This window comes from Sinohyriopsis cumingii, chromosome 6 (assembly GCF_028554795.1).
Source record: "Sinohyriopsis cumingii isolate HCF-2022 chromosome 6, ASM2855479v2, whole genome shotgun sequence".
In the NCBI taxonomy this organism is placed as follows: domain Eukaryota; kingdom Metazoa; phylum Mollusca; class Bivalvia; order Unionida; family Unionidae; genus Sinohyriopsis; species Sinohyriopsis cumingii.
Window position 1 is genome coordinate 92,873,039 of NC_142966.1, and position 144,179 is coordinate 93,017,217.

Below are 144,179 nucleotides of genomic sequence, written 5' to 3' on the forward strand. Positions count from 1 at the left end.
AATGAAATTCAATTTGAAACGTATCACATCTATCCTACAGGGTACTTTAACGTGTTTGGCGTTTGCCTTTAAGATTATGTTTGTCATTTTATTAATGATGGATTCTGACTGCGGTGATGAGGTTGCATACTTTTCAATGGGGTGTTGCAGCCGCTGACCAGTGATTCTAACATTGATAGCAATTGTTTGGTACTTGTCGACGAATATCAGCTTCAAAACGGTTTTAGTAGACCTGCTTATACAATGAAATATAATCTTGTTAGTCACTAAGTTCTAAGGGGTTGGGACCACACTGATGTACCAATGCCAACTTGAAGAGATCTTGGAATCATGCGCATTAGTACGTAAAAATGCCCAAGCGACGAGTGAGCTACCAGGCAAAAATAAAAACCTCTGGGATCACTTCTACAATGGCTAAGCGGTATGCACTGCTGTGTCCAGCCCGGTAACATTCACCAACGAATATTTTACATTAACATTGATTCATTTGCGAAAGGAACGATCACGGCTGTTATTCAGAAAGAATGCACTTGTTTGGATAACAGTTTTTGGAAAAGACGATACTCTGTTATAAAAAGTGCGCTTTTAAATGAAAAGGACGCTAAACATACAAAACGCACACTCGCTGGAAAGGTTTGTATTCCTCATTCAAAGGTCTTCTATAATTTTGTGACAATTGTACCAGTAAAAAGGGCCATTGTTTAGAAATGTGTTCCACCTGGATCTGATTAGTTCTGACACAGTCTGCTTGTCCTTCATTGGTGTTATGTGATGTTATCATTAATAGAAGAACTATGATGGACACAATGTTACCGACGTGAAAAATAATCTAAGCGGAATAATAGCTTCGAGGAAAATCACCAAGAGAACCGCGTGGATCGTCAAGTACAAACGCACTTGTTTGGTCGCAGATGTTATTTGTGGCCTTGCTGCAGTAGCAACTGTTACTCTTGCAGTGGTTAGACTCACAACCACAAAAACCATTGTAGATGCGCCAGTCGGAATTACTATCGGGGCTATATCGATAGTAACCAGTGTTTCTGATGGTGCTAGGAAATTAATTTCGCTACGATTGCATTCACAAATCTGTTTTTTATGCAGGACCTCTTGCAGCGTCACAAATCGGTCCTAACACGATTATGAAACTATATCCGGTGGCTATCCAGGATGAAATAATTAGTTTCTTCGAGTTCGAGACAGTGCTTGCGGATATGGAGAATCGACAACTCAGAGCAGAGATAAGAAACCATGCTGTTGTTGGTTCACATAAAATGAAAGCCAATCCATATGTTTTATATACAAGATCGAGGAGAATCACCATTGACGAAGATATTTCATGAAGTATGTGTGCGTGGGTGTGTCTGTCTGTATGTGTTAGTTTGTGTACTGCCAATAGTGAATGCTATTGTAAAACTTGCGTCGTCCATTTCCAGGAAAATAACTGGACAAACACCAATCTTGTTTTGAGAATACGAGAACATAGAAGCCTCTAAACAGGCCATACTACTAATTATATCAATATTTTAAAAAAAAATTTTTTATTGGGTAAGTGATTGTATTAATTTAGCTACATAACTTAAAATGGATCATGCTGACTAGTGAGTTACATGTATTCATCATTGTTTAGTACTACTTATTTTGGGGCATTTTCGACACATTGAAAACTTATTTTAAGCAAATCTAAACGATACAAATAATTAAATATCGTTTTGAATTATTTGGAATAGCCTGTGTATATCTAGTAGCAATGGGAAGTACGTCATAAAATGAAAAACTTTGCATATGTTCTTTAATAGTTTCTTGCCACACTATTTCCATAGCAAACAGCACGAAACATAAAGCTAACGTCAGACATGAATATATACTATCTTATATCTGTAATATACATCATGTGAATAACATGGAGAGTGGATAGAAAACGGTCTTTATATCGGATTGCACCTTCTCAAACTATTTCATTATTTGGTCTTCCTATTAGTATTATTGTTTTAATGGTTTCACCCCTCCTTCTTTTGGAAAGATGTAGGATCAAAGAGAAATGCTGCACTTCTTTCTCCCTTTAATGTAGGTACATCCGTCTCCTGTTAGTCCCTAACAGTGTTATTCTTTATTTATTTATTTTCATTTAATTTTATTATCATTTCATTTATTTCATCTTATATTTTTCATTGTAAGTTAACATTTATTTGTATTGATTTTTACTTAATGTTTAATTTATTTCATGATTCTACGTCCACAACCACTTTATTGGGGAAGCGGATAATGGGTTCCTATTTATTAATACAATCTACGGTGATGTAACACTTTAAAAAGAAACGTTCTTTATAATTCTATAAAAAATAAAATAGAAACGAGAAAATTGTTGTTTGCTGCGCAAAAACTGAAAGGAAAATTAGCACAATATTTTGTTTCTACAAACGAAGAAAGGTAAATAATAGGGTGTTTTTTAACTGCGATCTTTGATAAATCAAGCAAGGTAAAAACAATGCAAAAGAATCCAAATGGAGCCCCGATAAACATAACATTAGCATTACCGTGAAAAGGATCTACTAAATTAAACATAGCAGATACAAATTACATTGCAGGCCATTATACTCGATTTTCAAACGAAAAATATAAAACCGGTCTGAAACGTTCACGTACAAGTATCAATTTTTTTTTAAAATCCTACTTTGAACATGATGTCTTGAACCAACCTTATGGCAGCGGAAGAGAATCAAAATATGATCAGCATTTCTTGTTTGGAACATATTTGATGCATTCGGTCGGAAGCGAATCACCAAACCCAATAAAATGAATGTATATTCAGAAAATTATACGACAGATCGTCCGAAACACTACTTTCAATCAGAACAATACACTGGTCTCACTTCCGGTTATGGGCGCCAACATATTGAATTTTATCCATACTGCCATAAAGCAATCAGTATAGCCACCATTATATTTAGGCCTGATCGCATATGGACACAGAGAACAATTAATTTCACTATATGTTCTCAACATTCTTTTCTCAGTACTGACCTTTCCACTGTGACAATCAATGCAAATCATATGTTAATCTAAAATACCTTCAAAGATGACTTCACGATGAAGTTCTTGTCAAAGATTGACTTGCTCTTTTTTTAGATGCTGGACTGTCACCGTAGCAGCATGTAAACATAACACAGATTTCACTTCCGGATCATCACCAAGGCTTTATTACTCACTGTGCACTGTCGCCGAAATACACACAGACAACAACACCCTGAGCTCATGTCATCAAGCATAAAGAGTTACCCTTAAATCCCTACCAAAAATACATAAATAAAACTCTTCTATCGCCACCAAATTGAGAGAGGAAAAAATGCTCTAACAATAGACTAGAACTATATTCGTGGGTACTGAACTGGACGTATTGATTTTGACCCGATTCCATATAACTTTAGTGTTAAATGATCATGCGCCCTGTCTACCATTATTCGTTACTTCTACAATATAGTTTAAGTCTTCATCGCGAATGACAACTTTGTACATGTATAGAAACATATCGGAGATAAACAGATGAACTTCCATCACGTAATATAAGCAAGCCGCTTGAAAATGTGCACAATGCAGGTTCCGTAGCTGTGCTTTGCTTATCATATGAAGTTCTCAGTGCGTAAATCAGTTACGTTACAAACCTGCATAGTTATATGATAGGCGAAATCCTTAACGAAATATGCACGAAGTGACTATTGTTGACATTAAACATGGTCAGTTCTAGCTGTGAAATGAAGGTAAATTATCTATATATAAATTTTATAAAGGACGAGTGCCATGACATATACAATGAATGTTCCAATTTGCTATCGATTAATCGATGGTGAAATGTGTAGTCAGAATTTTAATGCTGCTTGTATCTCTATGTTTTCCGGAATAAAGGAAAATATAACTGCCAATAATCAACCATGCATTTATGTGTAACCATTATAACAATCACTGGAACAATATTGCTAGCACGCAGATATCCATATATATATATATATATATATATATATATATATATATATATATATATATATATATATATATATATATATATATATATATATATATATATATATATTTATATACAGATATATATGTATATATATATGTATATATATATGTATATATATATATATATATATATATATATATATATATATATATATATATATATATATATGGTATCCTACATTTGAACGTGCATTAGTGTGTCACATCTGGGGTGGGTAAATGGGTAATGAAGGGTGGTGGGAAGAAGAGTGCTTCCCCGATCCTTCCCAGCTACAAAATGTAAATGAGCGCGAAACAACGGCAGAATTTTCTAGAATTTGTTTTCTATACAATTAGTTGGTTACAGTAAAAGATTGCAAAGGCTGACTATGTAATCGCTTTCAAGGGACTTTGCCCCTCTGGGGCCCAACTGACAATTCCGTCCCACAGACACTTGGCTGACTTAGAGAGGCTCTCTCCACCTCCCAAACGATACTAAACGATATTCATGGATCCGCCTTTCATATGGTATGTGTTATCTTCAAGTTGTATTGATAGTGTGACATAGTTTTTAGGGAAACACAATGAACTGCGTTCCGCAGTGATAACGGAATTTATCCCCCCTAATTACCACCCGTCTAGTCGCCATTTCGGCATGTGTAGGTTTATCTTGTCGTTAGCAAAGAGAACACGGAAGAGATTTGGATCTGAACCTTTCATTATTTATTCGTATTTAAAGTATGGAAAGATAGAAAGGTATGTGACACTTTATCACCTTACATATAAAAGATTGGCATTTTAATCTTGGCAGGATATTCGGAGATTACACCTTCTCCTCTTTTATCTCTAGATAATTTTATTCTAACAAGCACAATTATTATTCGATATACTACAGAACACTAGAACGTATGTGATGATGTGCTGTCCATAGGCCTTCGTCAAGTCCGTCCGTTAGCACACATTGCTTTCGCTACTCCTAAACTACTTGGAAGATTGCCATCAAACATTACACACACGTTCATCAAAATGTCTTGGTGGTCCTAGATGAAAAAGTTATCTATTTCAGAAAATGATAAAGTAAAACATAGGATGAATTTCTCGATTTTTAATCTTTTCTTCATCTGGCTTGCATAATATGTACTTGTATAGAAATATAGCAGGGAAAAAGAGAGGAATGGGCATCTCTACTCTTAATGGAAGCAACCCGCTTGAAATGTGCACAGAACAGTTACGTATGAAGTTCTCAGTGCGCAAAACAGGTACTGTATGAAGTGGCACAATTATAAGATCGACGAAATCTTTTACCGACTTATGCACATAGTGAAAAACGGTGTAAAAGATCAGTTGTCTTGATATCGATTTTATAGAGAAAATGTGCAGACCATGAACTGTACAATGAATAATCAATATTGTTATCAATTAACCGGTGGTCATATACAGCCAGAAGTATTCTTCTGCTAGTAACTCTAAATTTACCAGAATAAAGGAACAGATAACTGCAAATAAACAACCACTCATTAATATGCAACCATTAAAACAATTACTGGAAAATGATATACCGATTGTTCAAAGTTTTAGCAAAAATTTGTCAAAAATCATCCCTCACACTCACACACACACACACACACACACAAATATATATATATATATATATATATATATATATATATATATATATAATGTACAATATATTATGGTAGATACCTCTTGACCTATTTAGTAACCTTTGTCTCTATGCCGTCGTGTGCAATAATTAGTTTTATGTACACTTACATTTGTATGTTTATTACGGTGTCCTACATTTTATGCTTATTAGGGTGTCATATCAGGGGTGCGTCATTGGGTGGGGAAGGTGATGGTGCTTCGCATGCTGCCCCCACCAATCCCCCATCAAGGAAACAAGCCAGAAGAAAAAAAGGAAATGAACGCGAAACAACCGCAACATTTTCTAGCGCAAGTTTTCTATACAGTTAGGTTGTTACGATCATTCATTGCAAACCCCTAACATGAAAAAGGTTTCGGGGACTTCCGTACTAGAGACATTTTATTGACATGCTGACACTCTCCTTATCTCCCAAACGATACTTGTCATATATTCCTGGATCCACCCTTTCATATGTTGTGCGTTATCTTCAATTTTTTTTTTTTTTACAGCGTGACGTAGTTCTTAGGGAACCACAATGAACTTCACTCCGCAGTGATAACGGAATTTACCCCAAACATATCACACGTCTAGTCGCCATTTTGGCATTTGTAGGTTGATATTGTGCCTAGCCGAGAGAACATCGAAGCTATGTGGATCTGAAACTTTCATTTTTATCCGTATTTAATTGAGGGAAAGATAAAAAGGTATTTGTCACTTTGTCACCTTACATTTAATCTTATCGGGAGTTTAGGAGACCCCAAATTGTCTGTAGATAATTTTGTTCTAACAAACATGATCAGTGATCAATATAATTAGTTATTGATTTCATGCAATCAAGAGATAAGTACTCTTTTGCAAGCTATTCTGGAGTCAGATGTTTTTAAAAGCATGTCCCTCCACCAACCCACACCGAAAATTAAATGGTTGGAGAATGTTGGACCATAAATGCTAAATTCGTAGATAAGGTATCGTCAGGGACATACTGAGCGCCCGAATTATCTAGTATCATTCATTTGCGTGGAATTTCAGTTGGTGACAGGGGACCATGCGATTTTCTTTATCACTCTACTGGTCATAGACCAGATTAGCGTATATGATGATGTGTTGTCCATCGGCCTTCGTCAAAACCGTCTGTTAGCACACGTTGCTATCACTACTCCTTCTAAACTACTTGGACGATTGCCATGAAACTTTGCACACACATTTACCAAAAGTTCTAGTTTGTTCTAGATGAAACTGGTGCCTCTCGAAAATCCAGTATGGCCGAATCAGTGGACATTTTGACAATTACATTATTGCTACTTCTATTCAAAGAATGGCCATATTAACATGATTATTTCACTAAGAGATTTCTTTTGATGTCAATATTTTGTAAATAATAAATGTACTTGTCTGATGTCCAATATGACCACCACAGCGGCCATCTTGAAAATATTGTGTTTGCCACTCATCATGGGATTTTCATTTAAAAAAAAACTTATGTCTATCTGCTTATAATGACAATGTCTGATGTCTAATATAGTCACCACAGCGGACATCTTAAAAATAGTTTGATCACTATTCCTGCTAAGAGGGTGGTCGTATCAGCATAGGGTTTTGCTAAACTTGTTATTATGCTGTATCGGTCTAAATGGTACCAGTGCAACATTCAATGTGCCTGAAAAAGTGTCTGTCTTAAGAATCTTATTATCGCTATTCCTCCTGTTGAATGGTCATATCAGGATAGGGTTTTAACTGAAAGATTTCTTTTGATGTCGAGATGCACGTAAATGAAAATGATTTCTATCCATTTTCTTATATGTCTGGCACAATGCAAATCTTGAAAATCTTCTGTTATCACTACTTCTCCTAGACGGCTCGTCATACGATCATTGCGCCTTCAATAAAGGGTTTCTTATTATATCCAGTTGTTACTAAATATAAATTATGCCAATCTGATATCCAATATGGCTACTACGGTACCCATCTTTAATGTCATGTTATCGTTAGTAGTCCAAAATAGAAAATCATATCAATATGGATTTTCCACTAGAAAACTTCTTATGACGTCTTCTTTGTCCTAAATGGTGCCAATCTGACATCCGATATTTCTAAAACAGCAGCTAATTTCTAAAAATTGAATAGCTGAAAAATAGAGTTGGTTTCAACACTCAGCAGTTAAACAGATGAAATGGTAATACGTTGTATTTTAGGAAATTCGTTTCAGTCATTACAGCGTCACTCTACTCGATTGAACTCTTGATTCATTTTTTACGTAAAGATAATGTAATGTTCTTTTGTGGGGGTCAGAAACCTCTCCGAAACATACAAATAAACAAACGGTCATGACATGCAACCAACATGTGGGTTAAACTGTTGGATGCGGTGTGTGAGATACCATCCATACAAATAAAGGGATAATATATGTATAGTTTGCCATTTATAAATAATTATGATTATAAATCTAATATTCCTTAGCTATGTTGTGAAGCATAATGCTTTAGATTTGATCTGAAATAAAGCCCCAATGCTTAAATATGTTCTAAAACGTACCTTTGCCAGTGTCCGTATATATGTTTTTTATGCTATAATATTTAATAGTGTAATCGTGAACATGCAGAACTATTCAAACTGTCTACTTATGCACTGGAGTAAAATATATAGATCTGCCAAGTAAATCAAGGGTGGGTGTATGTAACAACAGTTTGTTTTGTTTGTAGATTTTAACGACACTATTAAGACATTAATGGCTATACCATACAGAGGAAATTAGAGCTATGGGTCTTTCTCATGGTCACTCTGAGGCAGCCGATCTGGGTTCGCCTGGGTTAGCCTGGATTATATTTAGTTCGCATCCATTGGAGAATGAGTCCGACACTATGCCAGTCGAGTGACTTCAGCTCCCTAGATTTACAGTGGTTACACATATTCATGTACAATCAGGATAGTATATATGCCGTATCCTAGTTCCATTTGTGAACAACAATCAAATGAGATAAAGTTTGCCAGTACAAGGGTGCGGTGGATGTGTGTGAAATTTGGTGTTAATTTGATTATGTTTGATGGCAATTATCTATGGAGCCAACAATATGAAGTTTAGACAGTTCACTCTTGTATTTTGTTCACTAATCTGAGATTTATTTGCTATGTTTTTAAACAACGTCATTGTGTCATTTTTGTTTTAATTTGATAATGTTTCATGTCATGCTCAACAAACGAGAACTACTAAATCTAGATATAACAAGCACAGACATATAATCGAGCAATTGTTGTCACCAATCTGATATCTCTTTACTATATTGCTAAACACCATCCTTCATATTTTATAACGTATGTCCCCCAAACCATATTTAATGCTGATCATCCCTCTTCATTATGAATGTTCTTAAAGGAAAGGAAAATAATACATCTTAATATAAAGCAAAGACAGATACATTGTAGTAACAATTGATTGCACAAATCGATTTTAACATTTTTCATACTCTCAGCAATAAAGATTAAGTACTTACACAAGACGTGGATCGCACCATTGCAAATGTAGGTATCAATGGACTTCCATCATGCTATTAAATTTAAATGGGTTTATTTTATTCTTTATTTGTGTTTACATGCATAGTGCAATTTCATATTTTTGGATTATTTCCAAAGATTGTATATTGATAACATTTACTTTGGGGGTTAAGAAATTGGCGTCATTTGGAATTAATGTCCATTAAGTTTGATCTTGTACTTTAGAGACTGCCGATGAAGACCTTCTAGTTAGTTAAGGTACATCCTTGTTTTCGTACTATCCGTGTGTGTCTTATATAGAGTTTCTATTCCACAAATATGTACGTATGTTGCATTTAAACCTATGTTGGATGATACATTATCAAAATTTTGCAGAGACACGTGGGTATAAAAGTGCATGCTCATGAATGAAAAGAACATTACCTACCCCTATGCAGGTAAATTGCCGTAATAAAGAAGTTATATTCCTGTCTTGTTTATGGTTCTGAAATAGGCATGTTCCATTAAATGACGTTAAACGTAAAAAAAGTTGAGATTTAAGGTGTTATTATGAAGCTCTTATGTTATTTTTTCAGAAACATTCAAAAGTTACTAAACATCCATTATGAGTTAAAGCATTTTACATGCTGACTCTCCTTTGAGTAAAGGACGAAATAACCTACGTAATGTTCATGATATAATTATGAAAATTACTGTAGTGATTGATATTAGTTTCTTCAAATATGTTAGAAATGATTATATGATTTTTACTCAAATAGGAAATAAAAATAAAGCTATAACAATAGGTGTGACATAATGATTGTTTACTCTTTCCCTGTTCATCTCATTTACATCTCATCTACATGGTATATGGCAAAGTAGGATCTAGAGAGCATTTCAACTGCTGGAGATAATATGCATAACATTGTGATCATTCTGATATTGTTCTGTAGAATTACTAAATGACTTACGTTTTTTAGTACCGTTGTGCACCAAAATAAAGTAGTAATATAATGAAAACAGTTATTCTTTGCCGTATATATTGTGGGATCGTTTCAGTTAGTTGTTAGCTACATAGTAGTTTAAATATTTCCTAAAATATATCAGAAGATATACTACAAACATCTTTTTCTTTCACAGAGCGGATTCTTGCCGGGACAAAAGGTTAAATGCCTTAACAGACAAAAAGATATCTGCGAAGGAGAATTGGGTTTTTCCGAAAATGAAATTCTAACCATTCTAGGAGCAGACGTATGTTTACATTACTAGATGAAACAATAGCTAATATTGCATATCATGTGCGATATAGGAATATTAATACTAATTCATTTATGTTTTGCTCTTTAACCTAATCTAGTTGGTAAGCCTTTTAGTTCAATTTGGGAATACAAATTGCTGAAGATAAGGAAAAATAATTAGTGAGAAAGAGAAAGCAAATGTATTTAATTTGTCTAGTTCAAGGAAGAAACATTCTATTAATATTAAGAATATTTGAAGAAAAGATAAATCATGAGATGATGTGTTTGCAGTTTCTTTATCGTGTTACTTAAATAAAAAATGCAGAGGCATAGGAATTCCGCATGTTTATTATACAAGGAACTATTTCACACGTTATGAAAAAACATTGCATTGTCAGGAGTGGCGAAGCAACCGTTGAGGATACGAAATGTTTCAAATAATTGACTTGCTTTCCTTAGTTTTAAAGTTTCTTTTGAATTCAATCAAGTTTGAAGCATAGATCTATTGCTCCGTTGTTTCGATAGTCGCTTAGCTTTGGGTTTGAAATCAATAACCACCTATCCCCAATTTATCCATCTTTGGTAAATCAAGTTCTGTGAATAACACATTTCATTATGTCTGCAGAAAACAATATTAAATAAGTTAATATTTGAACCCCAATTGTTGCTGTTTGGAATTTAATTGTAGATATTTTGCGATATCAGATAATCACTGATTACATTAATGTACCGAGCATGTGTATTTTTAAATATGTTTAGCTACACGAAGAGAAAGAGAGAGAGAGAGAGAGAGATGAATGGGACCTGAATATAGTAATGCACAATAAGAGCAGATATATGCCCTAAATGAGAAGATGAATTAGTTCCAGAAGTGATATCGCTGCAGTGATGATATCAATCATTTACCACACTGACATATTTTAATATCTCGCTATGAAATATAATAATAATAATAATAATAATAATAATAATAATAATAATAATAAGAAGAAGAAGAAGAAGAAGAAGAAGAATATGTATAAGTGTAGAACATAAATCATTGTCATATTATTGCTGTCAAGGGAATCAATATAGTATTGTAAGCCTTAAATATGATTCACAGTTCTGCATTTTGGTGTAGGAGCATACATTTTACTCGATATATTGATTGAAACGAATACAGTTATGATCTGTTTTTAACAGTATCCATAAAGTTATTACGTTATGTCATGCTGGTTTCTAATGATCGTTTCCATCGTATTTGGAACAGCTGTTGAACTATATCAAGCAGAACATAATAAACCCCAATTGACGTATCTTTGTTTGTATTTGTTTTTGACAAGTTTAAGTACTTCAGACTTGTTCCCAGAGATCATCCTTAATTGAAACTTTGATGCTTTGAACTTAGTAGATCTGTGCTGACAATATTCATTTTGTTCACACAAAAGATTTGTTTGTCAGGAAAACGTCTTTTAGATGTAAGCTACAGAGAGCTGGCCGAAACATATATTAAAAAAGTAAGTTCCCTGAATAGCTTTTTCTCATTTATTATCTTTAATGTTTTGTAGGGTTCAACTTGGTATATGGCCAGAAATTGTTCTGGCAATGAAGGTTTGATTCCAGCGAGTTCGGTGGTGAAACATGATGATTTCTCTGCAACATTGTAAGTATATATACTTAACAGGATGAACCCTGATGGGATTGAATATAGCGAAGACATTGAACGCAATTTCTGGACGAGATGTTTATTTATAATGTAATTGAACGACAACTGATTCTGACGCTTTACTTGTGCGCATTAAGTCTAACAATGGATCGAACAGAACGATGCGTACAGGTTTTGTCAACGGACTTAAGCTGGTTGATGGTTATGGGTTTAACGCTAGTTTTGCAGCACAAGGTTAACTATACATGGTGGCCAAACTATTTGGTGGAGAAACACGTAGTTTCACCGAGTATTGAAACGATAATGAATGTATCTCCTCGTAAACAAGTATGACTGATATATGGGTCTATCATCAGAAATGACCAATGTATAGAACGTAAACACAAATATGAACTATGTATGGTTCATTAACATGTAAGATTGACGGATAATCAATTTTCACTTCTAATACGATATCGATCTATATCTTCAAACAAATAATGATATTGAATTACAATTTCACACAGTGATATTTCATAATAGATATTAAAATGTACCGTTTTTTGGCGCATCACGATGTATTTCCGGTTCCACAAAATATGGTGGTCAAGGAGAAAGCACGCATCTTCCACAAGTTTACCGAAGGATCCATACAGAGCCTTTTAATTCTCTGCTTCAGAACTGTTGATCTCTAAGCCTTTTAGTAAACCAGACACGGTTAAGTGCAAATGCAATAATATACAAAGCGCATGTTTGGACACGAATTCGCTTCGTTACACATTAAATTAATTCTTCATCTCTATTGCACGAGATTATAATTATAATAACCAAGCGCGTACAGACATATGTGTCCTACAAGAATGATCTCACTCAAACATAGCTCATAATTCATTCCTTCTATCAATAAGTTTGTTGGAACCAAGTAAGAGCCTGATACTTGAACTAACTATTACAGATCAACAGATAGGTACCTTGGGGAGAATAATTATCCATACATAATAGTTATTGATAAGAAACTCAGTACTTATATGACAACTTTGGCATTAAACGGGTTCTACTACGTAATTCTTCAACATTTTGTTCTTTGCTTTCATTTTCTGTTTGGTTCAAAACTTAGCTCGTGTTTAATCTAATGAGGCTGACATTCGCGTTTAAAGAAGGTCAAAGTTAGACGTACTCATGGCCTTCCGTGTCTGAATATAGAGCTTGACGACGATATTATTATCACGTGATAAAGCAAAATAGTAATCATGCCTAAACGGCGTGAGAGTGGATGTTGATGCTTTCAGATCCATTTATGTAATAATAAAAGACGATATTCTCCTACAGCCAATGAAATTAAATTGTTCTAATACATAGTAATGCACTCTACATGAAGTAAAACAGTTTTCATGAGCAGTTTTAGTGCAGTAGATAAAGCAAGCAATTGGTTTTATAATGCGATGGGGGAGGGGCATCTCAGTGTTACCAATTTAAAGTTTACGTTATCACAGCTCTCTCTATCTCTCTTTCTCAACCTGTCTCTCTCTCTCTCTCTTTATTTCTAGTAAAATGAATGAATAAACTGATGAACTCTCAATTGGTTTATTTATATGGTACAAACACAAATACTCATCCCAAATTAACCCATTGTGCAAATTTAATCTTAATAACTGTTGCTGTATAGGAGTTTTAGCTCCAACAAGGATGACGGATGGATCCACATGTATGGATGGATAACGTAAATCCCATATACCTCCAACTTAATGTCATGAAATTATAAACGTAAGTATGAAGCTAGTTTGTCTAGACCAAGCTGTATTTGAAAAGGTAATGCAGATAACGTGTACTAATTGTTAGACTATATAGTTTAAAGATAATGGTAGGAATTGGTTTCAAACTTAACGTTTTCTTTAAACTATATAAAGTGGTAAGCAGAGGAGAAAAATATTGTTCATGCGTTTCCATATGTTCTGTTTCGGTGCTGGTTAGTGTAAATTCAGAATTTCGTATTTAACTCATTATCACTTGTCCAAGCTTGAACGAGATAATGCTCATACTTTTCCATTTGACTTGTCTTCAAGCATTTTTCGCCTTGTGCTTGACAGAGGTGCTCCACTTGGCATTTGTAACGTTGTTCTTTTGTCAGTGGTTGGATTTCATTTGCAATGTGTTTAGAAAAGCATTAACTGCGGCCCTCTCTTATTGCGAGCGTTGCTCTAAATACTGTTTGTTTCTATCCTTTTTACCGATTGCTTTGATTTTAACCTTTTTCTTCTATTTGGTTGCTTCATTTGTTAGCCTTTTTCCATGACTGTTTTCGAGTTAATTATTAATGGTCCAATATTGAATGTCGTAGACTTTTGACTTCACTGTTATTGTTGAAGAATGCAAACAATATCACGTTATCCTATTGTATAGTGCTTGAGCAAAGTGAATTTCAACATATAGTTAACAATATTTTATGGGATGGAAGGTCCATTTTCGCTAGCCTGGTCAGGTGTGAAATCAAAATCAAATATGAGCATGCTGTGGCGTTTTATTTCCAAATTATACTTGCAGAAAAGTCAAATGGTTAAAGGCATTAAATCTATTTCAGGGACAACACATCGGCAGAGGATGGAATGGACATCTCTGAAACTATATCACATTGGCTCGAGACCTTTCCGAAAACAGGTTTTAATGTTTGTTCTATACCCAAATTAAACTTTCATTAATTACACCCCCACGTACAGTATTTTCATTAGAACCGTGAAAGACACTTGGTAAACCTGAAAATGGGCAAAGGAGATAACTGGCAATTTGCCTTCAGACTAGATTAGGTATATGCAAGTTTATATCGAAGAATCCTTTTAACCATTCACCACCTATTTTACACGATATTTTCAATTATGTTACACGATTGTCAATACAATCTACATTGATAGGAGGAGTCACCTTTATTTATATCATCTAAAATGTAATCAAATTGGCGTGAGAAATAAAGATTTTCAGACGATTATTGCAAGATAGCATTAGCGATGAAATATGTCGTCCAGCCTTTAATGACATATGCGAAGAACTCTTATCATGATTGCTTCAGTACATCGCCTGAACATAGCTTTATATAGGTATAACTGAAATTTGAGGGATAATGTCCAGCAATGTTCACTGACAACATCATAGGCACATTTTATTCGTATGTGCCGGAAATATCTTGTCTTGATTAAAGCAATAGCTTGCAAAATATTTGATGAAAAGCTTGAGCTTCTGTTGTTGTCGGTTTGTAATGTTTCCTAAGATGGAACAAACAGGTAAAATAAATCAGTAGAAAATTTTAATTTATCAGGCTCATATATTGAAAGTAACAGCACACTTTGTATGGAATGCATGTAAGATTTCGCTTTGGCTAGTTGGTGATCAGTTAGAAGTTGGACCAGGATATAAAACTAACTTTTTAACCTCTTCATATGTCCATACCAGTATGAGATGGCCATGGTGCTAACAATTATTCACCGAATCCTACACCTTAGGAGTACGACCACTGCCTTGCAGGTTCAGCACTCCAAGTATAAATATTTTAGCTATACAAATGCTTAAGTCTTTTTATCCTCACATAAGTTAGAGTTCAACAGAAGTAATCACCTTTGGATAGAAGGACATGCGCAAAACCCCGTCCACACTTCGGTTACTGCTTTCGCTCTTGCTAGAATGCTAGGATGTTTCTATTGATATTTATAATATTCACTAACGCCCACTTCACTTTAAATGTTGGCAACGCTTGTCTGATTTCACTTGTTCTGTTCGCTAGTACGTCAATGTGCATTTTATATATGTCAGCTCTGTCACTCAAGACCTAATATTACAAACTAGAAGTCTTGACATACAATGTTTATAGTCATTTGCATCGTTCATTAGCGTCCACTTCACGGTACGTCTACGCGGCGATGAACTGATTTATTTGAGGGTATTGTTTTGCTTCTTATTTACATGTGTCAAGCAACAAACATGACAAAGTGCTCTAATAAGAGATCGCAAGAACTTTACGTTTGCTCAGGATTATCGTTCCATACGTCTGGAATGTGTGCGTGTGATTTAGAACATAATACAATATAGCTCGTAATTAAAGGAAAGGTGAATAGGTGCACCACGTAGTGAGGAGGATATAAGTAGAATTGCCACCCAGCCGCATCAGTGAACAAATTGAAAGCAGAGAACTCACTGGTGCAATGCGTTAGAAGCCTCATCTCCACCTGCACTTACTCAACCGGAAAAGACAGTTAGGTCTAATTTCTCGTTGTTTGGGGGAGATGGACGGCAGCTCTAGCAGGGCCTCAGCTGGTATAGATATGGACGGGTTAGAGGGATCGAATATCCCTGCTGCCGTCCCGGCATCATGAAGGTTGCACCGGACGGAAGGAAAGGATGGACCTGTTCCGTGAAGATCGGACTGTGCCACTAGAAGTACATCACTAACGGTCCATACAGAATCCGATCAAACCTACACCTGTTTCTGAGCGAAATGCTTACGATGACCTAATATCATGTATCAAGAACGTAGCACAGTAGGAAGGGAATGATGGTTCTATTCCGTCAAACCTGAAAATTAGCTGTGGAGAGTATGCAGTCCGCACCTATGCATAAGGTGACGGCTTAAATCGACGTAACATCACGTATCTTGTCTCGATAACATGCACTCGCAGGAAAGAGCACATCCAGTACAGTGCCATTACAGACAGATGTTGCTGTACATACATATTCATTATGGTAACATCCCAAGATTTTATTCACTTGGGTATTGCGTTCAAAAGGCAAGTGAAATAATAGCCAGGACTGAAGCGGTCGCAGTTTCTGATCCTGATATAGTAAATTTACTAAACATAATTATTGACAGAATTTTGAATTAGAGAAAGATTTGTCCTTTTATACTAGTATGCAGACTGCGATACAGTTAAGGAAACTCGCATAAGAGCGTGCTACACAAATATCAAGCCGTATACGAGAAGCTGCCATGCTTGAGTTACTAGGACCATAACAACGTCACCCAGATCAACCACAGCCGGTTAAATGTGAGGCATTTTGATAAAACTGCAACTCTTGGTCAAGAATAAAGAAAACTGCCGTCGCCTCGCACTTGGTATAATTGTCATGGTTGCTGTGTCCCCTTCCCCAAAGTTGGAAGTATATAAACATGATTATTTACGACATTATCGGGCAATTATTCCGATTGAAAAATTGTCTGGCAAAGACCTATTAAAACGTTTTTGAAAGATGTTTCCAGGAATCGTATCTATGTTACAGCACACAGTCATCTCCGGCGTTAAGCAGATACTATTTTCTACGTGCATTTGGGTTTGCTTCTTATCCATTACAAGGGTAGACTAGAAATCACAACGTGTCATTTCATGGTTATCGAAATTTAGTCTTAAACCGCAAAAGTCACCTAGGCTATTCATGATGAAATCGGTCAAGGCTTTGTAAAGATTCTCGAGACATGGGAAATATACACCAACGCATGATCAGGATGTGCTCTTGATAGATGCATAATGGTTGAAGTGAATGGTTTGACAAATCGTTGTTTTACCCTTGTGGATCTACATGGGTACATGTTGGACCTGCGCTTGGAAACTTTGATGATACAGCTGCGCATTAAAGATCAGCCTTACATTAAAATATAAAGATATTGTTCGTGGAATTATAACACCCGTGCGGGTTGTCAACGTCAGGAGAAAACCCGTTTAGACGCTCTATTATGGACATGGTTTATGTTGAATTTGTTCACAGATTGATCACAGGCTCGCCTAAAGTGTCCACCGCATATGTCTTTGTTTGCTGCTACTATTGCTAAGTAAATTGATACCATCAAAACGTTTCCAAGGATTGGTTGACAGTTCTGGAATTGAATGCGGTTCAATCTACTTTAGATTGGTTCGACAGTCAAACGATGAAATAGTTCAAAGATGCATCCAACACCCCGTTCAAAATAGACTCTCTTATGTTGAGAGATCAAAGCAAGTAAAATTATTACTATTACTAGTACGCGACTAGGGATCCAAAAAGGAAGAGCCGATACAATTTCAGGTTCCTGAGTTATCTTGGCATTTTCTTCCATGTGACGCATTCTTGGAAGCCCGGGAATAGCTTGTCCAAGACAACATGTTGCATACGGATTTAGCAACAACGGCGTCATGGCAATATTCAACAGGACACGTTATTTCATCGACGGAAACATAATCGAAGCCATTCTTGACAACATCGATGTTTCTGCACCAATTCTTGGATTCGCCCGTTACAGTTATAATTACACAATGTCTGCTGCTGACCCGTCTGTGACGTTTATCAAAGACAACCAGTGTTAATCCTGATAACACGGTTCTACAAATGTTTTGAAAGTCTTCTGCTTCAGATATAAAATGTGCTATTTATTATGGATTTTGATGTGCTGCATTTAGATATTACAATTAAAACAACTCATTGGCTACTGTTTGCATGATATTTAAGTTTTTACATTTTACGTCTAGATATATAGTGTGTAGATAGTAGAGTTTTAATCATAAATTGTAAATCTAGGTCTTTGCATGTGTTTATGGTTGCTTTACATGATAATATTTCACCTGTCCTGTTTATGTAACACTTTAAAAAACAGCAAAAGGGCTATATCAAAATAACATTTATTATGAAGCAAAAGGAAAAAATATTATGTATATGTAACTACATAGCTTAGTCCTTATGCAATGTCTGCCCAGCGCTTCTTGGCTTGTCTCTTGTATTCATTAAATGGGGCATCTCTTGTCACTGTCCATTAATAGTCTAGAAGTATTGATGGGCTTCTTGTGCCCTGATGGAGTTTCTTCATTGTTGCAATATCCTGTTGAAATCGCCCGTCGTGCTCATCTCTCACTGCTCCACAGGTCGGTTGAATAATATCTAGACGAGAGTGCAAATAAGTATCTTGAGTGACATGTTGCAAATATGGCTTTTGTATGTCTCTGTAAAGTTTTCACCAACTCCCTATAGTTGTCTGCCTTGCTGTTTCCGAGAACGTTTGTTGCCACTAACTGGAAGGCTTTCCGTGCCATATTTTCCTTGCCACGCTGTGCACGGTCAAATGCATAATCTCCAAGAAGTTCATGAATCTGAATACCAGCAAAGACACCTTCCTTTAATTTAGCTTCACTTTACCTTGGAAACTTGGAAAGTTTCCACGGAGGTACTTGAAAGCTGCTTGTGTTTTATCCATGGCCTTGACAAAGTTCTTCATCAGACCCAGAAAGATGTGCAAGGGTGGTAATAAAGTCTTCCCTGATTCAACAAGTGGTGGATGCTGACCACGTTTCCTCGCAGGCTCCAATGACTGTCGGAGTTGCCAATCCCTCTTAATGTAGTGGGAATCTCTCGCACGACTATCACATTCGCAGAGAAAACAGCAGTACTTTGTGTATCCAGTCTGCAGACCAAGCAAGAGAGCAACAACCATCAAATCGCCACAAAGCTGCCGCTGATGTTTGTCATAGTTTATGCACCTCAAAAATTGTTTCATGTTTTCATAGGTTTTCCTTAATATGGGCTGCATTGCCAGCTGGAATTGATGGCAAAGCATTGCCATTATGCAGCAAAACAGATTTATGTCTCGTATTCAATGAATCAATGAACAATGGTCTCTAATCTGGATCACACAAACGATGTAGAGGGCTGCCATCACACTATCGATGTTGTTGCAGGCTTCAAGATCACCTTCCATGAATGGGACATGATCCCTTTGAAGGTCACGGAACATGGAAACCCTAACAACACCTACCAGGAGATTCCACTGCTGTAGTCTGGAGCCCAACAGCTCTACCTTACTCTTGGATAGCTCCAAAATTCCTGACAAGGTCAATGATTTCACCTTGTATTATGAAGTGTGGTTCAGAGGAAAGTGATGGGATAAAATATGGGTCATGTGACGTTGATTGTTCAGGACTAGAAGTTTCATTCTCTCCCTCGTGCAACTCAAGTGAGAATGATTCTGGTGCATCAGGAACCGGCAGTCTTTCTCCGTGGGGTACTGGGCGTATAGCTGATGTTTGGATAATGCACATTCCATGTTCTCTTCTTTGACACACCTTTCCGAACTGGAGGCACCATGCACAAGTAACAATTGTTGATATGATATGTTGGTTCTCTTCAAATCATTGGCACTGTAAAAGACATGTATTTCCTTTTCATGTTCTCCCACTGGCGAAGATTTGTTACACAAATGTTGCATCATAGGTGTGGGGTCCACCTCTTGTCCTAGTATCCAATTCTGCAGCCGAAATAAATGTGATAGGCATTGTAAACCATAGTGTTTATATTGCACTTGTGAGATGCAAATGTCAGTTCACCACAAACATTGCAGAAGTTATCTGCAATATTCACAAAAGTACGAGGCATCTCTGCTCACCTTGGCTAAATAGAAATGTGTTCCTTTGCAAAATAAAGCACTGACAAATAAGACAGCACGACACTGAGCTGATATAGAGCAATTTGTTCAGCAGAGTGATGTAAGCTTAGTTATGATTGCATCATCCATGACTTCTAGGAATAACATGATGCAATTCATATCATGTATGACGCAATACCAGCTTCAGATTGCATCATTCATTGTTTGGCCTAAAAAACCAAGCAGTTTCCAAGCCCAGACATATATTTATTTGCAGATCCGATCAAAGATGTATTTTGGTCATTTCTGGTTTAAATTGAGATCCCTTTCCTTTATAACTCACTTATAATCCGCGATTCCTAAGTCTAGGGTCGTATATACTAAACCAGTATCATATCTTAATAACTAGAGCAAATCAACGATTTTAAGTGTCATTTTCAGAATCAGTGACTCAGAATTTGCACAGCTTGACTACATGTATATTGGAAACATTTTGGCTGTATAATATTAGATACACCAGTGACGCTGCTACCAATGCAGTAACCAGAGAAATCCAATTTGGTTTTCAACCGATTAGCACAGCATTTAGCACAGCTTAACGTTCGCGGACAATTATCTTTGCACAACCCCACTCCCCACCTGTTACCCTGAGAATATATGTAATGATGTTATTCTCTCCGACAAGATTCGTGTGTTACAGGGGATGAGTGGACGAATTAGGATGATTGACGCGCCTGTAGATAGTTGATACAACTCGTAGTTGAACCTTTTATATTTAAAAAGAATAATGTCCTATCGCAAAGTTAAGGATGGGCTTAAACCAAAGCAGCATGCAAAAAGCAAACGTGCCATTAAACAGATGATTGCGGGGTCACACTAAGGCTTTCTCACCCAAAGTTAACTGGAATTATATCATTGTGGCTGATCCAAACAATACTTAGTCAACCACCAAACAAATGAAATTATCAAAGCCTTGGGTGGCACAAATGCAAAAGATCGGTGAAATATTTTTATTCATCGCGGACATTCCAACGCTTTTAGCCGTTGCCGCTTCTATACGAGAAAAATAATTAAAATATCGTTTTGAATTATTTGGGACAGCTTATGTATATATAGTAACAATGAGAAATACATCAGAAAGATGAAAAACTTTGCATATCTTCTTTAATAGTTTCTTAACACGCTTTTTCCATAGCATTCAGCACAAAACATAAACGTAATGTCAGAAATTAATACATACTACCTTATATCTGTAATATACATCATGCGAATAAAATAAAGAGTGGACAGAAAACTGTCTTTATACATGATTGCACCTCCTAAAAATATTTCACTATTTGGTTTTACCTATGAGTATTTTTTTTATTAATGGTTTCACCCCTTTTTCCTTGGGAAAATATTTAGGTTCAAAGGGGAACGCGGCACTTCTTTCTCCTTTTAATGTAGGTACATTCGTCTCATGTTAGTCATTAATGATGTTTTTCTTCATTTATTTTTATTTAATTATTATTATGATTTTATTTATTTTATCTTTCTTTATTGTAGGCTAACATTTATTTGAATTCATTTTTTTTACTTAGTGTTTATTTTTTTATGATTCTAAGTCCACAACTACTTCCTTGGGGAAGCGGATGATGGGGTTCGATTTATTAATTCGATGTACGGTGATGTAACACTTTAAAAACAAACGTTCTTGATAATACTAAACAAATAAAAAAGGAAACGAAAAATCAGTTTTTGCTGTAAAGGGAATGAAAGGAAAATTATCATAGTTTGTTATTCTACAAACGACAAAAGTGAAATAATATAGAGTTTATTTAACTGCCATCTTTGACAACTCATACAAGGTAAAAACAGTGCAAAAGAATCGAAATGTAACGCAGATAAACATAAAAATAGGATTACATTGAAAAGAATTTAGTAAGTCAAACACAGCAGATACAAATTAATTTGAGGCCATTATAACTGATTTTCAAACGAAGAACATAATACCTGTCTGAAACGTTCACGAACAGACATTAATATCGATTGTTTTTTAAATTGCTTTGAACATAATGTCTTGAACCAAAATTGTGGTAGCAGAAGAGACAAAGTCACAATCAAAATATGATCAGCCTTTCTTGTTTGGAACATATATGAACCATTCGGTCGGACGCGAATCACCATGTATATATATATATATATATATATATATATATATATATATATATATATATATATATATATATATATATATATGCAAATAATACTATCATAAAGGTTAGAGAGTAGAAACCAGTTCCACGGGTAAACGGCACCCATCACCTTGCCTGCACACACGAGCCCATATTCCCTCATGACTAAGCACACCTCAACAAAACAAATATGTTACTCAATCGGTGTTATATGCACTAGTGTGTAGCAGACTCGCATGACGACCTAGTAATTAATTCTCATGTATCTACACAATCATTCACGATTTTGGATATATGGTATCTTACATTAATATGTGCATTAGTGTGTCTGTGGTGGCTAAATGGGTGGTGAAGGGTGGTGGTGTGGTGAGTGCTACCCAACCCCACCCCATAAAAAACAAACCAGCGAAGAAAATGAGCGCAAAACAAACGCAGCGTGTTTTATAGTTTGTTTTCTATACAATTTATTGGTTACATTAATTCATTGTAAATCCTCACTATGCAAAAATTGTCTGGGACTTTGCCCCTCTGGGGCCCAACTGACAATTCCGTCATACAGACACTTTGCTGAAATAAAGAGTCTGTCTTCACCTCCCAAACGATATTAAATGATATTCCTGGTTCCACCCTTTCATATGGTATGTTATCTTCTTGTTGTTTTAATAGTGTGACACAATGAACTTCCTTCTGCAGTGATAATGGAATTTAACCCCCACTTACCACACGCCTAGTCGCCATTTTGGCATTTGTAGGATTATCTTGTTGCTAGCAAAGAGAACATGGAAAGATTTGGATCTGAACATTTCGTTATATATCCATATTTAAATGATGGAAAGATATTTTGCACTTATCACCTTTGATCTTTTTATCCTTACTGACGTATACATAAAGTGAAAAGCGGTGAGACAAAAACCCACAGTTGTCTTAATATCTATTTTATAGAGAAAATGTGCAAACCATGAAATATATAATGATTCATCCACATTGTTATCAATAAACCGGTGGTAATATACAGTCAAAATTTTGTTAACTCTAAATTTACCAGAATAAAGGAACATATAACTTCAAATAAACAACAACTCATTAATGTGTAAGCGCTGAAACAATTACTGTATATATATATATATATATATATATATATATATATATATATATATATATATATATATATATATATGGGTATGGAGTGTCGTTGAAAATATTTTGCTCAAACGTTCGAGTAATCGTTATATCATTTCCCAGTAGTTGTTTCAACGGTATATATGTATATATATATATATATATATATATATATATATATATATATATATATATATATATATATATATATATATATTTTTATTACGGGGTCTTACATTTGTATGCTTATTAGGGTGTCATATCAGGGGTGGGTCGTTGGGTGGAGAAGCGGGGGGGGGGGTGTTGCTTCGCATGCTGCCTCCACTCCTCACCATCAAGAAAACATGCCAGATAAAAGGAAAGTGAACTCGAAACAATCGCAACGTCTTCTAGATCAAGTTTTCGATACAGTAAGGTTGTTAAAATCAGTCGTTGCAAACCCTTAATATGCAAAACCTTTCGGGGACTTCGTTTACCTGGGCCCCAGCTGAGAATTAGGTCCCAGAGATAATTTACTGATTTACTGACGCTCTCCTTATCTCCCAAACGATACTAAAAGATATTCCATGATCCACCCTAGCATATGGTATGCGTTATCTTCAAGTTTTTTTTTTTTTTTTACAGTGAGACGTAATTCTTAGGGAAACACAATTAATATCGCTCTGCAGTGATAACGGAATTTACCCAAGCGTTTCAAACGTCTGGTCGCCATTTTGACATTTGTAGGTTTATGTTATGTCTAGCCGAGTGAACACCGAAGAGATTTAGATCTGAACCTTGCATTATTTTTCCGTATTTAAATGATCGAAAGATAAAAAGGTATGTGACAATTTATCGCCTTACATTTAATCTTATCGGGAGGTTAGGAGACCCCCCATTGTCTCTAGATAATTATGTTCTAACAAACATGATCAGTGATCGATAGAATTAGTTATTTGTTCATGTAAACCAGAGATGAGTACTGTTTTGCAAGCTAATCTGGAGCTGGATCTTTTTAAAATCATGTCCCTCCACCAACACGCTCCAAAAATTAAATGGTTGGAGAATGTTGGACCATAAATGCTGACTTCGTAGATAATGTAAAGGAAAACTATCGTTAGTGACATACTGAGTACCCTGCCTATCCTATATCGGGGAAAAGACCAAGCATTAATTTGCGTTGAATTTCGGTTGAAGACAGGTGACCGAGCGTTTTCTTTATCACTCTACTGGTCATAAACCAAAATAGCGTATATGATGTGCTGTCCATCGGCTTTCGTAAGGTCCGTCCGTTAGCACACGTTGCTATCACTACTCCTTCTAAACTACTTGGAAGATTGCCACCACATACAATATGGCCAAATCAGTGGTCATTTTGACAATAACATTACTGCTACTTCTATTCAGTCAATGGTCATATCAACATGATTTTGTCACTAAGAAATTTATTTTGAGGTCAATATTTTGGAACTGAAAATGGTGCTTATCTTATTCCAATATGACCGCCACAGCGGCCATCTTGAAAATATTGTGTCTGCTACTCATCATGGAGTTTTCATTTAAAAGACTTATGTCTAATTGCTTCTAATGACAATGATGCAGATCTGATGCCAAATATGGTCACCACAGTGGTCTTTTTAAAAATAGTTTGATCATTATTCCTGCTGAGTAAATGGTCCTATCAGCATGTAATTGTTGCTAAATTCTTATTATGTTGTATTGTTCTAAATGGTACAAATGAAACATCCAATATGCCTGACACAGTGTCCGTCTTAATTATCTTGGTATCTTTATTCCTCCTGTTGAATGGTCATACTAGGATAGGGTTTTAACTGATAAATTTCTTTTTATGTCGAGTTGCTCGTAAATGAAAATGATTTCAATCCAATATCGTATATGACTGACAAAATGACAATCTTGAATATATTACGTTAGCACTACTTCTCCTAGAAGGATGATCATACGATCATTGTGCTTTCCATCAAGGGTTTATTTTTATGTCCAGTTGTTACTAAATAGAAATTGTGCCAATCTGATATCCAATATGGCTACTATATTACCCATCTTGAAAGTCATGTTATCATTAGTCATCCAAAACAGGAAAAACATATCAATATGTCATTTCCACCAGAAAACTTCTTATGATGTCTTCATGGTCCTGAATGGTACCAGTCTGACATGCGATATGTCCCCAAAATTTGTAAAAACTGAATCGCTGAAAAATAGAGATGGTTTCAACGCTCAGCAGTTAAAGGGATGAAATGGTATTAGGTTGAATGTTCGGAAATTCTTTTCAGACATTACGGCATCACTCTACTCAAGGGACTCTTGATTAAGTTTTATGTAACGATAATTTAATATTTTTTTGGTGTAGAGACGGGAATTTCTTTCAGAAACATCCCCAAAAAATACAAATAAACATTCGGTCATGGCGTACAACCAGAATGTGGATTAGACTGTTAGATATGGTGCGTGAGATACCATCAATGCAACTAAATTTATAATAAATATAGCTTGCCATTTATAAATAATTACGGTCATCAATCAAATATTTCTTAGCTGTGTTTTTTAGTATAATACTTTAGATTTTATCACATGGGTGCCTAACAACATTCCTAATGTCGATCGATGACCCTCATCCCTACTCTGATTTTACATGTCTCTTTTCTGGTTGTCTTAAAATAAAGCTCCAATGTTTACATGTGTTCTATAACGTACCTTTGCCACTGTCCATAGATATAGGTTCTCTTATGCTATTACATTTAATAGTGCAATTGTCAACACGCATAATTATTCAAACTGTTTTCTTATGCACGCTGCAGCAAAACTTATAAATATGTCAGGTGAATCAAGGGTGGATGTATGCAACAGTTTGTTTTGTTTGTTGGTTTTAAACGCTGAGGAAACTGAAGCTATGAGTCTTTCTAATGAGTAGTGTATGGGATACCATAGCCTCACGTAGGCCTCTATGTTAATTTTGGTTGGGGGTTTACCGTAGCCTCAAAATTGGTAGCCTCACGATGACTTCTGTGTTAATTTTGGAGGGGTGCACTATAGCTTCAAAACAGAAAATGGAATAGGATGGGACTGATTGGTCCTTGGGAGTGCAGAAGGGGAATGAGTTACTTCACTATCCCATTCCTCTTTTTGAAGGATTGTGAAGAATCTTTCCCCCTGTCTTCTACGCCAGACCTAAAGACGCAGTAGTTGTCATGGTTGTTCTCGCTGTTTTTCAAATCCTCCTCCCTGTTTTATGTCTAGGGGACAGCGGTTCTTGGCAGTGGTTGTGGCTCTGGCTGTTGTTGACATGGTAGTGATGCTAGTGGCCGTGAAGGTGTCCTCAACATGGGCGTGACTTCACAGACCTATCATAGCATCTGGTGATGTAGGATCTCTCTTTAATTTCCTTCTCCTCTTCTTTCTTGTTTGTTTTCTACTCCTCTTCTATCCTGGCACTTCCCTTGATCGCCTTCAAGGCCAGTGAGTCCTGGTTGCACCTGGAATAATCCAGGTGCATTTGGAGTTCAATGAGTTTGGTGATTCTACTAATGCTAACGACTGAACGCTGGGTAGACAGACTTATGAACGCTCCGCCTTATATTTGTGAAGCACGGACGTGAAAGAAAGCATTCCCTATACACAAAAGCTAACATAACCTATTCCACCATCAACACCATGGAACGCGCGGAATTAAAACAAACACTGAGGTTCACTTTTTTCCTACATAGACACTTTGTTATCAATCCTACATACAACAAAAGCATAGACTATTTTAAACGTCAGGGAAATGAAGTGTTTATAGGCACACTTCTATCTTTTGACATCAGACAGAAACTAAGTCTTTATAGGCACACTTTTATATTTTAACCTACCAACACACAAAGGCAGACATATTTTGGCAAATGAATAGTATATATTTTCTAGATTGTTGAGGGTAGGCCTGAAAAGGGCTGTTTTGTTGGGGGTAATGACAATCTTGTATTGTCTAAGATTGCGTCACCGTCTGGCTGCAGGCTTCATAACAGGATAGGGTCTGCTTCTGTGGTTGGAGATGGAGAACTATTTCGTGTTCACACGTCAGTCTACAAAATCCCTGTCTGGCTCCTGCTGTTGTTGCTGCTGTTGCTGTTCTCTGTGCTGTTTCTGAAGTCTGTACTTCTCGATCCAATCTTCTTGCTCCTTCTTGATTTCGTTTTTAAACATCTGTTTTGTCAGGTCTTGGGCTACATTCAGCATCCTGACATTTTCAAATCTCATCAGCCTTGGGTATCAGGTTTTGCCTGACACGATGTAAACAAACGTATGCTTCGTTCAGCTTTGCAAATCTTGAATACGTGTTCATAGTTTGACGAGTCAACACTGGATGGTCAAACTGGAGACGGTTCCGCTTTATACGGCTCAATCACGAACGCGGTAGAAAATATCTCTACAATTCTTTTGTGTAGGAACGCTATAACTTTTCTCATGGTGAGGAATAGAGAGAAGTCAAAGAGCACATACATTTGTTTATAACAAACCATTAACTATCCTTTTTCCTTTTTTAATAACATTTTTAATTCAATCATCAACAATTAACAAACACAATATTATTTTCATACAATACCAAAAAACACATTTTTGACATGGTTGACAACGTTGTGAAGTTAAGTTAGACTTCCACTGATAGAGGTCATTTGGCCATTGATATACAGTACGTTTCCTAGCTAAAGAAAAAAAACAAATATATATATATATTGGTGAATGGTTTCGCTTCTACGATATCCTCATATTGAAAATCTCTGTCAAGTTATCGTCTCTTTGCTTCGTCTCTGTACTCTGGGCCAGGAGAGATTCGATGCGATGGATCTCTGGAGTAGTCAATGGAGAGGAGGAATGATCACGCAAGTATTTATACCTCCAGATATTCGTCCAATTTTTCTCAGATATTTAAATGTTGTAATTGACTGGGAAGATCCTTTTGACATCCATAGCAATCTTTCTTGGTCAACCCCGTAATGGTATTCGCGAGGTCTTTGACAAAACAAGAGACTAAATATTGTTCTTGTTCTGGCCATCTGGACATCACCATGTCTTCTTAGTCTTTGTTTTTTTGTGAAAGGTTTCGCTTCTACGATATCCTCATATTCCATTTCCAAAGAGGCTCCACCATTCAAAGAGGGTTAAGAGTCTCCCATAGCTTCTAATAGTTTAGAATGACTTCTCTCAAACTGTTGATTTCTATCGTATTATCAAATTCGGCATACCGGATGACATTCACTGCCTCCTTCTGTAGTTTTGCAAACTGAAGTTCCTAACAAATCGGGCCTAATTTTATTGGGTGGAAATGTCCCTTTTCGCTGCCTTCGTCAGGAGTGAAATCAAAAGCCCACACTACATAACTTCTATCATAATCCTCGCACGAAATACCGTGACTACTGTTAGTCTCTAACTGCCCAGTACCTTCGTACAAGAACATGTATAATCTCGAGTAATTCTTGTGCTCAGGTTCGAAGGGTCTGGTACACGAGATCTTGCCATCGCGACTGACTTCGATTTTGGACACACCAAAGTGTTAAATGTTGAAAGGAATTTTTGTTGGAGTCTCCGTTAAAGGCCGCATTCTCGACGATACCAATGATTAAAAGTTTGGGTAATGTCATTGGAACAGACGATTTTCGATCATGGATCACATTTGTCTTGGAATGAAGGTTGTCACTTCCACTCGTCGTATCGGATAATTGGCAGTCGTTCTGCTAAAAGCGTGACTGATATCGTTTCCCAAATTAGGTAACACTTCCACGCGTCGTACGTAGAGTCGGCTTCTTGGATGATGGTTTTGTATTTGCTAGCATCATAAATTATCAAATGGAAATAGGTACTACTGCGATTCAGTCTTAGGCGGAGATCCACCCCGTTCAGCAAATACTTTTCTTGCAACCACATGTCCAAATGCTAACAATCCATCAGCTCTAAACTGCTTTGGACTTTTTCGATAATATTAGCTAGAACTTGTCCTTTGTGTCAGGTTTCCATACCACGCAGACATCCATATGAGTGTTCATGGCTTCTTCTCCCTACGTCAAGAGATCTTTCAGGTACGCTCGGTAAGATTAAGTGTCCATGCTGCATCTGACCAGTTTGTTATGCGAGTAGGAATCCACTTCAATGAACAAGGAAATCATGAAGTTGTTGACGAAGGCTATTTTATCGTTTCCCTCTGTATTGTTATTATCTGCCAGTTCTAATATTTTTGACGTTCAAGTACAAATAACTTCTTTTCAGACCGATGTAATTTTCGGGCTGTCTTTCGATTTCAAACTTGATGGGAGCTGATTCCGTCAAAGAGGAGACGGGATGAAATTCTACCCATTGGGATTCTTACATCGTCATATTAGTGGGTTGCATGGCAAACAGATCCATTTCCGACTTCAGTGCATAATTTCTTCTCTCTCTGTGATTTAATAAACAAAAATGTCTAATTCTAGGACGGTTCTTCTTTTCTTGGTCTTTCTAGTTTTGTGTGTGTGAAGTGACTGGAAGGGTGCCTTCGTCGTCTCTATATGCCTTGTCCTTGCTGTGGATTCAATTGTTATAGACACATCCAACGGAAAGGGACGTGGTGTATTATGTAACTAAAATAAGATTGAAATAACATATCAATTCACCCTTGTATATCCTTTGCTTCAGGACCTTAACAAGAAATATTTACCTTTTAAATTATTCATATGCCCTACATTATACAAATTTGAATTAATCCAAAGACATAAGTTTCAAACAAGCTCGATACATTTATTTTGTTTCAATAAAATTAATAGACCGCACACTATTCTAATAACTACCTTGCTCTTTGATCATGATTTAGATCAATCAATATTTGTTAAGAGAGACAGAGTATCAGCTCATTATATATGTTTGAAGCTGAATAAAATATTCGAATTTGTATCTATTTGAATGACCAGTATCTCAATACATCCTTATAGCAATGGATGGTCGGATTCTTCTGCCATAGTGTCAATTACGACAACAATCATAGCCTAGGTCAAGAAATGTAATGCGATCGACACTTGTTTAGAGAGCCGCACTAAAATAAAAACGTGGCGCTAATGTCAGGAAATGGACGAGACATACAAGATATAAAACATTGCATACTGTCAAAACAGTCCACTGAAAATGTGATTATTGAATTTTTCTTCTTTATGAACTTTAAAACTGTCATCAGGCAATACTTCAGTATTTATGACTTGAAATTATTAATTAGCATACTGTTCAATAGATTGAACAATATCATGTTCTGAACTATTAACTGAATCTGAAGGGTTCACATTAACTTTGCGAGCAAAAGATAATAAAGAAATATGGTGACTCTGAAGATGCAATGCATTCTTTAATAATATCCAGTTTGATTTTGCAATTTTAAATCTTAATTCACACACTGCCTTGGACTTCTGTTTATTCTAATATATTACTCAGTTTCAAACCGACATGTTTATGCTTCGAACGAGTTTAGACAAAATCATATATATTTATATCCGACTTTGTTTTCAATACATATTCAATTTTGCCGGCAATCTAAGGTATATGACTTAAATTCGAACCAGATGAATCATAACAAGTGCATTTTTAATTTTTTAATCAAAATGTCCCAAAGCTGATTGAAACAATAATTATCAATGTTCTCGAACGTGCCATTGTAATGTAAAATTTGCCAAGTTTATTTAATTGCTATATTACATTGGTACATTTTGTTAGCGTTTTTGTATCCAGGAATATGAGCAGAATTCTGCAAAAATATATTTTTTGAAATATCAAAGAATGGAGGAGGAGAGATTGAGAATGAAAAATAAAATGGTATGATAAAGCAGTCAGATTTTGAACGAGAAACGTATGAACTTTCAACAAAGATTGACTAGCAAGACCCTGACCAATAACATTACATAATATAGACAACATATATGTGTATTTGCTCGCTCTTTTGTCCGCCCCACAACTGTTTTCATATTTCGATACGTCAGACACCACTGTAGCTCAATAACTAGCGTGCTGGACTCGCGCACGTCCGACGACTAGCAACGTGAAATTCTAATCTTGCTAAGGCCACTTTATGGTGTCTCTGGGTAAGGCAGTAAACCCTGGTTACTTCGCCATGATATAATCTTTGTTGATACATTGTTAAACAACATTCCAGATAAGACCGCTTATTTTTTTTAGAAAAGAAGATTGTGATTCATTTAACAGTTTAGGTGAACATGTATGTGAACCGACTTGTCATATCCTGTCATTCGTCCACTTTTCTGTGAGAAAAATTTATTATATATTTTGTTCAATTGCATTCGATATAATTATTTATTTTGCAGACTATAATAAATGCTATGAGATGTCGGTTAAGAAAGAAACAAAACAGCTGATGTCTCAAAACAAGAATCCCATGAAGGAAAAGGTATCATTGTTTACATGTGATGGACACTAATGATTTTTGCATATGAAAATATAAGTTTGAACTCATAATGTTCAATGTGATTTGTCAGATAAAAGTAATGACTTAATTCGGTTTTATGTTTTTATGTACTGACTAGAATTACCGACAGTAATTAAACCAGTAATAACAATTTGATACAAAGATAATGAGTTGCTGGTTGCGAAGGTTGAGGGAGGAGAGAATCATACATTTCTTTCAATAAATAAAACATTCTCTATGTCTCTTTTTGATACTAACGTCGAATATATTTATTCTGGACAAGCAGGTTGAACGACCAAGATCAAAACTCTTAGACATGTTTACTGATACAGATTTATATCAAAATAGAGCAATCCTTGGTAAATATATGTCTATCTCTTCTCCATTTTTATTTTTGCGGGCATTGTGTCCTTGATTACAGCAATAAATATATTATTTCATGACCACTTTATTTCACGTTCCTGCATGTATCTTACATATTTCAATAAGACTTACCTTATCAAATTGTATGTATACACACATCTTCCCATCAAAGAGTGCAGACATGTGGCCGGTTTGTTTTCCCTTCAGTGCCGATACCATTAAAATTTCTACACATTATTACCTTTCTGGACGATTATAACCCAACTTAGTTTATATGCTTTTGTTTTTGTTCGAATGTTTGCATATTAATACAAAGGTTCACAGTGCTTTGAAGAACTTACCATATTGGTATTACTTCAATGGAAAGAGTAGCTCGAAGGAATGTTTCATCTGGCTGTTATCCAAAGTTCACTCGTCATGACATGCACCGATTGCAGTGATTGCCATACCTTTTGTACCAATTTATTATTTTACCTTTGGTAGGGGGCCCAGAGGGGCCGTGTGGCCAATTGGTCTAAAGCGCTCACCGTTACGGATCACTACAATCTCACCTGTCAGCGTGGGTTCGAGTCTCGGGTTAGGCTAATCTGGGTATATGAGAAAACTTGCCAATAGCTTCTCGTGGGTCGATGATTGATACAGAGATTTTCCAGGGCTTTTGCTCCACCATTTAGACTGACTCCAATGTATAGTCAATATTGTGCTGAAAGATGGCGTTAAACCCTGCAACATCAACAGCAACAACCTTTGGTAGGCACTGGTTTACTATAAGTTTTAATACCTGGCACCCATAGATTGCCCCTTATTGCGCCGATTTCTCTCCACAAAATTTGTTAGGTCTTTCATGGGTCTACACTATCCCTACAGGTAAAATTTCAAAGAAAGGTCCATGTCAAAACTTTCTAAACAAGGGATATTATGGCCCATGTGTACACTTAATATTTAATCCTCTTACTGCTCAAGTTGTAACCTCACACCAAGTATTTAGCCACCAATTAGCTCCTTCCAGTGAAGTAATACCAATATGGTAAATTCTTCAAAGCACTCGACTATTTTCTTCCTAAAACTCTGGCTACTGTTGGAACAGATTTTTAACTTTGAACTGTGAAACAGGTTGAAATCAAAAGTATCTAAGTGAGGGTTCACGCATCGCAAAATTGAATTAACATCTGCTACAAAATGGATAAAGCTTGAATCCTACCGGTATCCCATAAAGGCCCTCCAATTTCAGCGATTACTCTCGATGCGATTTTCTTCAATCTTAACCTTTTTTTGGAACTGATACATATCAAGAAACTATCCAATATGGGTTGAAATCAAATGCCATTAAGAGGAGGTTATGTTAGCACAAAATATTGACGTGCGGTCCATGTCTAAAATATTATACTAGTGTGTTTAGACCCATGCGTATATATAATCTTTTCACGGCATTTATTATACGCACCCCACCCCATTATCTAGCCGCTAATTGGTCAATATCCCCGTTAGAATGTTTGTATTAACTTTGTCTTTTATTTGAACAGATCTCTAATTCGGATCTGTCAAATAGGGGTTAAAAGCAATTTCTCAAAGTAGGGTTAAAGGCATGCAATGGGTTCAAAGAATGTAACGGTTTTTAATACTGCCAGTATCCGTAAATATATTTATCCGATTGAGTTCGACAAACTTCGCCAATAATGCCGAAATTGGCTGGTCGAATTTTCTTTAAACTGTTCCTTCTGTTGGAGAACATTCCTTTCTAGATACATTCCAAGAGGCGATGAAAGCCTCCTCCTCTATGTTTGGTTAAATCTGTACTGAATATTGATCCAAATATACGTGCTTTTCATATCCAGTGCATGTATGCATGTTTTTTCCATTTCAAACGTCCTTCAAGACAACAGTCAATCTCAACTGAAGGTTTCATCAACTCGTAAATACTCCAAGTCATTCTCCTCAAATGAGAAATCTTTCATTTCAGACTTGATTGATTTTTTCTTTGTTTTACGTTGTTTAAATTAACGTTGTTGTGTAATATTCGAAGTCCGATATATTTTAATTTCACATATATGATAAACCAACAAGCTTTTACAATATGATCTTGAGAACTTTGTTTTGAATCATGCCCAGTAGGGTTTAGACATCTATAGAACGGAATTACAGCTAAAAAAAATTTTTGAACTTCAGTTAAGATAGGATCTGATTGAGATATAAGTAATGCAGATGGAGACAGAGCAAGAGAGAGAGAGAGAGAGAGAGAGAGAGAGAGAGCGAGATCGAGAGAGAAAGACGGAAAGGAGAGAAAGACTTTGGCAGAAAGAGACAAAAGAGAGATACGTGCAGAGAGAAAAAGAAAAGAAAGAAAGAGAAACTTAGAAATAGAAAAGGAATAGGAAGAAAGGGAACTTTAATTTAGATTAAAGGTGTTAGAGATGGCAAACAGAAAGTAATCCACCACTTTACAAACAAATTCAGGTTTTGATGTTACTACAATGATTTGGTTAGTACCACCTTTTAAAGGAAAAATATATACATATTTCCTCATTTCAAAAGAAAATTCTGAACATTTGAAATTTCCATGCTCGGGACATTTTTACCTCTCTGTAAGTACTGCAAATTGCTTGTTATGATCTAGTTAAGGAATAAATCTTTACGGATTATGAGCTGGTACCTGAGGCATATCGACAATGGTTTAGGAATTATAAAAAAGAAGCTGTACATATCCATGTCAAATTTGCAAGAGAAAGAGAACACGTATTTGATAAGTGGTGCTCAAGAAAGATGGTCAAGACTGTGATAATAAAAGAAAACTCATATTAGTTGATTAGTGCAAGAACTCCATAATGTCCTTAAGGCTTACCTCGAAATGTTAGAAAGTGCTGCTAGTAGATCTGACGATTATTCCTTATCCCACAAAGTTTATTTTGTAAATAAGTCTACCACTCAGCAGTCTCATGGTAAAATTTTATTTCGTTCCTACTTATTGGAAGAAGAAAAGGCAGTTATTTCTGATTGTTACAGATTGACAAATTAGCAACAGAACCGAGACAGAGCTCTCCCAAACGCTCTTATTTCTAAGAGATCACAGTTATGGTCATGTATTGAAAGCAATACATCTGTTGTGTCAAACAAACCAAAGCCTAGTATTATTAAGGAGAACTGAATTATTTACGTCAAAAAGGTAGGTATCACTTAATGCTGACTATGCTAATCCTACCCCTATTCAAATTTTAAGGTGACATATGAGCTTCTCAGAGTGTTTTGTTATAAAGTAATTTTGTCTTTCCCTGAGAAATCTTCTTTTCATCTGAATATTCCTATTTAATGGGTAGAGTGCGGATTTGATAACGTTCCTCTTCATTGTGTCACGGTGGCTCCCGACTTGGTCTCAGGATCCGTGACAGTTGGGACGGTGAGTTATTTAACCATTGAGGGTATTCGTGTATTACTAGCTGGATATAAGGTTGTGTCTTATCCCCTTGTAACTGACCGTCCCTGTTTGGATCAGAAAGTCGATCCTATTGAAAACGAAAGAGTTTATATATACCCAGCTTGTGCAGTTATTATTGCCATGGCAGAAAAAGCTATTGAGAATGATGTTGATCAGGAAATTGCTCCTTAAGCAGACACATTTGCTTGTCAGGCTTTTGATAAGGTCTATTGTTTCTAATATGGATCAATTTGCAGTCATTCACCACAGTCATCCTCTTGTTATTCCTCGTTATCTTTATTCTAATCAGGGTGACTTACGACAAACAATTGTCGTCGAACAGGAAAAAGATCCCGAGATGTCCTATTTGTTACCGAGTGCTATTAAGCTAACTGAAGCCACATAAATAAATGATTCTTATTTTGTTAAAAGGCAGGACTTTTATGAGAAAATGAAGACCATCTGAAGTACCCGCTGGTGACGAGTAGTCAGTTAGCTATCCAGTTGGTGTTTCTACGTCGTATAGACAGATCATTTGCAAGCTAGCCAATGACACTTATTTGGCTGGTCATTTAAGGTCAATACGACTTATTACAAGATCTTGATTTACTTGTGCTGGCCAAAAATTACAAGTGATGTTTGTCAATAATCAGTCATGTTTCTCAGATGGTACTAAAACCCTGGCAGAAAAGTGTCCTAAGGCTCCTATTCAAATAATTCTTGCATTTGAAGACCATTGAACAGAATAATGGTAAACTGTGTAGTCCATTTACCTAAGACAAAGTCAGGCAACCAATGCCTGCTGACCATAATGTGTGCGTTCTCAAGATTCCCAGAAGCACATCTTTTCAGGAATATCAAAACTAAGACCATAGTACAAGTTTTGATAACAGCCTTCTTCAATTTGGCCTTCCCAAATCTTTCCAATCCGACCAAGAGTCAAATTTATTTCTTTAATTTTCCATTATGAATTAGGCATTTAGCAATTTAAGGAGTTTGCCTTTCACCATGAAAATCAAGGCATTGCAGAAAGATTTCATCAAACATCGAAACCTATAATTCGGTCATATCTTTTTGATATCGATAAAGATTGGGATGAAGGTGTTCATTTACTGCTGGTTCGCTCTTAGGGAATCAGTTCAATAATCGTTAGGATTTAGTCACTTTGAATTAGATTTTGGACATAATATCTGTGGACCATTGAAACTGTTATTATAGAAGCTTCTTTCCAATGAGGATATATAAATCAAGCTTCTCGACTATGTTAAGTATAAGTTATCAAAGGCTTGTGCAATTTCAAGACTTAATCTGCACTCAACTCAGTCAAATATGAAATTAAGATATTAACGTTGGATTGTTCCCAAAACATTGAAGAAGTATTTTGGTCCTTTTCATTTCTTCCTCAGTCACATAATGGTTGATAACTGGGGTCTTTTTGTTTGTTTGTTTTCCTTTATTTTAACTACATATATTCCATAGAAAGTTTCACTTTATTGTCGAACTCAATATTGTTTAATTTTATTAACGATATAATTAGTGTTATTTATTAACTTATGTGCAAAATGTAGGTTTCACTTTTCTTAGACTCCAGATGCCCCGATGAAGGTGCATTTATATCCAAGTTGCATTATCCAACTTCAAATTGTTTACCAAAATCAAAACAGGTATATATATCAAAATGTACAGGAACTGCTCTTTAATTTAACAGCTTATTTATTATAAAACGATTCAGTTTGATTTTCCATTAGGTTATACGTTAATGTAAAATAAATATGAAACAACCTCATAGTTCGCTAAATATGCTTGAAAAACTTTCATTAAGCTGTGCTTTGTATGTATCTGTCATAATAATTTACCTATTTATTGCTTAACACACAGATCACATAAATATTCTATGAAATATTGATAAGAAGAATGAAATATTAATTAACTTTCTGTTTTATTTTTTTTTCAAATATCTTCTAAATGGCAAATCAGTAAACTAGATCAATGCAAAATTCCTTAATATAAGAACGAAAACTAACCAACAAACCTTGCCAGGAAAAGATAGTTAATTCCAATATACACATGCTGTGCCTGCAGCATGTGTTTCTGTATACTATTTGATAGCATAAATCACATTATACACATACTTTGCAAGTACACTCGTGATAATCAACAGCGTTATTTCACATTCCTGGTACTTTCTAATATACAATAAATATTGAACAAAAAGGTATATTAATAAGGACATTTGATATGATATGTATTTAGTATTAAGAAATAGACAACAATTGCTCTTGTTACAGGATGATTGGACCGAAGGACAAATGTTGAAATGTCTTGCGAACTTTTCCTCGGACCGGGGAGATGAACTTTCGTTTTCGAAAGGTGAAATACTGATCATCTTAAGAGAAGAATCAGTGGTATGTTTAGCCGAAGAATATGTCTCTTTTATCTATTCACATAATCAAAGGTATGTGGTGAAAACCATACAAATTAACATGCACGAAGTAAACGACAAAAATATGATTCGACGTAACGGTATGTGTACTGTTAAGAGTCTAGGCTCTTAAAATAAGTAACAGGAAAGAATGAAAGACAACAAGATTTGTAAAATTTAACAAATGATTTATGTCCCTAGAATACAAAGTGAAATGAGAAACAAAGAATTGACGGTATTGCGAATTCAATCCCAAAATAATCCAAAAATTATAGACACAAATCCTAGTAATGTAAAGTCCTGAATAAAACTCTGTACAATTTCATAATAAATCCAACAACTGACGACGAATATGTGTCTGTTAAAACTCCTAGTGTGTTGACGTGCCAATCACGGAAATATAATTCCAGGTTTGAACACGCTCTACGTTTCAGTGAATCTCTCTGTCCAAGTATGTTATCAAAGCACGTTTCTTTTTCCAGAGAAAATAATCACTTGAATTCGATTATTTGAACATATAAGATTATTAATGGTTTGTGTTGCTTTAATCAATGTAACAATAGAAACTTTAGAAAAGAAAACAATCAACTTATCAATATGCAAAGGTGATTGCGAATAGCCACAAAAGGCATAGAACTACATTTTGTAGCAGACACGCTAAGCTGAGATGTGAGATGTTCATTCACTCATCAATACCTAGTTTGCCTGTATTCAATCTTACCTCTTTTGAAAGTGCAAATATGTATATTTGTATGTGACATACACGTATAGTATCTACGCTGTATCACTGGTGTACCACTAGTATAATTTTTTTTATTAAAACGAATCTTGTCAAGCCTCGTTTCCTTTTAATGAAAAATGTATGCATCTCGAGGTATATCATTGATACAACTTACAAACTATATATACACACATATATATGTAATAATAATAATAATAATAATGATAATAATAATAATAATAAATATAATAATAATAATAATAATAATAATAATAATAGATAGGTTAAGGATTAAACTTAGATTTCAATATGTACATTTCAATGAAATTTATTGACAGAGTTGGACCACTCAGCTAGATTATGCCGAACAAACATTTTAGCAATTTTAAGTTCCTTACCCCTGTATCGAAATCATTTCCGGCCACTGATAATTTTTACAACACCTCTGGCAAATTGATGTGCAGAGTCAGAGTTAACAGACTGAAGTAGCATAATTTTTAATGAATCTAGCGCTATGTCCGTGGTTTATCATTTGATGTTCTGCTCATTTACGTGATTATCCCAGCATTAAATTTAAATAGTTACATAATTATACTTTTCAATTCAAAGTAAAATAGCACACTGAGGAAAATATATTATTCGCGTATTGCTGGACTTGAACTGGAGTCGGCTATACCGCGTGACAGCCACTTTACCATACGACCACTATTATGTTGTGATCGACGCGGCAGTCTTACTATTTCTTGTAATTCACACCAGTGAATTATCACTTTTATTTTAATTAGAAAGTCCAGTCATTCATGGCCTAGTATAAAACATTTTCGGATAACTACACAGAGCAAAGAATTAAAATTTCGTTTTAAAATAAATTATACAATACTGGTTTTCATTTACAAGTTTTCCTAAAATAAATATTCACATACGACTGCTACTCTGATATTTGTGTGCAAGTTAAAAAGTGAAAAGCGTTGCTGTATAATATAATACAAGTAATTTTCAAAGATAGACGTGTTTGGTTTAATTGATGCTTAGGATGAAATGTTGTTCATATAAGTCGAGAACCACATTAATCCTTTAAAAAAAATGTAATATAAGTTCATTATTTATTTCTTATTGAACATACGTTGTCAATATTTTACATGTTCCCCTACATCACCACCTGACCAGGAGTATGGGACAGTGCCTTAAGATTGTTTACCATTTGTATCTTTCAACCTTCTTCTGGATAACGTATGTTCATTCACTAAGACACAGCAAATACATCTACATACATTCACACATAAACACGCAAACTATGATAATATTGTACAAAAGAATCACTCATTAACAAACCCCTAGGTGCTTTACATTGCTTGTTTGTTTCTTTTATGCAAAAGTAAAGAAAAACTAAAAGAAATTGAAAATTGACAATAGGGTCCACGTTTTATTTTATAGTGATAGATACTTGCCATATCGAATTATATATATTTGCTGTATGAAAATATCGTCCTGTACATTCTAGATAGTACAGAAATGTTTACTCTGAATATGGAGACTAATAATCTTCATGCCCTTTTATCACATTTGAAAGGTTATCACAAGAAAGAACATTGTAATAATTCTCTGCAATGCATAACTATAAATACTTCACGGAAAGGAATTGGATAGCAGGATAGTCCCTTTCATTTAAATCAACAGTGCATAGTCAAACATACTGATTAATTGCTTTGAAATGCAAACTTATTATTACCTCTTGCAACCCAAAGTTTTGGCTTTCAAAGAGGTGTTAATAACACAATAAACTCACAACTCTGAGTCAAAGCAAAGACTTATCAAAATAGTACTAACAGCTGCCGCACTAGGCGCATAACATTAAGATGATATTGTTAGGACTGGTTGGCCTGGCGTCAGGATAATGTGACTGGGTGTGACATCATGCTACATGTTTGCGGCAGATGACCCAGTGCTAGAGTAACTAGACATAACTATAAACTGCCACACTGCAGACAGTGTAGCGATATTACTGAGAAATTGTTAAAGTTATGTTAGCAATCCAAAATACACACACACGCGCGCGCACACAGACACAAATTCTATCAGTAGTTTTACTCATTAGTAGTTATACTGCTACAGGGCAAATGTGTGTGTTCTGGATAGTCTGGCCACCTCACAACAGTATAACTGAATAAGAACAACTCCACTGCTTGAATGAATCAACATTGAAAGTTTTATTTATATACAATATGATTATCAACAAGTAAAAATTGATTGATTTGGTATCTGTCTTTGTAGCTTGTTATAACATTGACGGTGTATAATACCATTAAAATTGACACATACTTATGTCACAACGTAGCATAGGAAAATCAATTTCCCTGATTGCTGAAACTTCCGTTTTGATAAAATTTAAATGTCTAACGTAAAGTTTTTTTTTAAAACTATGGATCGTAGATAAGGTGCAAGTAAACACAACGTGTTCCCTGCCATAATCCGAATTCTTAACCAGTATGCTGATGTTATGGATTAATATACATTTGTAGTCATTTTTGTAATGGCATGTACATCAGTATGTGATTGAAACTTGTAAGAATCACTCAGCAGTGTTGATGCCATGCTTTTCAGTATAATTTGAGTAGATCTTGGTCAAGTTTGTTTGCGTATTATACGTCACCACTTAGCGACGTTTTAACAAATGATTGTCCATAGTTTCTTTGCCGCGCATTGTGGCTATGTATTTATTGCAAATTTGGAACACAGTTTGATATTAAGGAGTATTCAGCTATTGTGATTATCAAAGTTCCAGATTATTCTTTAGCATAGTTATAGTGTCAAATTGTGCCCCCATCTAATTGCATACCATTCATAAACGCCTTTGGTTCCGCTCAGGGGTTATGTGGCAATAGGGACTGTATCAGATAAATATTACTATCTCTACAACGTTCACTTTAGAGAAAAAAAATAAAACTAAGATATTAATATTGCATTTCTTCTATTTTTATCACTCGTTGCAAAACCAGCGGAAAATTGTACGTTATATGCTTATTTGTTTATAATTTACCAAGTTCAGAAAACAAAAGGTCACACAATCCTAGCAAAAGTCGAATAGATGCACCTGCAGGTCTGTATATTAGCAAACCTTAATTAACATTAATCATTATCTTTGAGATATGCACATACCTGTTGTCATAACAAGGATTACAAGTCGGATGAATCCAGGGAAGACCATTTCATAAAACTGACAACTCTGCAATATTATGAAACTCCAGAAAAATTCTTTATTTATATATGACGCTCGACCTTGGCCGAGTTTGATTGTTGCAGTTTTCATCATTTTGCGTAATCATCAATTGGCATATAACCACCTTATGGCAAGGATTGTTATTATTTACTGTTAAACCACATTTACATGCATCGCTTACTAGAACTGCAGTCCTTGATTTCCAGAAATCTGTCCACTTCCATGCATGCATGACAAATACCGTATTGCTGGATTCCAAACAAATTAAACAGGCGCATTTATTTTGTTGCGTTAGTTTGATTGTCACTGTTACTGTCATGATCAAAATCACATCTTTCCTTATAAAATTACATTCTCATATTTCGAATAAGACGCAGGCTTGATCACTTCCTATAATATGTTTGTCTTTTAATGAACTTTTCATACATTACTAAACATAACAAGCCCCATGGAGGCAAACGTGTAATATAGCCTTCCCATAAACTACATTGAAGTATCCTGAGCCTTGTCTTCTATGCTAAGATATAATCAAGATACTGCCTAATATTCGTGCGACCCAAATAATACGATGCAACCTTGCATGCTGCTTTAATAAAGTTGAGGGAATTAGAGCTTAAATGATCTTTAGCTAATTGAGTCAAAGTTTTGTCTCACTCAACACCTTCCCACCGCAAGGTATTGTATCGTTTAAGATATTTTACTTACCTTTTCAGATTTTATTTGATTTAATGATATTCAGTTAGTACGTATACCATCTATTGGACATTCCTAATTAATATGTGTATGATTATGTTTCTTAACAGTCAAGATTGAAGGTACGTCTGAACACCGATCGAAACAAAACATGTGTTAAGACTGCATTTAATAACAGAGACGGTAAAATATATATGTTATCGAATAGCATGTTTGGACTAAACTATATGTATTACTCAAAATGGTTAAAAGGAGATTATTGCTATAACAGCAGTGCAAAATGGATATTCTTGTTTCATAATTAAATTAAGTAAAGACATTTAAGGAAATGTAAGTCTAAACGGTCAAACATTTTCTAAAGCTGTATATGGAGACGGGGTATTTACTACATTATAGGAACCGTCGGACACTCTGCAAAGCATGACAGAACCTAAATATCCACACATACCGAGAGTTAGCATCAGAAAACCAGCACTAGTTACTGGCAAATACCAATGAATTGTTTGAAGAACATGCAAGAGAAGTGAAATCGTTAACTGATAATTCCTATTAAAGAATCCAAAGTGGACAACTTCGACATGCAGTTAAACTGCTTTCGATACACAGGATACACAAGTGAGAGAATAAAGGGGTTAGGTAAATGCTATAGAAGCTGTAAGTTCTAAAACTTATTATATACAAATCTGATATTGAACTGTATGCGATTTAAGAGCTGAAAACAGAATCAGATAAGAAATGCAGAAAGTAAAACCATCGTACAAACGCTACTTGAAAGTGTCGAGATTATACAGGCCGAGATATTTGGATAATAGTTTGGAGAATATTGCAGTGAAAAAATTGAACGCAGTGGTAGACAAAAATATCATTAGGCAAATTGACGAAAAAATGGACTTTTCGCTGCTGTTGCTATAGCGATAAGAATTACTACAGCAAGATATATATATATGTATATATATATATATATATATATATATATATATATATATATATATATATATATATATATATATATATATATATATATATATATATATATATATATATATATTGCTAATATTCCATAAATGTTGCTCTTACTACTCGCCCCTACTCCTTATCATTTACCTCGTCCAAATAAATAGTGTACTGTGCCTAATAAATATTAAAAGGGCTTAATAACCATTGTAAAATATCCGTTTCATCAATCTAAAATTATAATTGCTGCATTACCTAGAATTACTGAGTTATGAGTCTATGCTCTTAAAATAAGTAACATAAAAGAGTGAATACAACAGGCTTTGTAAAAGTTTAAAAGAATTATTTCCCTAGAATAAAAAGTAAAAAATGTAGGAAAAGAACTTACGGTTTTAGGAATTAAATCCAAAAATAATCCAAGAATTAAAAACACAAGTCATATCAATGAAGGGTTCTAAGCGAATTGCGGTTCAAATCCCGATGAAAGTCCAAGATGGAACGCGATGTCGTCTGTAATAGCCTTCAAAGTGCAGATGTTTCAACCGTCTCTTGTTAAATCACAGAAAGTATTATTCCAGTTTTTAAATGTCCTATATATTCCAGGAAATGTCTATGTCCAAGAATTATCAGAGCACTTTTGTATTTCCATAACAACTTTTTCTTGTTTTGCTATTACTCTGTTGGTTATTTGCTATTGTATTTATAAATGGTTTAAGCAAAGTATTTAACAAAGTTAGAAGGTTATGACCTATTTCACAAAGTAAACTACTGATTGTCTAATTTCACTGTAAGTAATTGCTTAAGCTTAAACTATATGCTAAATTCTGCAAAGTCTTGTTATATTCGTCAATACTGCTCGCATTCATAACCCTAAAACTCAGTTTTAAATAAAATGCACGCGCATCACAAATATCATAGTTTGTATTGAAATGTCTCCAATTATTAATTGCTCTGTTAGCTTTTTAATAGCATTGTGTCTCATGCTGTTGAAACGGACTGTGTAATGTATGTTATATCTTGTTACTGTTAACCTAATCTGATACAATGCTTGGATTACTTATACATAATCTCTTACCTGTTAATACCTTGCTATCTTGTAAGGTGACATCATTCCAGGCAGTAAGTTTTTATTGGCTTGTCAGAGACTTCATTGATCAGGTGACAGTGCTCTCTAATATTCAAGACCTCCTGCTCAATATGTGAATTCACTTTTGCAATCAATCGTCTAAATTAAATCACATTTTATTTTACTATTGATTACCTGCATTTGTTTCTCAGTACTTAACTTTCCATTATGTCCAGTCCATAATAATTCGTTTCTTATTCTAAATTACATTTAAAGGTTAACTCACGATGAAGTTCTTAGCATAGGTGATCCGACATATTTCGAAAAGCTGGACTATAAACAAATTACCGTACATTCCGTCACAGATTTCAATACCGGATCACCATCAATGCTTTATTACTCATTGTGCACTGTCGCCAAAATACAAATAGACAACTACATTATAATGCTTAAATTATATAACAAAATTAACAATTACCTTTACAAGAACACCAAGAATGCATAAATCTAACTCTTGTATTACCAGCAAGAGGAGAAAGGAAAATATTTTATAAAAATAGACTGGGACTACGTTCGTGGGTACTGAACCGAAACTAATAATTTTGCTCTGATTACTATCAGGCCAAATTATTTATGACAATTTAGTCAAACGTTCGTACTTACATACCACACACGTTTCCACTTTGTGCATGAAGTTTTCTTGAATTTCACAGCTAAAAAAGAGTGTGATAATTGTCATAAATAGTGCAGTGCTGTTGTTCCACAGGGTTCAAGGTTTTGGCGCTCTTTAGAAACGAAAACTAAATTTACTAACTCTTATTTAATTATATGAACTTTCCAATGGAGTAAACATTAATACATTCACATTTAGAAAATTAAGTTTTAATGGAAAAAAAAATTGTCATACAAGTCTGAATTCAAAATGACAAATTGACGAATGAATGGTATTTTAAACAAACGGTAGTTTTGTACTGTTGAACTGATAAAGTATTTTGCAGGATTAGTGAAGCACGATAACATACAATGATTGTTGCAGCAAATTACAATATACCTGTTCAAATGCTTATAGGGTGTACACACTAAAAAAACACAATGATAGGTGCTATATAAGGTTTCTAGAAGTATATTTAGCAACTGACGGGCTAAAACAAACTAATTAGGTACACTTTGTATCATAAAGTGTAAAGGATGACGGTGAGGTTTGATCATTGGTGCAAAAATGAGTACATACCAGTATACAGAAAGTCAAGTCACAATAAACAAGCACATGATAAACTAATGTGTACACTCACCAACTAACACGTTATATATATATATATATATATATATATATATATATATATATATATATATATATATATATATATATATATATATAGTTATATATATATATATATATATATATATATATATATATATATATATATATATATATATATATATATATATATATATATATATATATATATATACATATATATATAAATATATATATATATATATATATATATATATATATATATATATATATATATATATATATATATATATTTATTTATTTATATATATATAGTTATAGTTATATATAGTTATATATATAGTTGTTTTTACATACCAAGGACTTGAATATAGCGAACATAAGGTATTTTTAATATGATGTAACGTACACATTACCTGCATTTCTTTGCAGCCTAGCATTCACCAATCTATTCAAAGCTGAGTGATTGCATATATATTACGGTCTGGTCTTTTGTATTTTAAGGATGAAGATAGGTGTTTCGCCATGAATATAGTAGGAAAAGAAGGCTGGATTCCCAAGATGCATGTGCAACTGAACGAAGATTGGGTAAACAGTCAGAAATATAAATGACATAGTTTTTGGCTTTCTCTCTTTGGTAGAGACACTGCTACGATTATTTTAATGCACTTATAAGGTAAAACAACTATTAATCTTTGGTATCTGAATCGCAGAAAGTTCACACTTTATCGCTGGTTAAAAAGAGAAAGATTAGAGGATGAATATATAAACATTATCATACACACACACGCACGCACACACACACACACACACACATATGCGCGCCCACAAACACACAAACATATGTTATCGCTTTCAACTTGCTTTAATAAGAAAGTATATGGAAAGACAAAATAAAAGTTCATATTTGCTAAATAATTGGTTAAATCTTAGTAAAACATTTAAAGACACACATATGCAGTCGATGTGGTACAATACAAAGTCATGTGTATATGTAAACTCTTATTTTATTTTATTTTCGACCTTAGCATGATGTCATCTCTTTATGGACAACATTACTTTAGGACGATTAGCGAGTATCAAGAAATTATCTCTCTGACTACTCTGCTACGAATGTGGCATTAATGTAACTCAAGAAAAGAAAACGTGTTTTGCAGTATATATATATATATATATATATATATATATATATATATATATATATATATATATATATATATATATATATATATATATACAACATTAAAACATATTTTAATTGGATAACTTTAAAGAAGACAAATAAGAAATGTAAGTTGAGATTAGGAATATTATATAAGGTCAAAAAGAGAACCAGATTGTATCAATTCATGCAGAACTGACGATAGAGAACTGTTGCATTTTCTTTCTACATAAAGTTTAAATTTAAAAATAATACTAAAGACAATTATTTGACATTGTAAGTTAGAAATGAAAAGAAATAAGTTGCAAGTAATAATTAATTTAAATGTATACGACTTGAGGAAAACTTAATATGTAATTATATATAACATGTGTAAATCAATTTAGTGTTGAAGAATCCCAGTGATTTCCATTATTATATATACAGTAATACTCATAACGCAGGAAATCAAATTATGTCGACAATTGAAACATTGCCTCCCAAAGGTATGGGGAGAATGTTAGATAGAGATAAAAAAGCAACATACTCGCATGTATAAAATTAAAAAACAATAGGCTTTACAGGATTTATTTAAATGTCTAACTTCTTGGCATGAGTTTTGAAGCAATCATGCTACCTGGTTATAGAACCGATCACTCGGGCATTATTATAAACTGCAAGAGAAAAAGGATACTCGAAATGTATTAAATAATTTTAAGAGACAAAGCATCTATAAAATGTTTCCCAAATACATTTTAAGAAGTTAAAACTACGTATGGAATTTATATAATTAGTATTTATTTTGAAAATATAGTTATTCATGATATATATATTTTTAGCCAATATTTTTCATGAATAGGGGAAATATAATCAAATATTCTTCGACAAGAAAGAGAAAAGAAACTACTAAAAGATAATGAATTGGGGAATATAGCTTCCAAATATTTGAAACTAAAACGTGCAAATTACATTATTATATGATATTTTAAATTATTCAAGTGATCAGCAAGAAGAAAGAGGATATCGATTATTCGAGAACAAAACTGAGGGTGATTCAATTGTCAATGGAAAGATAATGTTAAAATCTTGAAGTAGAATGATGCAAATAATGTTGGTGGTAAGAATATTTTGAAACTAAAATATTTAGCAACAACAAAATATTACACCGAGAATATGTATGTATGTATGTATGTATGTATGTATGTATATATATATATATATATATATATATATATATATATATATATATATATATATATTTGGACCAAATAAAGTGATTAGGGACTATATAAATAGAAAAACATCATGTAGGAGAAATTGCTGAAGTATATTGTTAATTACATTTTGAATGGATTTTTTATACGATTTATTCCCTTTTGTAAGAGTTTGCGGGCAAGTAGACCTGATCTCAGGTGACCTTAAGACTCAGTGTGAGCGTATTGTATGAAGCGTATCTACTGTCCAACAAGAATTTAGTCAAACTTGGAACGTGCCTTTAAATTGCATGATAAAATCAGACATGTTCAATAATGATCGAGATCCAATCATGTTAAATAGATAATCCTGATTCTTGATAATGAGCAATATCCACATATGTCAATGAGGCGACATTGCGTTTGAATGGCTGATATATTTACCACTCTCAAGGCTGCGTATCTGAATTAACTTTAACTGAGCATGGAATGTATGCTTCTATCATCAACGTCTCCGATCAGTTCTAAAATAAACAAACCCTAAGCGTTATAATAGTGTGCTTTTGTTACTGAGCTGGTGAGCTTGCTATCACGTAGGGCATAGTATTTCTGATTTAGTTTTGATCCCTCGTAGATTGTATATTTATGTCATAAGACTTTGGACAGTGCTATTGTATCATTATTTATTGTCATGGGTATTTATTTTCGTGGTTTAGAAAGTAAAGACATTGTATGGGTATATCTATTTCTGGTTTGTCCTGTCAAAGTTGATATATTTGTAGTTTTTTTCATTTCATAGACTACCCTTGCCAGAGATAACAAGAAAGAATAAAAAAGGACAAAAATATGTGGACAAACAAACGACGGTCGGTCGCTTTAAAGATTAAACACCTGTTGTACTACCACATGTATAAGCACAAATCAAATATATGTCAAGATAAATCGGTCATATTCAATATCAAAGTGAACCGACACAGGCAACAACACACTACGCTACTATGCGGTTGTTAAATTACACGTGTGTGATCCCTACATTTAAAAACTCTCCTTTGAATGATAGTTTCAATTACTTTTTGACGACAATGGCGTTAACATAGTGGCTTAAGATTAGTAAAATTCAATTTAGATCCTATCGGTCAGGATAATGTCATCAAACTACCTCTAAACCAAACACGTAAGCAGCTTTACCCGGCTCAATGCAATTAGCAAGCAGTATCAGCATTTGATGTGATCAGTCCCAATGAAATACAATGAAATTGCTACTTCATTCGAGACTGCCGCATAAACGAAGCAACTTCAACCATTAGAATGTTCTTTAAATATCAATGAGGCCTGTTGATTCTGAATAGGTAATCAGGGCTGAATAGGTAATTAGGGATAAGATGGGATAAAACTATCCGTCACCTTTAGAAACTGATCGTGTTTAAATTCACAACTTCATAACTATTTAAACCACAAACAATTGGGTGTAGTAGAACACGATTTAGGGTTTTCTTGTCCGATCGCTGTAATGTGACAAAGGATATATCTTCGAAGATCACACTTTTTTCTGTTTGGCAAGACAAGGATAGAGTACATGAAATACCACAAATGAAATATTTTCTTGACGAGGTATATTTTGTTTTATTGTTCCATAAATCTGCTTTGCCATCTGATATGTATTTTGCATGGGGTACAAAGACGTTTTATATAAGAATTATGGGAACTAATTCATTACTAAAATGTTGACAGCACATTTTCCTGTAAGCAAACAAGTAGATGCATTGTGTTATGTATACCATTTAGACTATTGTACATAATATGTGTTTCTTTGTATAAGAACTCGTGACCGTTCACAACATTATTTGTGATTATCCAAATGGTTAGAACATTTCATATCCCTTGAGACTTTTATATACACATATGTAAATTAACTACAACGTTTAGCATGATCGGTATTAGGTTTGTTGTAAAACAAAATTATAAACACTTTTTCTTGTTACAGAATGACTGGAAACCAGGGGTTATGGTGGAATGTCTTTGGGAATATAAAACTGCCAAGGAAGATGAGCTTTCCTTTTCAAAATGGGAAATACTGACCATCGTGGAGCCAAAGGTGAGTTTGGTCCTAGTTTTTGTGTTTGTTTTTCAATTATCTACAGAACCAAATGAAAAGCAACTTCGGATAGCCTTGGATCCCAACGGCACATTGGTATTCATAAGCCAACGCAGGCAAAAGGTTTCATGGTTTACGAGACATCCTTTAAGACATGGAAAAGACATTGACTACAGTATGGGCAAATCTATAATGTTTCCATAAATCTGGAACGCCATTGAGGAATATCAGATTTATCGTTTTTATATATTCTCAGGAATTATTCGCAAACTATTTTAGTCTGGTCTGAACCTTTATGAATAATGCAAAAGCTTGCTTGAGATTAATATAATGTGGCAGATATATTACAAAGTATTAATTTAGGGTACATGAATGTCCTACTATGGAGTCAATATGTTCAGAACAAACACATTACTAAAATGGCAGAACATGTAGTTCCATACGTTATAGGTTTGCATTTTAGGTTTCGCTGATTCTATCTACTATATCAAATAAACAACACAATGTTTTGATATATTTTAATATACTATACAATTTCATCTTTGAAAAACATTGTCGTATGATAATATCAAAGTAGGTTTCAAGCAAGGTCCGTGATGCAAACGTGGAAGCATTTCATTTTAAAGCCGGAAATCTGTGGTTGGCCCCTTTCTTAGAATGTGTGTGTGTGTGTGTGTGTCTGTTTGTGTGTATGATTTGGATGTTTAACGTACCTTTTAAAATGTTTCAGTCATATCGCTGCGATATCTGCGGCGTGGCAGTTTATAGTGATGTCTAGCACGCTGCACGCATATAACACGATGTTCCACCCAGTCACATTATCCCGACACTAGGCCGACCAATCCTAACAATCCCCTCTTAATGCTGAGCGTCTAGCATGGTAGCAGCTAGTTCATGTTTTATAAGTTCTTTGTATGACTCAGCCGGGGTTCGATCCTACGACCTCCTGCATCTAAGGCAGACGCTCCAATCACTAGGTCAACGCAGTTAAGACGAATTCATACATATACTCGTCTTTATGGATTGTAAATGGAAAGCTTATATGAATGAAAAAAATAAAGGCAGTACAAATTTATTTTATGCGATAGAGAATGTATTACATTCAATAAGCAATCATGCAGATAGGGCATACAAATATAATTTAAAAAGATACAACCACTGGTTTTACACATTTCCCGTAGAGGTACAGAAAATGAACTAAAGAGCGAAATGAATTTATTATATCCGAAATGTGCATAAAATAGTAGAAAGCAGATATGTGTCATATAAAGAAACGGCACCAAATATGTTAGAATAAGGGAGCTAGAAAGACAAAGACATGTCGACATGTTAAATATATTTCATCCCATTGCCAACTTTGTTTTCACATGTTACTCCAGGCAAATAGGTCACAAAAAAGTAGGCGTATGAAAGAAGAGGCTAATGATCTGGGCATGTATAGAACAAAAATCACTCTGTTCGTTGATAATTTTATCCAAAGGTCGGACTGCCTCCATCCAAAGTTATGTAGATGACGGGTCACAAACATTTTGTATCCATCACTATATATGATTTCAAATTAATCTTCATCTAATAAATACCATATTCATTGATTCGTAACTATAACAAATGTAACTTGCTTCCTACGGTATTAGTTCTAATACCGGTGAAGGAGGACAATTAAAGTTTAAGTAGAACCGAGCCCACAGTCAGCAATGAGGAATGTCTAGGTGTATAAATAACACAAGGTGAAAGGTATAACAATTACCTAAAATATATCAAATGTATCTATCGATTTCATCGACAAATTTCTCAATCGTAATTTCGTTCGAACAAATGCAATCAATGACCTATTCACAGTTGCCAATTACTATCTCATATGAAATTAAAGGTCTTAAGTGAGAGTGTTTCCATTCAATGTTGTCTATGTTAATCATCTGTACGCCTCTTGTTACTCTTTGATACTTCGGATGCCTTGGCTACTGCTTCTCCTGGCACTTTCGAATCCGTCCTTCAGACAGTTCCAGTAATCTCTATAAAGTGTTCCTTTCGGCACTGCGCCTCCATACAAACTGCTGACTTAAAAAATAACGCCTACCACGTGCTCTCCACGTGTCTTACCTCTCTCCGCTCCTCGGATGTCAACGCTAAAAACCTACCCGTGTAGAGACATGTAATTTGATTCATTTTTCTCAGTCAATATGCCACGTGCGCGAGACAAAAATGAACAGTAGCAAAGTCAAATAATGTGCTGAAAAACACTATAATTTTATTTCATAGATGAGAAATTGAATTTTGGGCAAATTTAAAATAAATTCGGTGAAATTGGGAACAAGTTTCCTATGAAAAAATCATATCAATCAAGCAACGATCGAACTTACGTCGTGGGTGCTGTTTTACACGCATTGTTAATCGCTTTAATTTTAGGTTGGGATTTTAACTGACCTGACGTACTTACTAGATGAAATAAGCCCTCCAAATCAGAAAATTAGATACTGCACAGTGAGACTTACCTTGCGGAGATTGTCAAGAACGTTTATTAGTACTTTCCTATACTCTTGGATTAAATGCGTATGCGCAGGAATATCGTCGACGAAAGTTTATGCCTTTCCATATCTTGCAGCAATATGTGCATAAAACAACAGCACGTTGTGAATGCCGTTAAAGTGTAGGCTTAGTCCACAATGATCACGAGCCAATATCCTTTGATTAAATTTGAAACCGAAATTTACTGGAGCCTTACCGATTTCTGAAGAAAAACCCTTATTTTTGTTATCGGTTCTGCAAAATGTTAATTTTATTATATTGACCACAATATATGAAAAACCTTTGTTCTATATTTCTTACTGGCCAGCATCACGGGAATGAATATATGGGTTAAGATTTTGCATACTCCTAGGTCCAGAAGTTTACTTCTACGTTCATTGTCTCCTGTGCTTTAAAGGTATTGGATAGGCCTTAATTTTGATTGTCTCTGACGCGCTGAATCATATTTCATACCTTATTTATCCTGTATGACCTAGCCTGGATATAAACATAAATATATTCCTATTTAAAGTCCCTGCGATTTGTTGTTGCTGACATTTAAATAACTCGGAATGCACTTTGTCCTAGTTACTTGTTTTTACCCCTCCCTGGTCATTCGATGGGAATTTCTGTACCGGGATATTTTACCACAATCTTCTTCTTTGATGATCGCAGTACATATTCTATTCAATGCACCTTTTTAATCGTTTCTCCGACATCTCTAGGTACCATTTGTGACATATTTGAAAATAGTATTAATCTTACTCCCATGTCTATTATGTTGTCCTTTTCGCAGATGACCTTACTGTTATCATATGGACGGTTTCCTTGTACAAATAAATTGATAATACTAGTAGGAAGAAGCATCTACACATTTTGACTAATTCAAAACTCTGTTCTCCCATTCGGTTGTAATATTTTGCATCTTTTCAACTGACTTCGCGAGCTCGATTTATGTCATTAGACACATATTTTTAATCATTCGCGCAAGTGGAGAACGTATTGGTGGGTCAATTTTACTTCCTCTTCCACGATATCACTCGATCATAGATCATTTAGAATCAGCATACAACCACGAAATGTATTACCGAATAACAATTCAAATAGCGAATAACTCATTCTTTACCTCACGATATCCAAACAAATCTAGTTTAAATATTAGTTCTAATCTTGCCATCTCTATGGGTGCGTTCAAAGTAGCAGTTGTTTTAGTGTCTCGTAAAATTTCGCGACAAAGCCGTTACACATGGGGTGAAACAGTATTATGTTAAATAGTTTTATTGAGAGCAACTTACTAATTTCCGCCATAAGTTCTGATGTAAATTGGCCCCACAATATGTGAAAACCTATTAAGATTACCCACAATGCTAAGTATATCAATAAGTGCCTAGAACACACATACGGATTGAATAACTAATGCTGTGGCTTATGAGTATCTGTTTGTGTCTCCAAAACTTTGAAGATATGCCACTTTTTCATGTATATAGCTAAAATATGGATCCCACAAGACCGATGACTGCACTTTTGCACGGTGTATCCGTTATATGCCTCTTGCGTAAAGGCTCTCTCATTACTCTTCCTTTAGACACGATATTCTGGAAAACGTTGCACTGTCAACAGACTCGTTCTACATTCCTATTCATTCCAGGCCAGTCTAGTTCGGCCAATCTTATAACGAATCTATGTCATGCCTAAATCGCCTAGAATATTTGTGAATAAAATCGACCTGAATTTCTGACTAACAATCATTGGATGAATTTTCTACCATGCGACATGGTAAATCTTATGTATATAATCAATTTCGGCGTTCAAATGTTGTACTTCCTCCATCTTTACAGTGTTACTCCGTGTTGGACACGATTTTCTCCACGACGCACTCATGGACGCATCATTCCTTATCTCGCGCACAAAATTCATTGAGATATCGTTCAAGGTTTCCGTAACGTTCAATTTACACAGGACGACGTTCCTATCCGCGCTTGGGACCTAATTGGGAAAACAATATTCTGACATATTGGGGAGTATGGAGTCCTTGAGTTTCTGGCAGTAAAGTTATATATAGGATTGTCTATACACAACGCTTCGATGGTTCCATTCAACAGGTGTCTCGCATTCTATTCTTGAACATGGTCAATCTCCTCATCTAATAATATACAGGGGATACACAACGAAGGATTTGGTCGTCATTAATGAGACACGACGTTACCGCAACACACGTACACCATATGTCGCTTAAAATGTTACTGCTTGACCTTTAGCTGTACCACTATCTGTCGGTAACCTCGCCTTGCGGATAATCCATGACGTTTGATTGAATAAAATACCGACACATCTGCGCACAAGCCGCAGAACCGTATACCTTACTTATGTTATTATTCACAAATTATCGCGCGGCTCTCAGTCACGCTCGTCGCATCTGACCGCCGCTTGTTTCAGTAGCAGCCGCAATTTGGGGGGAACAAATCCATTTCATTTAGGAAAATGGAAAGAGATGTAGCCCCATTCCTTACTTGAGTATCGCTGTTTATCAATACCACTAGCACTCCTTTCCAGACTTCAACTACAACTTTATTAGTGTCAGCATTTTAGTTTTCCGGGTTATCGAGGTCTATGGTCTTAAGACTAATTACTTGATTTATTATATTTCGAAACTATGATTTGCATTCCTTCGCGATTGTCAGCAAAATTGTCTGCTTGTGTAGCCATGTTCATGTTGAATTTGCTCACGCAGAAAAAGGTACAACTCCCTAATACTAGTGGTTATCAACAGGTCTCTGAATAGGATACCTTTCAGACCCTCCAACATTGCTCTCTCCTTGTCACAATCAGTCCATCGTTACAAATAACTATCAATCCAACTAACAAACTGGGCGAATATTTCTCTCCATTTCGCTAACATTTGAACATTATCTTGAACCTTTGCTCTGCTAGGGGTGTCTTTTAGCCCGTCATAGACTAGGGCACCTTGTGCAGGGACATGTGAATACACATCTTTCAGTGTATACTTCAGTAACGCGCTGCTAAGAAAGGATGAAGTATGATTTTCTGCCACTTCTGGACATTTGCATATCATTCGACTCTATTTATCCTTTTCCTGCAGGGGTCATTTGTTTCCTCTTATATTGCTGAGCTATAATCCTGTTCTCCATCATTCTTAGCTTGTAATAGTTCACTTTCCCTTTTTTGATTCCTCTCCTGATTCCTGTCTTCCAATTCTGACCTTTCGTTCTCTGCTCCCGGCTTCACCTGCTTCTCCAGTAAAATCCATTCCCTGTATAATTACTTTTCCAATCCTATTATACCCTCCTCTGCCTGCGCTACTAATTGTGTCTACCTTGCCACAAATTCCTGTCATTCCAGCTTCGCCTACTTACTTTTATCTCTTACTTTTCCTTTTATATGTCTCTCTCTCTCTTTTAATCTCTGATTACTCTTCTGAACGAATTTTCTAACGGACCTTCACTCATAACCAAACGCCATTCTCAAGATCTTTAACTGACGACGTGATTAATACCAATGATACGATTAGCAATCCTAGGCGCATTACCATGTGAAATGTACAATTATGGAAAGAACACGCAAACCAATGCTATTTTCTTTCTCAAAAGTTAGGGCAGTAAACAATAATGAATATTTATATGTGTATATTTGAAAACAGCAGGAACAAGGCAAGAAATCTGAACAAGATTTCAATCATCTTGCTGCCATTTTGCATGTCATGAAGATCACATTCTGCAAGAGATTAGTGATAAACAGCATTGGAGTAATCATCTAAGTAAACTAACGTCACCGCTACGCGTAATCCAAATGCCACTTCTGATTATTGTAGGAGGATGAAATCAGGGAGGACTTGATCAAACAAAAACGATTAACAGAATCACATACTCGAGGTGTGTATTTATAATGCAAGTTATTGATCATATAATCTCTGACACCCTAGCTCACACAATTACTTCCGTCTCTTAAAAACTAAACTATTGCAAGTGAAAACGCTACCCATTTATGCGAATAAAGTTCAACAACGGATATAACAAAATGGTGCAGTTCTTCAATGGATACCAAAAATCTTTCCAGTTTCCGGAGATAATCAAACTGACATCGTTTTCAACAGATATGATCATTGCGTGGATTTTATCAATATATATATGACTGACACATGGATATGATCAGCGTGTATGATCAACAATTGGAATTATGAGCAAACATGGTAAATATATAAAATTATGGACAGGAATGATGGAACATTAGCTTAATTGCCACACATCGGATGACCTTGACTTTTAGGTTCAAACCTTATATATACCTCCCATCAACCTATATAATGACGATATCTAGTGGCAACCGAGCGATGAACACGAGATATTTCCAATCCACAGGCAAGGAGATATTGTTTAGAAACGACCTAATGGAATTAAGGAAAGACCTATAGTAGAAAATACAAAAATTTAATTAGGATTTTTTGTGCTCTCATGCCCACATAATATATCAAAGGTTTCATTTAATATTCTTTGTTAAATTATGCATTTAACATTGGCTTCTTAAAATTATATAAATTATTGTTGCACAAACGGTTCAGCAGTCCAAATGAAAAGTATTACACTAAAATACTACAGATTCATCTCTTAGTTTACTAGCTGGTCCTACCTTTTAGCAGTTATATAGATTTGCTCTCGTTGCGAAAGAGATAATATTTACTACGGAATTCATTTTCATTCCAATGAATTGTAAATTCTTTTCTAAGCTATGTTTTACATAATGAGAACGTGCATGAAGCAAACCTAATGTGTTCTTGAAGTGACGAAGCAAACAAATTACTTGATTTTCTACGCAGATTAATTGTATGCAAGATATTTATTTGCAGGGATGTAATCATTATGCATTTTCTAATACTAGAACAAGTGGTGTCTTGCTAGGAATAACAAAGGAGCAGTAGGTTTGATTCCAATAAATCGTGTGCTGATATTTCAAGATCAGGTAAGTACTCATCGATATCTATTGCATTGCTTTGGTCGTATTCCATGAAAGCACCCTCACAATTGTGAGAATATCAATGCAATTATAAGACAAAAAGCCTATTAACATTTTCGCTTTTGAATCATGAAAGAAGTTCTAGTTAACCACTGACTAAATGAAGATAGAATGTTAAAAGCTCGGGAAAGAATAAATAAATAAGAACGGACTGATTTACGGGAGACATAACTACTGCGGCTGATAATTGATATTTTTATACTTTTATATAGAATCTTACATAGCGTATTTGGAAATATGTGCATTATCCACTAGTTCCAAAGAAGTTAAAGTTCAAATTTCTCTGTCGCTCATAAAATATGTTTTTTTAACACGCATTTTATTTAAACAGTTTGCTGCAAAGGACTGTTTCCAGTCGATATTTATTTTTCTCTTTTTCATTTCGTACGTTCTTCATGTCTTATAGAGAACACGTATACCCAAATTTCGGTATGTTTCATTTTTATTTTGTTTAATAAGTAGCTTATCTTCAGATTCAAACAAAACAAACATCATTCTAATTTAATACGAGTAAACTGTCTTGAAAGAAAGGGCGCTAAATTGTGGCTTCTAAATGTTATCTTTCTTCATATTATTATGCTAATGGTAAAATGAAGGTTTCACTTTTGTCATTTAGATAAGCTCATTCATTTACACATTTTCGATTCATATAGGAAATAGTATAGCAATAAAACATTTGATCGTGTACGCTCTCACCTGCTCGTAAGCGATTTCTGCATTTGACGTGAGTATTTTGCATTCCTATACTATTGGCGAGTTGCACTTGATTTGTTATGAACACTTCAAAAAGAACCAAATAATCGATCTTTTCTGACCCATTAATATGATCAAGGCGTAATAATTAAATCTTGATATAGTTGGTGCATGCATATTTAAAAACGTAACATGACATTTTCTATTTACATGGAAGCGATGGAATCCAGGACAGAAAATTAGGTGCCTTTACACATTTGCTGGACCGAATGAAGATGCAATTGACCTTCACTTTACCAAAGGGGAAATATTGACGATCGTGAAAGCAACAAAGGTAAGCAAAGAAATAACAGGCTTAGGACCAGCTTGCAATATATGTGATGCTTTTGGAGACATTGCTAAGTATCAGGTGTATAATTTTACCTTTTTGAAATTTATGTTTCTACCGTTCGTGTACTCAGATACTAAGTACTAAGTAACCATTTAAAAGTTCACTTACCTTTGCATCTATAATGTATTCCTGTTTGCAATTAAACTGTGCGTCTTGTCTGAAAGTGCTACGGAAATTGTAAGAAGGTGTATTATTTATTTAAATACAAGAAATAGTGTTTTATCTTTTTTGTTGTAATTTATGTTAAAAATGTGAAAGAAGTTGTTATTTTTTTATATTTTCTTTGGAAGAAAGAGGGATAATCGACTCATTTTTGTCATCTTTAGAATTTCCTAATTTTCCTTGCAAATGATGTGTCCCAATTTGAAAAATGTAACTATATTTCAATATGTACAGTTTAATCTTACTAATAGTATAGGCCCATTGGTATGCTGCAAATTTCGGTTCTTGACACAACTCTTCCATCATCTTTAGTTACTCAAGTTTATGAGCTTGTACATAGGGTGAGATCAATATTGTTATTGTCTGGGTAAAAAGGGCAAAGTCAATATCACTTTGACAGGAGGATTAATGGTTCACGCAGAAATACAATTGGGTCTGCATCCTTTAAATTGACCCATCTGTTTGAATGGCTGTAATAAACTGTCAATTTACGAGTCAAAACTTAAAAAGTCGTGATCACTCAGATTAAACAACATTTGTTCTTCATTTAATACATAGATTAGACTTAATGATGGTTTTCACTTGTGATTAAGATATCAATAAACTTTAAGGTTAATAGGTTAAAGATAAATATCACTGAAACTGAGAAAAGAACAATAATTTATACGCAAAACCTTCAATTCTACTCTAGTGACTTTACCAAACGCTCAGGAGGCTGCACGTAACGTATGGAAGGGTCGTATTGATTTTGGAGTCAGAGATCCTGATTATTGTAGCTCAAGTAAAAATTGGATGTGCAGATACCGTTTGTTTTGAAGTACGTTCCTTGAGCACACTTTGTGAATTACTTACACTTAGAGTTATACAGAAACTACAAGATTAGGCCAGCAAAAGAGATTACGATCACGATGTGTATAAATAAGAATGGTTTCAGCACGTAATTGTAGTTCAAGACTGCATAACTTATAAGATGGTCCATGTCACTGACTCGTGTTAGTTAATATTCTCTAGAGTCAACCATTCCATATTAGTACCTATATATAATACTATTTTATATATGGAGGGTTATAACATGCAATCCACGATACTCTTGTTTTGGGGCCATTCATTTGTACCCTAACACAGTCTCTGATGTTATTATTTTATTTTCATTGAAATCCCATTTGTTTTTTACGGTATTGACTCCTCAATTATCTAGGTCAGCTTATAAATCTGAGAAGAAAGTACATATACACTTTTTTCGCTAGATTATATTTTTCGCTAGATTATTTCTTGCAAGATGTATATTGAGCAAACCGTTGCGCAAAATAATTATCAGTAGTAACAATTTTTGAATAATTAAATGTGTATCAACGTTATTTTTAACAATATGTAGTCCATCAATCGGTACATTGCAAAAAATGAAGCTGGGATAACGGGTATCATTCCAACCAGATATGTACAGATCAATGAAGATTTGGACACCCTTCCGTAAGTAGTATTGCATACACATATATTGCAAACCCTGATAAAAATATGCCCCCCAATTGTCATTTCATTGGTTTTATATTGTATGTCGGTTGCATATGAGATGATGCTTCCAATGCGTTTGAAATACGTATCAAATTAATTTCTAAACTCGTTTCTGTAACGTTCGCATTTTAAGTTAAAATATCTTTGTTTATCGTTCATTATCTCAGCATTTACCGTTCATTAATTTTTAATGTTTGTTTTCATGCTAGAATCGCGTCGTGTATTGTTCACCGTTCACGTATACATTTAACGTTTGTGTTTTTCCAAAAATCACATCGTGTATCGTTCACTGTTCACGTGTACCTTTAACATTTGTTTTTTTCCTAGAATCACATCTTGAATCGTTCACCGTTCACGTATACCTGTAACGTTTGTGTTTTTTCTAGAATCGCATCGAATTTCGTTCACCGTTCATATATACCTTTAACGTTTGCGTTTTTTCCTAGATCTGCATCGTGATCTTTTGCCATTCATTGAATGTTTTCGTTCATGGTAGCTTGATTGTTCATAGTCTATTACTACATCCTTCAACATTCCTACATTTATTTAGAGTTTATGTATAAGTTGTCTATGAATGTACATAATATGAAATTACAAGAAAATAGAAAAGTTTGTTCTCCAATGATTATTAATACTGGCAGATACGTGTTTACATTTCCATTTTTCTGAACTGACATTAACTTTACCCTATAAAATAAATTAAGCGAAGTATACACTTTATGTGCTTTATATTTGTACATTTAGTCGCTGTGAATATATTCCAAATGTATGTATCTACATGTTCATAGGAACCGTCGCAACCATAATTATACCACTCTGTATTATATTAATCATGTTCCTTGTTTTCATCTTTATGGAAAACTGTGAGAGGAGTGTCAATGTTTAGAGAAGGATGTGCCATGATTCCTTTAGATTACAGCCCGATTTCATCATCGAGTTTTGATGGGAAAGTTATGCAAAGACTTATATTTAAGCAATTAAATATCTCTGCAACCACCTACACTCATATGATCTTTTATTAAAGACAAACATCAAGCTGAATTTCGTTCTAACAAGTTTACAATATTTCAGGTTACACACACACACACACACACACACACACACACACACACACATATATATATATATATATATATATATATATATATATATATATATATATATATATATATATATATATATACCATAGTACATTCTGTTTGTAATGCTCTTGGCATTGGTAACAAGGACAATATATGTGTGTTCATTTACCATGCATCTAAAGAATTTGATTGGGTTTGGAGTTAAGCTTTAATATATAAATTAAATTGCAATGGAATTGAAAGCTCTTTTATTGATTAATTATCAAGATAGATGCGAAACAGTTTTTGTAGATACTTCCTAATCACCTAGCCAGTACGGTGCGGATGTAGTAACACAAGGTTCTGTTTTAGATCCGTTATTAGTTATTAATGATATAGGCGACGACCTTTAAAGTGTAATAAGAATCTTCGCTGATTATAGCTATCTTGCGTAATTTCAAATGATGCTGACTAAAACAAATCTGAATATGTTAAGAGGACAGATTAACGAGCGATTGACAATTGGTCAAGGCAGTAGGCAACTGGACCAAACATGCTGATAAGATATTTATGTTGACCTCAAAAATGATAACTGTCCTGAAAACACTGAAAGATAAATTTAGCAGGAAGACCTTAGAAAGAATATAGTTTACATACATGCACCACTTATTAAAACGTACTGATGTTGCTAGGAATGGTTGTTGGGTTGAAGACTATATTATATTAGAAAACTAGAATTAGAAGCAGGACGAAATGTGACTGGTCTTGCTAGAGATGTTTCCTGATGAGTAATGATAAAACTGGTTGGACTACCTTGCCAGATACAAAAAATTATAAGTTAGAAATATGACTAATTTTAATCGAATTAATGCCGGAATTGAAACAAAATTAAAGTCATTCCTAGACTATTTTATTTATGTTTGAAACTCAGTCCCAAATTCAGTACAAGGTGTAACTTACTAAATTGTAAGCTAAGACAACTAAAGTGCCTGCCCATATTTTGGTAACAGTGCTATTTAATATCGTTGTCAGAAATTTAGGATTAAAGTATGACAAATCGTATTAAGCAGTCACGCACAAAGATCATTATATTGCCTCTCTATCTCTTTCTCTCGTTTATGTTTTAACATTGTATTGTTGCATATTCTTAAAAACTGATACAACAAATTGCAAATGTTTAATACTTAAATCAACACAGAGCCAATTTATTAATACGGATTTTAGTTAAAGCCATATAAATCGATGAATGATCCAAAATCACATATTGTTCTCAAAATCACAAACATATTGCTAAACCTGCCATTTCGTTTACAACCCCGCACTCAGTACTTTCAGTTTCACTACATTGTTTCCTTGTAACTAAATATCAAGATATTATATTGCTCAGTTACAAAGAAACAACCTGAACAATTGATTCCTCAACTATTTGTATTTGTCCTTCTATCTCACTTATTTCAACCAGAGTATTTTCTCTTCGTCTCTCAATCTCCCTGATAAAACAATTCTTTATTTTAATAATTTCGTTTGCTTACTCTCAATTTCGGTCACTTACACGAATCCAATTACTAATGAAATGACTTAATTAAAGTGCTAAGCAAGTAAAATAATGGCTTTTGTTACATAAAGTCGCTATTTTCACATAATAAAGTATGCATACACGCACAGACACAGACAGAAAGCACAGACACAGACAGACAGACAGACACATATATGTATATATATATATATATATATATATATATATATATATATATATATATATATATATATATTTTACTTTGCATAATTTTTCCAATAGTTATCAAGCCTCTTGTTTACAGAAATAATATGCTAAGTAATGGTTATTCTGTTTTTGTAGGCGGTTTCTCGAAAAAACGGAATGCGCGGCTTCTGAGAGAATGCTGTTATACAGACAGGTTGGTTTCTTTCTTGTTCGAGAGAGTATTAATTTCCTTTGGGACCGCTCTCTTTCTGTTTGCTATGCAAATCAGATAGAACACTACCATATCAGTATAACATCTGCTGGATTTATTATCAATGACGAATCGTATTTGAAAATATTAATAAGCCCTTGTCTATGTATTTAGTTTGATTACACTCATTTATATAAATCAAATTTTACATGTGTGGAAGTGTTTTCTAAAACTAATATTTATTATTGTTTGATAATGAGATTTAACTGAACACATATTTATATTAAAATTAAAACTGGAAATGTTGATCTGCAAATAATTTTAAGCTGTTAATTTGTTTGTAAAGATACATTCGCTGCAAATATGTCAGACCATAATAAAATCACGCTTGCAGTTATTCAGTCGCAAAGAGGTATGAACTTAAGATAACTTCAGAAGAAATAAAATTTATAATTTAGACGACAATAGATTTACAATTCTTTAAAATATCTCTAATGGTTGTAAAAGATATTTGTTTGTTCCACCACTTTTCCCAAGGTCACCATTCCGTGCACGATGAATAAACATTTTCGTTATTGAAGCACATAGGGATGGGTAGAATTGATACATTTTCGCTGACACAGAAATTAATTTATGTTGTAATGGGAACAAGACACTGAACACGGAAATATAAAATACAAACGAATGGAAAAGGGAATCTTTGGAATATTCTAAATTGAAGAGTGATATGAAATCTAAGGGTGAAGTTATTAAAATCACTTTGACGTATAAGTGTTGACCTATTCGTATGACTTCCACCTTTTAATTACATAATAGATTGGATAGCTGAAATAGCATTGGCGATTGTAACAATTGTAAACCGTCTCTAAGTAACTAGTTCAAATACCTATGATATCAGTCATTATTATTCATAACAACAATATGGTTTGCCTGTTCCACGTGTCGAATACACTACAAAAGGTTTTTCTTAATTTATATAAATGGGAATTTATGAATTTTTAAGATACTAATGAAAGGTTGTGAGGTAAGATATATAGGTTGAAATATTATATATGTCTTCATCGTTGTGTGTGGACTACGACGGCAATACGTATCAAGAAATGTATACATTAGTTACAGTATGAAGGAACGAGTTGTAGACTGTATTAACAATCCTCAGTGAATCAAACATGGAAATAGCATGTGAAGTTGCTCAGAGAAATAAAACGGTTACCTTTTTAACGTAGTATGCTATTAAAGCAAATGAAGTCATAATTATGCAACATTCCTTCTCTTTTTCCTGTAAGCTTCCTGTTCACATGGATACTCTTCATTAATGAATTTACTGAGACTGACTCGGCTAAGTTTAAAATATTTCTGAAATTAATAGGCTAAACAGTGTCAAGAAATAGTTTGACTCTAAAGTGTATAAAGTCGGTTTGTAGTATACGTTATATGTATCTATAATCATTCTAGTTTTAATTGTTATTTTCTGAGACCAAGATGGATGAAGCAATGCCGTAACTTTAGATGGAATAATTAATTTTATGTAACTGATATTTGACATTTCGTATTTGTGAAGTACATGTAATATGATACAGAATATAAGTCTCTCGATTGTTAAAGTTGCCATCTCGATGCAGGTGAAAATAAATTTGATCCATTTACTGTCTTCACGATATAAACGACAACATTATAAGGCATGCTGTTTTGCATGCATTTTTGCTATAATTAGCAATGATGTTAAAACAGATTAATCGAGGTTTGGTTGTTCTTACAAAAAATCACAATATTCATAAACGTGGTATATATATTTTTGGCGGTTTATGAATATATGTGTCCGTGATATGTAGAATTCACGAATCATACAATGTGTTGTAAAAAATATTTTATACAACTCAGATATGCAAATATGTAGGCTTAGTCACAAGAATGTGTTAAGCATATAATACATTAGTTTAAATTTTTCGTTTCGTACGATCCAAATTGCGTTAGACAATTTTTGATCAAAGTATTCATAACCCAGACAAAACTGTGTGCTTGATTTTCTTTACAAGAAAGATCCATATTGCTTTAGACATATTAGGATCGCAATTATAAGCAAATTACTTGTGACCTAAATTTAATTCGACTAGCATCCATTACAGTTTATGGGGATATATGTGACCCATCCACAAGAGTTGTTTCAATAATGACTAATCAAACTATCATTATACATATTCAAATAAGCCCGACAACAACACCCCAAAAAATGCTTTCAGTGTTGCTTAAGTTCACATTCATAACTTGGTATCATCAGAAGTCTTTCTAAAACTCAGTTGATTTTACAGTGTATCGCATTGGTGACAATTTGTACCATTGTCAGCATATTATAAACATATTTATTGCATGTCCATGTCCGGTGTTTCAATTAACATAAAGATACTCGATATACCACGTTATGTCAACAAGGTACGTAAACCATCACAGACACAAGAAAACAGAATCAAGCTTGTGATCCCTTGTCTTCTGATAGTACAAGGCAAGAAAGTAATCAAACAGTTCCTTGTTCGTGCGCAATTTCATTTTATTTCATTTATTCAATCACTGTATAAACTTAATAAGTACACCTTTAATGACTATGTCTGCAACATTAATTACAATTTGTAAACGTGTACACTGAATGCAATAATCGATCTGTATATTCTAACCAACTCGAGAAAACACCCCCTCCACCCATTCAACACATCTGGCTAAAAAATGACAGTTATTTATGTTTAAGCCACTGATAATGTGATTACTATTCAATGTGAGATTATTTAACTTGTACGCCTTTTATCTCTTAACATGATATGATTCAGTTTTTTTGACATGTCTTTGTTGACTATACCTGACAACTTATGTACAGCATACATATAAATACCTAAATGCTCCTACATATACATGATACAAACATAAACATACACAGTACCTATACATGTGCATATTCTTACACAAAATACAAAAGGGACGATCTTAAACAATGAATTTAATTTATTGTCTATCCCAGAAACAACAGTTTGGGTTCTTGCTATAACAACATGGTTTGTCCGTATCGTAAAGCAGATTCTGACATACCACTGATTTAAAAATAGCAGTTCAGCTGAATGCTATATTTAAATGACATATACATGAACTAATACACGGGAAATGTTTCCTTGATTATGTAAATATGTAATCAGATAAATATATTTGCTTGGAAATACGGTCAATTAAATAATGGGTCTGGTGAAAATTGTACCCTACGTCAATGTTTGGATAGTATATAGAACTAAGTGTAAAATAATTCTGGAAACATTGCAAAAACATTTCGATAATTATTTTAGCATTTTATATGCTTCTGATAGATACATTTTATCGTTGCATAGATCTTTTAAAGGAAAACATTGTTCATCTTAACTTGCAGAAAACAAGAACTATCAGTAAGGCATATATCTGATTTCAGTGCACAGAATATCCGCCAAACATGGTTGCGAGTTGCCGTAATGTACTTTAGATTTCCTGCACATAGCCTCAGTAGGTGCATTGTAATTTTTGTCTTCTAATTTATGGACATACTTTTCATTGGTGTGCCCTATATATTCCTTATTATTAATATTTTGTCCCAGAAAAATGGACACAAGTCGCTTATGGTTCTCACTAATTTGACAAAAGCCTGTGTAACACATTCCTCCGAGTCTTGTAATTTACTGTCAGTTCGGTCTCTAATTTCAAATGACACTAATTAGAAACGATTTGGTACTCTCGTCTACATTATCATATAAACAAACAGAGAAAAGTTATCCAGAAGCAACTTTGTAATCTCTAAATAGGTCATTTCAGATGCTACACAAGGAAATATGTCCTGCCACTCACAATGAAATCTAGCAGTTAGGATTTATATATGGGGGGGGGGGGGTCTTGTCAGATAGGTATATTTGGATAGAAGAACAAGTCAACTAGTAGCCTAGTGAATTGATAGTTTGTTTCATTTTGGATTGAACGGCTAGGCTTTGGAGGTTATAGAGCAAGGTGAAGTCAGCTCAGTTTTTTTTAGATTCTAAGGATGGTCCAAGCAGCTGTGTTTTGAACATTTTAGAATTTTCTGTAGTAGATACGGAGACGAACCAGATAGAAGTGAATTACAATAGTACTGACTTGAAAGCACTAAAAACACAACAGTCTTTTAGTGACATCAACTGAAATAATATAGCTAATGGGTCAATCAGCTCAAGCTTTACGCTTGTTATCGCAGTTGTAGGTTGACACTGTCATGATGCCTTTGTAAACACTCAGGTAGGAAGATATACGATTGATTATGACCCCTTAAACTACCATACAAGCGTGATTAAGAGTCAGCGTGCTAAACATAGATTAGAACGTGTCAGTCGATAGAAGGATGAGCTTGTTTATTTTCCTACACTCCAGAAAGGGACAACGTTTATTCTACGCATACAAGAACAGCTGACATCTTCATATTGCGCTTATATGACGCATAGCGTAATTGGTTCGCGTTATAGCCAATTCTCAATAACTTGTTATTAAACAAAGCAACAGCAAAATTGGGAATAACAAGCTTAGTAAAACAACAAATACATTTATTTATCTAAGTTACAAAAGTGAAAATAAAAGAACAACTTTAAGTATTGTGAATTGAAACCCAAATAATTACAAATTGTCCACCACAAGTCCAAAAGCAAAGAATTTGTCGAATAAATTTCAAATAATCTTCAATGACCCGATGTACTAAAACTAGGTTGATGTACCAACTAACTTAATATACTATAATGATAACGTCTATAAAGTCTTTAAGTTAATTCAGAATAACCCCAAAGTAGAAGTTTTGTCGTGAATGTCAATAAACACTTTGTAATGTGAATGAACAATTTAAATAAGTGTTCCCTTTCAAATTATATATGAACGCAATAGTAAATAGTTATACATGCTGAAAGTAAAGAGAAAATGAATAACTGTATTGACCACAACATTATATAGAAATTTAAGGCACAATATCTAGCCCACGATACCGGTCAGAAGTTCGCGTTCGGAAGATTCTACCTTTCGAAGGAAAACTAAACCTTAAACTCAAATATCAGCAAGCAACTATTTATAACTTAAAAACCGGTAAACACCAAACCTCCATCCTCAGTCATGGACAAGGTAAACTACACAATGCAAATTAACTATAGATGACAATTCCCACAGAAAGGAAAAAGAAAAATAGTTACAGCAAAGCTTTCCTGTACAAAGTAAGTAAATATATTATAATACCAGTATATTGCATGGAAAGATGTATTGTCACGAAATTTATTAATCCTTTTATTTATTAAATACATGGATTCAGGTTTCATTTTATTGTGTTCAACAATCCCTGAGGGTGATTTATGTTTTTGCTATCGTATAGTTTCCGAATCGAGGCGATTCGAGAGTCAGAAAATGGAGATACAGATTTTTTAAGTATGGTGTAATTAGCAGATCATTTTCGTTCAGTATTCAAAATTGAATGATTTAACAATTATTTATGTTCACATTCCGTGCAATGGTACAAGAGGTTGATTTATGTATAATGTACAATAATTCGAAATAGTGAGTTCGGTTCATCCTATGACGCACCTGCAAAATGCTTCAATGGAAAAAACAGAATGCTTCCAGCGCACAGAAAATGTATGACGACTTCGTCTGTGTATAAATACCTCACCGTAAGATTAATTCTTCATCTCATGGAACGTCTTGTCATTGAGCAGTCTACTTTAAGGACTTGCACATCTTCAGCTGTAGAGGTATGTGAATTATTAGTTTCTTGTGTATAAGTTATAATTATTGTACTATCACTTTTATATTTGTATGTTTGCTATGTAGCTTCGGTTTACGTAGTGTAATGCAAATATTTTCTATTCTGGTTTGTGACTTACCAAGGGATTCATATTAGCAATATAAAGCTGAGTTTTTAAGAGACGTTTATTAACGGAGGATTCTTATCGGGCACGGTTAGGTTAACTTCTGAACGTGTTTGTTGTTTTGTAATGATTGTGCCGATAATGTAATCTGTATAACTAACCGTAAACAACGTCAATACGTTTTGCAGTATATGCCCGTGGCATGCATAGTACATAGTTAGATGTATTTTCAGCTGACACGAGTGCCCGCAGCGATCCGATCTATCGGAGTGATCGCAGTCGACGTGGTACCAGCTGCAGAGCTAACCATAGATGTCCACCCTAGCAGCTGTGAAGCTAGACCATAGCAGCCGTAGAGCGGAATACATCGTGTTGCTGGTCGAGTAGATGGTGATCGGGCGTTGCTGACCGAGATTTGTGGGCGCTGATTGTTTGATTGATCAACCTGGAGTAACAACGGCTTGATTGGCCAGTGTGACTGGTAGCCGAGTGTGCTGGTGACGGAGTGTGTAATTCCATACATGTAATCTTTCAGCCGTGGGCGAATGTTTGGGGTTTGTAAAACCCATTGTGTTTTGGGACTGTATAGATAATTTGTTTATCTGTCCATTTTGTTTTCATAATTTTACTATTTGAGTGAATACATTTTACTTTATGAGTAAAAGACTACATTTAGTTACTATCTGAGTAAAGCACATCAATCTTTTCGTTGTGAAATCACCGTGAATCATTCATATCTTGTCCCTGTACTGTGTAAGGTCATTTATTTGTATTTTCGTTAATACGTCCGTGCGTTTTATGTTAATTGATCCAGTATTTGGATCTTATCCGCGCACATATTAATAATAATTAATTGCTCATTCAAGTCGTTCGTTATTAAACATTGTATTTGTATCGCCATCAAAAGTGTTCTATTGTAAATCCGAACTCTCACCCGGTTATCTTGTTACATGTCTCATGAATGACACAAAATATACACGAAGCATCATCTAAGATGTTTTAGCGCGAACGTGCATCCGCAATTAGATTAATATTTCACTTGATGCGTCTAATGTCAGTGTTGCATTCCTGTAACATGGAGTGGTAATTGATCAGAGAAGAAGCAAGCTGAAGCAATATCCACTTCAAAATATTGCAAAGCGAACATCCCAGCCAAACGTTCCTTCTTGATTGTGTAACAATTCATTTGGTATGTGTCTAGCTTTTTCTTAGATATAAAACAAACTGGATAGTCTATGACAGTTTTGTATTCTTGAAAAAATAATACACCTACCCTTATACAATTTGCATCAACAAGGCATTTTAAATGTTTAAATGAACATTGGAGCTGAATGAACTGATTCACTCTCAAGTATGATCTGTAGCTTAGTAATTGCGTCCTGACATTTGTCAAACCTGTGAACTATGCATTTTGTACTCAAGAAAATTGCCAGGGGCTCAGCAGTTATGGAATGAATTGAGCAAACGTTCTAATAACATCCAGCCAAACACAAAAGTCAGTTGATTTTCATTACCTGGCAATTTGATTACAAAAAGAGCCTAGACTTTAACGCCTGCATGTTAAACAAGTCCATGCCCCACAATATGTAATAACATGTAAAACAAGCATGGAAAAACTCACTTGTACCTAAACTAATTGTCAAATATGCATCACTGAGTCGATGAAAGATTTAACGAACGATTTCCAAGTGATCTTTCCAGATATCATTGTAGATGATAATATCGTTGATGTAAGCGACACATTTATATATACCAGTTGTTTTCATGATTATTAAACAATGGAATGCTTGTAGAGTCATGTTCATACAAAATGGGAGGCACCACTTTATAATCATTAAGTCCATCTGGGGATACAAATGCCGAATTTAATTTGCTTCGTCCGTAACTGGACTTTGCCATAGTTTGCATTTCCAAACTAGTCAATGTTGTCATATATTCTTCGCATTGGACCTGAATCAGTTTTGGCCACACACTGTTGACATTTCTATAATCAGCACACATGTGAAATGTTTGTTATGGTTTAGGCACAAGAATTCATGCTGAACTCCATTTACTTATAACTGACTCAATAAAATCATTCTCCAGCAAATACTCACTTTTTTTGCAAACATTCTTGCTTTAAAAGATTAATCCTGTAAGGATGAGGTTTAACAGATGTAGAATCTACAATCTGTACTTCGTGATATATTTTATTTGTTCTTGTTGGAACATCAGCAAGCAAGTGCTCTTATAGTTGCTTTAGTTCACACTTTTCTTTTGGCTGTAAATGTGAAATTTTCTGGTCAAGATTGTTTAAAAAATCTGTAAGCAAAATAATGATTTTCAACCGAAGTCATTTTTGTCAAAAATTGCATTACATCGCTTATGCACTATGTGGCGCAGGTACCACTGCATTTTGTGAACGTTTTCTAGGTTATTTATAAAAGTATTCATTTAACATATTTATAAAAGGAAGGTCTTTATTTTTTTGCCTTTCAGAATTATTAATGATATACTTGTTTACATTCTTTTCAATCGTTTATGGACCATGTAATTTACTTTGAACAGGATATTGAGATACGCGCAAGCAAACCAGAACGTTATCACCAGACTGAACACTCTTTTCGTTTATGTTTCTCTCATATAATGATTTCATTTTTGACTGAGTCAAGACTTTTTCTTGCTACTTCAAAAGCCTTTGATAACGTATATTTGAAATGAGAGATATAATTTAGAAGTTTGATATTGAAATATACATGTGAAAGAAGTCACTTGTTTAATAACTTCAGTTGTCCAAACACTAGTTCAAAACGATTAAGACCTAATGATCGTTGAACTGATTCCCTAAAGGCAAACCATAACAAATGAACACTCCCGTCCCAGTCGGTTCATAAATGAAGCATTCTGACCAAATTATGTTCTCCATTGTTTGAAGAATCTTTCCGAATCATATAGACTTTCATGGTGATTATAAGAAGATATAAGCTGCTAAATAATTAATGCATAACGTATTTAAAAAAATAAACATAACATTTATCTTGACGTGTCTTGAAAGATGTGGTAAAGATAAACCATTTTAAAACCCATCATCAAAACATTTATATAGTTTAGTTTTAATATTCCTGAAAGGAATTTCCTCTGGAAAACTTGTGGACGCATACATTTTATTCAAATAGTATTGGTTCGATGACATCTGGTAAATGATTTCTCAATATGCCGAAATGGGTTGCAGATGAGTCTTAGTTATCTGTCGATTGAGTTTTTCCTATCATCTGAAGAGTGTAATAATATCTACAATAGTTAGAATCATCATCTCTAATTTTCCGCCATTGGAAATGATTCATGATCTTGTGAAACGTTTAATTGGCTCTTAAATAACCAGACAATACTGTTGATTTTACAAGTTGTTAGTTCACGTATCCCTCGTTACGAGTTGGTGCTTCAGCTGGACTCCATTGTCTGACAAGGACACCGTTTTTCAGAAAACTGTTACTTGTCTCCCTTCAAGTTCACTAATAGCCTTCTGTAATGAACAAACAATTTCATGATAAGACAATGAGCACCTGTCATTTGCAACCATAATTATAATAAAAAGAATGAGTAAGAGGATCGATGTGATCATAATATTTTGATTGATTATTACTCGGAGAGAAGGTAACGTCATAAAAAACCTGCCAAATAAATGTCTCAGCAAAAAGGTAACTTTCTACTCAACATCAGTCTCAAGAATAACTCTAGTAACTGCACCATAATACATGATATATTTCCCTTTCAACAGGAACATTTTTTAATCAAACAAGGATTAACTACACCCTTATATCCAGCTAAGTCATTGCCTAGTAATACATGAAAAACTTCGACATGTAAAGAATCACAGTGGCTCCAAGAGTCACGGATCCTGAGACTACGCGGAATGCCAATTGAAACAATGAATATTAACATTTACAGCACCAACTTTATACGCTGAAGAAGAACACTTTCACTAGAAGAAGACTGTTCATGGAAAGACAAAATACCTGATAACAAAAGACTCTGAGAAAGTCTGGTGTCCCTTAATATTTTAATAAGGATACGTTTGGCGGAATCACCACTTTCTGATTTCGAACTGTTTGACATAAATGGTTCATAATCTTCCGTGATAGAATCAAACTGGGCTCCTTTGACCCAAACAATCTATTGCTTTCAATACCAAACCTTAACCTTGACCTCTTATACATAAGTGTATTTGGAATAGCACTGCGTTTATTCTATTGCTTTTGCTACAACCCATAACAATTGGAAATAACGTGCCTTTACTTCTGACAACAAGTGAACGAAGGATAAGATCAGAGCATCTGTAAGTTTTATTAGAAGTTTGATTGCTAAGATTTGTGACATTGAAACTGGGAGGTACTATTATTATAACTAGGGGATTTGTTTCCCAAGCATATGCTGAGAGGGAGCCATTTTTAATCAACGAAGCGCTGTGATTCAATGAATAATCAGCTGTTTGAGCATCGTTTTCCAAAGTTTCTACCTTTTGTTCATCAAGATGAGTCTTGACATCATTATGGATGCAATGTTTGAACAGTTTAATTAATATGATATGTCTGAGGTTATCGTAATTTTGAACAACATTCTTGAACACCACCTATCAAAAAAATTTTCTACTTCCCTAGCAATTCGATGGTGACTTGTACAGTTTCAGATCTACAAATCCTAAATCAGTGTCGATATACCTCATGTGTCAATTCTTAACCTTTCATGACACATTACTTAACCACATCTTAATGGGCATTTCGTTTTACGGACAGCGAAGTGTAGGCTTAACGAGCTTTGCCAATAAGGGCAATTTGTAATACCATGTTCAATGCTCTCTTGGCCATTTCAAACTTTCAGCAATTTCCCCAGTATTATAATATTATCCATATAGTTCTTTTTCATTTCAGGAAGGTACTAACCTAACATTTCTGCTAACATTAAAACCTAAACATGTGATTAAAGAGGGTGGATTTTTCTGCCTCCCAGTTGAAATTCATTTCCACTGTTTCTCTCGGCATCTGCATTGGTATTTCCATCTCCTCTTTTTCGGTATATCTCTGTCTCTCTGTCTTTCTCTCTGTCTATGTCTCTCTCTCTGTCTCTCTCTCTGCATTTGATACTCAGTTCTGTCCCTCTCTCTCTCTTTCTCTCTCTCTTCATTTGCCGTTCCTTTTCCTTTTTTCTGAATGTACATTTTTGGTCATTTCTTTTGAAGCTGAATCTCTTAATTCCAGTTTCATGTGGTTTTGAAACTGGAATTTTCTTTTAATTTTCAATCAAACCCGGAGATAGACTTACTAATCAAACCCCAAGCAGTATCATCCAAAATATTACCCACAGCCATAATATTTTGTATCTCCTGTTTTGCAAAAAAGATACTTTCGCTTCAAAGCAATACTAATGTCTGGCAAGCTTAAGCAACTCGTCATTTTCCTTCTAAAACAAAATTATCAACTTTGGATGATATTGTGAAGAAATACAGGAGTTCTAAAATATGTGAAATTAATTTTTTAACAGGGTCAACGCAAAATCCAGATCCATTTGTAAGGACAATTTTTAATATATCTTAAATGTTTTTTTAAAAACATTCAGTTCCCGGGCGAGTCCCCAATTTGTGGTACGACTCTATGGTCTCAAATTAAGTAACGTAAAGGAGCGAAATATGTAAATTTAGTAAAATCATACGTAAAATTAGTACATAATTAGCATCGACGAGTCCAATGCAGAAGAGCGCAACGACATTAGTATTGACAGATTAAATTTAACTTTGTTTTATGATCGAAAACAAATTGTTCGCTGTGGCTCTGTATTGGTCCCCACCATATTCTTGTCTGAGTAATTACACTCTGTGGGATTTGTTTTCCGTTTCTACAACCACAGCAGATGAGCATGACAGGTTGGTGTTTTTCTATTTTCTGGAACCCTTTGGTGCTATCACATCTGTTTGAGACTATAATCCTCCATGTATGGCTCACTCACGTTACATGTGTATCAGATGCTTGCACCCCAGAAGACAAAATCGAAAGTTATCAACAGGAGACGATCACATATGGGCTAAATATATCATGCATGTAGAGGCCAGGACGGGTAAAATGGCACAAAGGTGACAAAAAAGGCAAATCCCCTACTTTACATTACTTAGTTACACTTAAAGTACCTAACAGCTCTCAATAATCTGTCTCCACATTTATGTATGGTCTCCTTTACTCTAATCCTTCTATTATTACAACAATCTACCAGTGTTCGTTTATTTTTTATTTTATAATTATAATCTCATTTTTAACACAACACACATAAATATAATTTATATATCTACTAAAATTGAACAAATATTATAATGTAAAAATGTATACATCTCTGCAATCAACATGAAATGCCAGTTCATTTCCTTGTTGTTCTGCGTGTAGTTTTGTGTCCACTGTCCTTTTTTTCTCTTTGCAGTTTTTTACTCAGACATGAACTAGTTATCGAGCTTACTATTAAATATACCGTGATATGTGACACTAGAAGACAGGTTATGTACGAATATTGAAAACTTTGTCCGAATCTCAATATTCTTCTCTCTTCCTAACGTTAAAACTGGAGTATACATATTAGTCATGATCAATCATAATTTGCAATATATGTTTACATTTAGCAACGATTCATGAAATCTGATTAGCAACGATTTAATGGTTTAAGGTTTTGTGATTTTGCTTTATTCATACATTTTCAAATTCAAGAATTATATATAAACATTTGTCAGTTGTACGTTCAAATCGTTTTGTCAAAGGAAATTTCTTTGATTCATTCCTTTGTTGGAAAACAAAAAAGAAAAACATTTATTTTTCTTGATTTTATTTATTTGTAATTCCATGCATTTGCATTCAAGATGAGCAGCTATTTAATATATTTTATATATTTCAGCATCGCACAAAAGTTGCAGATGTACTATGTACTAGACGTGTATATCCTTGTCTAAAACAGGATACTAAATCATCTGAAAATAATGGAGGTAAGTCATACCAAAAAGAATTCTAGTGGTGTCATTAGGGAATTTTGGCATTTCTGCTTTTGGACACTGGCCCAAAGAAACAGCCTCTACCCGAACATAAATTGGCAAGTAAGAGACAAATAAGAAATACATCATCTGTTGATTATTAACACATGAAAGTAGTGAAAATTTATACACGTACTTTAGGATGAATACGGTTGCTGGATATCCAGCAGTACTGATTCGATCAAAAATTCCTAGGCTATATAAAACTGTTGATCCTGCGTGCGTTTATATTCAGAAAAAGAAAGCCAACTTTTGATTTAAACATCAATGGGTGATAAAAGCTATAGCTAATATGGAAACATAACTGAATATTTCGTGTAACAGAGCCTGAGATATCCGGTCGGCATATAAATGTTATTTATCCTAGCAATTATTGTACATGTTGTGTCTGTAAATCCGCAATGGTATGATTCCTTATTTTGCTCGGAGTTGTCGGATAATTTAAATTTCCACTATCAGTTTATAGAATTTGGCCATGCTACATATTTTATCCCCAATAACAACCGAAAAAGTTTGCTAATCGTGTTGTGACTGATTTGTGCTGCTTCAAGAGGCTCCGAATTGAAAAGTACTCGTGACCTTAATCGACGCGAAAATTATTTAACATGCACCGCTATAAGCAACTTGAACGGGTGGTCCATGCGAGTCAAAATTCAAACGATGTTTAAACGTTGCCACATATACAGCCCATGAAGTAAAGACCATGCTTAGTGCATATTTACCATGTAAACTTCCTGTGAATATTAGCTGGTGGGTGCACGTCTGTGGTATGTGTAGTATCTGGCTCCAAGTTGTAGAAACGATAATACACGTGGTCCTGTAATCAGAGTTAGTAAAGGCATCCCCAATGTCATTCCAATGAAACTTCACTATCAACACCTCCTACACGCCAGTGTTCAGCGTTAAACTTGTTAAACGAAACAAGGTCGCTGCGTGTTTAGCTTCAACAGTAATCTTCCGAACATCTCTGCAAAAGCCAAATATGTGAATGAGAGGTCACACAAAACTTCATAAACTACTAATAGGTTCTGAGCGACGCTCTCCGAGCGACGCTCTCCGAATCCAAGGTTAAATGTTGGGCTGGGACTTCTCAACATGGCGGTTTGAACAGCAGCATGCGGCTCTCATGAATCATTATGAACAATAAGGGTCGTGTATGGTCTGTGGTCTGCATTATTATATACATTTTTAACAAACATCATTGTTGAGCCAACTGTTTTGTATCATTATCGCCCTATCTGTCAAGACCAATTATAGTTGCGATTACGTCGACACTTTCTAGAATTGATTGATGTAAATTGAATAACGTGCACTGTTCAACAATGCTATGATTCCGTTCTTGACAGATCCGACTTGTGTACTTGCACCGTGACTAGCATGATTACTCTCAGCAAGTTTTCCCTCGTCTTCCAAGAAAGCCTCACCTGGTGCTCTCATCAAGTTTTCCCTCGTCTTCCAAGAAAGCTTCACATGGAAAAGAGCACTTATACGTGTCCTGTACTTATATTTCTATTTCTAATTGATTGAGGTCTCAGGGAGTGTATGAGTAATACTTATAATCTTTTTAGTGTCGAACCAACAACACATGTACTCCCATGTCAAATACAGGATATATACATATATAGTGATATTATAAACCGTTCAAATTTCAACCTGTTTAGTGATTGGCTCTATGTATGAATTTTATTATTATAGTAATTAGTAGGCCAATCTCTAATTTACTGTTATAACGTCAATATTTTACCCCCCCCCCCCCCCATCCAGAACGTGCCTGTCTTGATCTACAAGGACAAAACGAATATATATTAACCGAATATTGTGACATGGAAGATACAAGATGGTGCGGTGTAATCGATATCAAATCACCTTGTTCGATGGTCGTTGGAAACACAAACAAAATACAACCCTGAATAACTCTTTGTCTATGACAGTATCTATATTATGTGAAGTTTTTATTCATCACTGTAAATTGTGATGATCATCTGAAGTCAAGATATTAGATAGCTTTTTCTTTGTACTTCGTATACAATTCTATGTTTATGCTATTACGAGTGTAGATTGCGTAGAATCTATAAATGTATGTTATGTTTCAAATAATAAAACCTGTTGATAACTTTGGGGTAATTTCCTATTGGCTGGATAAATTAGGTCAAGTGGGTTCTTAGTAGACTCAAGTTATCTCCCACTGAATGAGTTCTGTCACATGAATAGTTATTTTGAAATATTACTTTGAGTAGTAAGATCTGTCATGTGGGTTATATTGCTATATAGAGTCGAGATAAACTGTGAAAAAAGGTGTATATAAGGAGCAATCACATTTATTGCCAATTTGGATTCATTCCTATTTCGGATTCCATATGTTGAAATCAGTCAGCAGATGTGTTTGATGTTGTGTTTAGATAATTGGTGAGAAGACATTTGTTAGGATTATTCATTGGAACTGCAAAGCGCTCATTGGACTAGAATATAATTATGGGAATATGATGAAGTATTCAAAAGGAATTCAGGACAATGCGAATGTGATATGTGCTTTCGAGGAATCGAAATTAATTCAGTACATTCTATTCTTTTGGACTCGAAAATAACTTTTTAGGATTATTTTGGATTCACTTTATAATACTATAAGTTACTCTTGGATGTTCAGTTTATTATTTTGATAATTAAACTTTTGGTAATGTTTACACAATGTATTGGTTTGTATTCTTCACGTTCCTTAGTTTATAATCATAGAGTCGTAACGCAAATCTGAGTGTTGGCTCACTGGCACGTATCAAATTTTAGAGTCTTTTCCGGTCACTAGCGTTTTTCTTCTTTGAATTTATTCATTGATCGATTATGTCTTATTCGCTATCAATACCTTCTATAGTATTCCAGGAGGAACTATTAGCTGCTAAAAACACAAACGAGTTATTCACAAACAGATCACTAAATGGTTCTGACCGAATATTATACCAGCTGTAACATACATGCAGATTGCACATGCGATCTCGAGTTTGTATGATTAACCGGAGGTAAAAGGCGCAGAAAAAGTCACACTGAATTCAGGTTTTGTTGAAGAGATTGTGATCATCGAGGCAACGTTTTAGGTTGTATTTACAACACATTTTGCATCACATCATATATTTCGCGTAAAACATACAGCGTCTCAACCGTTTCAGAACTCATCAACCGTGTATAAACTTCATAAGTGGTATACATCAATGATATCTTCAACAAGTTCATACATTTGCGCGCAATATGTATTTCTGTCCATTATGCACTTGGTGACTGGTAGATGCCGAATCAATGTGGCTACATTAATGACTTCGGGTGCGTTATTGCTAGCATTGATCCCACAAGTGTTTGCAATCAATCAGCGGGGTCATTAGGGTCACACAGTCTACTAAGACTTCCACCTTTCTTTATCATTTACTCTAGCAACTATTCTGTTTCTTGTTTTGTCACAATCCACCTCTGTACTTTTTCTTCCGGTGTGAGTGCATGTGTTTGTTGTTGTAGCCACTTGTACCAACGCCATAATTTTACTTCTTCTCTTGTAAGAAATCTAGGTGTAGGAAGTGCATGAGTGGATGGATGTGCAAGTGCTACACGTTTTTATGGCATTTGTTGTTGCTGATACCAATCATATTCTTCTTCATCTGGTTGATGGTACAAAAGATCTTTATGCAAGTTGTTTATGCAGGCTTAGCTTACCATTTCCTTTTTTTTTGTCGTTGATCCGGTGTTGGTACAACTGGTCTTTGTTTTGGTTGTGATACATGTTTTTGATGTGCAAGTGTAGATGATTGGGGTACAATGCTGGGTGTTGTTGTTGCAGATGTACTTTTTGTTTCTGATATGCCCACAAGTTTCAGGTCTTTCTCTGTAACATCATGCGGTTTGGGTCTCTAAGACGTTGATGTGGTTGTAATTGCATCACTGATTGAAGTGTGTACATTATCAAATATTCTCCTTATTGAGCTTTACCTTCTTACCCTCTTCTACTCGGAAATACATTAAACTTATTTACAAATTGATCCCATCGCTCACTTGCACATCTTTCTTTAAAGTAACCCTCCTATATCCATTCAACGTTCAAGGTTGTTTTTTTATAATGGTTTAGGTCCCTTTAGAGAGACCTCTATATAGTGTATAAAGATCGCCTGTCAAGCTCGTTCATCGAAGGTCTGAGGCGGTGTTTGCATCTGCGATATGTTTTTGGGTGGTACACGTGGTATCCTAACAATTGCTTTTCAAACGTCTTCATCAAGACTATGGGTGCCAGTTGCACGTACAGCAATAGCTTTTCCAATTGCACCAACGTTTGCTTTGACTTCCTTCATGGCCGTATGTCACGAGTCCAATTATCACCGAAGTTGTTTAAGTTGCGTTTGATTTCTTTAGTGCACACAGCTTACGGACTGGGCCAGGTTCCTCTACTGCTCCTTTCACCGCTGCCACACGCCTCGCCTTTTACCGCTGCCGCTGCCACACGCCCCGCAGTTGACCTTGATACTTGTTTAATATCCTCGGCACGATCCCCAATTTCTGTTGTTGGTTTCCCCAGCGGTACAATATTTTGTTCACAGCCCACTGTGAGGTCTTCTCATGCAGTCTGCCATGACTGTAAAATATCGTTGACTTTTCTGGGGCCCTTAATAACATTCGAATCAATACCTGGTTTTCACGAACAGCTTCATGGCGTCACTTTCCATGCTCTTATATGGCATCACTTTCAGATATTTTATGAGATTATTGAGATTGCTAAATTGACATGTGAGACGCGAACGTGTCCACACCAGCACGATATTAACCCTAGCAAGTTCCAGTTTAATCAATAGTTACAAAACTTTATGGGTCCTTTACGATCTGCGCAAAAAAAGCCACGAATTGCATCCAACGTGTGGTCAATGGCACTCCATGTCCAATGAATATTTTAAGACCATGGATGTCAATGCACGACATATCATTAACATGTTCACTTCGTTACAAATTATTTTAGGCAATTGTGTATCTCTAATAAAATAGATGACATCAGTGTTTTGTGTGAAAATATTTCTGAGTGATAAATTTGGTGATCCAGCATCACATCGTCGTATGCTACAAAATTGTTTTTATTTGCATCAAAATCGTCAATGGTAGGGGTTTAATCAAAAGTGAAAGAGAAATGGATGGTTGTGGTGATACCTCCATTGTTCGGCACCTTTTAAATATCTTTTATACTATCATAATACGGTCGATCAACAGCCGTTGGCTTAAACGCGTGCAATCCATCCAGCTACACCATCGTAAAATCATATTCAAACACAGTTGCTTTTCTCTTTATCCAGCAGGGCCAATGATGAGTGCACGAACGGTATTTGGAAATATGGAACCTCCAGTTCCATTTCCATGCTTGGATGGTTTGGGAGTTGCCTGCACGGATAAGTTGATGAACGAATAATTGCTGCTTTTCTAAAAGCATCTGCAAATTTCCTTTTGTGATTGAATAATGCAGCATACCATACAATGATATCAACATATAGCTGCCGATGTCGGGTTAGAACATCTATAGCAAATCCAACTCGACTTCAAGCACGTAGTGGACTAGCACCGCTTGCTGAAATTTGTGTTCAATGTGGAGCAAAGAAGTTCACTTGTATAAAATAGTCCACTTCCATCAGTGGACGCAAACGCAAAGTGTCCGGTATAAAAAACGTCGCTGATATAGATGTTGCATTCATAAAGCTATATAGAACAACGTGCATTAAATATCCGGTTGAAAAACATAACTCTGGATTCAATGTATGTGGGCCTGATACACAGATGGACAAGTGACTCTACGCTAACAACCAACCAAAGCCTGGCGAAGCTCCTGTGAATCGTGTCGATGCTGTTCTACTGATATGACATTGTCTTTGAATCATTAAATGCTATCCGTGCATGTCAATGTGGCGATGTCAATCGTATATATGATTTAAATGCGATTGCGGGACAACTTGCTGGAAAAGGAATCAGAAGATGCGACGTCAAGTGAGGTATCAAAGCCAAGATTGTACTTATTGGAAAATATCCACTGGGAGGCAGACATTAATCAAAAGTAAATTATATTGATAATACCACCCAAACAACCGATCGATACGAAACGCATGACATTATCACAAATATTGTACCATCCGAGTGGATATTGGCGAGGTAAATATGCCATGGAAACGTTGACCAGTGCGGAGAAGGTTAATCATGTAACTGTTCGAACATGCAGGTGCAATGAGACGGAAGAGTTGACGTCAAAAGATTTGGCGCGTGTCGCAGATGAACTCGAACGTATTTATGCAGCAGACCACTCACATGGGCATGGTTGTTACAAGTGGATTCTGGTAAAGAATTGATTGGATCTGTTGACCAAACATTGACTAAGAGTTCGTGTTGGACATGTCAATATTAATCGTGACCAAGCTGTAGTGTGAATTATTTTATCGCTCTCTATCATAATTGTTATTCGGCCATCAGTACGCGAATTTTTATTAAAGCCTCATCGGTCTCACAAATGTGTAGTACCTCTTCCATTAGCCATAGCACCACTAAACAAAGCGTTATTCGAAACCACTCGGAGACCTGTTTGTTAGGTATCTGTATGAACCAGGAGAGTTAGCAGGTAGATAAAGTCGTGCTACTGACACAGTATGGCTTGTTGATGTATTTTCGACCTCGTGAATGGATTCATACTCCATGAAAACCACTACGTTATTGACTGGAACCTATTAATCGACAAGCAGCAAAGCCGCCCAGCCGAGCATTTGTGCAACAGGAATTACAGGCCGTTTCGGCAAATATGGAACTTCCACCAAAATTTGTGGAAATTTTTTTTAAGTATTAATGAACGAGTCAATCAATAGTCAATTCACTTTAGCATGATTCCATAGGGAAGTAACCATCCCTTGGTATCAAGCGGGAACAAAATTTATCAAACACATCAGCGAGCAGGAATACATCCGTGCGAATACAAAAAAACCGTGACAATCACAGATAGTTTTGCATTTGAATGCAGACCAAACCTTGTTTACATGCTCGTAGTGTTCTTTGAGATACCTCTGCCCGGCTTTGATGAATAATACGTTTCGAATGGTGGAAACATTATTTTGGCAAATTGGTTCCAGTCATCCATGTACTTGTATGGATACACACCTTCTCTCGTTAGCTGCACAGTTTTAGTTGGTCAGTACCGACGAGTGACTGCGAAGTTATTCGCCGTCGGATTGCTTGCTACCATTTCCAAGGATCAATTTATTATCTGTAATGAATCGATGAATTTAAACTGTTCGAGGATAAACGTTATGTTGTTGGCGCTTATTAGTGATTTTGATGACATGGCTACTAATTCAATTTTTAAGTGACCCAAGCAAGTTAGGAAACATTACAAGAATATTTGCTTTCTTGGGGTAAATTCTCAACCATAGTTTACAAGCACTGTATGTGGCTACTCTGAACGCGCCAGTGATGCGGTAATGATTACAGACTTTGGAAAAGGAACTTCAGGCTGAGAGGTTTGCCATTGGTAATGAGAACATCACAGATACAACAGTCTTAGCGGAAAACTCAAAAATGTCATTACGAGTCATAATGACGTCAGAGGGTGAATAGAACTGCTCTCGAATCAATTTCGCTTTAACCTCAACCACTTTAAGACACATCTACCATTTCTGAGGTGCTAGTGCACTGGGCACGATGCAATATTGGTGACTCAGTTTTCCCGTAACACCTAACTGCTATGTACTTCTGCGTGGTTCTTGGTCAGCGATTTGTGTTGTTTGGTTGTTTGCGTGGACATGTTTACGACTGCAACAATCAAACTTCCAACTGCAACGATGAAACATTCAAAATCAGCGTAGATAATCTGAGGTTCTTTCATCATTCTTTGCACGCAGAGAATTTGAGACAGGTTTTGCCTGGTTCTTGCATTAACGTCCGCTGCGGTTTATCACTGATACTACCACAATTAATCTCATAGTCGGTGAGTATTTCGTAGGTATTAAATACATGCATGCAGCGTATGCATACATACTTTTTAACAGTGTGCTTGCCGAGTCGGTTACGCAGCCGAGCATGATTCTTTATCCATACGTAGCATGATATCGACTCTGATTCTTTCATTCCACTCAGCAACAAAAAATCAATCTGAGTTCGTCCGTGTTGTTCATGTGGGAACAGTACAGGCCGATAAAATATTTTTGCATATATAATGCAAAAGCGGCTAATGGGTACTGATGAGTCATATGTTGTAAAAACGGTTTATTGCGAAACAGAAATAAATGCAAAATAAATGACAGATTCAAACAAACACAGTCAGTACTGCTTTACATATGATATAGAAATGTTGTATCCCCGTATCTGCAATGCCATCTGCCATGACTATTTCACCACCTGGCAACAGACACGTGGAGATAACCCATCTCGCTCTGCTAAAAGAGAACATTAGTTGTGTCGCATTTTATCTATAAGTAACTCATCAAACAGCTTTCATCACTGTGATTATACCACACTCTGTCAACCATCGGACAATGTTGTTTCACATCATATACATAATTGTGTGATGTTGCTATAACTATTCATGGCCTCAAACTAGAAATGTTGTGGTACAAAATAGATGAAGATGCCTGGCCTTGCACGTATATGTTTCACAGTTCGCTGACTTCATTAATGCCCAGCGATTAAACCAGCACTATTTCAGTACAAAGATACATAATACATTTATAAAACACGTTCAAAAAATCGGTGTCAGTAATGTTTTAATCATCAAATTAAAACTTCTGTAACTTTTCTGAGAAAATATCAAATGTGCACTTTTCTCTCTTTAGATGAAAAGTACAATGAAATATCCTTGTATCGTGATGCAAAAATTATTTTTACCAGTTGATATATACTTGATGCATCACGCTGTGTTGGAAATCAATGGAAATAGTTAAATAATAAAACTATTTCGAAGACATGAAACTCAGTCTAAGCTGGGGATATGTTATGACTCGGTCTGTCTGTTATTAAGTTTGGCGTTTGTGCTGTTACGCATGTCTGTACACTATATATCCTTCAATATGGCTGGTTGGAAATTATGCAAGTTTGATATATGGGCTGGTCGTATGGGAACCATCTTTCGAGAAGAGGATTAAATTGTGTTCCTTTCTCCCGGAGTTTCCTGGCCAGCGATGTTGGTCGACGTCAGATATATAATAATTGCAATTTTTCGTATTATTTCAAAAGTATTTTATTATTAGACCAAATATTATATATTGAGTAAGAGACGGATGACGCATGATGCATGCAATGCGCTTGAGGCTAAAGCTCCTGAGTCACGGCCTGTGCGGATTATGAATGTTTAAATGAAGATAATTTGCCACGATGAGCATTATTAATACTAAAACATCACTGTTTATGAGAGTATTGATGACTCATCATGTTTGGTTAGGATTATTAAATTCTTTAAAAAGCTTAGATGACTTTAGAATTTATTTTCTGAACAAAAGATTCAGCTATTTTCCTTGTCAGAACAGATCAAATAATAATGATAATAATAATAATAATAATAATAATAATAATAATAATAATGATAATAATAATAATAATGAGTAGTTTGTATAGGGCCTAATCTTTAGAAGCTCTAAGCGCTTTACAACATTAGATAACACCTATAACATAAATGGAAACATATAATTTCATTATTACAAAACATATTCACCATTATATATGAAAACATAAAACCATGCTGAAAATATTTAAGATAGGAAACATCATTACGTCTTTAAGTTTGCTCTTGCGGTAAAATAGGTGAGTTTAAAGAGCTCTCTTGAATGGAATCACTGTGTAGTTATGTCTACGTTCATTCTGCAATTCCTTCCACGTTGCTGGTCCCTGATGTGCAAAAGAACTTTGTTTATATGACTCAGTTTTCATAGTAGAATAATGAGTATATCATCGTCAGAAGATGAGCGTCGGTATATAGCTGGTGTGTACACATGGGTGAGGTCGGATAGGTATGTTAGACTGGAGTCCGGCAATAAAACATAGCACAGAGAACAAATTATGTGTTTGATTCTGGATAAAATGGATAGTCAGTGAAGCGTACACAGCAGCGGGGAGGTGTACTCTGATCGTGAAACTCTAAGAATGCTCTGATAATCTGTGTTTTGAACTTTTTAAAGTTTCTGGAGTAGATATTGCGACGAACCAGACATTATTGAGTTAGAAGATTCCAGTCTTTAAAGTACTAATGAACACACAAGTGGCATCAACTGAAAGATTGTTTCAAATGGATTAGATGCCTCTCAGCTCAAGATATGCAGCCTTGCATATGTTCATGACATGTTGATGCAATGTAACGGTACTGTCCAGAGTCGCACCTAGGTTTCGGACTTACTGTGTGAATGTAATGCTGGCGTTGCTGATATTTGTTTTTTGAGCTAAGGTATGTGAATGAAAAGGTCGATGAGTTGCGATCAGAATGGCCTTAATTGTATCATCATTCATCTGCAGCTTGTTATATGTCATCCATGATTTTACACAGAAATGCACCTCGCTACACCTTGGATGGTGGCATTAACTTCAGTCGAGTGGCTAGATTTGTATATCTGGATGTCGTCAGCGTACCATTGGTGAGGTACTGGATGATGATATATGACACTTGAGAGTGGTTGAGTGTATAGAAAGAAGTTAAAAGGTCCAAGAACATAGCCCTGTGAAATACCATATCATAAATCAACTGGGCTGGAGTGTATTCCATTTCTGAACACAAGTCGAGTCTTCTTCATCAAGTAGAAATGGAACCACAGTAAGGATATATCATGAATACCAAATTCATGCTGGAGAAGGTGAAGTAATATGGAATGGGTTATTGTGTCACATGCTGCATACAAATCAAGGAGGGTGAGAACTGTAATCTGACCGCTATTATATGCGATTACAAGCCAGTTTTTTTGTTTATATGTTGATTACAAACAAATACGGAGGTTGATTGCAACCAGATGTACAACCCAATATAGAGTCCCTCCCCCCAGATACTTTAAGTTAGCTTCACTAGAGGATACATTGGTTTCTATGTCTTTCTAAATATACCTTTTTAAACAAACCAAAAGGCTTTCAAATCATTTTGCCATTTCAAAATAGACACTTTTTAGTGCACGCACTATATCTCTTTTGCACTTCAAGAGGACACATATTTTTATATAGATACACCGAAAGACATAATTAGATTGATAAATATGACTATTATTGCAATTCACGAGATGTACAGAGTTCACGCGAAACACGTCAACTCATGTAGGCCCGGGGCAATAGTTAAAAGAAACAAAAGTTGTTAAATTGTGTTTTGGAGTCAATGCAAATGTATACACTTAGAAAAATAAATACACGAGTGATTCGATTACTTAATAGGTTTCATATCACTGTTGCTTCTATTTCAGCGGCAAGCAAGACACGAGTTGAAGGAAATGTTTCAGTGAATCAAGGAAGTTTTTCCGTGAAGATATACAGCGGGGCACTGGCAGACTGGAGGGTAGGATTGATTTCCTTACTCAGATAAGATAATGTTGTTTTTATATATGTATACTATTGATTATTCATTAATATTTTTACTGACGTACTTTTGTTATTCTATTTCTACTTTGTATTTGCAAAAAAATCGACCAATACATTTATGACATCGAGTAATAATTAAACGAAACCGCTACGGTGGCCTAATTGTTAATGCATCCGCCTCGGATGCGGGATGTCGCAGGTTTGAACCCCGGTCGAGTCATACCAAAGACTTGAAAAAATGGTACTAAAAGCTGCCTCGCTTGGCGCTCATTATTAATATATTAGGTTTAGAACTGGTCGGCTTGTGTCAGAATAATGTGTCTGAGTGGGACATGATGGCAGCATGATGCCTTAGTGCTTAACATCACTATAAACGGCAACACTGCAGATATCGTAGCGGTATGACTAAAACATTGTTAAAGTTACGTTAAAAATCCTAATCACACACACATACACACAAAGACACACACACATACACATACACTAATCAAACTAAATAAACAAAAATGACTCAGACAGTTAGAATATCCTGATTAAACTATATTAATCAAAAGAGAACAAATACAAATTGCACTCATAATTTTGTAATTGCAATTATTATGGAAGCGTGTACGTTATCGGAGAAAAGCTAACAACATATGTTACATATAAAACCATTTGTTGTATTGACTCCATGCCTTAATTACAGGCTGATGTACTGGTGTGCAGCTGCTCACCTGATCTTAACCTGAGCAAAGGCGGACTTGCACAGTCCCTTCTGCAGAAAGCAGGGTCTCAACTACAGGACGAATGCAATTTCAAGTACCCACATGGAATCGAAAAAGAGCAAGTTGCAGTTGCTAAGGGTTACAATCTTTACTGTAAGAAGGTTTATTTTGGTACTTTATCATCCTGGAGTGGAGACGGTTCATGTTGCAAAAAGGTATCGGCATGTTTCTTTTGCTTCTGTCAAACGATAATAAACTATTCTGTCTTATTTCTACACTGACTACTTTTTATATTTTCCTTTAAAATAACATGTTCTCTTATTTCTAGTCTGGAATGTTAACATATTAACGCTTGGATTTTATCCACATCGAAAATGACAGAGGTGTTTAATCTATTTCATTTAATTATCATGGATTCTTTGTACGTAATAGTAGCGTATTGATGTAAAGATACACATTTTAGCATTGGATATTTAAGGGAAATATTCATCTTGATAGTATTGCTTCTTGGTTAGTCTTTCTGCACATGTTTAAACTATCACTACGATTTGTCATATTCCACAAAATTATGTACCAATGTTCTTAGAAATGAAATGGTTTTGGTTTCTATTACTTAACTGATGTAATGGTTTCCTTAATAGGAACTAGCTGTTTTTGTTTCTGAGTGTCTGAAACTGGCGCATTTATACAATATGAAGTCGGTAGCATTTCCCGCTCTTGGTACCGGCAATTTGAAGTACCCACCACAAGTGAGTGCCAGCATCATTCACACATGTGTAGAAGACTTCTGCAAGCTAAATCCTTCTTCTAACTTCCTTATATACATTGTGGTCTACGACCAAAGTTTGGACGGGAAAACAGTGAAACAGGTACAGCCAGATTATCATGAATTCAGTTTTGAAAGATCATATGATAATTTAGTCTGACTTTTTTCTACATATTACTCTATTTATAAAATATATCTGGTACTTGTTTAATTCATATAACGGTACATTTGTGTGTATACTGTTATATGGTTGATATCAACGGATATGACTGCATGCATACTATTTGTACAGCAACACATGCAGTACGCGTGGAGGAAGACTTACGACTACTCCTGTCTAAGGTCAAACGTACAAGTAGCGCTCATCAAGAATAATTCCACTCTAAGGTGAAACGTCCAAGTAACGCTCATCGATAATGATTCCTTTCTAAGGTGAAATGTCCAAGAGACGCTCATCGGGAATAATATTCATAATGTTTTCTTTCTTTAGACTTTAGTTTTGACTTTATTTCACTGAAAGTAATTGTAAAAATGTTATCATAAATGTAGAAGTAGTCTTGCATTCCATTGGTTAATGTGTTATTTACGTTAATAAGAACACGTCACATTTTTAAGCAATATTCTCTATTAAAAGTTGTATTATGATTGCATATGGACTTTCCAAGAGACATTGCCTGGACTGTGCGGTTCACATGGACCGAGCGGACGATCTATGTCCGTATTAGCCAGTTGTTCGAGGCCCCGTCAATAAATCAATATGTACCTAATAATATTGCAATCGTATCCCTTTATTGCAAAGAATGATCTTTTACTTCATTCTCCTTGCGTGTCATGTTACTTGACATGCTTAACGTGACAGTATCCACAAATATGGATACAGGGTGATCACTATCATTAATGTAGACAATGGAATATGTAGCTTTGAATACCGAATGCTATTTAAGTTTATGTTTCATTTAAAAATGAGAACTCCTGTAGGATTATATGCATCATTTTACATGATATGGTTGTGAATCCCATGTCCAATGATACTTTTCAGGCGTTTGATCAGGAATGGGCGAGTAGAGCAAGGAACCCTCTTATAATCCAGTGTTCGTCTCTTCGGTCCCCTCCTCCTCTTCGTCCTCCTGAAGGTAAGAAGATATGACCATAATAAAAAAGCAATATATTTCCACACATTCATAATTTTTGTTGTGCCACAATTATTCCGCTAGTTCATGTTTTATAAATAGTTAGTTTAAAGTAATATTGATAAATCGTTATACACGCTACAGTAAGTAACACCAAACATCATCAATAACCTGCTTAATTATTGACCAATACTTCAATCATGATTGTACGATAAATATGCATGGGTCTTGGGCAGTGACTTATGTTGTTTGGTTGTTTGGTTGGACGCGTGTACAACTGCAAGGACGAAACATTAAAAATTCGCGTAAATAATCTAATCAACTTCTGTCTTTCGTTGCACGCAGTGAATTTTGAGACTCGTTTTACCTAGTTCTGGCATCAACGTTCACTGCGGTTTATCACTGATACCACCAAAGTAAATGTCAGGGTCGGTGGGCATTTGTTTGGCGTTAAATACATGTACGCAACGTCTGCATACATATTTCTTAATAGTGAGCTTACGCAACCGAGCAGATTCATTATCCATACGAAGCGTGATACCAACCCTGATTCTTTCTTTCCACTCAGCAACAACAAATCAGTCTGAGTTCGTCCATGTTGTTCATGTGGGAACAATATAAGCCGATTAGTATATTTTTATCGTAAGTGAGAACATTAACAGGATACTTTGGTACAGTGCTTCAATTTATAAAGCTTAGTGTGGATTTGGTAAACTGCTCGGGAAATTCGATATTCCCAAAGTTAAGTTTGGCGGGACCTACTCTGGTGCTGGTATGTAACTGGATCCACAAAACGGTTTATATTGAGAGATATGTACCTCGACTTGGGTACAACTGCCTCCAGTGGTATTTTGTACAAGGGCCTGTGGTGTCCGCCAGCAATGAAACAAAATTGTAAATCAGTCCTGATAAAATAATTAAATAAAGCTGTTTCAGGGATCTTAGCAATATTCCTATGCAGCGCTAGATGAAATACCTTTCAGGAAGAAGTCCGCGTAAAACAGACCCTGAAATTACACAACTCTGAGTACAATGCCTAGAAGATAAAGCTGGTCAGACTGTCACTCGTTCCAGATAATGTCAAAAGTATTTTTAATTTCATAAAATATATTGGGTGGTTTATGTGCTACAACATCCATTATTAATTTCCTTTCAGGCTTATCCTGCTCCGCTTCTACATCATAGTATACTATTTTCTAAAGCTTTTCAGATTACATTCCTATATAATACTCCCAAAATATGTGTAATTAGCATACTCTTGGATGTCTTCATCATTACGTCTAGAACATTCGATAGAGTCGTCAGAGTTTTCAGACGCTGGAGAGGTAGTAGGCGATTTATTCAGCGACTCTTCTATTTTCCTGCACCATATTATATAAATTTGTCTTCTTCCTTTTCATAAAATATTGGTCTAATGTATTCCGTTCCGTTTCTAAAGTCACTTTCAAGTTAATCAATTTATCAGTTTGTTCCATTTATGTCACTAACAAAAAAGCATATGACATCTTATGGGCTTCTTTGACAAATTTGTTCTGCCACGGTCTTTATATCCCAGTCGTTTGGTAGTCTGATACCATTTCTAGAGACCTCAATAAACTCCAATATCATTAGTATCTTCAACCTTCAAGCTAATTTCTTGTAATTATACGCCATAAAATTTGTTTGAAGATAAAAGGAAACGTTTTTGTCTAGGTTGTGCTTTTGGAATTATTTCTTTAAAATGTTGGCATACGACTAATTGTAAGCATTTGAGGTTTTAAAGTCAACTTCTGTGCGTAGTCAAAAACAGTTTCCGATACGATTGAAACAGTATACATCGACATATCAATTACTGAAATCGACCTTAGCATCATCCAATCTGACTTTCACAATCAACAGCTAGACGCAGTAGTCTCCCTACTTATAAATAATTGTTTCTTCTCTCGCAAACTTAGATTTGAACCAGTAATATTACGTCTGACAGTACAGCGTATTAGTTGTCACGGCTGTGGCTTGTAGGTTATGAATATAAATGAAAACGACGTACTTAGTGTTAAGAAATCGTTTATAGAACACGAAATGGGCCTTCCCCTTTCATGAGGCAATATCGGAAAATACACAAGTACTTTTTTTATTTCATGAAATGGTAAGTACAAATAATAATTGCAGGCCAGCCGGATATTTCCAGCTCTTTCCTTCGAAATATTCCATTCTATTAGCAAAAGCTTTGCTGACCCATTGATGATTAGATTAAACTCTCTCTAAATTTACACGCATGCAAGATCGACCGTTTTGATACAGTCTGAATCAATTGTGGCTGTTGTAATCAAGTAGCTAGATTTATTTAGTCAGGATAGTATAGGTCAATTCAGGAACGTTGGCTGTCTTGTAGTTTGTATACAGCTTAATGAACGTGTACACGTTTTGAATACTTTCGTAGTTTAATAATCGTTGGGTGGGAATTTATTTTATGTCCATTGCTTTCAAAATCCTGGGAATAGAGGCTGTGCGTTTGGATATGCGCCAAAAAGGGGTTTCTTTTGGAGTTGCTTTCTCTGCGATAATATAAACAAAACTGAATTGCAGATTGAAATCTTTTATTTCATACTCATAAATTAATTGTACAATTATGAAAATGATTCTGCAAACGTTCAAAGTAAGTAAACATTTCTTCCTTCATCTTAAGGTTTTGACACTTCTTTCCTGTAAGTGTTGCTCACACTTGATCCGACATGAATGTTACGAATGATTTAATTATTGTTTGTATTATCGTGCTATAGAAATGTAACAAACAATCTGATCTGATCTGTTCACGTTCTTTCCGCTGTATCCAACTAATTATCAGAGAAGCAGATACATATTTGGCCCTCAATATAAGCCTCAGGTCTGTTTAGGACGAAGCAATATACTAACCTTCACGAGCGAAGATGCATCGGTCATATGAGAAGTTATATAACCCACATACCGAAAATATTCGGTGAAGAGGACGTGCTGTAAATCTTAAATTTCATTTATGAATACACTGATCAAGCCAATTTTGAAGCTTTAACCTGGAAACTTCTTTGTGAAAAATGAGTATCACGAAACAAACCTTCTCTCATTCATTAACATCCTTAAGCTGCAACAGGGAATATGTTTAAAATCTCGTGTTAAGGTAACAAATAAACATTACTAGCCAGGCCAAACTGCTCATTTCCATGACACTACACGAATACACTAAAACGTTATTCTGCACAATAGGAGCCAGACAAGTATGCAACAAAAACTACTCAGGGTATTATTCATTTTAAACGTTCTCCACATAATTTTTCCTGAATTGAATGACGGGTACTTTTGTGTAATGTAGAGTCATATATTGCAAAAGCGGCTAATGGGTACTGATGAGTCATGTGTTGTAAAAACGGTTAATTGTGAAACAGAAATAAATGCAAAATAAATGACAGATTCAAACAAACACAGTCGGTACTGCTTTTCATAAGATATAGAAACGTTTTATTCCCGTATTTGCAATGCCACCTGCCATGACCCCTTCACCACCTCGCAACAGACAAGTGGAGATAACCAAACTCGCTCTGCTAAAAAAAAACATTAGTTGTGTCGCATCTTATCTATAAGTAGCTTATCAAACAGCTTTCATCACTGTGATTATACCATATTATGTCAACCATTGGACAATGTTGTTTCCCATCATCTACATAACTGTATGATGTTGCCGTAACTATTCATGGCCTCAAACAAGAGATGTTGTGGTACAAAATAGATGACGACGGCTGGCCTTGCACGTATATGTTTCACAGTTCGCTGACTTCATTCATGCCCAGCGATTAAACCAGCACTATTTCAGTACGGAGATACATAATACATTTATAAAACACGTTCAAAAATCGATGTTTGTAAAGTTTTAATTATCAAATTAAAAGTTCTCTAACGTTTCTGAGAAAATATCAAATGTGCACTTTTCTCTCCTTAGATGAAAAGTCTAATGAAATATGCTTGTATCGTGATGTAAACATTATTTTTACCAGTTGATATATACTTGATGCATTACGCTCTGTGGTGGAAATCAATGGAAATAGTTAAATAATAAAACTATTTCGAAGACATGAAACTCAGTCTAAGCTGGGGATATGCTATTACTATCGGTCTGTCTGTCATTAAGTTTGGCGTTTGTTTGTCCGTCCGCTGGTATGCATGTCTTTACAATATATTTCCTTCTATATGGCTGGTTGGAAATTAAGCATGCTGGATACATGGGATGGTCGTAGGGAAACCATCTTTCGACAAGACGATTAATTTGTGTTCCTATCTCCCTGAGTTCCCTGGTCAACGATGTGGGTCAACCTCAGATATATAAGAATTGCAACTGTTCGTGTTATTTCAAAAGTATTATATTATTGGACCAAATATTATATATGGAGTAATAGACGGATGACGTATGATGCATACGATGCGCTTGATGCTGAGTCACGGCCTGTAAGGATTATGAATGATTAAATGAAGAGAATTTGCCATGATGAGCATTTATAAATACTAACACATCACTGTTTATGAGAGTATTGATGACTCAACATATTTGGTTAAGATTATTCAATTCTTTAGAAAGCTTAGATGACGTTAGAATGTATTGTCTGAACAAAATATTTAGTTAGTTTCCTTGTTAGAACAGAACAACTTTAATACTAATAATACTAATAATACTAATAATAAGTCATTTGTATTGCGCTTAATCTTCAGAAGCTCTGAACGCTTTACAACATTAAACAAAACCTATAACATAATAAGAACATATATAACGTTATTATTAGAAAACACAAACACCGTGATATTGGAAAACATAAAACGATGCTCAATATATTTAAGGTAGAAAACATTATTACGTCTTTAGGTTTGTTCTTGCAATCGAAATAGGTGAGTTTTAAGAGCACTCTTGAAAGGAATCACTGTGTCTTTGTGTACATGTTCAGTGGGCAATTCGTTCGTTCATCGTTGCTGCGCCCTGGTATGCAAACGAATGTAGCACAGAGAATAAATGTTGTGTTTGATTCTGGATAGAATGGATAGCCAGTGCAGGGTACTGAGCAGCGTGGATGTGTACTCCGGGCAGCTGTATTATGAACATCTTGAAGGCTCTGGAGTAGATATTCCGACAAAACGAGACATAATTGAGTTAAAATAGTCCAGTCTTGAAAGTACTAATCAACACACAAGTGCTTTAGTGGCATTAACCAAAAGACATTTGCGAATTGAGCTGATGCGACTCAGCTCAAGATATGCGGCACTGCATATATTCATGACATGTTGGTGCAATGTGAGAGTACTTTCCAGAGTAACACCTAGGTTTCGCAATGACTGTGAATTTAATGTTGGTGTGCTGATAATTCTTGTTTGAGGTAAAGGATGTGAATGACAAGACATTGTGTTGAGATCAGAATGGTCTCCGTTTTATCATAATTCATCTGCAACTTGTTATATGTCATCCATGTTTTTACCCAGACGGGTGGATAGATTTGTATATTTAGTTGTCTTCAGGGTACAAGTGATGAGACACTGGATGACGATATATGACAATTCTGAGTTCGGCTGAGTGTATAGCATGAATAAAACAGGTCCAAGAACAGACCCTTGTAAAACACGTAAATCAACTGGGCTGGAGTGTATTCCATTTCCGGACACAAGTTGTGTCCTCTTGACCTAGTAGGACTTGAACCATAGTAAGGCTGTGTCATGAATGCCAAAATGCACGCTGGAGACTGTGAAATTATATATAATGGGTTATTGTGTCAAATGCTGCAGACAAACAGTTAGGATGAGGGATGTAATACTTCCGCTATAATATGCGATTACAAGTCAGTTTTGTTTTATATGTAGATTTTAAAGAAATAATGAGCTTGATTACAACTGGATTTACAACCCAGAAAAGAATTTTCCCCAGATTCTTAAAGATAGCTTCACTAACCAAACCACGGTTATTTTTAAAGGATATATTGGTTTCCATGTATTCCTAAATATACCTTTAAAGAAAAGGCTTGTAACAAATCTTAAAATCTCAAAATAGACACTTTGCAATGCACATACTATAACGGTTTTACACTTCAAGAGGACATGCATTCTTTTTAGATAAACCGAAAGACATAATTAGATAGATAAATTGCTTTCGAATCGCAATATATGAGATTATAGATTTCATGTGGGACATTTCAACTCATGTAGGTCCGGGGCAGTAGTTAAAAGAAACAAAGGCTGTTAAATTGGGTTTCGGAGTTAATGAAAATGTATACACTTAGAAAAATAAATACACGAGTGATTCGATTACTTAATCAGGTTTTATATCATTGTTGCTCCTATTTCAGCGGCAAACAAGACACAAGTTGAAGGAAATGTTTCAGTGAATCAAGGAAGTAATTCCGTGAAGATATACAGCGGGACACTGGCAGACTGGAGGGTAGGACTGATTCCCTTACCAAATAATATAATGTTGTTTTTATTTAAAAAATATTGATTATTTATTAATATTATTACTGATATACTTTTGTGATTCTGATTCTACTTTGTATTTGCAAAAAGTCAAACAATATAGTTATGACATCGAGTAATAATCAAACGAAACCACTCCGGTGGCCTATTTGTTACAGCGTCCGCCCAGGCCGAGTCACGCCAAATACTTACACAATTGGTACTAACAGTTGCCTCGCTTGGCGCTCAGCGTTAAGAGATTATTGTTAGAACTGGACGGCTGGTGCCTTATAACGTGACTGGGTGGGACATGTCTGCAGCATGATGCCCTAGTGCTAAACATCACTATAAACAGCAACACTTCAGTTATCGTAGCGGTATGACTGAGACATTGTTAAAACTAGGTTAAAAATCCGAATCACACACACATTCACAAACACACAAAGACACACAAACAGACGCGCACACACTAATTAAACTGATAAAAAGACTCAGATAGTTTGGATATCCTGATTAAACTATGTTAATGAAAAGAGAACAACTGCAGATAATATCTGTGATTCAAAATAACATAACATTTAATACTAATTAGTATTGAATTTAATGATAATAGACAGGCAGGGCAAAGCACATTATTAAAACATGATTGCAGCGAAGATGATAGCTGTCTAATCCAAACAAATGAAAGAATTAGCATATCCGTTAAAGGAAACTTAGTTCCAATTATTGTCAAATTACTTTCTGGTCGCGAACCATTTCACCTAATAAGTGTTCGTTAACTCTGCGCCTCGAATTCATTCCATTCATTGAAGGGAGCACGATTTGACATTTTCAGTTGCACTCAGAAATATGGAACCGTTTACGTTATCGGAGAAAAGCTAGCAACATATGTTACATATAAAAACCATTGGTTGTATTGACTCCTTGCCTTAATTACAGGCTGATGTACTGGTGTGCAGCTGCTCTCCTGATCTTAACCTGAGCAAAGGCGGACTTGCACAGTCCCTTCTGCAGAAAGCAGGGTCTCAGCTACAGGACGAATGCAAAGTCAAGTACCCACATGGAATCCAAAAAGAGCAAGTTGCAGTTGCTAAGGGTTACAATCTTTACTGTAAGAAGGTTTATTTTGGTACTTTACCATCCTGGAGTGGAGACGGTTCAACTTGCAAGAAGGTATAAACATGTTTCTTTTGCTTCTGTCATATAATAATAAACACTTCTTTCTTATTGTGTCACTATGTTTTATTTTTTATTTCCTCATTACATGTTACCCTGTTTCTGGTCTGGAAAGTTAACTTATTAACGCTTGACTTTCTTCCAGATTGGAAACGACAGAGGTGTTTAATCTATTTCATTTAATTGTCATTAATTATTATTAGTAAGTATTAGTGGCGTATTAATTAAATAATATACATATAGCTTTAAATAATTAAGGGAAATATTCATCTTGATAGTTTTGTTTCTTGTTTAGTCTTTCTGCACATGTTTTAAATATCACTACGATTTGTCATATTCCACAAAATTATGTACTAAAGTTCGTATAAAAAAACTGTTTTTCGTTTCTATTACTTAACTGATTGAATTGTTTTCTTGATAGGAACTAGCTGCCTTTGTTTGTGAGTGTCTGAAACTGGCGCATTTATACAATATGAAGTCGGTAGCTTTTCCCGCTCTTGGTACCGGCAATTTGAAGTACCCACCACAAGTGAGTGCCAGCATTATTCGCACATGTGTAGAAGACTTCTGCAAGCAATATCCTTCTTCTAACTTCCTTATATACATTGTGGTCTACGACCAAAGGTTGGACGTGAAAACGGTGAAACAGGTACAACCATATTATCATGAATGTAGTTTTGAAAGATCGTAGAGTATTTTACTCTGATTGATTCCTACATATCTACTTAATATAAAAATCGCTGACTGTTATACATATTTACTTATAATATATATATATATATATATATATATATATATATATATATATATATATTAGGTACTTGTTCAATTCATGTAACGGAACATTTGTGTGTATACTCCTATATAGTCGATATCAACGGATATCACTGCATGCATACTATTTGTGCAGCAACACAAGCAGTACGTGGATGAAGGCTTGCGACTATTCCATTTTAAGGTCAAAAGTCCAAGTTGGGGTCGTCGGTAGTAATTCCATTCTAAGATCAAACATCCAACTAACGCTCATCGGGAATAATACCCCTCTAAGGTCAAACGTCCAAGTAATGTTCATCGGGAATAAATTCACTCTAAGGTCAAACGTACAAGTTGGGATCATTGGGAATAATTCCACCATAAGTTCAACGTCCAAGTAACGCTCATCGAGAATGATTCCACTCTTCGGTCAAACGTCCAAGTAACGATCATCGAGAATCGTTCCACTCAAACGTCCAAATAATGCTCATCGGGAATAATTCTACTTTTACGTCACAACGTCTAAGTAACGCTCATTAGGAATATTTTCACTCTTAGGTCAAACGTCCAAGTAACGCTCATTGGGAATAATTCCACTCTAAGGTCAAACGACCTAGTAACTCTCATCAGGAATAATTTCACTCTAAGGTCAAACGTCCAAGTAACGCTCATCGGGAATAATTCGACTATACGGTCAAACGTTCAAGTTGGGCTCACCGGGAATAATTCCACTCCGAGGTCAAACGTCCAAGTAACGCTCATCGGGAATAATTTCACTCTAGAGTCAAACATCCAAGTAACGCCCATCAAGGGTGAGTCCACTCTAAGGTCAAGCATCCAAATAACGCTCATCAGGAATAATTACACTCTAAGGTCAAATATCCAAGTAACGCTCATCAAGAATGATTCCACTCTAAGTTCAAACGTCTAAGTAACGCTTATCGGAAATGATTCCACTCTAAGGTCAAACGTCCAAGCAACGTCCAAGTTTCACTCAACAGGAATAATTTAACTCTCAGGTCAAACGTCCAAGTAACGCTCATCAAGAATAAGTCCACTCTAAGATCAAACTTCCATGTAATGCTCACGATGAATAATTCCTCTCTAAGGTCATACGTCCAAGTAACGCCAATCGAGAATGATTCCATTCTAAGGTGAAACGTACAAAAAACGCTCATCGTGAATAATATTCATAATGTTTTCTTTCTTTAGACTTTAGGTTTGACTTTATTTCACTGAAAGTAATTGTAAAACTGTTATCATAAATGTAGTAGTAGTCTTGCATTTCATTGGTTACTGTTGTTAGTTACTTTAATACTAACATATCACATTTAAGTAATATTTCCTTATTGAAATGGCAATATGAGTGGCTAGGCACTTCCCAATATACATTGCCTGGACTATGCGGTTCACATGGTCCGAGCCAAAGTCTATTTCCGTTCGAGGCCCCGTCAATAAATCAATATATACCTAATAATATTGCAATCGTATCGCTTTATTGCAATGAATGATATTTTGCTTCATTCTCCTTGCGTGTCACGCTACTTAACATGCTTATCGTGACACTATCCACAAATATGGATACAGGGTGGTCACTATCATAAATGTTGACAATGGAGTATGTAGCTTTGAATTATCGAATGCTATTTAATTGTATGGTTCATTTAAAATGAGCCGTCCTGTACGATCCTATTCATCATATTATATGATATGGTTGTGAATATCATATCCAATGATACTTTTCAGGCGTTTGATCAGGAATGGACGAGTAGAGCAGGGAACCCTCTTATAATCCAGTGTTCGTCTCTTCAGCTCCCTCTTCGTCTTCTACCTCCTCAAGGTAAGAAGATATGACCATAATCAGAAAACCAAATGCATTTCTAAACACTCATAATTTTCGTTGGGCCACATTTATTCCGTTAGTACATGTAATATAAATACTTAGTTGAAAGGGATGTGGATGAATCGTATACACGCTGCAGTAAGTAACATCAAACATCATCAACACCCTGCTTAATTAATGACCAATACCTTAGTTATTATTGTACAACACAAATTGTATGTTGGACATGCAAATTACGAGAAAATACAAAAGAACACAAGATATAAATTGATACTGAATACAAAGATTAGCTGCGAATCAAGCATTATATGGTTGTACGAAATTTCAGATTGCACAGGCTGCTTCAATGCAGCTCCGTTTGACGTAATGCCCGTTAGTCCCAGTCTACGTATATCAGTTTCCTTCTCAAATGATTACATCTTTATATGGTATGGATCACTATAATTATCATACAGGAGCGCTATCTATCAGCAGACATAATTGATGAGCGAGTTTCATTCTGGTATTGCAAATTCTTTTTCCGAATTGTTGGAATTTAATTACTTTGTTGAAACGTGAAATAATGTTATGAAACACCCCAAGCTTTTAACTGGCTCATATGCTCTACCTGAACTTACATTCCCGTAGAATTACATGTTATGATACAATACAACATGCAAAACAAACTTAGGTTACACTGGTACGTTTGCCTACACGACTAACACTTACATAAAGTTTGTATACTTTCTTCATCGGCCCCAGTACCAGCTACACATAAACCAAAATCTAAAGCAAAACCGAGTCGGAAGGATATCAAGGAGTACTTTACTTATAAGTATCAGTCGGAACCAAAGACACCAAAGTATTGGGAAAAGTTTCATCACATGAAGACAGTCAAGAAATGGAACTGTAGCAAGGGCGATCTGTCCCTACAGGTATAGTATGACTGGTGGAAGCGAAATAAAATATGTCTTTCCAATTGAATAATAGATTATATCATAAACTCTCTGATATTTCCTTTCCTTTTTTAGATCTGTCCAAACACACTTGAATTGGAGATGATAAAGATTTTAAAACTTTTTTCTCGCTTACATAACATCTTTAATAGCTTTGTGCTCTCCTGATTTTAAGGCATTCAAAGGTTGGGCTGCACTAGGGTTACTAAATAAAGCAAAACAATGCATTGTTTTAATTAAGTTCAGAGCATACTATTTGCTAAATAAGAAATTAAGCTTTCTACGCACATAAATATGTATTCGACATTAAAGGAATTCGAATGATATCATTTCCGACATGTCTTGATATATTGTATTATATGTGACGTGTGGAAACATTATCATTGTGCTCCTAAATGTAACTTGACAGGTTCTGTCCCATATAACGCTATACAATTACAAATGATACAATATATCATCAAGTATCTTATTGCATTACAAAGTTATGGTCTAATCAACATACTGATAATACACAGAATAAGTATGGTCATAAACAGGTAATTATTAAATTTGGTTGAGACTGACGTTTTAAAAGTAATTTAAACACACGTGTTATCATTTATAACATTTCTGCTTCTAATAGTATACATTTTTAGATTTTTCAAGTGACAGGATCAGCTTTGAGCGACATTATAGAGCTAGTAAATGATACATTAAAAGAACAACCATCCTCAGACTTTACAAACATTACGGTCAAGGAGGTCCAGCGATTGGAGAACTTGCAACTATTTGAAACGTATGCCAGCTTCCGGAATTTTCAGTTCTCAAAAGTGTCCAAAACAGGGAAACTACCACCTTTAGAACATATAATGCAGAGCAAGAAGGGTCTGCCTCTGACCTTCAAACGTTTGAAACGTGGCTGTATATTAGATCAGAATATCTACCCTGAGGTTAATGAACATTACCTTTTTCATGGTACAAAAGCAGTCAGTCTCGAAAGCATCTTTCAGCAAGGCCTTGACAACCGTCTGGCAGGCAGTGGTTGCTTTGGAAATGGTATCTACTGCGCCGAAACGCCAGCAAAGAGTAACATGTATACAGGTGTGTACATACCATTAATCGACATTGGGGCTGTGATGATGATGATGATGATGATGATGATGATGAATAATCATTTTTATTTACACTGTGTTTATGATGCCGATAAGACCAAAGTTATTGCTATATCAATGAATTTATCCCACAAGGAATGCTTCCTATGTTTCACGAAATGTTTGCTATGATTAATCTAACTACTTGCATGCCAATCAAATTCATCCTATATACAATACCTTCATTCGTGTTCTCTGATACGTTATATAAGATACATCGACTCTGACATTATTGAATTATTACTAACCATTGATATTGTTAAGAACAATATGGTATGTATCATTTTGAGCCAATTTGTCATGAAGAATGTATTTCTGGGCAGTAGTACTGTGTCCCAATGTTGACGAAACTTATGACTTGAGATCACATGCCTATCGCCCTGTAATAAACTTTTTGTCTTTTTACAGTATCTGCTACATATTGTTGATTGTACAAACTGTAATGAACCACTAAAAGCCAAATCTTTTTCATAGATCAAGCTGAAGAGAAGAAAATGTTCCTGGTTCGGGCGTGCCTTGGAGAAATTTACATTCACAATGGCGAAAATTACAAGTTCAAGCGAGCTCCCTGCAAAACATGCCAAAAAGATCAGTGTTCATGCGGCAAGCCTTTGTATAACTCTATTGTTGCTGAGGGAAAACTACCCTATAGAGAATTTATTCTTTATGACAGATACCAGGTCTATCCTGAGTACCTTATTACTTACACTTGTAGCTGAAAATGTCCTTATTACATGAGTCATGCAGACAATTCACTCAGCATACATTAACGCCGTTCATTTCGCTGCTGAAACGAAGAATGCATCATAAAAGGTCTTGATGTTATCCACCCTAACTATATAATACTTGGTTTAATATGGATAAAAACAAATCAGGAAAGTTTCTTTTTAGAGAATACCTGTTAAGATTCAGCTCTGACAATTCTTATATTTTTGTATAATTATTCTACAATGTTATGATTTACATGTGTATTTTTATCAGGAGATTGAGGAGTTTCACAGAAAGGATTCCCGTCTTTAGCCATGAAAGGATTCCCATGTATTGATAATTGACATCTACAGCGACTCCTTAATTTCTAGCTGAGTCAAAGAAAAAGAAACATTAAGTTTATAGTAATACCCTTAAAATATTGTTTTCTTAACAAACGTTAAGGATTCCAATGTATTGCTAATTAACATGTATACCGACTCCTTAATTTCTAGCCGAGTCAAAGAAAAAGAAACATTAAGTTTATAGGTAATACCCTTAAAGTATTGTTTTCTTAACAAACGTTTTGAAGGATTTGCAGACGATCTCGTATGGCACGTTAATAACTAATAACTAGGGGTAGGAGTGAGGGTGAGCAATCTGACGAAGTCATTCTCGTAGTCTTGTTTAGTGAAGTTAAATTTTCAATACCCATAATTAAAGCAGTACAAAAAGCTAATTACTTTAAACCCTACCATGGGAATTGCATCATTCTTATGGATATTATGTATTCGTTGTCAATAGTAATTGAGTATCTAATATGAAGTAGTCTCAAGCTCACACTCAAACCAAACTATACATTCGAAAGTCTGGAGTGCTGATGTGAAATCAGTGACCAGTCAGTGAAGTCCCGAGATTCCAAAACAATTCTACCGTCCGGGCTCAGAGTTAACTCAAATTCCCAAGACCTAATTGATTAGCAATTTGAATTCAGACTGAGTGCATCTACTTTATAATCCTTGAGTCAGATCACATAATTTATAATCCAATATGAGTCTGTAAATGGATGTCTTTAATACTTTGAGCGCAGGCACCGTCTTTTAGTTGCGTGTTAACTGACAACTTGCAGCTAATCATGGATTTTACGTGGTAAAATCTCATTTTATTCCCTGTGTAAATCATTGTGGTTCTATTTGGGTTCAATATCTACGAAAAAGAGTTTGTTTATAAAAAACATATGTATATTAACATTATTAAATTGATTATTTAAAGTTTTTAAACCGCATGTTAATTGTTATGCATTTGTGAGGATTAATTGTGTAAACGAGTTTAGCATTGCGTTCATTATTGACAATGTTTATTTTTATTCGAAACATTTTAAGATGTTTCATTGCATCTGTGGTAATTTTTAATGTATACGCATTTTACTGAAAGTGGTTCTTATATATTTGTGGGTAGGTCATTTCTGACTTGAAATGCGGCAAATTCGCTACTATGAAGCAATAAAACGTAAAATACCCCACCCCACGCCGTTAGCAATATCGATAGGGATGCTAGTCAAATTGTCTCGTTGGTTGTTACTCTACAGTATGTCATGCCATGTTATTATGACATTCCCTTTTTCAGCCAGTAGCAGTGACAACAACAGTAAAATATGCTATTCATTTCCTTCTATCAGTGTTTGATTGTTGTTGTCGCAGAATTCTGAGTTTTAACATTTCGAGGATTCTTGTGCACCTAACGTGATATTTACTTTTTTAGAAACGTAATAGCTGTAAGATCACGATTAATTATTCATCCTCTAACTTTGATTGCTGCTGTGATTTTCTATTGAATTCATGGCGTTTATGCAAATAATAAAATAACCACGTGGACTGAAATAAAATGTTGATTGTGCATCTTAGTTGAGTAATGTGTCTTCTTGTTTGACAGTCATTAAAGATCCATAGAGCTTCTTTTTCTTCTGAAATGATTTGAAGCACCTAAATCTTGAAGTAATGGCCCAGCCTTATGAATGAAATTGCTAAAGCTTCCTTAAACACACACAGTCACACAAACTCTTATTGTCAATATTAATACTCTCGATTTCGTGCCATTGAAAAATAAGAATAAGTTACACCGATGTCCATCTATTCAAGGGGAATGGCGATAACATTATTTTCATGATGGCCATAGTGCGGAAATATTAGATGCAAGATCGACACCATTTTCACTTACGACAAAATAGTTATCACAAGACTATCCATTCAAGATAACAAAATTATTAAGATTTTCAAGATGTTATCTGGCATTACAATCATGGGCGTGATAAATCTTACCTTTCCTAGAAACAAAAGTAAAGCTGGTGTCATATAATTGGATTACTGAAAGTTATTTTGCATGATTATTTCCCTTCAAAATATGTTTTTCACTACATACTGCGTGATACAAATCCATAATGTCCTTATAATGGGCATATTCCAAATTTAATACGAACTTAAAAACTATACATATATAAATTTTACAATCGAAGTCAATACTGGCAAACTTACCTCATGATGTCATGATGTTTTGATTGATTTGCGTATTCATCAATAGAAAATCAGATGATTGAAAAGGACAAATCTTTACTAAAACTTACTTAACTCACAGAAACTCAGGCGAAATTACATATATCCACTTCCTCAGCTGCCATCTCACCTCTTTCTGCGTGGGTTCGTGTCTCAGATTCGGCCAATGTGGGAATGTGAAAAAGCTTGCCAGTACCTTCTCGTGGGTCGATGGTTCTTTCTGGGGTTTTCCAGAGTTCTTCCTCCAACATTTGTACTGGCCACCATGTATAGCCTATCTTGTGATAAAAATGGCGTTAAACCCTACAACAACAACAACCACAACCTCAGTTTTGCGTTATTTTCATGACTTAAGACAATTTTTCTTTATTATCATGATTCCAAAATAAAATTGAATTCAAAGATTGTTTTTTTCATTACAGCTAACTCAAGAAAGTCTGTTAGAAAAAAAAATCGCGTAATATGCAAGATGTGTCTTGATCTAAAATAGTCTCCTTAGTGTTCAACAATGTCAATGTTATGAAACATTTGCACATATAAAATTTATACGTCATATTGCATTTGATGACACTCATCCTCATACAGTTTAGAACGCATGCATGATATACATGTATTAGCTGAAAGCATTAAAAATTACATCCTCCAAGTACTAGCTGAACCGACCAAATTTAGCCAGTAGCATTGATGTTTGCTGATTGAGGATGAAATTGAAGCATCCAATCATTTCTGATTTGCATTTTAGGTGTTTAGGTACAAAACAGGACGTTTATTATGCAGTCTGATTGGACAGTGTATGCACTGTTAAAAAGTTATTGTATCTAATAATGTTAGGAGACACTAAGTTACGACGGATATGAAAGTATTATATTGATATGGATAACAGCTCCAAACAGTGAAATTGGAACATACTATTAGTAGTGACGGTAAATATCTCCTGGTCATTGACAGTATTACAGAAGAACTTGCATTAATAAAGTTTCTCGTTGAAATTGAGATAAATGTCTACATGTGCATATATATATATATATATATATATATATATATATATATATATATATATATATATATATATATATATATATATATATATATAATAACTCCAGTTAATATGTGGAGACAATTTGTCTTATTTGAACTAAATTAGTCGCGGCCTTTTATCTTTGGAGCCCACAATAAGTAGAATTTTTCCGTACCATTGGAGCCCACAATAAGTAGAATTTTTCCGTACCATAAGCGCCATCCAATCCACAAAGATTGATATATATATATATATATATATATATATATATATATATATATATATATATATATATATATAATATATATATATATATATGTATATTTATACTATAGTTGAAATAAGACAAATTACAAATTGTCTCCACATAATGACTGGAGTTATATATATATATATATATATATATATATATATATATATATATATATATACATATATAGATATACATATATATACATTTATGCATGAAACTGTGATACATCAATACAGCGATTAGCACATTCAAGGCTACAGAAACATCAACACATTCAATGATAACTTCGTAACACCGCTGGAATTCATTCGGAAATTATTTTCTGAATTTTCCATAACTTGTTCTTTTCGCCATGTTATGTTACTTAGTTTAGCAATATTCGAACGACTGTCGTTGTTACTGTTGAAGCTTATGATTCCATATCCGCTGTTCACGACGCAAGTCCCATACCAAGACATGTCGTTTATGAAAATGCTGCTTGTGTATATGGAATTAATTTGATTGAGAAGAGGGAAAAAGAAGAAATAGTTGACAAAATAAAAGATGCATTGAAGATGAAAAGTGGCTGAAGGAAAGTTGATATAAGTGAATGAGAGACGTCTCAAAGCTACTACGCAGAAGCTGGATTATTAATGAATTAGATGTTACTTTAATTTCCGGTCGATGCTTGTCGCAGATTAAAATCACTTTACATTATAGATGGAGGAATGGATATGCATTCAATATAAAGTTGTCTTTACAGGAATGTAACATGGATGGTGAGTATGTTAAACTATACTTTGGTCCATATAAACCCAAACTGAGTGTACTACAGTTGTATTACTCAACATTTCTTTGCTGTATATTGCATGAACTGCAGATGGATTCAGCAGGGTATCGCACGCAATAACTTGATTTAGTTTATTCATTGTCATTTTCTGCCCAGGTATCACATCACATAAATGACCTCTAAGACCATTTTTAACAGGATTATTTGCACTTAAAACAGTGTTTATGTCCAATAGCATAGTATAGACCACTGACATTGATAATAATATCATTATCATAAAACTGGCATTTGAAAGGAAGAAATAAAATTTTCCTGTTTAACAAAATTAGAAGACTTTGAATGTCAAGTAATCTGTGGAATTCGTCTATCACAAATATAATGAAATCGCCAACAGACAGGTTTACTCAAGACAACACAAATTTGAAAACAATTTTACGATTATAAAACTTAAGGAAATAATAATAATAATAATAATAATAATAATAATAATAATATTTAACGGCAATGTGTATCGGTTATTTGTGTGTTACCTTTTCCCATTCACAAGTACGGTATGCACCTCCTAACCATTCTTTTTAGAGTCGTGACAATACGATGGAAAATTTACATTTTATAAAACATTGGAAGAAATTATGAGCATCATTTTAACAGGGTAGATGGAAAATACAGTTTTATGTAGAGTTTTTGTTGTTTATTGTTGTTTTAAATGTATTCTTCAAGCATTGAAAAATAAAATAAAAGCGTGTGGTGTGTGCTTTTTGGTTATATCATGATATTCTAATATAAATGTAAATAAATTTGAATTGTGTTTCTCATTTCATAAAACGCTGTGTCATAAAACGTGTACTTTGTTAACCAATCAAAGTTTTTTCTCAAAGTGTTAATATTGTTTTAAGTTTTGTATTATTATAATTGAGATTGATAATGTTTAAGTTGAAAAAGCCAGTGACTTCTATCCTTATCGGTCTTTCAAAAATGTGGGAGTTATGTCACAATATGTGTCTTTCCATTAGTAATGAAATATTTCTCCTGCATCAGTTAAAGAAAACAGATCTGTAAATTTGGAATATAATTAGGGGCAGTCTTTATATATACAGGTGATTTCATAATTTTCTTTATGTCTCCTAGGATGTGACCAATGTCTCGAACGGTTATTGATCTTTCTTAAAAAGACTAAATACTTGAAATATTGTACGTGAACATTTGAAAATAGGGTTATGTCCCCTTCAAGGCCAGGGCGATAACGATGGGATTTTGTGTTACACTCTCTGGTCTTGCGCAAGGTATGCTTTCCCTAGGTCACAACATGGAATCTCCCTAGGTCATAACATGGAATCCGTCAATAACCATATATGGTTCTAAAGGAAGTGGGTCATCGCCCTTAGGTTGTGCAATATTCGCTGGCAACAGTCGAGATTCATACCTTCTAACAATAAATTGGTTGAAGGATATGACAAGAAAACAGACTCGTTCCGGTACAAACCCCAATTAAGAAAACTTGCTCAAGAGTCATCACTTGGAAATTGCTGACGTCCACGGCCAATATATAGCTCTGAAGTGCACGAATAAACAGTCAGCCATATGTCCAACAAAGACCCTGGGTTGTGACCCTATGGTTTTGGGACTGACTCATCAGACTGAAATCGTTAAGATCTCCATCCTAGCACTAGAAATAAATGTCATGGTCACATAAAAAAAAATAATTCGACCAGTTACTATTTCAAATTCGATTGTTCCGTTGTTTTGCATTGGTCAGAAGAATTTTTGGTATTATGTAAATTAACGTTAGCGATTTGTTCATCTATCAAAATAATCTTTGATAAATGCAACAGTCACGCCAGAGTCTTTGATAACTCCAACTTAACTAATCACTGATCACTGGAAAATGATTTGCGATAGTGCCTCTCAACTTGACAACAATATATTCAATGTCAACTTTCAACGTTTTATGTTTTCCAGTTCGATTTTCAAATATCACGAGATGATATGGGTCTACATCAACAATTCGACTAATAAACGTAGACAAATCCGCTTTGTTGGCAAATCAGTTCAGATACACACCAACACCGTGCCATCAGGCTGTAAATGTTAATATATATTTTATACAACATTAAACATACTTTAATGTTAAATCCGTAAGTGTCTGCTGGATTCGGCTTGAGGAGGTTAGCCTTCCCGCCAGTGCATGAAATGCTTTAACAACAGGTTGACCGCCTATTGATCTATCCATCCGAGTCTGTACAAGCGGAGTTGAGTAAAACAGTGGTAGACAACTTTGTCGTCCAGGTCACAGCATCATTTGGCACTGTGGCCGTTTGTTGGATAATCAATAACTTTAGTTGGTGATGTAAGTCCATATGAGTCAAAATACCAATTACTATTAATGTGTAATAACATATGCAACCAACTGAGTGTCGGGTTTGGTTGTCAAATACTACCGGTTTCACTTGTATGTGTTACCATCGATGCAAACTCGTTTCGCATAAAGATACCGCGAAAATTATTGCCTGAATTTAAAACTGCGAGTACATCAAGACTGATCACGGGGCGCGTAGTCTTCTGCTTGTTGTATCTGGTAAACAGATATATCCGACTGATGGTATTCGACAAATTCTTCCTGGTAATCGTAAGCTATTTCTTTCTCCCATTTTTCATTTTTCCTTTCATTCCATTTGACCCCGGGTTGCCTTTTCTAATGTCATACATATTGCTGTTGGGACAGTCCCTAATGCGGCCGCGTTTGCAAACGCTGGAGCCGCTGCTGCTGACAACGCTGGAATTACTGCAAGGTGTGAAAATATTCCATATAACTTCGACAACCACCACCAGCGTCACTTACACGTGCATTACAACACGTGTCGACCGTGGACTGTCTAAGCAAATCCAGTGTTCCAATGACAAGTAATAAATCATGTACAGTGTACGAAAGTCGTATTTAAAAATCTGACATGCATTTCAGTAGTTGCTTCTGCATAGTTAAGCCAGATTTCTTCAGAAGGGTCCTATTCACCGTTTAACCTAACGGAAACGAATCATCAGTAATTACTAAGTTGTCAAATATCATCATGGGTTTCATATTATCTAGCTCTGTAGGCTGAAACACCACGATCACAAGTTTCGGTGCTGTAAGACCATGTTGGGTACTTATTTGCCAAGAAAATTATTCCGTGGGTTCGCATCAGTGGTATGTGCGAGCAATGACAGCTTTGAAGCGGTTCTAGATTGAACCAGCAAAACCTCCTTCACGCCAAATTGCTTCCTTTGAGTTGGTTTGACAGAAAAAGGTAGCTATGTGTTTATCTCAAGAAATACCCTTATAAACAGTAATACAAAATCCAAATATGTGACAGAGAGGAATTGCACAAGAAAACATTAATGAAAACCCATTGAGTTCAAATCCAAGGTTAAAAGTCAGATTTGGGACAAGGACTACTGCGGTTCGTGCAGCAGCGTGCAACTCAAACAAATCATGTTGCACAACAAAGCTACATCCGTGATAAACATCATTGCTGGACACGCTGTTTTCGTGTCGTGTAATCATCGCTGTATGTAGTCTGTACCAGGATCCTCGTGGCAACATCGAGGTTGTCAAGAAATTATTGATTTTTTTCTACGACCACTTTTCAACAAAGCCGTAATAGGTTTTGCCTTATTTGCCACCCTATGACTCCTCGGCCACATGTATTCGCCTCTAACTCCCATGACTCCTTGATTTTTACTGTTTGTAAATCTGCAACCGCACAGTTTCTTATTTGTGCTGGAGTCGTCGATGATTTTCCATTTCTGAAAGAAGAAACTAAATCTCGGCCACACTCATTATTTTCTCTTCAATTACCACCGAGTACAATTTACTGATCGTATTGAGACTACTCTGTGTGGCCGTAAGCAATTCGTAATAGGTGTATAATCTGAAATGCAGTTGCATCCAGATTGCGCGACTAGTCACACCGATTAAGCCAGAACCTTTGACACCTAACGATCGTCTTTGTCAATAAATGAGACCCCTACCAAATGCGTCCTTGTTGAATAATGATAGATACCTTTCTTTTCCTATCTGAGTCAATACTGTTTTGAACTATTCGACGGCGAACGTTACTGAGGAAAATGTGAGCGATCACCGTGGCATAACGATGACAGTCTCCATAACATTGAAAATTCTTTTGACTCCACGTGTCCTCGATAGGGACTACGATCCTTTGATGAATACGGAAAGTGTCGGACCCTCGAAAAAAAAATTCACGTCCTTCTTGAATCTTGCTACAGTGGGTACAATTATTAAAGAATGGTTCATGGATGCACGTTTGGCAAGCTCAACGAACGACGCAGAAGTTAGGAATGTGAATGCTGGTCTTTTGCCTGCATTCGATATTTTAAAAAAAATCCTCTTGTGTATTTGTTCAATTTTTTTTATTTGGCTATTAAGGATTATAATTTTTGGGTCTAGAATTCATGCTCCAAGTCAACAGTTTGGCGACAAAATACGACATCGTTTCGTCCCTGGACAAAAGTAGGTTCTGAGGGCGTTGATGAGAACGAGTTCACCAAGGATAGAGCACAATCTCAATAATTTCTGCTGTCAACCTTGCTTAATGAGGTGTTGTTCTTAACAGTAGGACTAACAAAGGTTCGCTGGCAAACATAAAAACATTTTCGTTTTTTTTTTTCCTTCGGGAATGCATGGTTTAGAAACTAAACAACTCCTACATTTCTCTCCGCAAATAATGCGTTTTTCCGACTTTCGCATTTCTCACAGCAGTATAGGTATCCAGAAATATTCTTGATAATGAAAATTATGAATGTATTTTTCGTCTCAAGAGTGCCCATATCGTTAGTTAAAGCAAAGGAACGACATGATAAAAGAGAGAAAAAGACCAAGATACCTGTTATAATTTTTAGAAAACAAGGAGATTGGTCAGCAGAGTGCCCTAAGAAAAAGATAGCCAATAAAAAAAGCAAGAGAAGAACGAGGAGAGGTCTTAAGACAATGAGGAACAACTCATGCTCGTCCAGAAAGGCAAGAAATCCAGCAGGAGAAGGAATTGACAGAGAAGAAAGTGGCGAAGCAGAAAAACTCGTACCCGTGAAGAAATACAAATATAGAGATAGAACATTAAAGAAGGAGAAAATTTACTTCTGGTGATTTTGTGAAATTTCTTTGTGATTTTCAAACGAGAACCAACTTAAGGAAAAGTAAGTGTCTCTTTGTCTTGATATTTATACTATCAATAAACATAGACGTACTCACACACTTACATTATTCAAACATGACGGGAAAAGGGATTGAAGTGTTACTTGATTTAAAAATCTTTATGTAGTATTTTATTTTACATAAAAGGTCCTTTGGGTGGTTTCTTTGTTTTAACAGACTCATAGACTTGACACGATGAGCTTCACCTGCCTTAAACACGTATCACAAATTTATTCTTTTCTCACTGTTTGCCTTTTACAGCGAGTTTCACTAAGGCTGAGAAAAATAAAAGAATAAAATGCGCCAACAAGCTACACTTGTTAATATTCTTCTCTTCTATTTATAAGTTCAGTAGTTTCTGGTAATCGTATACTCGATCAACAAACCCGCATAATACATGTCTGTCCCCATTTTGTTTTACTAATTTTTCTGTATTGTTTCTTCAGTGATGATTATGATACTTGTCTCATAGACAGCACTGTCCATAATGTTTGAATATTCTTTCATATAAATAATGTACGACATTTGATAGACTCTTTATAAAGAAAGTATTGCACTTATTTATCCATTATATAAAGATAAATACATTTTGTTCTCAACACCCCTCCTCCCACCTCTCTCTCTCTCTCTCTCTCTCTCTCTCACACACACACACACACACACACACATAAAAGCACAACATCATGAGGTAGGTCTGGAAGGTTACTCAATTAGAATACGATCAAAGTAATAAATGACATACTCGATCGATCAAATAACAAATAACAAATATACGTCTTTATAATCAAATTTTTAGAGTTTATCTTCCAAAATAGATAGTGTAAGCTGGTGATAAAAGATCATAAACAATTACTAGGTATTGAATACCTATGCTTGTATTCCAAGTTCGTAATTTTTGTCCTTCGCATACTTTTGACCAATCCATTTTCCTAAAACAAGTATTAAATACTAGTTCTCGGGTAAGTTCATTAATAATCTATGCTGCCTCTAATTAGAGCTTTTTTCTGATCTATCCGAGTTTTCTTGAGAACATGGGTCCCAGACATCATCAATATTCGTATCGAAGTCTAAACGACAAAAATGTGACTTCGGTTACATTAGATATTTAGTGATCCTATCATTTTAGATGTAGAATTGCACAGTTCGTTTGTATATGATGAACATATTTCATTACTACCAAGAGTTACACCAATATGGTTATGATATTGTGAACACCTAAGTATTTCTTTATCAAATACTAGATTTGTGAGGGAAATGGATACTTTAGTAGTCAACAACATTGTATTTACCTTGTTGGGATTAAAAGTACATATTTCAAGACCAGTGTTGGAAACATTTAGTTTCATCGGCAGTTTTTGACGCACATGCAGATAAGCATCATTTGCAATCTAGAAATACTAAGCAGATCGTTAGCAAAGGCGTTTGATTTTTTTAATCTTTTCTTTAAAAAGTCCCTTCACAATTTCTATATGGAAAATATATAATCAACGAGAAATAAGTCTCAGTAAAATAAATATTTTTGTAACTTTATCTTAAAAATGAATAGTTTGTACTCGTTCTTTTTTGTTTTACAAATTAGGATAGAGAATGTTACATATTTTATTATATATTTTGTAATGCAGTATTTATATGTCTATTAGCTGGAGTACATTAATATTGGTACAGTGGCGATGCTACTGTTTTCGACACCAAGGCCAGTTCGCTTCTGAAAATAATTTGTTTCTCAAAATCTAACTAGTTACGTTTTATGAATTATCTCACATTACTATGTCAGGTCAACAACATGCTTGATATTCTTCCTTAATTTCATAAAATTTGTAAACCAGATAATGATATTTCATAAACTTACCTGCTATATTGTTGACCACTACATACATATATGGATGACAGATAATATATTTGTCTTGGTGATTTTCATTTGGGCAAAGGTGGCATATAACAGGCTCTAAAAATTAACTGCAGAGCAGGTTCAGAAGTTTTTAAATTATCAAAACAATATCAACACTAAGCGGAAAACAGAACGTGATGTTACTCTTTCAAACAATAACTGGAGTCCAAGGTGCCACATGCCATTACAGCAGATGAACTATGTAACCTTATTTCGTTGTCTTTTCATTTGGTTTGAGGAAAATAGATAGTTCAGAATACGAACCTACAACACTGCGTTGATATTTTTTAAAATCCCTTATGAGGAATTATTAGTTTTCAACGATAAAATATTTACAATTTCTAAATCCACTGCAGCTGCATTCCTTTGGAGAATTCATTAAACCAAAAGCAGCATATCACACATCTAAAGCAGATTTGAATATCATGTACAATGCCAGAGTTTTAGGTCTTCACGCTCCCTCTTCTGCACAGATCACTGTGGATGGTGACCGCTCTTCATGCCACATGTATAAAGTCCAAATAGTTTAGAAAGATGTATTTTAATAAAGACAAATTGCTGTAATGGCCCTTCAAAATAATCAGGTTGTGTAAATGCATATATATGAACATGCCTTCCAAATTTCATTTTATTTGTCTATCACAGGAGGATTTTGCCTAATTGTTCTAAAAGTGCTTTTGTCAAATAAGTTAATAAAAAAATACGTAAAGGTTTGAACATTTGCTCGAATGACAAGAAAATCACATAAGGTCGTCTACTTATTACCATAATCAATTGGGTAAAATTAAACGAATCTCAGTTGTACAATTTTTTTTGCTATGTCCATAAAATGGATTAGGACAGCATTGTCGGGTTTGAATAGATAACAGCAACATAGTTTGCCCCCTTTTGTCAGCGAGTTGTGAGACAGATTATTTCAGAGGCACTAAAACCTTTTCTTGGAGTTTGATTTTATTGTAAGCATTGACTAGTTAATATGTAACTGACCAACTTCATAAAACTTCTATTGAAAATTTGTCTCATGGTCAAACTTTATAATGGTTAATTTTACAATGTGAATAAACATCTTGTTCAGCAATAATAAACTAAATGAAATAATCCATGTTAATTTTCGTAATCAACGAAACAGCACGCAGTATAAAAACTTCATGTCAATGTCAAACAAGACACCAAATTCATCGCCCGCAAGACTGGTTGACAGCCACGCACAATTAGACCTTGTATTCTGTATGTATATGTATATATGCTCGTGAAATAAGTAACAGAAAAGAGTGAAGACAACATGCTTCGTACAATTTAACAACTAATTTATTTTCCTAGAATACAAAGTAAAAAATAAGACAAAAGAACTTACGGCATTACGAATAGAATCCAAAAACAATCCAAGACACATGTTCAAGTAATAAAAAGTCCTAAGTAAACTCAGTTCCCCGAAGACATCCAAAAATTGAAGGAGGTAACGTGCCTGCTATGGTGTGTGAAGTGCTGATGTGTCAACAGTCTCTTGTTGAATCACTGAAGTATTATTGCAGGTTTGAACTCAGTATACATTCAAATGAATGTCTTTATCCAAGAATTTCGGCAGAGCAATTGTGTATTTTCAGAGAACATAATCACTTGAAATAAATAATTTTGAAGAAAATAATATTCAGCCCAAACTGGTCGCACATAATATAACTTAAAGTGCTATATGTTAATGCACGAATGGTAAACTCCTCACAGTCACAAGAAAATATAGTTCTCTGCTTGATCTCAGTCACATTAGCATTTTCTAAACACAACCATTACCTAATGGAAAATAACCTCCTAGAATGATATAATGAGCCTTGTTTATTTACAAAACAAAAGCCTACAATATTCACTTTTAAGAATCTCCAAAAGCTTGACCATGATCAACATATTTACCCCTTCTTTGTTTACTTGAATAATAATCCCGATAATAAGCTCATACCCATAGAGGATAATGAAGCTATTATTAGTTGTTTACATAAATGAAATTTAAAATGATATAAAAAACGTCAATGAGATCAATCAGAAATGAACTCAATTTTGGACAATGTCAAGTCCAGCAAACAAAGTTACATTACAATAACATGTAATGAAAAAAATAATTAAAACTAACAGAGAAACAATTTAAATTAAATAAACATAACAATATATATATATATATATATATATATATATATATATATATATATATATATATATATATATATATATATATATTCAACAACATGCAACTATCTGATCTATAATTGATTCCTCTTTGTACAGTTTTCGCAGTATATTATCTCTCATTGATCTTGATATGAAAGCGGTTGATATAGTAAATTATCTGTGTGTGTGTGTGTGTGTGTTAAATCCGAAAGCAACAACAACAGCAACTATTTTCAAATCTGTGTATCCAGAAGGGAAGAAGCCTGTTTTGTTTACGATAAAATTAAAAACCGTACCTACACATGTTGTGACTATTGAAATGCGGCATATGCAACCTACGGCTAGCGACCTGGTTTTTCAGGGTACATTTACACTTTACGGTTAGACTTGAAAAATCGATATCCAGCCTGTATCTGATTTATGTCTTGATAAAGTAAAATTATATAAACCAGAGGAATGAAAAGTCTCTAGCGTTACATTATTTATTTGCGCCATTTCATAAAGATAGTAGTATAGTTTATAGTAACTAAGGAACCCGTTCATTTAAGACTACAGTAAATCACGCAAAGTATTTGTTCCACTCCGAATGTTGTTTCAGTGTATAGTCATGCGAGATGTACTTGCGTGACACGAAATGGATTAATTGTACACGAGTCAGCGAGAATTGCCATTTTATTACCGGACATAACATGACACGGTTTTAGATAACATAATATGATATCCGCGACTGTCAGTCAGCTATGGCATTAAATTAATCCTACTGCCACTCCACTCATCTGAACACCACCACATCTGGGAAATTACAAGTCAGCAGTGATTGCTGATAAGACCTAATTAACTACACAAGTCTTGGACACATTGACTTTTGATCATTACTTCTGTTAGATTTATGTACAAACTTGAACATCAATATCTAACCAAAAAAAGAGTCAAATGTTATTAAATTTATAGGTGAAACCCAATACCAACTAAATTTTTATACCTGAACATTTCCTTACAAAGTTTTATGATATTGGCGGGGTTGTGGTGGGGGAGATGGGGTAAAAAGTAATATCTTCGATAACTTTACAACACTAAGTTTAAACCGTATCTGCTTTGTTTCTTTAGGTATAACGGTACCAATTGTACAACCCCAGATTCGCGGAGCTTAAGGACTCACGGTACTAATTCAATTCCCATAGTAAATCTATGCAAACACCAGATATTAAAAATACAATAACTTAAAATTTTGAGTGCTAATGATCAAACATGTATTCATCAGTATAGATGAAACCTGGATGTCAGCTTCTGTGTACAGGAAAGGATATGACCTGCATGTGTTTGAAACATGTGCTTTCAATTGCGCACCAAAGAGTAAGATACTAATTTTAGTAATGAGTGTTCCAATCTCAAGACTGTTAAAGGACTGAAATTCCATCGATGAAACAATGTCTCTATTTTGTTTCACTTACATCTAGGAAAAGCTCTCAAAAGATTATTTTCATGTAACATAACTTACATTATAAACCAATTCTGGTCAGCCTAACCCAGATATACTCTATTTTATGTTCACCCATTTCCAGGCTGCTTCCCATTTGTTCATATCATTATAACCGTGTGTCCTTAATGTATAGGAATCATTGTATTCAGAAATAAACAGCACAACTAGCTGTGATTGGTGCATTATCTAAGAGTTGTACTTTCTTTTAGGCTTAAAATAAAGTTGAGTCTCTTGGCAACATGTGAAATTATGGTAATCTATATCATATTTTGTATTTTTTATGATTTGAAAAAAAATGTGCTACACAAGAATGAAAATGTCTATTGTGACTAGATAACTCTTACAATATCAGATTTATTTCTCTTAAATGAAATGGAATACCTGGTTCTGTCCTTGTCAAACTGACAGTCAAACATTGTTATCTATGATAGTGTGTGACATGCATGCTGAGGTGGGACAGAAAGTATATTTATTTCACAAAACATCAGCAGTGAGGTCTATGGAAAAACAATTGGTTCGTGATACCTTAATTAATGTTAAATAATAATGTAAATATTCTGTTCTGTTTGGAATGTTCTACGAGTCTCTTCATTGCAGTGATGATACAGAATGTTAACTGCGTTATAAGGTATTATGTGGGCAGGGCAGTTAAAGGGGGAGGGCAATTTGAGCAACCATCCAGAGTGCCATTTCGCAGAGTTTGAGTTTTTTGTTGTTGTTTTTTTAGTGTGGGTAGCGAAAGCGTATATCGCAAACGTGCGACTACCCTGCATTTGGAGAGACGTTATAATATACTAATGACGTCACAAAGTAACTCTCCTGAGCTTCTTCTTTTTGGCTTAGACTGGTACCTAGTACTACTTTTGACTACATTTCCATGCTTCAGTACAACAGAAGGGAATAATTTGTGACTGATAGAAACTGAAACAGATGTACCACCACAAACAAAGATCGCATTGACTGTGGTCATGGTAACCAATATAAACACAGTGAAAAGTCGTGCGCACAAGTAACCATTCATCACATTGAACCGACTCTGGCATGAAAATAAATCTTGGTTTTCATATTTCACTACTGTGATCAAAATTAAATTGTCAGTGAGAAAATATCCTCCATATAATATGTTCTCATGGGCGTTGATCATTGTAAAAAATGTGAGTGTTTGGATTTTCTAACGTAGCTTTCACAACTTGAGTCATATCGCTACGATGTGGCAGAGTATTGTAATGTCTAGCACTGGGATATCATGCCGCAGAAATGTGGCACCAAGTTCCACCCAGTCATTTTATCCTGACACCAGGCCGACCAGCCCTAACACAAATATTTTATGCTGAGCGCCAAGCGAGGCAGTTGCTAGTGTCCGTTTAATAAGTCTTTGGTGTGACTCGGCTAGGGTTCGAACCCGCTACCCCCTACGAGGCGGACGCTCTAACCAATAAGCTCACCGGAACGAGCGGTCTTGTAAGAAATGTGAAAACTGTGAATAAAGTGTTGCCCATTCTAAACCAGTCGTCATATTAAACTGATTCACACATAAGAAAACTCGATTTACATATATAAATCAAAGCGAAATGTGTAATCTGGAATCGCGTGTAACTGAAAGTTTGCCAGCGTTCTTGATTTCGTACTGGTTCCATTTCATTTAATAGCTGACTGACAGACATGAAAGTACAGTGGTAAACAAATCTGCCTCCAATTGGACAAGTAGATGTGCTCCAACCGGCCATCATAAGTGTAGTAAATAAGTAACTGGAACCAAACACCATTTAGAATACTCATTGTCACCTCGTCCTCGGTGGGATTGCAACGTTTTAAACCTCCATAACATAGACTAGTGTGTAATAAAGCATATGCGAATCTAAGTATCTGTATGATGTTAGACGAACCGTAACGTAATTCATTGAGGACTTCATAACAGTAGCAACAATTAAATGATTTACATATCGGTATAAGTTTACCCATTATCATTTATTTTCATTCACAGTAGCTAAAGCAATATTTATGTTATAATACTATCAGTGACTGTTTCTCAGCTATACATATTTCGAACCAAGAAACACTTCTGAATAAATACGTTAATTATTTATTCATTTTGTTTTCTGGTTCTAACAATAGATCATTATTTATATTGTATATTGACTCACTGAATGCATATTTTCTTTGTGAACTCATTCCCCGCCTAAAAAGGTTATTTGGGTGACACCTTCCTTTTATAGCGTATTACATCATGCTAAATATAAACGTAGTAGATCCAATTATACACTCCGACCTTAAGGACGATAACCATGAATGGAATGAAATATTTATGCTCATTTGTAAATGGAGCTTGCTGTTTTTTTCAGAGGTCAAATCCAGGTTCTGCTAACTATATGAGATAAACAAATAAACATGTAAAGAAGAAGACTCCCCCAAATATCCCGAAAAATAAATCAAAACAAAACAAGAACGATATTGTGCATAAATCCAGATTTTTATTTTAATATATAAGATACAATTCATCACTAATTGACAGTACTTAAAAACAACCTACCACGTACTTGCAGGTAATGGATTTAAGTTTACAGTGCTAGATTAAATGGCTCTACTAATCATAAAATAAATCCCAATCCTGACGACAATGACTGTAGATGTTACATCCAAAATCACATAGTCTCTAAACACCTTTTATATTACAAATACGTGGTAAAATGTAGTACTGTATACTATTTTTAAAGGTTATTTTTATGGCCAGAAAGGTTGACAGGCGATTTAAATAAATTTACCAAGTTGCATTAATACATTAATATATTTTACATAAATAAAATATCACTTTTGGATATCTAGGTTTTCATATTGATAATGTAAAACGGTTCTTTTTATATCAGGTAAGTTAAAAAAAACACATGTAGAGTACAAAGACAAGGGGTAGTCAAGAGCTAGAAATAGATGACAAAGAACATGTATGAATTAGAAATAAATGGTAAAGCAATATATGTTTTACATTCCTCTTCTGTTACCCACTCCCTGCATGCTTTACTAAGATCTCAGTCCAAGCCATGCACTGTGAGAGTGTGCAAATTCAACAAAAATATACAAACACGAATGCGTATCTCAAATATTAAGTTTTAATCTACAAGAAGTCTAAAGGATTAAAATAAATTGCGAAAGAACAATTTAGTCCACAAAGGCATAAAGGAAGTTAATTTTTCACAATCCGGCATACGGTGGTATATATAATCATAATATATTTATAAAACGAAAAGTAGCATTTGCATGACTCGAATAATTTATATAATTTAGAAGAAACGAAATAGTAGATCACGTGTTTTTTATTTACATATTTTGATTAGCAAAAGTGGAAAAAACTGTCTGTAAAATGCTCATCTTACACTGATTTATTATAATTGAATCTAATATATAATATTGGTTTGATCTACAATATGATTAACGTTTTAAAACGTTTTCCCACTGACCCGAGATAACTAATTTTCTTCAATAAAGTCAAAATCCAGTAATATTTAAAGTCATTCTAATGATGGAATTATGAACCTGGAGTGTTATTCACATACCAGGAGAAAATCAACTTCCACATGAACAAGTCTGCAGATGCGGTTTTCAAAAGACAAGGATCATTTTAATCCTATCCTTCCGTGATTGGAACTTTTTGAGGTATTTTTATTGACTCCCGTCCTTCGATGGTAAAATATAAACCAAATCAAGCTCTCATGGATCCCACTTTGTTTTAAATTCAGTTCATATTATATATCCAACCTATTTGGAAATCATACAAAAGTGGACTATTTAATAAACCATATATGTGTTTATTCCGAATTGGGGGCAAACACCATGTTTGATGCGGCGTATCAATGATATGGATACGTAATTTTCTTGGATGCGTCATTGCTTAATCTGTTTTGTTTACGATGAATATTTGATAAAAGTGCCTTGCAAATATTTACATATACTCTCAAAATGGATAAACATCAATCCTTGCTGACAAATGAGCGGCAAACAATTCTCATCATTAATATACACTAAAAAGTAATGCAATGTGTATGCCATATTCATCTTTCATCGATGAATTACATTACAGCTGACAAAATTGAAACGGTAAATAAGAATAAACCACTATTGCGGATGATTATGATAATATAGATGATGAATTATTAAATGCTGCTTAATTAGTTTGTGCTTGAAATGATTTAGTTTCGCGAAATGTTCGTACGTGTTCATATTCCCACACCGAAATTTGAGAGCATCTCTAACTCTCATGATTGTCGTGAATGAGCTGATATATGTTATGTACTTGTTTCGTGGGGAGCTATTGGGAATTTGTTGAGAGCGTTTAAATTTTCTCTGTAGGCCCACGTGAGCATATACATTTAGGGGGACGAATATTGAAGGTATAGTTTTGAACATGAATACGATTATCAAAAGAAATAATCAAGTAAAATATGTTTCAGAAAGCACAATAAATCTAGATGTGTATATAAGCAAACAATACATGTGAGTTAGAAAGGCTGCAAAAATCTGCTAAATATTTGTTCAATCCAAATTTGAAGTGATGTATTATATATTTGTTTACCTGGCACATACAGAATTAACAATGATTCAAACATCTACAATAATACATGACTTTCAGGATAGATGCGATCAGCTTTGAGATACATAAGAAATACAACGTAACTGTCCCGTAGAACCAACTGCTGAACAAACAAGACGAATTCCATCTAACTCTGATTAAGAAATTATATATTTTCTTCCGAGTGACTTATGGTGTTGAAATTCAGTAGCGCTAAGACGAAATACCATATTAATCATATGTAGCTGCCGTTTTTAAAATTAGAGAAGCGTTTCCAAAACTTTATATCAACAGAACACTATGTAAAAATAGAGGCCATTATTATTGAATTAATGTTAGTAAAGGTACAAAATTTGGAAAATAAAACTTGACGCAGTTGTTTTCTCTACATATACAATCAACAACATTACATAAATTTAAACTGAAAGCATCGTGCTAACCCCAATATATTAGTCAAATTTTTTTGCGTTTGGCTTTAGGCTGTTTTTAGTGAGGTTGGCGTTCTCGGGCCCAATTTAATCTCTTGTTTTAAGAACGTCTTGACGAATTCAATCAAATTTGATCTTTGGAATATGTACACATGATGCTGAGCTATATTTCAATACGGTTTTTTTATACTAACATATAAAAATATTAATAAAAATAGACTTAATTCAATACCAAACAAAGAATGCGTGAATAGCCTTGCCATTATATATAGTCACCATCACTTACGGTAAAAGGCGACTACCTTCTTTACTCACCGGATGGATAGAATTTTATCAAATACGACATAAAATAGTCAGGCATTAACTGCTTTAAATTTTATTACAAGAAAACCTGATTCCTCATGGTTCGCGTACTTACTAAATTAGAACAAAAGCTAAATGAATTCGTCACGAATAGTGTTGAGTCCAATTTACGTTATTTGAAATAAATGAGACTGATCCTCGATCAAGTCATTAAAATTAGAAGAAAAAAAAAACATTTTTTTAAAAAATCCTTATAAAAAACAACAGCTGAATAGAATGCGATTAAACATAAAAATATATCACGTTATGACGAACTTTCAAAATAATATACATTATGTCAATTAGTAAGAATTTGCTGTTGTTACTAAACTGAGAAAGTAAAACTATATCTAGTTAAATGCTCATTAAAATAAGACCACATTTTACAAAGAGCATTCTGGTAATAAATACTTTCAAATTCATGCAAAATATTGTCTATTCGCCATCAAATATGATCGCGTTAGAAATTTTAAAACTTGTATAAATTGAGGAATTCAACCAAACTTGGTCTTGAAAACTTGTACACATGATGGTGATCTGTTTTTTAATGTTGCCCATGTTACTGACATGGAAAAAAATTAAGAAAGATTTATGAAATGTATTTAATTCAACAAACACCAGCAACAACAAAATAAAAAAACAACGAAAATATTGCAATTCATGTATTTATCTATTTTGTTTAGTCAATAAATGGTTAGAGATTTGAGACCCATTTCGGCTTTTGTTTGCTAAATCCAGTGCAGCATTAGAAATTGTTGTCCACCTGTTATCATAAACCATGTAATGATAACAGAACAAATCAGTTGATCAGAATTAGACTCTTAAAAAGACAAAAGTAAGATTTTAAAAGGACTGCTTTTGGGATATACACCTGCCTTGATTAAACGAGATCAACAATGTACATTGAAATATTATATGTAAGGAACATTCGATAATCGCTCGCTAATATATTAAAGCAATTTCGAAAGAAACTGGTTGAATGCAAATATATATGTCCAATGGAACATTCAATACAGAAACATTTCTGACGATAATGCATCAGGCTTTCAATTTTATGTTCAGAGTTGAGTCAACCTTCTTAGCATGCTGAAAGACAGCGACATACCTGAAATATAGACCAAAGTTAAAAGTAATGACTAAGGCTTAAATTCTTTTCAGTACATAGAAATTTGATTACTCTCCCACAACTCTTCAATTATCTCTTCACATTCTTGGTCAAAAATTAAATCAAATGTTCACAACTTAGGGGCGCGAGAATTGTAAACGAACTTCTAATACATACTCGTAGGGAATACTAATATTTTTAAACAATTTGGATGACTTCAGAATGTCGAAGAAAGTTCTACTTGGTACATAAAATTAAACATAAGATTGTTTCCAATCGTTAACAGAACCTTCTACCTGCATATTCTTCTTTAATCATCCTTGTCTCTTATTGCTAAATGCCTTTATGGTGTTCTCTCCCTTCCAGCGACATAATTTTCAACAATTAGCTCCTTTAAGTGTGATCTAAATAAAACAAATTGACAGTACAACATTTTACTGTAGCACGAGAGATAGAAAACCTGATATTTTCTTGACAAAACTATAGTAATTCTATCAGCTCATATCCTCATTGAGCCAGCCTTTAAGATCGATCTAAATTTTTCTAATGGAGATCGGTTAAATAATGCAATAAATTTAGTTATTGCGTATCTCGTGTACAGCAAGAGCAAGACCATTTCTCTATGCAGTCGATAGTAACAACCAATATTAGCTGATAATGTGCTACGTTGAAATGGAAATCTCTCCAAGGCAAATCAATGTATCTTAATTTGCATTACAAAATTGAACGCAACATGTCTCTATCTTATTGTTTTATTTGCATCACATAGCTAAATATTATTATTGTAGTATTTAAAATGTATGTTTCCTCTTCGTGTTTTATACATATAAAAATGTAAGGGATAATATGGTCCGATTTCATTGCTATGATGTATACAAAGCAATACAACTTTGAACCTAGATATGACTAAAGCTTCAGATATCTTATACTATACTAATCCAATCATTATATATATATATATATATATATATATATATATATATATATATATATATATATATATATATATATATATATATATATATATATATATATATATTGCATGGCCAGAACATGTTCAAGTAGTATTTGGGATCAAAATGTAGTCTTATGACAAAGGGCCATGGTATTGTAATAAACTTTGCTTACAATGGTTTAGATGCAAAGTTATAATAAAAAAAATTGCATTGTTACTTTTCAAGGATTGCTGTGGTCCCACCATCAGCAGTTCCAGCAAAATCAACAACACCTGTTGGAACTTATGGAAAAACTTAATATCATTGCAAGACCAATTAGGAACGAAGATGCAAAAATCGAAGTAAAATACTCTCTCTCTCTCTCTCTCTCTTTCTCTCTCTCTCATTTTATTTCATAGTTACCAGGACAATACGACTCTTCTACTATGTGATGACATTAGCAAACATCCAACAATCAATGGTTTATTATGCTGTTGACGAGATAGAACACTGACATGTACAACAAGAAATGTCTTCCAAACAACATGGTCATCCTGCATAGAAGTTTATTTTAATTGACAATATAATTTTGCCACTTGCATAGTACCTTGAATTGGATTTTTTACATGTCTAGTATTTCCAATGTATTATATACTTCACAAAAAGTCCCATGCGTTTAACATTGGTTTAACATTGTTGTTACGGGTCAATAGCCAGCGGTATTGACCGGAGTTTAAAAAAAAAGTTATTGACCGCTTCCTTATATGGTACATACGTGCCAGCGTTCGAAGAACTGCTTTTGTCTATGTCAAAATTAAAGTGACAACGAAAGTTAACCGCTTGAATTTTTTACATGTCTAGTATTTCCAATGTATTATATACTTCACAAAAAGTCCCATGCGTTTAACATTATTGTTACGGGTCAATACCCAGTGGTATTGACCAGAGTTTTAAAAAAAAAGTTATTGACCGTTTCCTTATATGGTATATACGTGCCAGCGTTCGAAGAACTACTTTTGTCTATGTCAAAATTAAAATGACAACGAAATCTAACCGCTTCAGAAAGTTAGACTTTCCAACGTATTGCTTCTTCAACCGTTTGAGGAAGAAAGAAAGGTGGAGAAGAAGTTGATACATAAATCCAGGTGACATTGAAAATGTCATTGAAATTCAGAAGAAAAAAAACCACAGTACCAAAGCAGCGATACAGCATTATGTAGAAAATGTTCAGTGATGGTTATGGGATGTAAAGAGAGAACCTATAGGACAATAGAAAGAACCCAGCCACATTTATTCAATGGATATCTTAGTGAACGTATTGTTTTTTTATATGCAAGCATAACAGCTCGATATAGATCTTATCCCAAATGAATTTTTTTAAAATACCTACTGTTGCCATCGCCAAAATCTAAAGTCTTAAAATTGAAAGAAACGGAGAGAGAGCACGTTACACTAAACTTTGATACAATGTATCAATCGGCCGGTGCATGAGCATGTTCACTTTCACATAAACAGTGCACTTTTCAGTCACTCAGAATAACATTGTTTATCCCATTCTTGGAATCTCGTGAAAAAACAGCGACTTTAAAATGAATATTTGGAGGTATTACCCAAGACCGATGGGACACAATACATTGGGAAAGGTTGCTGTTGAGAATGCGGGATTTCAGAATAGATTCACTAATCATTCCGTACGGAAAAGAAAAATACCACACTCGCAAAAGCCGTAGTGTCACCAAATTAAATCATGCAGCTCACAGGACACATACATATTTCAACAATCACCGCATACGACTCTGAACTAAGTGTAAATGTGCAGAAGGAATATTCTTCTGTCCTGATGCACGCTCAGTTTCCAAATATATCGCCTCCCTCTCACATGTACTCCTTCGGCTATACAGCATCATCGAAAGACGACCAAGTCGCCATCAAAGACCACATTGGAGGAATGTTTTTGGGCGCATCTTTTCATAATTGCACTTTCAGTTTCCATTGATGTATTGAGTAATTTTTCCTCAAATATATGTTCGTTGTTTTTCTTTGGCTCCATAACATTCCAATATCTTTTGTAAGCTTTAAATTTTGTTCACTACCGACGCGCGGTTTCGGTCTTAAAATAGTGTATATTAACACGCGGTGCTCGGATTTCATTCATAAACTGAACATTATGTAAAATATGAAACTAAACAAAATAATTTTATTTCAATTGTATTATTTTTTTAATATATCAGAACGATTAATATGATTGGTTTTAAGTATATGATAAAAATGTTATTGACCGTTTATTGAAAAATATTGGTCCCTCTTTCATGTTGCTTAGAATGCCCTCACAAGCTCGGGCATCCTTTGCCACATGAACTCGGGACCAATATTTTTTAATAGCCGGTCAATAACATATACACATCTTTATTAGGTTCAGATGCTTTGATAATGCTATTAAATGAAAAGCAAATGAAACTGCTATGCACTTAAAGAATAATATACTAGAATAAGGCCTTTTTAAATCTAATTTATACGATCTTTCCAGAATGAGTACCACTGGGTTCCTTGCATGGTCCATCGGACTGCAACTGAAGATGTCAGGATTATGGGGGAAAGAAAAGATGTGACCAAGACATCTACTCTCTGTTTTGAGTCCAAGACGAAGTTCGTCCACATTGGTGTGTTTCACCGCCTTCTTGCATCCTGTTTGTCCACGTGGTCACCGGCCAAACAAAGAGATGGGTATCTCCTCTTCAGTGGACTGTGTGTGTTTGAGCTAGACGACTGCCACCATGTCATGATATCTTTGAATGACTACGTCATCCACGCTACTGTTATCCGTTTCACCAACAGAGGATTATATCCAGAACTGTCTCTTTGCATTACAGCCAGAGACTACTTGCAGACAGCCCTATCTGATATCGCATCATACTTGTCTCCAAACTCTGAATTCGAGATATGCATTAAATGCAACCAATCCACGCCTCATAGTAATGAAGGGTTGCACAAAATCAGCTCTCTACATGCAAAGGAAGAAATAAGATGCAGTTCGCACGGACTTAGTCATGCGTTGGACTCGAAAGAACTTCTCGGATTCTGGGAGGTGATTATCTATACACATTGTTTTGCCGTCAAAATGTATCAAGAATATATCTTAAGAATCTCTTGGACATACATAGTGTGCATGATGAAAACAATCTCTTATATGCATAGAAACAAGACTTTGTAGGAGATTATATATATATATATATATATATATATATATATATATATATATATATATATATATATATATATATATATATATGTATGTATGTATGTATGTATGTATGTATTCAGTCATTGAAGCAGTAAAAGGTTTCTAATATAGATTGAAACAGCTTGATAAATTCATTGACTGCAAACCCATCTGACATGGCAGCATGAATAACGCTGGTTTTTCTATCTATAGATCGCGTGTTCTTCTATACAGTCATACAGTACCTTTACATTTTCTCTTTCACTTTCAGAACACTGACGCACAAAGTAAGTATCAAATTAACCTCAATATTTTGATTTAAATTTCAAAGTCCTTAAGTCAAATTCCGGTCATGATATTTAAGCATCTCACATCCAATTATCCACGTGATACTCTACCCATGACGGTCATATGATCAATTCATTTATGTGATAATTGCGTTTGTTGTTGGACTAGAAAAGTTGAATATTTGTTATGAACACTCATGGTTCTTTGTATTGGGGACATGTATCATATATTCATTATTTCTTAAACATTCTGTTTTTCTTCAGCAGTATGCGTACATTATATAATCAGCATTACTGTGTTATCTTTGTGAATCAGCAGCAGGGAAGTTGTACAGACCAGCCGTTCCAGCCAAAATAAACCTTCCTACGAGAACTTTCTCCGTAGAAGCCTCGGAAAGCCAAAATAAACATTCCTACGAAAATTAATTTGCGTAAAATCCCCGCCGAGTGCAATTTTTGTGTTCATTCAGGCAAGTAAAAAAGGAAGATTTTTTTTGGGGGGGGGGGGGGTCCGGGGATATTTTATTGTGTTAATGTCGATTTTGCATCTTTGGGCTGCTTTGGCCAATTTTACGTCGCATTAAAATAATATACTTGAAAATAATATGAGTCGGAAAACTAGCACAGTTGGAGAGCCTCATTCTGCTAGATTAGCGCGAGAACAATTAGCATCGCTAAAGAAACTTATCCCGGCAAAACAATTATATAAGAGAAATGTCCGAGCACATGAAGATACAGAATTCGGAATTGCTGAGGTATCGTCGAAATGGCTAAAGCCAGTTACCGAAACAACCGAGCGAGTTGTATTTGGTGACATAAAAGACCCGGAGACCAGAAAACGCGGAATTTTTCCTATGTTGAAAGGTATCGAGGAACAATCACGAATATTACCGGAGCGATTAGCAATACTAGCACAACAACGCGGGCAACAACCTGCAATTGATTTTGAAGCAAGTAAAGGAAAACCCGGAGTAGGAAAACCTGGAGTAATAAAAGGGAAGTTTAATATCGAGAATTTAAGAGAAAATTTCACCGATGATGGATGGGAGAGAATATCACGACCGCTCTCGACACTGTATCCTAATATGGATGAATTTGGTCAATTTGCGGAAGATTATTTTAGTGATCGAAATGAGTATCTGACTGGAATAGGAAAAAAAAGATATGCAACTCGTGAAAATTGGTATAACATGTTAAATAAAATTTACACGGGAAAAACACAGATAAGTAAGGTAGCGGATCCATTTTACAGAAGATTTCTAATAGCAGCAAGAGATACACAAAAATATAATATGGAACAAGCGAAAGAAGAAAAGCAGAGAGTAAAGGAAGAAAAGCAACAAGCGAAAGAAAGAAGACAACAGGAGAAGGAAGAAAAAGCTAAAACACGGAAGGGAAAAGCAAAATTAAAAGAAGATATTCAACCACAGGAATTGGAAGAAGTTTTTCAACCACAGGAATTAGGAGCCAGACCAAAAGAAATAATTCCACCTCAGAAAAGGGAGAGAAAATCAAAAAATAAAAAAGACCAGAGCGACCAGGAATCAATAATTCAACCAAGCGAATATAAACCACCTGTGATGGGGGTGGAGGAAAAATTTACGACTCCCTCAGTATCAATTAATCCTAATTTACCCGCTGATATTTATTTGAATGAAGATAGCATGAAAATAATCAATAATGATAATTCAAGATTAATAGTCGCTTCGGATGATTCTCAGGAAAGGAGACGATTATTTTTGCAAAAACAATTTGTTAATACAGTCAGTGAGAGGGAATGGCCGGCGATAATTTATTTTGGTAGTTTTGGAAAACCGATAGATTATTACGATAACGAATATTTAAAATTTTTAAGGAAGGTTGATGAATACAAAAAATCAAAGGCGGCAGAAAGCCCATCACCTGAGAAGGAGGGTTTCACATTCCACCCCTCTTTATCATCGCGCCACCCGACGAACTGGAAAGGTCCCGTACTTTCACCTGAACCAAGATACGGTATCGTGAAAAGTGAGGCTTGGCCACTTGGGTCCCCCTCCTCACCACTACAAATATATTCACCATTGACATCGTCATCGACACCGCCATCGTCATCGCCATCGCCACCTCCACAAGAACCAAAGACAGGAAGCGGATATACCATTTGCCCTGACAGCGTTGTCAACGACGTGTCTCGCCTCGAAGTATTAATCGGAGGAAAACGAGCCGGAAATAACTCTCGTGAAATAATCAACGAGGCCTCAGATATTTGTCAGCGATTATTTCGCGGCGGCGTCATCGACTCATACATTTACAAGGAACTCGTCGATGAACTCATCGATTAAAACAACATAATTGAAATAATATGATTATTCACAAACATCAACGCAGACCCAGACAGGTCCGCATAGTAAACTCTCGATAGCCCGTATACAAATATATCCATGGCAATGGACTCGGCGATATCATTGGAAGTTTCGTTACGCGAGTAATACCTAAAATCGGACCCACGGTCAAACAATTCGCATCAAAAGCAATAGGAAAAATCGGCGAGACTGTCATTTCTGGTATCGGTAATTTGGCCACTAAAGGCTTCAATGCTGTCAAAAGTAAAATATTAAATTTAACGCGTAAAAAACAGTCCGTCAAATTACCTAGCACCAGAGAAATGCCACCCGAGATCAGCAAAGCCATAAACGACGCAGCAAATAAAAAAATAAACGACCTAGCAAAGGAAGTTGCTAAGACAAATCTAGCGCAGGAAGTTGCTAAGACAAATCTAGCGCAGGAAGTCGCAAATACAAGCTTCATTTCAGGCAGTGGTCTTCGTTTTAGATGAGAATCTTATTAATAAATGTTCGCACAAGTGTCAAACGAAGTGTTCGACATGGACGAGCCTGTAGGTAGAGACACATCCGTGCGAGATTTCCAATATTTTTCGTATGACGCAGTGACGCCAAATACTGAAAATCGCCTGGAAATTCAAGTCCACGACACAACAAGATATTGTCTTCCATCTGAGGCATATATCGAAGTTACCGGGGAAGTTGTTAAAACAGATAATACCGCCTATGGAGCAGATTTTAAGGTTGGATTTGTCAATAATGGTATTATGGCATTATTCAAGAGCGCCACTTACATGATCGACGGAAGAGAGATTGAGTCAATTACCAATGATATTGACTTAGCAACGACGATAATAGGCCTAGCTAGATACTCGGATGATTTTACTAGATCAGCTGGTCCCGGTATGATGTTTGCCAAAGACAATTCTGATCATCCCGACAGTGATCCGCTTACCATCAAGAGACCGAGAAATCACGCTGATAATGCTGACGCTGATATCAAACCAGTTGTTACTAAATCCAATGAAAATTATAATCTCGGATTTGCCACGCGAAAATCTATGCTAATAACAGATCGCAGAAGATTCCCTTGTGCTATTCCGCTATCCCACATATTTGGATTTTGTAGACATTTCAGGAAAATTATATACGGAGCAAAGCATACCGTAACGTTTATTAGAAAAGGAAATAGCGACGATGCTATCTGGCGAGAATTTCAAATTGATGCCGCTACTGGTTTGCGACATGCCAATGATATCGCTAATAATACCGGTCGTATAAATTTACTCAAATTTACCTTGTGGATGCCAGCGATAACTCCATCAATGATTGAAGAAGAAAAATTATTATCATTCATGAACCAAGGCGGTAAATCTATCATGTCATGGCTGACAACAACAACAGATTCCACAACTACCAATATTGATGGTGATTTTACCTGGCGTATTGCATCGCAGCAAGGTACCTCCGCACCTAGGCATATCTTTATCGCTTTTTTGAACACGCTAAGGTATGATCAAGCACGCAGCCACATGATATTTGATAATATCAACACAACAAACGTTTCATTGAGAGTAAATGGACAACAAGAACCATCCGAGGAAATATCAATTAATTTTGCCAACTATTCTACGGCCCGCGCGTATCACCGCTTGCTAAGTTTCATGGGTCGCGATCAAAATATCGATACAGGATTACAAATATCACAGCTAGATTTTAATACTCGCTATCCTATCTATTACTTTTCCCTGGAGCATCTTGACCTGGTAAAGCAATCCGTCGTTGATATCCATTTCAAAGCCAGAATTCTCACGGGGGGTAATTTATATAAAGCAGTTGCGGTGATTCTCCGCGATAGAACAATGATATTGAAAGGAATCAGCGGCAGAATGAGAATCATAGACGCTCCTGTTGAGAAAATGTGACAAAATCAAATATTTCTAAATTTAGATTAAGCGATTATTAATATGCCATACGAACATGTCAGTGTAACTCTGATCCCGGGTCAGATAAAAAAGCTCCAAACAGCAACAGCAAAGCGATGCGGTTTGAAATTAACCCTGAAAAACGATCAAATTCACGGTGGGCCTAACAAATTATCGCTAACTAAGAGTCAACGCGAACGTTTCTCCAAGGCCAAATCAGCAAATACTGGTGTTCTTGTGAGCCTTAGCATAGGCGCCATCAGGGATATGGTCAAAACAGGTGGATTTCTTCCTTTCCTAGCTGCTATTCCTAAATTGGTACTTGGCGCTCTTCCGTCAATTGCAAAAGCTATAGGATTAGGCGCGGCTGGAGGTGTAGGCGATAAACTAGCAAAAAGTATAATGGGGGGGGGGGGCGATACGGTAAAAAAAAGGGAAGCGGCCTTTATCTAAGACGCCCCCCGTACGGATCCGGCCTAAGATTAGCACGGCCTATTCAAATTTAGATTTATTCAACGAAGCAAAAGATAAAAAAATAAAAATTTTCAGAGGCGTATTTATGCGGGATCAACTACCAGAAAAACCAAACCCCACCGAGACAGGAATAATAAATCTCGATTCAAATACCGGCCCTGGCACACACTGGGTCGCCTACGCGATTAATCCTCGCGAAGTTGTTTACTTTGACTCGTACGGACTAGCGCCACCAAACGAATTTATCAATTACGTGTCAAAGTTAAATATTCCAATTTGGTATTCGACACTTCCGACGCAGACGTTAATGGATCCACCGATATGCGGCCCAGAATCAATTAACGTCCTCGACGCAATTTCAAAATCATCCGGTCCGTATCATAGAATCGTATTTGAATATGCCATAGATAAATATCATGGTTGATATTTACGGTAGATTTATCTACAGGAAGAAGGAAGCAGAAGTGACTGACGTCGATCTATCAAAGTTCGCAACCAGGGATGATATTAATAATCTTCTATCGCTGTCAGAAGTAGATCCTGGCGAAGTTGCTATTTTTCAGAGCCGCGAAGGAAGATTACAAACCAGCAACGTCAAAATAACTGATATAATCAAGCGAGACGAATATAACGATCGTATCAATCAATTTACTAGCCTGTCAGATTCGGTATCAAAATCCATCGCTGATATTATAGCGAAGTTACCCCTGAAGGCCAATATCGCGGATGTGGAAAAAAAGGACAACGAGCTATCAGCAACGTTGCTTCTAAAGGCCGATAAAACATTACACGACGATCTTCAGGACAGAATGACAAAATGACTTAACAGGCTAAATAACGACCTTAAAAAACTCGACGATGCCTTAGCTAAATTTAGCAAAAAATTTGAGGATGATATAAAAACATCCAGCGATACTTCCTCCGCCGCAAACGAACTAGCAAAGAAAAAAGTCGATCAAGCATCGCATGACGATCTTAGCGATAAAGTGAGAAAAATCAACGAGGATATTACTAATATTCTCGCCGATGTTACCGAAATAAATATCGTAATGAGTCAGAAAAGCGATAAAACATCATACGATGATATCAGCGAGAAAACGAAAAAAATCGACGATGATATTACTAAAATTAACGATGATATTAACGTAGTACGTGAATTGGCGCGTCAAAAGGTCGATAAAACATTACACGACGATCTTAGCGAGAAAATAAAAAAAATTAACGATGAAATTAACGTGGTACGTGAATTAGCGCGTCAAAAATTCGATACATCAGTGTACGGCGGAGAAATTCGAGATTTAAACACGAAACTTCTCGACGCAACTACAAAAATTAGCGATATTAACACAAAAATATCGTCAATGAATCTTCCAAAATTGGCGCGTTTTCATGTGCCAGATCAGGTGGTAACAAAAAATCTTCCTTGCCATATACCATTTGTGTTTAGGACAGGGAATTTTATTTGGTCACCCGTGTTTGATAGTTTTATTTTTAAAGTGCCAATTACTGGTATATATCGAATATATGTGATCTCCGAGATAAAATTTAATATAATGATGGAACGTGGCAGTAAAATCCACGAATTTTACCCTGGATTTTTTATTATTTCGCTAAGTGAAGATAGCGACCAAATATTTATTCTGGGACCACCAGATAGATCCGTCACAGAACCAATTCCCTATTTTGTAATTTTCGAATATTTATCCGGAATAAACACAGTTGGTCAACCCAACTTCGAACGAGGTGATGTGAAAAGAATTGAGATTCCAATTGGTTAGAAAATTAAACTAATAAATGACCGCATCAGACTACCGATACAATCAGGCGCGTTCATGGCAGGATTCGCTAAAAAAACTTCTCGACGAATATCAAACAAAAATAAAAAAATACCAGCGTAGATTAGTTGCCATCGATGTTGCTGTGTACGCGGTAAGTGCAATAGTCGCCGGTGCGGGAATAATCTTATCCGCGGTGACAACAATCGCGCCGATCGCAGCAACGATAATAATCTCATCGACAACAACAATCGCTGGTGTTCTCAATATCATCGCGAAAAAAATATCCTCGTGCACGAATGAAAAATTGTCTCTATACACGAGTAAATTATCCCAGGTCAACAATGCGTATTCGAAATTATCGTCGTTGCTTTCTGAGAGTCTCAACGACGGCGTTATATCCGATCTAGAATTTTCAGCAATGATAAATATCTACTCCGAGATTGAACAAATGAATATCAATAATGTCCGAACTAACTCAAATCGTGACAAACACGACACCGCCGATAACAACGCTGATATCGGCAAGCTCAACCAGGCCAGAATTTAGTATCGATTTTCCAATACCAATTAGCGTCAAGGAAATTGCGCTGTCACAATTACGCGTCTATAATAGCTGGCCCAATGTTAGGTCGAAATCATTTGGTAGATTATCATCGAATAATTCGCTTGTTTTTGCCAATAAAAACCGCCCCGATGGAACTCCCGATTGGATCGTCGTTGGCATACCAACAGGCAGTTACGAAATTGAGCAAATCGACAAGGAACTTACCAGTAGAATATCGAATATAACCGGCGATGATAAGCCAGGAATAAAAATATTAACACACGAACCAACGTTGTCGTCGATAATCGAAGTAAAATCGCCATATATCGTTGATATTTACCAGTCATCGATTAGGACAGTTCTAGGTTGGCCCGAAATCGCACCTCTGGCAAAACCAGAAAAATCTGATTTTATTATTCCAGGTTGGCACGAAGAAGCTCCTCCAGAGCAACCGGAGCCAAAAAAATCAGATTTTACCACCGACGAAGTATGGAGGGAAGATAACAAACACAAGCCTCTGATCCACAGCGCCATCAACCTCATAAATAACCACAAATTTAACCTGGTAATGTTCGCTTTTACTTTTAGGGACGAAAGAATTCTCTCGTGGTTGCCTCTTCCTAAAATTCCCCCCGGTGTGAAAATCTTCGACGCTACCAATATTAACAGGATAATAGCCCCCATAGACGGTATCTTGGTAAGAAGAACCCTCGACGAATTTATTCAAGAGCATAAATTACATTTAAATTTATTGCGGGAATCCTTTCATGAATGCATCTTAAATAAATCAGGTTCATGTAGCGAAATTATCGAACGCGTGAAGATTTTAAATCAACTCGCGAATGATGTTGAATATTATCACGGTATGTTCATTCGGGCGATAATCGACGATATATCAATTGCCGATTATGTTCTTCCTATTAGCAAATTCGAGTTGATCAAAAATTCAGGAGAAAAACAAAAATTCATGAGAGTATTTGGATTAACCGAGGAAACGCTACCAAATTTCAAATTTCCCGATTATGATGTTGATGAAATGAGAAAATCCGTCACTGATACCATCGATGATTTATTTCCGAAATTACATGCCGCGTGGACTAAAAAAGTACAATCAGAATCGATTCTCAAACATAATAATGATCCTGCCGGGCAAGGGCGGCATATCTCGCCGGGTATCGTTAACATAACGGAGGTTATCGCGATTTATCTTCACGCGGATGTTGTTGAAAACAGCTACAATGTGGATTCGTCTATGTCAGGGCATGCGCAGCAGGGGTTTATCTTGTATTCGTTTTCGCGTAGCGTCTCTCCGGGTTTTTTGATAATAAAAGAGCCAGTAAATCCGTTTTATCTGCGATGTCACAATCGATTATTGTCGAAGATAAATTTCAAACTGACGGATCAGAATGGACATTTGCTTGATATACGCGGAGAAACACTGAGTATCAATTTGTTGGTGAGATCGTGAAAATCGAAGATTCTAAAGATTCTTAAAGATTTTTAAAATCTCTCCACGGGAAAAAAACGGGCCAAAAAAATAAATAAAAACTAGCAGATTTTTCAAAATTAGTAAAAATTTTTAATTTTGATGGGGTAAATACCCGTCAAATTGAGTAATTTATATAATTTCGTAAATCCGTTGGGGTAAATACCCGTCAAATTGTGCAATTTATATAATTTTATGTTTTTGGTGGGGTAAATACCCGTCAAAATTAAGAAAATTGCACAATTTCAAAAAATAAATTATTTCGGTAAATAATAAAAGAAATTAATAAAAATCAGAAAAATTAAGAAATTTGTGTAATTTTATGTTTTTGATGGGGTAAATACCCGTCAAATTGTGCAATTTATATAATTTCGTGAATCTGCTGGGGTAAATACCCGTCAAATTGTGCAATTTATATAATTTTATGTTTTTGGTGGAGTAAATACCCGTCAAAATTAAGAAAATTGCATAATTTCAGTAAAATAATAAAAAAAAATAATAAAAATCAGGAAATTTTGTTTTTTTTTGTGGCAAGAATCTTAAGAATCTTCAGAATCTTTGACTCTACTTTCATCGACCAGCTTTTTTAGCTGCCTGACACGCGAGCTGGTAATTTTTCTCGACTCATACTCGTCGGATAATCTCGATCTAACTTTTTCTACCAGCGTCGATAATTTAACAAAATCCTCGATTTGATCATCGCTGACAGTCGCAAGTGATTGGTACATGGCAATCTGGATTTTCTTTATAAACTTATATTCTGACGGTAGCGTGTATCTGTATTCGAGCTTCCCTTGAACAATCGTCTCAAATTCGGACCGGATTTTACCTGTGTCCAAATCTGAGGATAAATTTATGTTTTTGTTTTTCAGATCCTCGATGGCTTCGATGATGTTGTTTATATTATCCTCGTTCATTATACAAATTTGTAATATTTAATTAATTTTTAGAAAATATTGAGATTTTTAATCAGATATTATCGGAATATAGTAAAATTCGATCCACTCGCCAAATAGATATGAGAATGTCGCGTTGATTATTTTTTCTGTCGCACGTTGCACCGATGCTGGATTAATACTAAAATATTTTGCAGCGGCGTTTATCGATGTAAATGCAAGTTCCTCGCCTGTTTCTCGATTTACCGATTTAACCGCCTTAGATGGTCGCCGTACGCCACCGGTATTACCAAATCGTGAATTTTGACTCGGAGTGACCGCTCGGAGATTGGAAAGTTTGTTGTTAAGTTTATTTCCATCGATGTGGTCAATAACAAGACCGATTTCTACTGGTCCGTGAAAACATTCAAATACAAACTTATGACAAAAATAACCTTCGCATCTTTGTTTTTTGCCTTTGCTAATGGTAAATAACAGATAACCCGAATTACAAACATGACCAACACGATTCTTTGTTCTAATATTTCTAACGATACCATCCGATGATGACTCGTATTCCATGATCGTAGGATGAGATTTAAACTCGCATGTCATTGTTGTTGGAGGAATCGTTGATTTCAAGTTCATTATATAATAATTATATGTCTAAATCGTTATTTGCCTTGAATCGATTAATATAATCTTCTTCACATGTTATAACCGACGAGGATCTTTTTTCATAATACCGACGCAATTCTCGATAATTTTTCCCTCCACAAGCCAAACACAATCGAGTCTTTCCTCGAGTGCCAACTTGGCAAACTAAGCAACGTTGTGGTCCTTTACTGCCACGTCGAATCGCATATATATGAGCGCCGCAATAATCGCCTCTGCAGGATTTATCACAGAAATTTGTTGAACCGATTAGTATCCATTTGCAATGCATTATTATAATTTAAACATTTGTCTAAAATATAATCATGGATGTATTTGATCTTGATGAGGCAGAATATATTATACCTGAAGTTGATCGGGCCAAGAGAGAATTTTTCGACGATGGAGCGATTCACACTTGGTCGACTTGGAAAACGAACTCTGTTGATGCCACGATGAACCTGGAGCGAGCCAAGAAAATAATCGAGCACATAAAAACCGAACACAAAGAAGAACGATTTATCTTTGGAATAAAATTTATCGCACAAATGCCCGATGATACTTGGATTATTCGCGATAAACGAGATCCAGTGCGTGGCGGTAAGAAAAATGTTGTTCTCGATAAAAACTCTAAGCATGGATTGTTACTGGGGATCGACGGTCCCTATTACGCTAGGGCGTATCCATCTAGCGCTGTTGTTTATGGTATTTATCGGCTGAATAATAATCCTGACGCGAAAAATCTACCCGCGATGAAAGAATCACCGAAGATAAACTGCGTGGCTGAGCGCGTTATCGAGCACATGAAAAACGCACGACGTGGATCTGGTCTGACTCAGTTGAGGCTGAATAAAATTAACACGTGGGCAAAGACAGTTGCTGATGGTGCATCGGTGGATGATGTGGCTGCGTTGAGCAAGAAACTTAAGTTTCCTATCACGGTGAAAACACTATCGGGAGAAATATTATACTCGTCTCCGTATAGATCTCGAGGAGCACCAATCGAGATTGTCGATCATAATTCACATGCGTGGTCGCAGTCGGTAATGATATTTCCGCGGGATCGTGTTGTTAAATTTTATCCCGTGGGAAATTCTGCGGTAGATGCCGCAAAGGACAATTCCGATGCCATGTTTAGATATATCAAAAAATTAGCCGCGTCTGATCCAATATCGATTTGGTTGTTCTCGAGCGAAGAAAGATACGATCAGTTTATCTTGCCACGCGGCGATATTTACCGTGATGAAATATTACACGAATCGATGAAAAATCTTGCGGTGAAATATTCGTCGAATCCCGATCAGTTACTAACGAACTGCTTTACGGTTCCATCTGTTGCTGCTCACGCTGCCAGAGAGAGAAATTCGTGGAAACCTACGAGAAACGAATATCTCGCTGATATTCAGCTTAGCTGTATCGAGTACGGCCATGGCGGATTGTGGAATACCAAGTACAATTTCGAAGATATGATCTCCGTTGACATGAGCGCGTGTTATCCTGGAAGTTTTCTCGGATATGGCGATTGTGCGGATTATTTTGCTAAATTTGGCCATCCTACCAGCGAGATGACAAGAGTTGCCTGATTTTGTCATGACCGGATTCGCTTGTGTCACTTCGTTTGAGTTTGCTGAAAATTTACATAAAATCTGTTATATTTGGTTCGGCAGGCATTTATCTCAACGTCGTTGGGTTCCTACGGTGTTGTTGAGGTATATGCTGGATTCGTCAATGTTAGTGTCGTTGACAGTGAGCGAGGCGATTATATCGTATAGGAAACAAACTAATGTGTGGTTACCGACGGATTGCGATAACGCGAAAGATATCGGAAGAAAAATAATTGGCAAATTTACTCAAGGAGGATCCGTTGATCATAAACACCGACACGCCAGGTTGTTTATCAACGATGCCGAGATGGATTTTATTATCGCCGATGCGGTATCGCGAGGAATATTCTGCAACAGAGAGAATATTATCATTGATGGAGCAAAGTTAGGTACCGTGATTAGCTACCTTGATGGAGAATCAGCGCAGTATACGCATTTGCGGTCGTCGATGCTCGCTTATGTTAGCATAAATTTGCTGTCGATGATAAATAAATTTTCTGATATCGCGGTAAGGGTCGCGACAGATTCATTTTATATCGATAAAAAATACCAGTGCAGGCTAGAAAATTTAATTACCGATGGTAGCTCCTGGGGAACTTGGAGGATAAAAAACGAAGACATTCTAGATTACTGTGAAGACGCCGATGTCGAAGATTGCGATAAATTTCATCGAGATAAATTTGAGGAAATATCGACGGCTGCATCTGCATTTGACCCAATTTCACGTAACAAATTCGTTTACATGAATGGTCCTGGTGGTAGCGGTAAAACAACGAGAGCGATAAATTTATTTGCAAACTCCGATATGATCGTGTTGACTCCGACTCACAGATTAGCTCGAGAAATAAAGCAGCGCGGAGTTGGTTCTTGCACATATCACAGTTATTTCAAGTACAGCGGTGGATCATGGGATTCGGCTCGCATGGGAAACAAATACATCAACAAGATTATAATATTTGACGAAATTTGCACGGTGAATCTAGATATTTTAAAATCGATATTAGCTTGGCTGGAAGGGAAAAATACCGCTGTGATAATGTGCGGCGATCACGGCCAACCTGATCCGATTGATGGTGAATCGCCTCACGAATGGCTCAGAAACTTCGTTGACTATTACGAGGAAATCGACGCCGATTATAGATCTACTGATATTTTACTGACCGAATTTAAGAAATTAATTCGATTACAACCGAATAAAATTCAATGTGATGTGATGAGAAAAATAATCGACGAAACTCCGATGGATAATTTTCTAAATTTGTGGCGTCCCGATCATCTAATCGTCGCTAGTAGGAAAATTGTTCGTGATACTATCCAGGAAATGTTATTCAAGTTGCACTGTGAGAAATTTCCAACGTTACAGGTGCCGTTATGTTACAGGCCCGCTGATACTAGGAAACAAAATATCAGTGTTACTTTGCCCTGCGGAGAGGAAAAAACTTTGGTCTTGAATGATATTATCCTCGTTGATATTAATCTTGTCAATGACGCGATAAACGCAGAAAAATCGCCGTGGAAACTTGGATACGCAACAACGATACATTCATCGCAGGGATTGACCGTGCATGGTCAGGTTTGGATCGTCGATGATAGAATTTCCTGGTCAAATTTAGTGTATTTGGCCGTGTCGAGAGTAAGAAAATTATCTCAGCTAGGACGAATTCGAATAAATCACATTAGTGACGCTGGCGGTAGTTGAGTATCTTTTGGTATTATTTGTAATTCTTCCTTGGTAAATCCGCGTTGTGGCGCTAACGAATCTAGGATATAAATAGCTGGTCTTCCTGACGATCTTGTTACGGCGGATATTTTATGTGTTGTAACGCTCCAGGTTGGGTCGGTTGCTCTTTTTCTGCCTCCTTCGGCCTCGCCTTCTTTATATAAATACCTGACTGTGACACTACCTAGTACAGGCTGAATCGTGGAATCTCGCTTTAGGGGTATATTCGATTTTGTAATTGCAATTGCGGGTTTCATTGCTATTGTTCGAGTTACTTCGTTATTTAGCGCGTTAATCACATGAGGCAATCTTGATACCCAATCGTGAGATCGATTATCCTGAATAAATTCACGCGCGTATTGGTATCCGAATAATCGTTCTGCGAGCGTTTTATTGAATCTTTCGACGATAGCTTGATTGTGATGAACACCTACTATACCACGTCGGATTTTAACATTATTCTTCTTCATCAATGAAGTAACCGCACCGAGGAATTCTCGTCCGGGATCAATCTGGAGAAGCTTCGGCCATGTTAATGGGGATCGTGAGTAAATTTCGTTAAACGCCTTAGCGATCTCCGTTGCTGTTTTATTCGATAACGGCTCGGCTTCTTTATATCTGCTAGCGATATCAACAACCGTTAACACGTATTTGTATGTGACTTCGTCAACGGTATCGTGAGGAAGAAACATTAAATCAGCCTGATGAACTTCATTAGGGACGCTGACAGTGAAACTCGCGTACGGTATTTTCTTAGGTGGTGGGAGATATATTTGCCAGATTGCCTG

General features: G+C 35.3%; 1 protein-coding gene across 4 annotated transcripts; it reads left to right on the forward strand.

Annotated features, from left to right (window-relative positions):
• Positions 1-6,163: 6,163 nt before the first annotated feature.
• LOC149797456 (protein mono-ADP-ribosyltransferase PARP15-like) lies at positions 6,164-105,728 on the forward strand. Of its 4 annotated transcripts, none has more exons than XM_089962267.1 (25): positions 6,164-6,345; positions 9,506-9,567; positions 10,250-10,360; positions 11,895-11,989; positions 14,550-14,626; positions 31,939-32,021; positions 38,100-38,216; positions 46,647-46,730; positions 50,461-50,571; positions 57,970-58,050; positions 59,015-59,131; positions 60,726-60,820; positions 63,782-63,839; positions 76,616-76,703; positions 88,157-88,248; positions 88,960-89,193; positions 89,620-89,847; positions 90,784-90,877; positions 97,204-97,295; positions 98,246-98,479; positions 98,904-99,011; positions 100,982-101,075; positions 101,820-101,992; positions 102,649-103,093; positions 103,618-105,728. In XM_089962267.1, the coding sequence occupies exons 2-25, from the start codon at positions 9,538-9,540 to the stop codon at positions 103,860-103,862; spliced, it is 3,186 nt and encodes a 1,061-aa protein (XP_089818393.1). In that variant the 5' UTR covers positions 6,164-6,345; positions 9,506-9,537; the 3' UTR covers positions 103,863-105,728. The 4 variants fall into 4 exon arrangements, with proteins under 4 accessions (XP_089818393.1, XP_089818391.1, XP_089818392.1 ...); XM_089962265.1 differs by having other exon boundaries at positions 6,165-6,345; positions 98,904-99,131; XM_089962266.1 differs by having other exon boundaries at positions 6,165-6,345; positions 89,620-89,727; positions 98,904-99,131.
• The last annotated feature ends 38,451 nt before the right edge of the window (positions 105,729-144,179 follow it).

Bases quoted from the DNA above. Each gene is read 5' to 3' on its own strand.
- LOC149797456 (XM_089962265.1), top strand. From the start codon at position 9,538: ATGAAAAGAACATTACCTACCCCTATGCAG. The intron at 99,132-100,981 runs GTACAACCATAT...GATACTTTTCAG, and splicing joins ACGTGAAAACGGTGAAACAG to GCGTTTGATCAGGAATGGAC. The intron at 103,094-103,617 runs GTGTGTACATAC...TCTTTTTCATAG, and splicing joins AAAGAGTAACATGTATACAG to ATCAAGCTGAAGAGAAGAAA.